This window comes from Maylandia zebra, linkage group LG17 (assembly GCF_041146795.1).
Source record: "Maylandia zebra isolate NMK-2024a linkage group LG17, Mzebra_GT3a, whole genome shotgun sequence".
Taxonomy (NCBI): Eukaryota; Metazoa; Chordata; class Actinopteri; order Cichliformes; family Cichlidae; genus Maylandia; species Maylandia zebra.
The window spans coordinates 4665606-4787501 of record NC_135183.1 but is presented as its reverse complement, the minus strand read 5'-3'; the positions used below and the strand labels follow the sequence as shown (position 1 = coordinate 4787501).

General features: G+C 39.8%; 2 protein-coding genes across 11 annotated transcripts; one reads left to right on the top strand and one right to left on the bottom strand.

Moving 5' to 3' along the window:
• The first annotated feature begins 1444 nt into the window (after nt 1-1444).
• Nucleotides 1445-75984, top strand: ano2b (anoctamin 2b). Of its 9 annotated transcripts, XM_024805698.2 has the most exons (27): nt 1445-1598; nt 10463-10659; nt 12222-12263; nt 15807-16211; nt 27099-27197; nt 27546-27697; nt 28078-28132; nt 28226-28277; nt 31692-31747; nt 33824-33871; nt 34625-34689; nt 36230-36364; nt 36969-37129; nt 43489-43571; nt 43876-43965; nt 45300-45383; nt 50694-50768; nt 51264-51465; nt 52745-52856; nt 52996-53053; nt 53189-53289; nt 54810-54952; nt 61928-62080; nt 62661-62713; nt 64474-64652; nt 72335-72440; nt 74974-75984. In XM_024805698.2, exons 1-27 carry the CDS (start codon nt 1562-1564, stop codon nt 75352-75354), a joined length of 3324 nt encoding a protein of 1107 aa, XP_024661466.1. In that variant the 5' UTR covers nt 1445-1561; the 3' UTR covers nt 75355-75984. The 9 variants fall into 9 exon arrangements, with proteins under 9 accessions (XP_024661466.1, XP_024661467.1, XP_024661468.1 ...); XM_024805699.2 differs by lacking the exon at nt 12222-12263; XM_024805700.2 differs by lacking the exon at nt 45300-45383.
• Nucleotides 75985-93357: 17373 nt separating this feature from the next.
• Nucleotides 93358-104781, bottom strand: LOC101473667 (uncharacterized). 2 transcript variants are annotated; one of them, XM_076875977.1, is made up of 6 exons: nt 103973-104781; nt 103774-103835; nt 102356-102466; nt 102164-102232; nt 94300-94395; nt 93358-93748 (listed from the first exon to the last, which is right to left on the bottom strand). In XM_076875977.1, exons 2-6 carry the CDS (start codon nt 103813-103815, stop codon nt 93659-93661), a joined length of 408 nt encoding a protein of 135 aa, XP_076732092.1. In that variant the 5' UTR covers nt 103816-103835; nt 103973-104781; the 3' UTR covers nt 93358-93658. The 2 variants fall into 2 exon arrangements, with proteins under 2 accessions (XP_076732092.1, XP_004568912.1); XM_004568855.2 differs by having other exon boundaries at nt 103774-103829.
• Nucleotides 104782-121896: the final 17115 nt, after the last annotated feature.

The following is a 121896-nucleotide window of genomic DNA, read 5'->3' as shown; positions in this document are numbered from 1 at the left end:
AAATCCAAATTGGAAAAAGTAGCTACTAAACAGGACCCACTCAAAATCAGGCCAGCAAAGAAAAACACAGCTAATGTTAACATAACATAACTGACGTCCCCTAGCGACACACAAGAGTATATATTGATATAGGAGACACATAAAAAGGGGAAAACTAACACAAACAACAACCAAAAAGCCCTAACGTAGCATAACAATTTTTTTTACAAACCAACATTTATCATATTTATCATATTTATATAATCACATTTGCCATGACCCTCTCAACCAGCCAACCAGTCCTCTTGAGCTTAGGGAAACACAAGTAGCATTTGAGCCAATGGTGTTGAATTTGATGGAACTGTGAATGCAGATCAAATTTTAGATCTGTAAATCACACTGCACACTGTGCACACACCGGAAATTGAGTAGAAGCATACCTGGAGAGAGAAAACACAACATGCAATGCTATCAGTCATGGATTGGCCTCCCCAGAACCTTAACATACCAAGGAACAAATATCCAAAGAAGAGCTTTGAATGTCCTTCAAGAAGGACATGGAGAGCCATATCTGAAGGCTTCTACTTTCACTGGTTTTTTTTCGCCCTTCCTGACACAACTCCAGAAATAGTTGTGCCTTCTCCCAGGATCAAACTAGAGAACTACTGTTTGTTAGGTGAATTTATAAACCACTACACTATGGAGCCAGTCAAAGAAATGACTAAAAAACTGGCCTAAGAGAGATGTGTAAATGTGGCCATTGCAAATATTTAAACATACTGACTTTCAACCTCATTAAAACTGTACAAAAATTTTAAAAAGATCAAAATCAGGCCACTTCTATAAAATTGTTGCGACTCATAAACAAGTACCACAAGTGATAACACCTGACTCATCTCCATGTCACGATTAAAATGACAAAAGGGAATTAAATGTCGCAAAGGACTCTTTTACACTTCAACCTAGTGCACATATAAAGGTATAGGGCTGTTTTTCACAATCTTGCTTGAACATATATTCTTTATTCTTGCTCTATAATTAGCTAGTAATATCTGGACTTGTTATTGCCCTGTTGAAGGTGCACCTAAAGTCCGTATGTGCTGCTCCTAATGCGAACTGTCACTATCGCGCTCTCTGCTCCTTGTATAATTTTAATTTGTCCCAGGATGCCTCTCTCAGGTCTTAAGTCCTTTAAGACACCACAGGTTTGCAGCTAAATCTAAACAGAAGGCACAGTAATTACTGCACATTTGATGCCCCAATAATCTCCGCTCAAGTATGCGGGGCTATAAACACCCAATCAGCCAGCTGGTCTCTTACCCATGAGCCTGGTGTACAGTGCATTAAGCAAGTGTACACAATAAGCTGAGCTACAGAGTTTCTGTCGCCCTGCCAGCCAGTTGGAGAGGAGCATTATCCCATCAGAGCTAAGCTTCATCAGAGCTTAGGATTGTACTACTGAGTCAGAGTGTTGCTGTTCTTCCTCTTACCTGCTGCTCTCTGCAAAACAGCATGGTTAACTGACTGGCTGACTGGGAACTTATGGGAAACGAGTCTCTGCTTCAGTAACAGAGTTGGTGAAATGGCCTTCCGCAGATCTCCCTCCTCTACCTGTGCAGGTGAGTGCTGCAGACACAGATAGAAAGGCCTTGTCTCTTTCCTTTGTGTGGCCTGTGTGGCCTGTCCCTCCTGTATCTTCACCTAACAAAAGACAGGACCACTGTAGAGTAACCCACCTTTTGTACCTTCCCTGTTCCCCCAGTGTGTGTGTTTGTGTGATTGTGTCAGCAGGCCACGTGGGGCAGCCATCAACAGGCAGCTCTTTACAGCAGGCAGGGTATATAGTTGCATGTGAGTTTAATACAGATATGCAGTCAGGCCCCTCTTGAGCCTCTTGCTGTTCTCAGCTTGTCTCAGAGAGGAAATCCTTTGTCATATTTGAACAGAATTAATCAGTTTTGAGAGATGACTGTTTCTCAGACATGTGCTCTCTCGAGGTAAGCCTCAGGCAGAGCAGTAATCCCAATTTATTTACATGGCTGACTGCTGCTGTGATTCACTGTTAGTCAGGCGAGGAGCCTCCTGGGCCTAAGGTGAAATTTTATTTTTGGGTTTAAACAGCAGGATACTGGCAAGGCAACATTCTCAGAAACTCAGAAAGACATAGGTTAAAAGAAACCGTCCTTTTATGCCCCACCACCCCCACCTGGAGGCTTTCTCTCCCAAAGTCAATAAGAGAATAATGACTGATAATTTATAACTGTCTTTGATCTACTGCCCATGCTACCTTCTTTTTCATTTAATAGTGTGTACAGTATATGTGCATAAAAATACAGACACATGAATGAATCTGAAAGACACAAGCAGAAATCTGTAGTTTTTCTTGGGGGAAAGACATGGTGTGACATAAGGTATTGCCGTTGGTAACTGCAATACCTTATGGTAACTGTGAAGCATGGTGGCTTTGGCCTGCTTTGTTACCTCAAAGCCTGGATGCCTCTAATTGCTGGGAGAAAGCCATTTACCCATATTGTCCATAACAGAGAAAGTCCTTTAGCCAACATTTTGCAAGACTTGTACTGAATAATTTGTTTAATTATTAAGTTATTCAGGTAACATATTGGTACATTAAAAAACTAGTTCTATATGATATTAGACACAAAATACCTTTTACTTCACAGAAAAGTGCCTTCTCGTGGATTAAACATTACCATTATGTAGGCTGGACCATGACTGGTCTTCAAACCATTAACTAAGACTGATATACAAAACCCATCAAGAAATGTGAAATTCATTTTTCATCAAAGGGGACTTTGATATGTGACAAAAATTCTTGTGCAATTCAGACCAGCTCAGTGCTCAGCTAATGGTGGAAGTCTCCAGCGCTGTAACACAATCATTTTTCCCTCTAATTAGTAGTTAATAACATAAAACCAAATAAGACACTGTTCAGGCAGATGTGTCCGTGCAATCAGGCAACTAGAGCTGAGGCAGCATGTACTAAAAGCATCAGCATTAAGTCTATGTGCCGTGCTGCTGCCCATTAGCTGTTCTCTGAAAGGTGCCCTTTGTCTCTGCCATTAGAAATCAGTGTGAAAATAGAGAGAGAGTTTATCTTACACAATCATTCTGAGAAACAGACGCTGGATGAAACTGCAAGAGCTTCTGGTATAAAGCAACAAGGAAAGTGAGGAAGCTTTTTTATGTCAGGCACCTCAAAAGAGATACAGCGTCCCAATTTAGAATAATATGTCTCATGGGACACTCCTTGCAGTGCAATCTCTGAACACAAAATACAGAATAAACGTTTTGTATTCACATATTTTCCAATCAATTTTCAGAGTACAGAGATTAAGCTATCACTTTTTCAGATTTGGACCCCCGCATGCTCCCTCTAAGACCCCCTGCTGCTCCCGAGAAACCATTTCATGAACAGTTTGTCATTTGCAAAAAATATATTTAATTACCTGCTGTGTTCTTTTAAGTTGGACTGCCTGTTGGTGTGTATGGCATCAGGGCCATAGGGGACACCTCGGGTAGCAGGGATAACCACAAAGGTGGTTTGGAGTGTATTGAATGGTATTTATTAGAGCCCGAATGAATGATTTTGGCATCTTTTATGGTTTTGGGGGGATACAATATTAGCTTATTAGCAGATATTTGTTGTATAAATGCACAGATACTGTTTGTCCACACACTGAGTTATACTGAGCAGAGAAAATGATGGGGTCATTATGTCACAAGCTAGTTCGCAACTTAATGTAAAGACCGCACTTGACTCATCACCTGCGCGGCTGTGATGCTACTCTGCGATGTGCCGCAGAGAGTGCTGCAAGCAAGGAGTTGGAGCTGCTCTCCTGCTCAAACTGTGTGATGACCATTGTTTGATGACACTTTCGGAATAACCCCTGGCATGTTTTTCTGCATTATGTTGTGTAATGTTGAACAAGCTGATATCTGTGTTAGGCCAATATCAGATGATAATATTGTCAGGCTGTCCTGTGAAGATATGTTTATGTTCTGTGGACTGAATCTGTCAGTACAGTAGTTTTGCAGCTGTGTAAAACTGTTGCAGGTGTTTATTAAAGGTCATGTATGAAGATGGGCGTGGTCTGGCTCAGGACTACTACTATATCGCTGGTACACATTCTTTTTAATTACCTCTGCCAAAGAGGTCATGTTTTTTTAAGCATTTGCATATCATACTGTCTGTAAACATGGCAGCTCACAAAGATTTAAATGAATTCTGATGGCTTACATCCAACAAGATCTCCGAGGTCAACCCAATGATTTATTGGTTGAAAATTGACAAAAAAAAAAAGAGATTTTTACAAGTATTGTGTGTATTGTCAACACATAGAAAATACCATTTAAAGATTTCAAATAACATATTTCACCTCTGACCTCTCCTTCAATGTCAATAGATTGATCCGAAGGTCAAAGTGATAAGAATGCTTCATGGAGCTGTTTATTAAAACTATGTTTCCACCTGCTATTATTTATACTGACAACATACACTCAACAAAAATATAAACGCAACACTTTTGTTTTTGCTCCCATTCCCCATGGGATGGACGTAGAGACCTAAAATTCATTCCAGATACACAATATAACCATCCCTCCCAAACAGTGGTCACAAATCAGTCCAAATGTGTGGTAGTGGGCACATCTGCTATATTGAGATAATCCATCCCACCTCACAGGTGTGCCACATCAGGATGCTGATCTGACATCATGAGTAGTGCACAGGTGTACCTCAGACTGCCCACAACAAAAGGCCACCCTGGAATGTGCAGTTTTGTCTCACAGCAAAATGCCACAGATGCCACAAGCAATGAGGGAGCGTGCAATTGGCATGCTGACAGCAGGAATGTCAACCAGATCTGTCGCCCGTGCATTGAATGTTCATTTCTCAACCATAAGCCGTCTCCACAGGCGTTTCAGAGAATATGGCAGCACATCCAACCGGCCTCACAACCGCAGACCTCGTGTAACCACACCAGCCCAGGACCTCCACATCCAGCAGGTTCACCTCCAAGATCGTCTGAGACCAGCCACCCAGACAGCTGCTGGAACAATTGGTTTGCACAACCAAACAATTTCTGCACAAACTGTCAGAAACCGTCTCAGGGACGCTCAACTGCATGCCCGTCATCCTCATCGGGGTCTTCACCTGACTCCAGCTCGTCGCCGTAACAGACTTGTGTGGGCAAATGCTCACATTCGATGGCGTCTGGCACGTTGGAGAGGTGTGCGCTTCACGGATGAATCATGGTTCACATTGTTCAGGGCAAATGGCAGCTGAGAATGTCCCAGTTCTTGCATGGCCAGCATACTCACCGGACATGTCACCCATTGAGCATGTTCGGGATGTGCTTGACCGGCGTATACGACAGCGTGTACCAGTTCCCATGAATATCCAACAACCTTGCACAGCCATTGAAGTGGAGTGGACCAACATTCCACAGGCCACAATTGACAATCTGATAGACTCCATGCGACTATGTGTTGCACTGCATGAGGCAAATGGTGGTCACACCAGATACTGACCGGTTCTGGGTCCCCAGACCCCCAATAGAACAAAAAACTGTAAACTTCCAGGGTGGCCTTTTGTTGTGGGCAGTCTGAGGTACACCTGTGGACTACTCATGGTGTCAGATCAGCATCCTGATGTGGCACACCTGTGAGGTGGGATGGATTATCTCAATATAGCAGATGTGCCCACTACCACACATTTGGACTGATTTGTGACCACTGTTTGGGAGGGATGGTTATATTGTGTATCTGGAATGAATTTTAGGTCTCTACGTCCATCCCATGGGGAATGGGAGCAAAAACAAAAGTGTTGCGTTTATATTTTTGTTCAGTGTATATGCATATAGGGAATGATATAGGGTGATTCTAAATGTCACTAAATGTCACTACTTTGGACCTCTGACCTCGTCTTCAAAGTCAAATAAGGTTAAAAATTCAGAAATTTTCCATTTATCTTTAAAACGATGCTGAAAATTCTACTGTCTTTGTTCGTATTGTATTGTATGTAGGAAATGATGCAGTTATGTGGGGGTTTTGACTATCACATTATAGTTTGCATCCAAATATCATCTCACATTTAACCTCAGATCTCAATTTTACATTTCACATCTGCCTTTCTTTTAATTGTTAAGAGAAATTATTAAGAGAAAGAGAATGAACTGCCTTGTTACAGTATTTAGAAATATACTGTAGTATGATATTATATAATAACCTAAAAATATTCTTTACAAATAAACACCTATTATCCGTGACCTACTCCTACATAATGTTTGTGTAATCAAAGAAAACAGATGTTATACTACCCTTAACTCATTTTTGCTGCACTACAACTTTTTTGGTCATCTGTGTTTGAAGCTTGTGAGCTTTGTGTCTCTTCTTGTGCCCTTATGTTTCTTCCTGCTATTCCCTGAGTAAGAGTATTCTTTTAAACACTTTCATTTAATCTAATTTTGACTGTACATATTTGTTCTGAGCGTTTTTACTTTTTTGGGGCGTGTGGTGTTCATCAAAGTAAAGGTAAAATTTGAAGATGGGTGTAGTTGGAGAACTTGCTAAGATGATCTCAAGTTCATGTTTTATTTGACAATTTAGACACACTAAGTAGGGCTTTACATAAATATATAGTTTATGGGGATATTCTCAATAATTTCCCCCTCCTACCAGATTTAAATTGGCGACCTTCCAGTGACAGGCCTGCCTCTTGCACCTCCAGGCTACTGTGATGCTATATACAGTGGGGCAAAAAAGTATTTAGTCAGCCACCGATTGTGCAAGTTCCCCCACTTAAAATGATGACAGAGGTCAGTAATTTGCACCAGAGGTACACTTCAACTGTGAGAGACAGAATGTGAAAAAAAAATCCATGAATTCACATGGTAGGATTTGTAAAGAATTTATTCGTAAATCAGGGTGGAAAATAAGTATTTGGTCACCTCAAACAAGGAAAATCTCTGGCTCTCACAGACCTGTAACGTCTTCTGTAAGAAGCTTTTCTGTCCCCCACTCGTTACCTGTATGAATGGCACCTGTGTGAACTCATCATCTGTATAAAAGACACCTGTCCACAGCCGCAAACAGTCAGACTCCAAACTCCGCCATGGCCAAGACCAAAGAGCTTTCGAAGGACACCAGGAAAAGTATTGTAGACCTGCACCAGACTGGGAAGAGTGAATCTACAATAGGCAAGCAGCTTGGTGTGAAAAAATCAACTGTGGGAGCAATCATCAGAAAATGGAAGACATACAAGACCACTGATAATCTCCCTCGATCTGGGGCTCCACGCAAGATTTCATCCCGTGGGGTCAAAATGATCATGAGAACGGTGAGCAAAGATCCCAGAACCACACGGGGGGACCTGGTGAATGACCTGCAGAGAGCTGGGACCAAAGTAACAAAGGTCACCATCAGTAACACACTACAACGGCAGGGAATCAAATCCCGCAGTGCCAGACGTGTTCCGCTGCTGAAGCCAGTGCATGTCCAGGCCCGTCTGAAGTTTGCCAGAGAGCACATGGATGATACAGCAGAGGATTGGGAGAATGTCATGTGGTCAGATGAAACCAAAGTAGAACTTTTTGGTATAAACTCAACTCGTCGTGTTTGGAGGAAGAAGAATACTGAGTTGCATCCCAAGAACACCATACCTACTGTGAAGCATGGGGGTGGAAACATCATGCTATGGGGCTGTTTTTCTGCCAAGGGGACAGGACGACTGATCCGTGTTAAGGACAGAATGAATGGGGCCATGTATCGTGAGATTCTGAGCCAAAACCTCCTTCCATCAGTGAGAACTTTGAAGATGAAACGAGGCTGGGTCTTCCAACATGACAATGATCCAAAACACACCGCCCGGGCAACAAAGGAGTGGCTCCGTAAGAAGCATTTGAAAGTCCTGGAGTGGCCTAGCCAGTCTCCAGACCTCAACCCCATACAAAATCTGTGGCGGGAGTTGAAAGTCCATGTTGCTCGGCGACAGCCCCAAAACATCACTGCTCTCGAGAAGATCTGCATGGAGGAATGGGCCAAAATACCAGCTACTGTGTGTGCAAACCTGGTAAAGACCTATAGTAAACGTTTGACCTCTGTTATTGCCAACAAAGGTTATGTTACAAAGTATTGAGTTGTATTTTTGTTATTGACCAAATACTTATTTTCCACCCTGATTTACAAATAAATTCTTTACAAATCCTACCATGTGGATTCATGGATTTTTTTTTCACATTCTGTCTCTCACAGTTGAAGTGTACCTCTGGTGCAAATTACTGACCTCTGTCATCATTTTAGGTGGGGGAACTTGCACAATCGGTGGCTGACTAAATACTTTTTTGCCCCACTGTATGTATGTATGTATATATATATATATATATATATATATATATATATATATATATATATATATAAAATTGTGTGCTTGAAATCCTAAAAACATTTTACCCCTCTTGACCTCACGGATAGATCTCATTGTCATACCATATTTTTTAGCATGGTGCAACTATTTGGATGACCAAGAGAAAGAGCTGTCCGTGGTACTGAAATGAGAGCACAGCACGTGGCCTGGTGCGTTACTATGGCTACAGCTGTCTGTATCCCTAAAATAACCATACACACACACAGAGAGAGTAACCTTATTACAAAAAAATGGCAATCTGTTCAGTTCCTGATAGCACAGTGGTCACACTGATAAAAGCGGACAAATATCGTTTTTGTCACTAATGCTCTCAAACTCCCTCCGAGGTACCATTTGGAAAATCAGCACTCAGTGCTATGCAACAAGTAACCTGCTGTTTTTTTCTTCCTTCGTGCCCTTAATGCAGGATAAAAATGAAGTCTACACGTTTACAGTATTTTTTTTGTTTCTTGTATTTTTTTTCTTTGTGTTACAATGTGTCCTTTGTGCTCTGAGGCAAATTGAGAAGTTGGCACTTTGTAGGCTTGTCTTTTGTAAAGTGCTTTGAGACAAACTTTGTGATTGACTGACACATGCATCAATTTGCACAGTGGGAAACAAAGCTCCACCGGGCCACTTTGCATATTTGCAGCTCCAAATACAGAGAAAACTGGCTGAAAATGTTGAACGCAAGACTGCCAAACCTGTGTGACACACTGACCTGGGGATAAAATAGTGTATATACCCATTTTCAAAAGGACAGATGGCAGCATGTTTATTGGTGGGTCACCTTACTTTTTGAAGCTGAGTATATATTATGTTGCATTATGGAGAAGAAATGCAGTAAACAAAAGCTTAAGATAGTGAAGAATGGTGGAACAAAACAGTTCTGGGATATAAATGACCTTACTGAGAGTTAGAGATGATACCTTCCATTCTCTTCTGCTTACCCAATTCAGTGTCACTGGAGTGCTGGAGCCTATCCCGACTGTCACAGGGTGAGAAGACAGGGTACAACCTGGACAGGATGCTAGAATTTCACAGGAGAAAATACTAGAATTATTTATGTATTTAATATACACCAAGCAAATGTTTAGAATGTTTTAAACTTTTTAAACAGATACAGTGCATCCAGAAAGTATTCACATCCTTTGCTCAGCACCTTGTTGAAGCACCTCTGATAGTAACTACAGACTCTTTTTCATTAGGATGCTACAAGCTTGGCACACCTATTTTTGGGAATTCTCTCCCATTCTTTTTTTGCAGAACCTTTCTAGTTTCTGTTTGTAGTACACCTGTCGTCCCAGTTTTATTGACTGGGCTTGTATGAGCAGTCTTTGGTTACATGCAGGTAAACAGTCCAGGTGGAGAGTAAAAGAGCGATTTCATTTCAAACACATCTGCTGTCATGTGATGGTAGACACTAACTTTAAAAACTGTACAAACGATTAGTTTTGAACTGGATAGCCATTATCTGCTATCCACAGATCCTGGCTAAGTGAACAGACCAGCAGGTGTGTTCCACAATAGTCTGCAGCTTAGCATTAAAACATAAGTCAGACAGAAACAATTGGACAATGGTCGCACAGCCTGACTGGCGACCTGTCCAGGTTGTACCCTGCCTCTCACCCTAAGACAGCTAGAATTGGTCTAGTTTGCTTCAAATGTAACTAAATTTGTTGTTAAGTTCTTAGGAAGTTTGCAGGTTAACATGTTTAATCTTAATTGTGGTCAGTTTGGGGTTTTACGGAGAGATTATGTGTTGAACTATGTCTTGATGGGGAAACAGCAATTTCCTGAGACCTGGAAGCCAGTAACTTCAGAAACTCACTGCACCTGGTTACTCAAGTCACACAGTGAGTGTGACTTTACATGAAATCACACACATGAGACTTGTGTTTCATAATAGACAGATTTTTCTACATATACATAAATTACAGCTAGCTCATTGTTGTTTCTTCAGTAATTGTATTAAATAAAACTGATATGTGAACAATATCAGTTCACAAACAGTTGAATAATCTGCAGCTGTGTTTAATTTCCAAAATAAATGTCTTGCAGAGTCATGGCCTAATGGTGCAGGCTTCAAGCGAGTGGCCACAGTACTCAGCGAATCTTCCTCAATCCATAGTGATGCGCTGTGCTACCTGAACAAGGACATGTCCGGGATTGGACTGGAACCCATGTCCTACAGCACCCTGGAGCCTGGACCTTATAGAGAAGAACCATGGGCTGAGGAATCACAAAGTCTGCTACAGGTAACTACAGGACCAGAGAAAATGTGCATGTGTGGGGAACTATAATAACATGCTTAAAAAGCTATAATATTTTTTGGGGAACCAGTCTAATGTTTTTTTCCCCCTTTCATTCTTTCGTTACCAACTTCCTCAACTAAGCCAATCACGTAATATTTCCTGTGAGCTCATGTGTTTCATTGCATTGCATCATTGTATGATTTATCATGTCTCATTAAAATGACCCCAGATAAGACTGTGATAATGATGAAGGAGGCCAGTCTCTGAGGTTTAATGATGTTTGTTCCTGTACTCTTTCAAAATAAAAGTCGCATCTGAGATATTTGAACTGCCTAGAATCACCTCGGACTGACTTTGAGAAGAAGTTTAAAATGATTGTAAGAGTAAGGAAAAGACTTGAGCTCAATCTGTGTGTGTGTGTGAGTGTGTGTGTGTGTGTGCGGGTGGGGGGGGGGGGGGGGGGGATTTCTACAATACACCCTTTATAATGCATCAAAACACAGTTAACAGAACATGTATATACTGATGCAACACAAAATGTGCTCACTTCTCTTTCTTTTCTTTGCATACCGTTTCCTTACACTTGTACGTTAGTCCCTCCATCACACAAGTACAAGCGCACAAAAAGAAAGAAAAATCGTTCAAAATTTAAATTGGAAAAACTGGCATGCTGTGAAAAGCACAGATATGCTGCTGGGGCACAAAAGCACTGTTTCAAAAACATTTTGTTGCTTTAATGATGTGAAAACACAGGTCTCCCTGCAAGTTACATCACCGAAGTGTGGAAACAGCCAATGCTGCTCCCTCTCTCCACGCTGCAAAAAGTGTCCATCCTAACCATCTTACCCAAAACTAAAAATGAAAAGTAACAAACACTTTGGGGAGTCCTATATTTTACTGTAAATAAACTTGGTCTTTTTTTCAGGTAGTTGAATGTCATATACACTAAAAAAAAAAAAGAAAAAGAAAAATCTACCCAAAATGCTGATTTTAACTAATAATGTAAAATGTCCACGTAATTTTGTTAGGTACAATAGGTACAATGTAAAATGTAATTTTACATTCAGGTTAAAGATTAAGTATGTAAATAAATTAATCTTTGAATATAGCGACGTGTATACTCAAAAAAGGGAAAAAATATTCAAATTAAAAAACTCAAATTAACTGAGGGTGATTTTCTTTTTTGAGTATACATGTCGCTATGAGCAGCAAGACCAAAACAACATATTGGAGATGGGCATTTTTTACAGCGTGGGACGCTCCGTGCCAAAAGCGCAGGCAGCGCGCAGGCAGCCTCCAGATCACACAGTTGGATAGATGGGTATCACCAGCATGTGATCAGGCTGCCGATTGCATACGAACTGCCTCATACATCTGACAGACAAAGAAAATAATGAAACCTGAGACACTCGATCCGTCGCTCCACCTGGACTGTCGACTAACTGGAGTGACTTCATGAATCTGATGGGAGGGATGATGAATCCGGAGGTATTTTTCTGCCTAAACCGCCAACTTTCACTCCTGCTCTTCTTCTTCTCCCACTACTCCTCTGTGTGTCTTTAAAGCGCAACAGCATGCAGGTCTCCCCGAGTGAAGACAAGATCCCAGTAAGTACAACGACAGCCTCCCCGCACGCCGCTTCTCTTGGTCTTCTGGTCGTGGTCTGGAGTTAGTTTTTACTACACCTCAGTGTTCGTGACATATTTACGACTCTCTATGGTAGTTTTCATATTCGTTTTACATTTGGTGACATTGCCGAAAGCTCAGCTTTAATTTTTGATTTGAAGTGTTTCTCCATCTACTATATTTACTTGGAACCTATAATTAGTTAATTTGTCCATGGGGCTGCAAGAAACGTAAGACGACGCTTTCGATTATACGTGAGAACATCATAATTGGCTATCATATACCACTTTATGATGAGCAGACAGGTGAGGCTCAGTAAAAGGTTTGGCAACCTCCAGGGAAGGTCTTCCCAGGAGTTTTCATTAAGCTCTTAACAGAACAACAACTACCGGGGGATTCTTGGTACTGGTTAAACTAAAGCAACTAAAAATCCCTGCACACCTGTCTCTCTCGCTCTGTTATGTGTGAGCAAACACAAGCACTATAGTGAAGCTCCAGGAGCGTGACTGTAGCAGCGTTTGTGTCCTGCAGAGTAGTGCAGACAATATGTATTGTTGTGCGGTTATGCAGTCAAAATAATTAGAGCTTTCGTAAGTAATTTGAGTAATAGTCTATAGACTTTGTACACATGCAGCAAACAGTTTTTGTAATAGCAACTGTAGCTGAAGCACAAGAACACCCGAGACATTAGGAACAATGCGCTGGAGTAATTTACACCGTTACACAGGTGTCTGTTGATTAGACCCAAGTCGGTCGGCGCTATACTAACTCAGCTTTTCTTGGGAGTCCGCTCAGCAGCGACTTTTAAAGTTCACATGGAGTGTTGTAAACTAAGTGGAATCTGAAAGTGAAGACACGGCTCAAAGGTGAAATAGGGTCTTTCATCCAGCAGGTGCAGCTAATTAGCTTGATAGAAAGAAACACCTTGAATAAACTACACCGATAAGCTAATCTGGTGAGACTTGGCAATACATGCTTCAGGAACATCTAAACTTGTTTTGACTTGCCTGAGCCATGAAATAAGTCGGTAATGCACACCTTCCTGAATTTGCACTCATTCGGTTTGTTCTACCGGGGTTTACATTTATTCAGTACTTGGCGAGATAGACAGGAATTCAAATGTCTAAAAAAGGCCTAGCTGTTTGGTGTGCTGTCTGTTTGGTTAACAATTGGCAAGTTAAAGGTAGCTAAGGGAATTATTATTATTATTAATTATTGTTTTGGTCTTTTTTTTTTTTTTTTTTTAGCTGCTTCAGTCATTTACTGCAATGTGTTTGCCAGGGGTGTGTCCAGAAGAAGGGCATGGGGTGGCACTGCTTCTCCCAAAAAGGAACAATTTCTGTCATGCTTGTTTCTTTGCCTCTATTCTACTATATATTGCATCAAAATATTATTATTTTTTATTTAGCTTCTAATCACATTGTTTTAAATCATGCTACTCAACAACATATAGGAAATTAAAACCATCAGCTGCATCATTAAAGTGATATAGAGTACACATTACTGAACTGGTAATCATGACATCCTCTACTTAGGATGAATTACAGATACTAGTGTTTAAAAAAAAATGCACCAGTAAAACTTCAAGAACTGGTTCATTTTATTTACTCAAGTAAAAGTGGAAAATGAGCAGGTTCTGAAATGTACTCTAGAAAAGTTTAAAAAGTAGCTCTTTGGAGGATGTTTCTACTACCTATTTAACTCTAGTATCTATTTTTATGCAAAGCAAACTGAATTTTGTGCTATATTAATGTCACATAAAAATAATATTAGTAGACAGGAATACAAATATGATTTCTGTCTAAATTGTAATTCTAATAAAGGTACTCAACTTGAGACAGGTAAGCAGAACATGAGCAGAGAAAAGGAAGGAGAAAAAAATAGCTCCATTTTCTGTTGCCTGCATTGTAGAGGGTGACTTTCCCTCTAAACAAGAAAATGAGTAGGGTACAGGTTAAAGTGGGATTCAGCAGGTGGGGGAACCCTAAAATCAGCTGAAATGGCCCAACATCGGAACAAGAATCACAACTCACAATAATTTTTATCGAGAGGTCAAGTAGATTTTCTTAATGTACCTGCTGTGATCAGTTGATTGGGGATACTGCAGCTCTGAGGTTTACTGATCTTTGTGGATATACACTGAATTTAATACGATGTCAGCAGGTGTTTCATGAGTTGTCCTGATTAATCTCCATCCTCTACACTGACAGTATGCTGTTTATGCTGTCTTTATACTCTAGGGCATACAGTTGGCATGAAAGGTGGAATTCAGCTAATGAATCTAAGCATCATCATCATTTAACTAAATTAATCTCTGGTGCCCTTTAAACCATGCCTCATTTTGATTTGCTGCATGTTTCACAATATGAAAACCCCCCATAATACCACAAAAACATGAGGACTTGCATGCAAGCTTTACATTTCCATTGATCAAACACAACTGAGCAGTTCTTACCTTTAAATCTAACTTCTCTTCCTCCTCTCCTGTCCTGTCTTTTTTATCTTTCTCCATTTCTGAGTGAAGTTCACTCTTTCTTTTCGCTCACTATGGAAAAAAAGGATAAGGCCTACACTGTTGTCTCAAAGTTGCTCTTGTAATGTAGTTTTCAATCAGCTTTAGTGATATTAAGTATTGGCAAATTCAACAAAATTACTTTCAATAGTGATGCTAGCTTTTTCTAGCTATATCAGATATTTCTAAAAACCAAGCTGTTAAACTTAGCATGTTTTTTCTTTCTTTTCTTTTTTTAGTGTACTAGTCTATTTCATGCTCAAATAGTTTAAAATGTAAGCACTTTGTGATCGTTCATGTACATCTTCTCTCTCCCTTGGTCTCTGTTTTGTCCTGTTTCTGGTCATGGCAGATGGTTACCCCCTCCCTGAGCCTGAATCTACTGGAGGTTTCTTCCTGTTAAAAGTAGTTTTTCCTTCTATTCTCACCAAGTGTTTGCTCATGAGGGATTGTTTGACTGTTGGGGTTTTCTCCAGAATACTCTGGTCTTTACTTTACAGTATAAAGATGGCACTCGCTGTGATTTGGCGTTATGTGAAAAAACCTGATGTGTATTCAACCGAAGCACAGTGTGTGTTTAGGTTAAAGTGTAACAGAGTAATACAACAACATACATTGATGGTAAGAAATCTCCCATCATGCTCAGAGTATAGAGCTTTGCCTCTTGTGTCCTCCATGTTTAGTCTCGCTCTCTGCTTTCCCTCTGTCTAAATAAAGAATAAAACAGCCAAAGGTGAGCTGACTGCCCACTCTGCTGCTGAAGGTTCTCACTTCAGTGTTTTTGAGAACCTGCCAAAAGCCACTTGTGGTTGTGTGCACTGACACTGCAGTAATGTTTAAGTTCATTCAAACACTTATTACATAACTCCACTGCTGCTTAAAGGTGTTGTATGCTCTCTATAACCAGTTTGTATTTGACTGGGATACGCTACAATAATTATTCTAAATCTTTTAGGTTTTTTAATATATAGTGCACCAGTATTGATGTTTGCTTGATATTTATATTTTACAGGTCATGGGATCAACTTCAGGTCCTCATGCCATCGGAGAAGGCCTTTACTTCAGTGACGGCCGACGGAAAGTCGACTATGTTCTGGTCTTTCATCAGCGAAGGCACACCTCGATACGATCTCCTGCTAGTGCCTCCGTTTCACAAGACCGGTTATCTATTGTTTCTAATGGCAACTTTCCTTCAATGGCGGCCTCAGATGTGGCACCAGGTGGAAGTGGTGGTGGAGGCGGCGGCGGCGGCATTCCAGGAGGGGAGGGTGCGGGCGCCAGCGAGGTGTTCATGGAGCTTGGAGGAGCAGGAGATGGTGAGCCAATGGAGCCCGGTGACCATGAGATGCGTCTAATCAGGCAGGAGTTTGAGGCTAACCTACTAGAGGCTGGTTTGGAGATTGAGAGAGACAGAGAGGTGAGTGTGTGTATGGTCATGCTAAGCTTCTTTTATTCTCATTTGCACAACACTGGCTAAATTTAATGCAGCTGACAGGTAGGCTTTAACAGACACTTTCCAAAGACATGTAGTTAGTGGGATCAGGTTAAATGGTCATTCTAAATGGTGTCAGTTGGCGACCTGTCCAGGGGGTACCCCACCTCTCGTCCTATGGTAGTTGGACCCCCCTGTGACTCTGATGAGGATAAGCGAAAGTGGAACTGAAAGTGGTATTTTAACAAAGTGGAAGGAAGCAATTGGGAACAACAGCAACTAAGCCACTAAGTGGTAGAACACGTAAAATCGCAGAGCTAGGTCAGCCAATGCTGAGGTGAATAGTGCGCAGAGTTCAGGTATATTTAAAAACCATTAGTTTTCATTAAGGCTTGGAAAAAACAAAAGCTTTGTTTTTTATTTTATTTTATTATTATTTATTTATTTATTTTTATCCCAAATCCTTGAGAAATAAATGGGATTATAATTTGACACACTAGACTCTGTGTTTTTGAACACAGGCTAAATTCTATAGCTTCACTGACTTCACAGGCTTTTTGAAGTTGAACCTCTACACAGGATCTGACGTAACACTATCTTGAGCTATTTAAGGTGAGCGCCTACATAGGAGCCTGGCTCAGATAGTAGAAGGAGGTGGGAGAGACTGTGTAACAACAGCAGTTGAGCTTGTCTTGAGGTTTCTGCTGATTGTACCAAAGTGTTCAACCTTCTTTAATCATCCTGCTGCTGTGGGACAAAACAACAGAAAACCTACATGAGTCATCCCAATTTAGGGCAGCTGCAAAGTGGGTTTGTCTTTAGGGGCTTTAAGTTGGTGATTATATTTTAGCCTAAACCATATTACGATATCGCCAGTTTCTGTCTACTTATGTGAAATTATGAAACTTTATTCCTCTACATAATAATAATAATAATAATAATGGATTGGATTTATATAGCGCTTTTCAAGGCACCCAAAGCGCTTTACAATGCCACTATTCATTCACTCTCACATTCACACACTGGTGGAGGCAAGCTACGGTTGTAGCCACAGCTGCAACCGACAAATATTTCCATAGGTACTGGTTTAGACACCCCCATGACTCAGGGGTTGGCAATCTCAGTCCACGAGGGCCGGTGTCCCTGCAGGTTTTAGATCTCACCTTGGGTCAACACACCTGAATCACATGATTAGTTCGTTACCAGGGCTCTGGAGAACTTCAGGACATGTTGAGGAGCTAATTTAGCCATTTAAATCAGCTGTGTTGGTTCGAGGACACATCTAAAACCTGCAGGGACACCGGCCCTCGTGGACTGAGATTGCCCACCCCTGCTCTATGGGCTCCTGAGGTGTGGGGAGGGTAAAAAAAAAAAAAAGGGTACAAGGAATTTGCCACTTGAATAAACACACATCAAAATAGAGATGCTTTACAAAATGGAAAGTCAGAATAAATGTCAGCATTGTGGGAAACGTGGACAAAATTCATCACTGAAGTTCACCAATAAAAACAAACAAAAACCTCTAGAACTTAAAGCAGTTTCACAGAAACTTCAGTAACGTTGTGGTTTTAGAGAATGGCGGCTTTCTGTGTCAGAAATGGCTTGTATCCAAGGGCAACCCACTGATGCATAACTTGGTGCAAGCTGCACCAAACCTGCAAACCTGAGTGATGGGAGAAAAAAGTCAAGCCTGAGTCATTCAGCCTTCTGCCTTCATCCGTAAATGCCTGCAGAAAGGAAACCTTTAACTGTCAGTGTTTTCTACCATTATAGATGGATCTGTGTCTACTGTGTCTACTAAAAACACAGAGATTGCTCACTGTTGAGCATGGGGTGGAATATAGCCAAATTAGCAGCTCAACAAGTTGAATTTGGTGTGTGCACATTCTATAGCGTTCCCGTACACTGGGCTATGTCTATTTACCACAAGTGATTTCATCACGTCAGATGTTTTGCGACGCACCTTTTGCCGCAAGACTTTTGCAAAGTCTTACCTTGTGACTTACCTTTGCTGCTGTTTTCTGGTTACTGGCAGTCTAAATTTAAATGTTTATTTATTGTAATTTAACATATCAGCAACTTGATGCACTGAGGCAGGTAGCCCAAATTGAGCATGGGGAAGAAGTGACTTTGAGCATGGCATGGTTGTTGGAAATGGTTGTTTGCGTTGGTGGACCTCTTGCTAAAACCCAGGTATGCATAATCTGTGAATGCACAACATGTCAAACTTTGGAAACTGATGGGCTGAAGGAGCAGAAAACTGCATTGGCTGCCACTTCTGCTGTCTAAGACCAGGAAACGGTACCTGTTATACAACCTGGTGTGATGAGTTTCAATTACTGCTGTGACATTTTGATCTGAATTTGGCACAAATAAAATGAGGCATGGATCCATCCTGGCTTGTATGAACTGTTTAGGCTAATGGTGGTGGTGTTTTGATATGGGGGTGTAGTTTCTTGGCAGACCTTAGTACCAACTGAGCATCAAAGCTCAAATGATCTCAAACTAGTTTCTTGAACATTGTACTTAAATGGCTTCCAGAGTCACAGCTCTCAATCCCGCAGAGCACCTTTAGGAAATGGTGGATCATAGATTATGGATATGCAGCGGACAAATCTGCAACAACTGTCCATCCATCCATCCATCCATCCATCCATTCGCTTCCACTTATCCTTTTCAGGGTCGCGGGGGGCGCTGGAGCCTATCCCAGCTGTCATAGGGCGAGAGGCGGGGTACACCCTGGACAGGTCGCCAGTCTGTCGCAGGGCCAACACACAGGGACGGACAACCATTCGCGCACACATTCACTCGCACATTCACACCTAATGGCAATTTGGATTTTCCAATTAACCTATCCCCACAAGCTGCATGTCTTTGGACGGTGGGAGGAAGCCGGAGTACCCGGAGGGAACCCACGCAAACACGGGGAGAACATGCAAACTCCACACAGAAAGACCCCGGCCTGATGTTGGAATTGAACTCAGGACCTTCTTGCTGTGCGGCAACAGTGCTAACCACCGTGCCACCGTGCTGCCTTAAAACACCTTGTTGAACCATGAAAAACAAAGAAAGTTCTGATGGCAAAAGGGTGCCCAAGCTGGGTAAAAGCAGGGTGTACCTAATAAAATGTCCAGTTAGTGCAGATCCTGTTTGTTTTGAGTCAGCATCCACAGTGGCCTTGATGTTTCATCGGTGCTAAAAGCCTTTAATTCTGGTCACTTTAGCTGACACAGCTGCTGCTCTGACCTCTGCATCGATTTCCTAATTTGGCCTAAAACGGCTAATTTTGTTTTGACACGCACAAATCACTTTCGCTGTCATTGTGTGTTACTGGCGCTAGCTTGTGTGGCTCTGTCCTGCTTTTGTTGTTTGTGCGTGTGTGTGTGTGTGTGTGTGTGCGCGTGCATGCATGCTTATGCGTGGCACTTGGCACAACACACGGCCTATGTGCTCTGCCTGCTTGTGGTAATGATGCTCCAGGCTTACTGCCACAAAGTTGTACAAATGCAGTTTTTGTTAAACTTCCGTTTGTCAGTTAATGAGCTTCTGCTGCACTTTGGCTTCAACAAGAGGATTAAATTGTTAAATTTAAGCGATGCTTACTTGTTTCGCTCGTAAAGTAAAAAAACAAAATAGATTTTTTTTTTTTTTTACACAGCACAAGGCAAAAACAGCATAAAAGTCTCATGTACTCTAAAATGTTTAAGAAATAGTGTACTGTAGTGTCTAACTTACCAGTGCAGGGCTTGTCGTGTGTATGATACCCATTTTGCTGTGTGTGTGCGCGCGTGTGTGTTGGCTGGCAGCCAGTTGGCAGTGTGTGGAGTCTGCAGGCTAGTATTAATCAGATTGTTGACAGTGTGGCAATGGAGCCTAAGCCTGGATGAGATTAACTGACTGACTGATAGCTTTTTATCTCGTCTCACAGATCTAGGGCTAAAATCTGCCACCGAGAGAAACAAACATCCCAATATCCTTAATTTGAACAAAGTGGGAAGCACTCTGACAAACATAACTGCTCTCCTTCCATCATTGTATAGGCCGCAATGGGTGAGAAGCAGCCTTACAGATATAATAAGTCATGTACCAAAAATCAATTTTCCACTGTACTCTGTGTGCACATAATCGGGTGAAGCTGTTCAACATTAATCATAGTTAATCAAGTGCATACAACAGAAGTACAAACTGCACCTCTAACTTAAAATAAAGCAGGTAATTAACGGATGGCCTGCTGGCGTATGTTGGTAGTTAAATGTTTTCCAAAGGCTTTGGAAGACACTTTTATTTTTGAGAGATTAGGGTCAGTGTAAGTGTCTCACTCGACATGGGTAATGATAAATGTCAAATGTCATTTTGCTTGAAATGTTTTAGCATTTTGAAGTTGGTAACATTAGTCTTTTTTCCCCCAGTGAGAATCTGATGCGTTTTAAAATGTTACTTTATTTACATCTAAAAGCTTTCTATCTAACATTTGAACGCATTCACAGTCTGATTAACGCATCAGGAGCAACTCACGGCTTAGTATCTTACGCAAGGGTACTTTGGCACGCAGACTGGAGCAATCAGGGATTGAACCAGCAACTCTGAGATTAGTAGATGGCCTATCTACCTGAGCTACAGCTATTCTTGAGTGAGGTAGAAGGAATAGTTTTTGCTGTTCTGTTTTAAAGATATATACATTGAGCATCACCAGTAGCAAAGTATACTTTTTATATAATAAAAAAGATGATCCTTATTGTGCCCAACCTGTTTGACTTCAGATTAACTTGATGCTGGTAAAGAAGAGTGACTCAAATGTCAAACTTGTTGATTGTGTCTCAGGATTATTGCGCTGACCTTTGATCTCTTAGGGACATCCTCTTAGAGAACATGCTTAATTAAATCAGAGCGAGATTTTAATTGAAGAAGTAGAGCTGGGACTTGTCAAGATTTCAGTCCATGGGGTTTTTAGAAACATTTTAAACACTTAAATGTTATGTTAGTATTTTTAGATGAAGGCATGGGAACATTAATAATCAGAAAAAATAAGTATGTTCCACTCGTCTTCTAAAACATATTTGTGTTGCTGTGGACTCCATGCTAGGATTCATCCGGCATCTTGCCTTAGTTTTAATTAACCAAATGAATAACAGCTCTATACTTGTGCTAAACATGCAAACTGCAAACCATACAGTATTTTTATACATGAAACTATTTTTCTTCCATTCTACACCGATACAGTGACTGTGTATTTGGCAGTAAGTGCTGCCAGAAAGCAGCACTATGTAGATAAAAATGTAGCGCCGAAACTGGTGCTCTGCTAATATTTTTGTCCTGTTCTTCCCACGTAGACATTTTTGTCAGCAAAGTAATTGCAGCTTCAGTCCATCACCTGTCTGTAACTGAGTATATGCATACACAGTATCAAGTGTATGTTACCTGCATTTTGACTGCGCTCTCCATCTAATACACCAGCAATGGGTTTTTTTTTTTTTTTTTTTGGTTTTGTTTTATAAATTAATTTTTTTTGTTGTTTTCAGTGTAAAGGTCAAAAATCCAACAACACTTGTGTGTGTAGAACACCTTGCTAGTCTAGACCTGTGTGTTTCAGAAGTAGGCTAAGGTGTATGAAAACCACCTACTCTGTTCCTAGTGCAAAATGAAGGAAATCTTTTTATTTTATTTTATTTTATATATATATATATTTTACTTGTTGAATTGCCATGAAAACACACTGCACATTACGAAATCCAGTATATCCAGTCTACTGAACAGAATCTGAATCAGTCTAGCATTTTCTGAACCAAAATAACTGTTAAATCTACTCTGTTAATGTTGCAGATGGGCCACACTAATGACTGTTACAGATTAGCCTAGACTTTAACAGTTATGTTATTGTTAGCTTTAGCAGCTAACCAAAACCGTCATGATAATAGACCGCTGATGTGGCTAACACTTAACTGCTAATAGTTATATGGGTAACATGAAAGTGTATGACGGCCAGGTTAATGTTAATGAAAAGTGTTTAATACTTAACTGTTTTCAAAATGGGAGCTTTACTCACCTCTCGAAATTTCTCCGTGTTATTTAGTGTTGTCAGCATCAGCTACGGTTAATGGGAATTGAGTTGTGTGTAGGGCTACTAAATGTCCTGTTTTAGCCGGGACATCCTGTATAATGAGCAAAATTTGTTTGTCCCTTATTCCAACTTAAATGTCCCATATATTGACCATTACTTGAAATGTCACTTTCTGACCAACAGATTTGCACTCTTATAAATATCTGATTTGACCACAATTATATCAGACGAGTGATTGTGTCCTGGAGTCGTGACTCTTAAAAAGACGGTGCTGTTTGGTCTGCGCAGCATATTAACCTGGGTAATTGAAGCCTGTATTTGAATATTTTTTCTCTTTTGCTTATTTTTCAAAGGAAATGCCCATAGGATTTCTGTCATCACTTAATTTATTTTTCTTTATTGTTTTAGATGAGGTATTGATTAAACTTAATACTAACATTTTACTGGATTTTTACTGTAAGAAAATGAACATACATATTTTCACTATACACACCTGTCTGTGCATTGTGCTTCTGGCACACCAGACTGTCGCTTACTTGATAGTTAAAAAGGTAGCAACCCTAGTTGTGTGTCAACTGCATTGCATTTAGTTTGAATGCTATGCACCTCCTGCATTTAGTTTATTCATTCTTGATGGCTGGAATGACTTCTTGCTGGGGGCTTCATGATTGGCAAGGTACACCCTGAACAGGTGTCCAGTCCATCACAGTGCTAACACAGGTGAGTTTTTTGCTAATTGATTTTAACAACAAAGAAAAAATCTAGCTACCTACAGGTATGATCCGACCACCTAGAGATCTGTAGAAAGTTACTGATGTCATCCTAACACCTAGCTATAGATGCTGTAAAAGATAGATGTACCTTGTGGATTGGAAAATAAAAGTGCCTCAAACCTGCATCTATCTTAAGGCCACCACATAGCGATAGCTGTGGTTGTAAAAGGACTTCTGGTCCTATAGAAATCTGACTTGAGCTCTGTAAACACTTTCTTTATCTTCTGTTGGCTGCTCCCTGTAGGGGACCACAGCAGATCATTTGCCCACGTCTCACCCTCTACTATCCTCCTCTGTCACACCAACCCTCTGCATGTCCTGCTTCATGACATCCATTAACCTCCTCTGAAGTCTTACTCTTTTCCTCCTCTCTGGCAGCTCCATATTCAACATCCTTTGTTCAGTGTATCCACTATATCCCTCCTCTACACCTGTCCAACCATCTCAGCTTTGCCTCTCTAACATTTTCTCTCAAACACTCAACCTGAGCGCTCCCTTTGAAGTACTCATTCTATCTTGTCCATACTGTCACTCCTGATGAAAGTGTTAACATCTTTAACTCTGCCACCTCCAGCATTGCCTCCAAATTCCAATCTTGGAATTTTGCCTATGCCCATGTTTCCCATGGTTCAGTTTGTTTTTTGTATTTTCTTCGTTTATCTCACTCAACCAGTCCCCCCTCATCTCTCTTGATTTCTCTCCACTTCCTGCTATACTTTTCTTCCCAGCCATCCCATCACCCACCTGATCACCCTCTCATAACCCACCACCCTCCTACCCAAAGACGCCCCCGGCTGCGGCCTAGTTACGCCCCCAACAGAGATAAAGAGCTAATTGGAAATCGCTCTACTAATTAACCTTCTCCAGGCTAAAAGGTATTTATATCATCTGCTTTTTGATGGAGCGATAGCAATGGGAGGAGAGGTTGAGGAGGAGGAAGAGGGAGGAAAGGATTGGGAGACAGATGATAAATGTTGATTAAGCAGGTGAAACAGAATACTGGTGAGAGGGGCTACAAAAAAATTTCAAAGGAGCAAGTCGAGATGGAGTACATCGGCAATTCATTGCTTATTTCTCAGTTTTGTGGCAGATGGTCAGTTGTAAGGTTGCAAAATTTTCAGCCATCAGTTTGCTGCTTGACAAACACAGAAAAACCAGGTCAGTGTGGAGTGAAACCTGCTGGATTGTTTTGTCCTAAATTGACTGAAGTGTCTGCGTTTTTGATGATGGCAGATGGGGAAAGGGGTGAGGGTAAACCCTTGGGGGTGCAGAGGGACCTCGGGGGAAATGTAGTCTCTGGATACGTGTAGTCTAATTTTGTAAACTTTATCTAACAATAACACAGGCAGTAGAGTTCAACGGTTCTATCAATGGTACTTATGACAAGGATTACAGTTGATTACGCCAGAAGTGTTTACATTTTTTTTTTACTTTTAGTACTATGAATATTGTCATGAATCTAAATTTTGATTTAGACAAGAAAAGAAAACTTTCCTGAAATGATTAGATGAATTGTGGGAGTATCAAAGGAGATTGAAAAGGAACTGAAATATAAATCAAGAAATGCCCACAAATATAGGCCAGGCACTGCAGATTGTATAACATGTCTCTTAGGATATTCACCTAATGTTCAGGGGTTTCTTGAAACTCTGAGGTCTATAGTATTTTCAGTGTTGCACAAATGTGGTCTACACACATCATGCAGAGTATCTGATTCAAAGAAAGGAGACAAAGAAAATCTCCTCTCCAAAAAAAGTATGATATGACTTTGTGATTTTGTTTTTGAGGAAAAGGATCTAATATCTGCTAGAAGGAAAAACTGTGTCTGGTGTCAAATATTTTTAGTTGCTGTTTCCCCCTCGACTAAAGATTTCTGGGAATTGCTAAATGCTAATATTTCAAATATTTATTTCAACATACAACTGTTATACAAAAGAGGTGAAAACCATGACACCATGTTTCACAGGTGTGATAACACAGTTGTCCTGCAGTGGAGTAGCTCCCTTTATCTGAACAAAACTTCTCATTAAAACAAAAACTTCTATTTTGGTCTCATTCATCCCAATAACAGTCATTGTTTAAGCAGCCATCTGGCTCATCCATGTGATCTTTAGCAAACTGCAGATGGGCAGCAATGTCCTTTTTTGTTTTAATCCTGCCATGCACACCACACATTCAGTGATCTCCCGGTGATGGACTCATAAACCTAAAACAGTAGACCAGTTTTAGTTGTAGGCTTTTGCTTGATTAGACGTTGCTCTGGACTTTAACACCTCTTACTCGTGGAATGATCTTTGCTGATCGACCACCCGTGAGGAGAGTGGTAGTGGTCTTTGATTTCCTTGATTTTTACATTATCTGTCTGTTTGGGATGAATTATGTAACCCTTTTATAGTCTGATAAGCATAAACAACCTCTCAAGTCCTCAGGAATGTAAGCTTTTTGCCATGACACATAAACATACTGTGATGTGACAGATCAGTGTGTAACAGGACAGCAACAAGGTGAAAGCACTTCAATTTCACATTCAACTGAGTCTCCTCGTACTTTAGTGAGATAATTTACTTGTGTTTCTTTTAGTTATTTTTCTTCTATTTTGGTCATCTGTAAATGGTAAAAGTACATTTATTTTGTATGTGTGTGTGTGCCCGCACATGGATTATTTATAACAAATACATCTTATTAAAGCGAGGTGAATCTCAGGTGCCTTCGCATTCAGCTGTATGCAATGTGTGGGACTAAAGTCTGTGTGGATGTGACAGAGGGAGAGAGATGATAATGAAATAAGAGCAGTAAGACTGACAGTGAAGCAGTCAATCAGTCAGTGAAACAGTGTCTAGCGGGCAGCACAAGCTACAGTAATATATGTGAGGAGGGGAGGGTGGTGAGGGGGAGTGAAAGATCTCAGGAGAGTAGGAGTCGAGAGGAGAAAGGGAATAGTTTCAGGTTTCTGTCATTTGCCATACCACCTTTCTCTTTTCACTTCCCCCCCTCTTGCAGAACCTAATGGGGGGGTCTAAGGAGGGTAAGGTTACCTGGCTGTCATCCCCCACTGGCTCCGCTTTCATTTCATTTACTCTCTCACTCACACTAAAAACCAGGTCCATCAGGCCTGCTGCAAACAATTTTTTTTTAATTTACTTTTGGAACAAATTTCTTGGAAATGTGTTGCTTCACTTATACTTTCTATTTATATTCAGCCACAGGAATCCAGAAGAAGTTTTGTCATCGCGCTCGTATTCAGGAATTCAATCATGTATCTCTTGGTGCTATTTGAAGCAACCAATTATCAAATTTTGCTAATGCATATTAATATTAATATACTAATTACCGTGTGGGCACTGGAACATGATTCATTAGCAGCTAGATGAGTCAGAATTTCATCTTACATACAATTAATATGTTACATTTGAAGTTGGAGGTAAAATCACAAAAAACAAACCTCCAATGTGTTAGGAACATTCTGCACCAAACTGCAAACGGCTCCAGGCTTTGCTGTAGGAGCACAGGACACATCTATCTTTAATAGATATCAGAGGAATGCTGCTGGCTAAACAGGCTAGCCAAAGCTTTTCCGTAGGTCAGAATGATGGCAAGGATTGGTTGCATCTGGCTTGGATTTCAAAGAAAACTCCGTGTTGAATGCAAAATGTTGAGTTGGCCCTTGCAGATGTCAACTGTAAGGCCTGAAGGGAAAAAGCACTGAGAAGCGAAAATATCAAGTGAGGAGCAGAATGTATTTAGGTCTCTCCTGCTAAAACAAAGTCTGCTGTATTGGATTGCAAAGCAGTATTGGCAGATGGTCTGGTAAGCCATTTTTAAACAGCAGGTACTGTCAGCCAAGCAGTCTGCTGATACATTTCCCCGAGCATAAAAAGTTGAGGGCAATAAAGCATTATTGGTAGAAAACAAGCTCAGTCATGGTAAGTGCTTGTAAACACTGAATCATGGCTAATCAAAACTGTGTTTGGATCTGATTAGCATGTTTAATTTCCCAAATTGCTTACATAAACACAACTGAATGTTTTTGTTTTTTTTCAGTTAAAGAGCCATGGCCCCAGCTTTACCAGAGTCCACGCACCATGGCCAGTATTATGTCGAGAGGCCGAGTTTCTCAAGATTAGAGTCCCCACCAAGACGGTAAGATCAGAGTACCTCACTGCAGCAGTTTCTTGTTAGGTTAGCAAACAGCTGAAGTTGATATTGTGTCTCTGTAGTTATTTTTTTTTCTATATAATGGCTATTACAATAAACTTAAGGGTTGTAACATTTTAAGAAATTAAGTCTAAGACTTTGGTATGCCAGTTTTTTTAAAATTCAGTTAAAAGTACAGAGACAGTCATACCCATAATTATATTTACACGTGGGGTTATTACTGCAGTACCACTCAGTGTTAGGTCTTTAATTCTCAGACAGTGTTAAGTTCTTTGGATGTGTGTATCTTACAGGTAGTAACATGGTTAACGCTGTATGTTTTGGTTACCCCAGAGTTATGAAATCAAAGAGGAAACTGGTTTCGGCTCCAGTATGAGCACAGTGTGGAGAACGCTGACCAAGCCTTTCCAGCCTAAAGTACCACATCAAGATCATGGACGCACCAAATTTCTTTCACACTGCTTCTCCAGGGACAAGCTACACTTGTGAGATAAATATGAACACAGATTTATTTTCTATAGAGCCTTATTTTATGGTTTCAGTATAAAATAAGACTAAGTAATGATAAGAAAACCAACTGTCTGGTACCAGGGCTGGTCCTTAGTTGGATCTGACTATGGATGCTATAGTCACAACCTTCTATTAACCTAAACAACAAATGATGTCAAATCATTTATTGTTGAAAAGTCACTACACTTGTTTTTTTGTTTTGTTTTTTTAAACCACAAACTTGTAACACACAGCCACCTGTTTGGTGTTGTTGCAGGTGCATTTTGTGTTTAAAGTTGAAAAGACTATGTTTTGCAAAAACCTTAGCAGCCCTGCCATAGTGTACCATAGTGTTCATTGGTTGTGTTTCCTTCAGGTACAACATCACATCTAAAGACACTTTCTTTGACAATTCTACAAGGGGCAGAATAGTAAGTCTCTATGTTTACATCACTACCTCCTGTATCATATTTTTTTCAAGATTAGTCAATTTTTCCAGTCTAACAAGCTGAAATGTTCCACAGGTTTATGAGATCCTGAGACGGACGGTGTGTGCACGAACCTGTCAAACCATAGGTGAGGGTACAAAGCATTTCATTAGAAGTTTGCTGTGCCTCTGCTTTATCAGTGTTTAAATGTGTATTCCAATAGACTCCAATAGCAGATCTCAAGTGGTTTGCTGAAGGCATCAGTGTCTAATAGAAGTCACTAAGTTATTCACTCATTTTTTTTAAGTGTCATGTTGCTAGTCTAAAATAGTTTTCAGTATAATTGATCTCATTCACCTGTGCTGGAAAGCAGCAACACTCCTCCAATCATATCCTTCCCAGCCTCCTGAAATTTGGTCCGCCATTGGTTACTCCCAGAACTAACTCATTTTAGATTATTTCTACACCAGTGCTTCTTAACAGAGACACACTGGTATGTCTTGAGGAAAGTTTATGTGAATTTATCATTTGCTAGCATAGTGTCAAGCATTATTTATTTATTTATTTATTTATTTATTTATTTATTTATTTATTTATTTTTAAGTGCAAAAGGATCTGGTGTTCCAGATGACATAAACACTCTCTTCTGCAGATATAAAAACAGGTGTTGCTGGAAATTTTGCTTTGCTCTTTAGTGTGCCATAAAAACCTCTAAACCACTGGTCTACACAAGAGCCTATGACAATAAAACCCTGCTTCAAAATATGTTTGCATTCAATATGGATGTGTAGGTTCTCAGTCATCCAGATCATGGTAATCTCAATCTCATGGTAATCGAATCGAGGCACTCGGAAGAAACGTGACTGGACTTTCTATAGGCTTCTACTGCTGCAGATATGTGGATGACACCTGGGTCAAAATCAAAACCCAAGAAGTAGAAGCCTACACTGTTCACCTCAATTCAGTGGATAGAAACATAAAGTTCACCAGGGAAGACAAGAAGGATAATAGTTTGCCATTTCTGGACTGTGCTGTGCACATTGAAGAGAATGGAAACCTCAACATTGGAAGTTTACCAGAAGCCCACACACAGACCAGTACCCACTCTTTGACTCCACCGCCACCCTCTGGAACACAACATTGGAGTAATCAGAACCCTAGAACACCGGGCTGAAAACATTCCCTGTAAGCCAGAAAGGAAAGAAAAGGAACGCACACATGTAAAGAAAGCTCTTTAAACAGGTGGTTATCCCAATTCATCGAATCTGTAAAGATGCACAGGATAAAGGTCAGACACCAACTAGGAAGAAGCAGAATGACAAATGAAACAACATTGTCTTGTCATTGTCCACTTTGGGGTGGCTTACAACACCAACTGTCTGCCAACTTACAAGCCAGTTTTGAGATCCCTCCCCAGACACCTCAACGCCCACTCACATCTTCTGTGACTTGATCTCAATAGGTCACATGATCGGGTGAGCCAAGGTCTCACAATAGTTTCACCTGAAAACTCTGCTGATAATGACCCACACCCTTTTCACACCTTGGCTCATGTGATGAGACACATAATCAATAGCGGGTCAACGGCCCTCTTAAGGGTTAATCCCACTAGGGATTAAATACTCCACCATTTGGTTTTAGAAATGAAGAAGCTTCTCTGATGAAGGTGAAACATCTTCAAGAAACCTAAAGAAATCCACTGGCTTTTCTTTCCAAGCTACTTAGATCTGTATACAATACGTATACAATACTGAGCATTTTGGTTACACCTTTGGTATAACAGCACATTGACTACACCCGTTTTATAGCACCCTTCAAACAGGGTGTAGCAATCAGGCAACATTTATTTGAGTCAATGATGATAAACTAAATAACACCCGAGCATCTCATATTGTCTTGTTCTCTGTTGTGAAAGGTAAAACTATAGATTTGTAGTTAAATGTTATACAGCAATAATTCTTAGTTTAGGAAGAAGAAGGTACTAGAAGGTCGCAGAGCCATGCAAGCTGTTTGTGCACTAGAGAGATAAAGTGACGTTCAAGTGGTTGTCTAAACAATGAGTGCTGTGCTGCATAGTTGGATGACACAGAGATCATTTTCCCAACAACCTATTCCCACCAGGCCGTTCCTAGAAAGGCTGCTCAATAACAATTCCTTTAACCATAGACACCCATAGGGACATTCAGCAGCTAAGTCAATATGTTCAGCCGCACTCTTTGTTTGTGCAATTGTGCGTGACCCATAATTTGTTGAGGTAATCTAGAAAATAAACATGCAAGGCACGCAGATGACGGCTGTCTTAAAGGCTTCATTGTACTTTCATTGGAATTTCCATTAAAATATATCCACCACTGTTTGTCCGTATGAGACATGAAAGAACTGCATGGTATCAGGTATCCCCTGATTCTTTGTTAGTGCAGCTCTTTCCTGTTTATATAACTGAGCATTTAATTAGACGCAGATTATGGTTGCATCTGCCTGTCACACTTATAATGCCCATCGGTCCCATATAGATATGCTGATCTCAGTTTCATTTCTAATGTCCACCATATGTCTGGTTGGCTTGCCTATCACAGCAGAAGGTCTCAGCCAGCGGGTACTAATGAAGCTGTAGGGCAAGAAGGGACGAGAAAAATAGAGTTGCATCTTTTTAACCTCTATTTTCTCTCTTCCCCTCCCCCCGCCCACCCAGGCTCACACAATCCCCACACACACACTCTCCCTCTCTGTCTCTGTTGCTTTACTCCATCTCTTCTACAAGTGGGTCATACTTCCCGGGTCAGGCTGAGATTGAAGCAGGGGCCACTGGGAGTTGTGGTTGTTTCTGGCTGGTTGAGTGAGCATTCATGCGTAGGTGTATGTGTGTTGGTCGTGATGTTCATTAATAGCACAGCTAATCGCTGCATAGGTCCGTGTCCCCTTTGAGGCACTGATAATTGGTTAGTTAGTTTGATGGAAGAGGTAGTTGTGTATGCCGCGTCATGTCATGCATCAGCGTCCACCCCTGACATTGACAGGTAACGGGCAGGCCACGATTTAACGTGTGAAAACTTTCAAGGGCAAAAGACAGAACCAGTCTGTGTGACACTGAAAACCAGACTTTTTTAAAATGGTACAGGCTATACAATACGTGTGGGGAAAGAACCATTTTTCTTTTTTATTATTATCCTTTTGGGACAACAAATCACATCCTTAAAAAAATCGAATCACAAGTAAGTAGTGCTGGATATTGGATAAATAAAAGGAGGTGCTCTTTTTCATTGTCTAAAAATGAATTTCCTCTTAGCCTGGAACAGTTATTTTAACCTCAATCCTTAATTCTTTTTCAGTAAAAAATGTGCTTACACACCTCTTTGTAAGTGCCTCAAACACTTATTTTTTTAAAAGCCCAGCCAGCTGTTTGAGTTTCTGGTTGAAACCTCACTTGCCTTTCAATGCAAGTAAAAACTGTCGTCTTTTCAGAGGATGCAGTTCACGATGCTTAGCAGGAAAAGGAAACCCCTCATAAATGACACTCAAACTCTCTTGGGGTTGTCTCACGTCTCTGCTCTCTCTCTTTCAGGCATCAGCACATTGATAGCTAAAGGCGTGTATGACGCTGCCTTCCCTCTTCACGATGTAAGTGCAAAGTCCCCTGAGACGCTGATGGTTTTAATGTGTTTTACTAGATTTCAATTTTCAGTGAGTGGAAACATTCTTGGAGTAGAAATCTTACACTCTGACAAATGACGTAGCAAAATACTGACTAGTGCAGGAATTTCTCAAGTTTTGAAATTAACGGGTACATATAATACATAATTGGGCCTTGAGGCGACTTATGTTGTGATTTGGCGCTATATAAATAAAATTGAAAATTGAAATATAAGGAAGAATTACTGTTCTGTGTTAATTTTTGATTATCTAATTATATTTTGTGAGTGATAATTCAATTCAGTTTTATTTATACAGCACCAAATGACAACAACAGTCGCTTCAAAGCACTTTGTATTGTAAAGACCCTACAATGACAGAGAAAAAAGCCCAAAAACATATGGCCCCCTTTAAGCTAGCACTTTGCGACGGTGGGAAGGAAGTCTCCAAAAGTTGATTCTGTTCATCCGGACGTAGCGTTTTGTGGAAGAAACGTTTCATCACTCATCCAAGTGACTTCTTCAGTCTGCAGTCAGCTGAGTCTGAAGAAGTCACTTGGATGAGTGATGAAACGTTTCTTCCACAAAACGCTACGTCCAGATGAACAGAATCAACTTTTGGAGATTTACTTACCTGGATGATTGAACATGCATCAAGAAGTGGGAAGGAAGAACTCCCCTTTAACAGGAAGAAACCTTCAGCAGAACCAGGCTAAGGGAGGGGCAGCTATCTGCTGTGACAGGTTGAGGGTGAGTGGAAGGAAATTGGACAAAACATGTACTGAGGAAGAGAGCCAGAATCGAATATCTGATAATTAAATGCTGAGGCAAAAACAAGTGAGTGAGAAAGAAATGCTAAGTGAATCATGGAAAGCCCCAGCAAGCCGTGTCTATTGTAGTGTTTAGTTACACTAAATTCAGGATCACCTGATCCAGCCCCAGCTAAGCTTTAACAAGAGGGAAAGTTTTAAGCCTGAACTTAGAAGACACTCTCTCTGCTTTTAAGTTCAAGCTGGGAGCTGGTTCCACAGAAGAGGGGCCTGAATGCTGAAGACTCTGCCTGTCATTCCACTTTTAAATATCTTAGGAACCAGAAGGAAATCTGAGAGCTAAGTGCTCTACTGGGGCCTGATTATTTAAGACCTTGTTTGTGAGGACAAGGATTTTAAATATAATCCCAGCTTTAACAGTGATTGAAGAGGAACCAGTATGGTGGAAAAAAGCTGTTTGTAGTCCCTGTCAGTACTCTTGCTGCAGCACTTTGGATCATTTTTCCTAGAACAAATAAATGCATGGAATAGTTTTTCAGCATCACTCTTAGACAGGATATTTCTATTTTTTAAGAGATTGCACAGATGGAAGAAAGAAGTCCTAAATATTTGTTTAATATAATAGATTCCTTACGGTGATACTGGAAGCCAAGGTAATGAGGCCAAGCAGCCATCAGATTTCTAAGATCCTTAGGAGTGAGTCGAATAACCCCAGTTTGATCTGATTTTAGAAGCAGTAAATTAGAGGTTATCCAGTCTTTTTCTTTAAGACATTCCTGCAGCTTAGCTAATTGGTGTGTATCCTTTACTTTCATAGATCCCCTGAGTTTCATCTGCATAGAAATGAAAATGTATGTCTAATTATGCTGCCTAAGGGAAGCATGTGTAATAGAATTGGTCCAGCATAGAACCCTGTGGATCTCCATATTTAACCTTAGTGTGTAGAAAAATCCATTTAAATGAACAAATTGGAGTCTATCATGCCTTCTCTGACCTAAAATGATAATTTCAGTTTCTGAAAAGTCTTTGGCTCTAAATTAAAGATGTACACTGGCATGGCCCCGTGGTTTAACCAGCTATAAAACTGACAATAACTCTGACATCTAACTTGATTGATATTAACACTTCAGACAACCTCCTCTTACCACATTATCTGCTCTTAAAAACTTCAAATACTGTATTTCGAGTGTTTTTAATTTCTGTATTTTTACATGTTTTCCACAAGTGCACTGTGCTGCCTGTTGTCGTGCGCCTGTGTGCACTCATGCTTTTCATCCTCTCTTCTCACTGCTCAGGGTGACTACAAGGTCATCGGACACCTGGAGGAGAGGAACGACAGACAGGTGCGTTGACTCAGCCTTTCATTCCTGTCACCCCCTTTGTTCCTTTAAGTGATGTGGTACAGCTATGAAAACTCAGTCTCAGTCAAGTCAGCTGTCCAAAACATGTTAACTCCCAGCAACTCAAAAAGGGACCTCCACTTTTCTGAACAACTGAGCTTTAGTTTGCCATCCTCATCTCATATTTAATTTGATTTTCTTCCAACATCTGTCTAACGTGTTTACAAAACTCTCAAAGTGCAAAAAAACAGGATCCGACTCAAATTTCAAAGCAAAATATTAATAGAAAATTGAAATGTGAAAATTGAGAGGATTAGTCTTTATCCTTGTGTTTACTCCAGTTTTTGTAACATGTTCTAGTTCAACCACATACCTTGTTAGATTTTTATCTTTTAAGCACGAGGAGCACCAGGCTTCATAATGCGGTTTTCCTCCTCTCTTACTGCATTTCACTTGGCTGCAGGATAATGTTACTTATACTGCAGCTTGTTGGCTTCATCCACTGAGGTTTAATTCGGCCAATCAGAATGTTACTGCCTACAGATGAGCTCTACCTCTGAGAATCATTTTCAACTTACAACATGACAAAATACGCCCACACTGACTCTCTCTCTCTCTCTCTCTCTCTCTCTCTCTCTCTCTCTCTCTCTCTCTCTCTCCCTCTCTCTCTCTCTCTCCCCCTCTCTCCCTTTCTCTCTCTTTCCCCCTCTCTCTCTCCCTCTCCCTTTCTCTCTATTGCTTTGTCTTGTCTGTCAGGTTCTGCATGAAGAGTGGGCTAGATACTCAGCCTTTTACAAGTACCAACCCATTGATCTAGTCAGGTAAAGTAACCACAGCATCAACACGAAGACCTCCGTTTTTCTTTTAATCTAATATGACTCTGCCATACATGATTAGTGAAAGATGTACATGGGGACCTGCCAGGCACGGGAACCGCCGCCAGTCCCCTCAGAGCCCTTCCCCAAACAGCAGCTCAATTCATGTTTATGCCATTCACCTTTATCTACTAAAAAATGCTGTCAAACCTAAAATAAGAATGTCGGCCAGCTAGTGAAATGGTTCTTAAGATATTCACATGCCCATTTGTTCTTTGGCGTTACTAGTCACCATGTGTATACTGGTCATGAATGATTCCTTACTAGCCAAACCACCTTGTAAGACTGACAAATCAAGAATTTATATTTGTTTCAACTGCAAATTTTATATCTCAGCCTGACTCAATATTGACAGACTCAGGAACATAGAGGAGATTTTAGGAGCACAGAAGTTACTCTAGGAGAGCTGGACAGGGCTGTACCCATTAGCAGGACTGGTATGTGCTCAAGGAGGAACAGGATGAGCACTACCAGAGCTACAAAATGACCTCCAGCAGACTTCATACAGGTGGCCTGAAGGCCCGATGTCCCTTGTGCTCACTACCTGGCACTGTGGAGCCCATTTGACATTTACCATAGAACACCAGTCATAGCAGGTCCACTACTTGCACCCTGTGCTTTTCATAAATGAGAGCAGGTTCACCCCGAGCACCTGTGACAGTCGTGGGTTTGTAGAAGCTGTGGAGAATGTAATGCTGCATGCAAGCTCATTTAGTATGCCCTGTTTGGTGGTGGGTCTGGGGAGGCATATATCCATGGAGGAATATCCACAGACCTCGACATGCTGGGTGTTGGCACCCTGACTGCCAGTAGATATGGGGATGAAATCCTTCGGCCTGCCGTCAGACCCTACACTGACGGGTTTCACCTAGTGCTCGGCTTCATATGGTGAGAGAATGCAGGCAGTTGCTTGAATATGAAGAAACTGATACCATTCAATGACCCCCGTACTCGCCTGACCTAAATCCAATAGAACACCCAATAGAGTAGGCTGAGGGCTAAAATACTATGTACTGACACAATTATTGACTCAGCAAAATGACACAGAATGAAGAATGTTGCTTATCTCATTACATGTGGACACATTTGCTTTGTGGTAATAAACCTCTGACAATCATAAAAACTTGATGCTGCTATTTACTATATATTCTGTTGATTTGTACTTCTAAATAGTATAACTAAATAGTGTAACTAATTATACTATTTTGATTACTCTGCAGCAAGTAGCACAGATTTATCCATTGTTAAGGTTAATTAAGTCCATGTTGGAGTCTTTAGATCTTGCTCAGGCTGAATTTGTACACCAGTCTTTAAGAAGCAACTATTAAAGGCTTTGCAGAGGTAGGAAACACCCTAAATAATAAGAGCATTAGCCCTCTTAATCTATTTTGGGGTCAAACACAGCATCAGGATCCTTACACCTGTTTTACATACTAATTCCGTCTGCTGTGCCCTAACCATGAACTGCATTATTCCTTACCCACAGGAAGTACTTTGGTGAGAAGATCGGCCTTTACTTTGCATGGCTCGGCGTGTACACCCAGCTGCTTGTACCAGCTTCCATAGTGGGTATCATTGTGTTTGGCTATGGAGTGGCGACAATGGACACTAATATACCAAGGTACATTAGAAATCCACTGCAAAAATCTCTAGTTTTACTGTTGCAGTTTCATTTGAGAGAGAAAATCATTGTACAATCCCACACTGTAAAAAGTGGTTATGGAATGAGATGTTCCCTAAAATACGGATTCTAGCATAATGCAGAAAATAAGGATTTGTTCCTGCCATTGCATGCACATATGCCCATACACACATTTACTAGACAGGGATTGCCCAGATACCTGCTGTATCTGGCTTTAGTCAGGGTTGTGTGGGTGGCGCACAAAAGGCTCAGCTGGCTCTGTGTGTGTGTGTGTGTGTGTGTGTGTGTGTGTGTGTGTGTGTGTGTGTGATGAAGTGGAAGGCTGATAATTCAGCCTACACCAAGTATGAATAGGGTCAAAGTAGAAAAGCTTGTGTTGTGGTTATGTGTTAAAAGTTCCATTCATTTATTGTGGTTAAATGTAACAGACCCAAAGATCCATGCGCCTTTTTAGCTGAGAGTGAATCCACAGACAGAAATATAGAGCCTCAGTTAATCTTATAGTCATAAACATTAGCACTACACCACGTGTTATATAATGGTGGGCACTCTAGATTTGATATTTTTTCCCCCTCTTCTTCAGTCTGGAGATGTGTGACCAGCGTCTCAATTTCACCATGTGTCCTCTGTGTGACCGAGCATGTGACTTCTGGCATCTCAGCACTGCCTGTGGAACCGCCAAAGCTTCACACCTCTTTGATAACCCTGCCACTGTCTTCTTTGCCATCTTCATGTCTCTATGGGGTAAGGTTATGTGTTTTTGCATATGCATACCGAGATGACAGGTGGGCTGGTTATGAAAATGCTCAGAGATACAGTCCTGATCAAAAGTTTAAGACCACTTGAAAGATGGCAAATAACATATTTGGCATGGTTGGATCTTAACAAGGTTCTAAGTAGAGCTTCAACATGCAACAAGAAGAAATGGGAGTGAGACAAAACATTTTTTTTGAGCATGCAATTTATTGAAAACAATGCTTAAACTGAAACAGACTGTTTTACAGCTGATCAAAGGTTTAGGACCACATGCCTTTAAAAGGCCAAATCTGTGCAAAATGTGGATTCATTGTCATTTTCTGTCCGGTAGTCATACTGTCATGGTGTTCTGATGGCAAAGGCAAAATGTTCCCTTTTTGAACGGGGTCGGGTTGCTGAACTGCATAAGCAGGGTCTCTAGCAGCGCACAATCCACATTTTTGCACAGATTTGGCCTTTTAAAGGCATGTGGTCCTAAACTTTTGATTGGGACTGTATCTTATGACCTGAATTTTATGTCCTGAGAGAATCTGTATAAAATTACATGAGACTGAACACTAAGGAAGGAGCAGCAGGTTAGAGTGGTTAAGGATAGAGATGGAATTCTACTAATGACTGAATAGAGTATGCTGAGAAGATGGAAGGAGTACTTTGGGGAGCTCATGAATGTAAAGAACATGACAGAGGAGGATAAATGGTGTATTAAGAAGTGCAGAAGATTAGTAAGGAGGAAGTGAGGACGGCTATGAAGAGGATGAAGATTAGAAAGGTGGATGGTTCAGGTGGCATACCTGTGGTGGTATAAAGATGTGTAGGAGAGAGGGCAGTGGGATTTTTAACCAGACACAATCTTGGAGAGTGAGAGCATGACTGAGGAATGGAGAAGAAATGGCTGATGTGCAGAGCTATAGTACAGCAATCCCCAACGTTTCTTGCGCCATGCACTGGTTTAATGCCCAACAATATTTTCACAGACTGGCCTCTAAGGTGTTGCAGATAAATACAACAAAATAAAACCGGTAACTGTACCAAAAAAAAGATTTATGCATAACACATGGGAAAAGACCCAGGGAAACTGAGTTAACGATAAAAACAATAAAAAAAAACCCGATAAAAACCCTGAGAACCATAAATTTCACACCCGAGCCTCAACTCTCGCAGCCGGATACCAAACGACTCACGGACCAGTACTGGTCCGTGGCCCGGGGGTTGGGGACCGCTGCCATAGTAGATACAGAGGGATAAAGTTAACGAGCCACACCATGAAGCTGTGGGAAAGAGTTGCTGAAGCTAGGTTAAGAAGAGAGGTGACAATCAATGAGCAGCAGTGTGGCTTCACATCTGTAGTTCTTTCTCAGCATGATGTTTGGGTGTTGATGGAAAAGTATAGACTGTCAGAAGGAGCTGTACTGTGTCTTTGATGGTCTAGATAAAGCATATGAGAGGGTGCCAAGTGCGGAACTGTTGTACTGTATGAGGAAGGAGTGATAGAGTGAGAGTGCTGGTAGATGACATGTATGAAGATGGTAAGACAGCTGTGAGGTAACGAAGAATGTAAGTATTCAGAGCCATCATATTGCAGCATGCCACACGCTCCCCAGAAAAGACAGTAAAACAAAGCCAGCAATCATTCTTCGGTTTGTGAGTCGCAAAACAAAGATTGAGTTACTGAAACAGGGTAAGAAGCTAAAAGGGACTGGTGTGTATTTAAATGAACATTTAACGAAAAAGACTGCTGAAATTGCAAGACAGGCACGCAGCCTGAGAAAACAAAATAAGATACAAGCGACATGGACGAGGAACTGCAAAGTAATGATAAGACTAAATGGCAATCCCGAAGAAGCGAAAGTTGTGATGATAAGAGAACTCAAAGACTTAGAGCAATATAAATAATCAGGAATCTGCTATGGAATCTATTGGAAAAGTGACGATTGGATAATGAACAATGGGTATGGAAAGTGTTTCTGGCCTTACGGCTCAAAAACAATGGAAACAACAACAACAAAAACACATAAATGACAAGTTTGGACACAGATTATAGGTTTCCATTCAGAGATATTGAAGAGGAAGACTTTGATTATGAAAAGGACTGTCAAGGTGGTTATTTTGCCACACACGCTGAGAAAACGAACTTCAAAACGTTTAACTATGCAGAGCACAACATGAATGACCCTGAAAGTAACATTGACCCAGATACCCACTTCTACAATAACACCAATAATACTTGTGAGTACTATACAGATGACCAATTCAATGTGAATATTAAAATGGCAAATGCATTGTCGGTCATACATTTCAATAGTAGAAGCCTGTATAAAAATTTTTCTAAAATTACAGAATGTTTAAGTAAGTTAAAAAAGTTTAACATAATTGCAATATCAGAAACATGGCTCGATAATGAGAAAGTTAGTGAAATGGGACTGGAAGGATACGAATTATTTACAATGAACAGGGTGAATAAAAAAGGAGGCGGTGTTGCTTTATATGTAGATAAAGTTTTGAAATGTAGTCTGATTGAATGCATGTCAAGCACCATAGATAACATATTGGAATGTGTCACTATTGAAATTCATGTTGAAAAAGCTAACAATATAATTATAAGTTGCATCTATAGGACACCAGGTTCATGCCTTGAGATATTCAATGAAAAACTTGCTGCTATGTTTAGCAACCTAAATGATAAAAAAGTGCAAATAATTTGTGGTGATTTTAATATAGATTTGCTAAACCCAAATGGACATCAGAAAACAACAGATTTCATAGATACAATGTATAGTAACTCCCTTTTCCCTGTAATTATAAAACCAAGTAGAATAACAATTGATACAGCTACATTGATAGATAATATATTCACAAATAAAATTGACCATGAAATAGTAGGTGGACTTCTTATAACTGATATAAGCGATCATCTTCCTGTTTTTGCAATTTTTCAAAATTATTTTGGGATTAAAACTAAACAAAAGAATCAAACATTTGATATGATACGACATAGAACAACAAGAGCCATTGCTGCCCTCCAGGTGGACTTAAAGGAACACAATTGGAATGAGGTTTTTGCAAATGAAGATTCAAATAGTGCGTATGATGCATTCTTATCAACTGTAATTTCACTATATGAAAAACATTGTCCTTTAATGAAAATCACTAGAAAGCATCACAGATCAAATAAGCCATGGATCACAAAGGGGATAGAAGATGCATGTAAAAAGAAAAATAATCTATATAAGAGATTCATAAAACAGAGGACAAAAGATGCTGAAATAAAGTACAAGTTATATAAAAATAGATTAGTAAATATTATAAGAACAAGTAAGAAAGAATATTACCACAAATTATTGGAGCAAAGTAGAAGTAACACACAAGAAACATGGAGGATATTAAACAGTATAATCAAAAAGGGCTCAAAAAATAAGAATTATCCAGATTATTTTAAAAAAGATAAAGATATTGTGCTTGATAAAACTAAATACATTGCAAATGAATTTAATGATTTCTTTGTAAATGTTGGCTTTAATTTAGCAAAAGAAATTCCAGAGTCAAGAAATAATAACGACCTAAATAAACATATTACTCAGAATGTGTCCTCCATGTTTATTGGTGCTGTAACTCATAGAGAAATAATTAACATTGTGAAGACATTTAAAAATAAAAAGTCCACTGACTGTTTTGGTATTGACATGATATTAGTTAAAAGTATTATAGAATATATAGTGCAACCTTTCGCATACATTTGTAATCTGTCCTTTCAAACTGGTGTGTTTCCCTCACAAATGAAAATAGCAAAAGTTATTCCAATCTATAAAAACGGAGAGAGATGTCAGTTTACCAATTATAGGCCAATATCACTACTCCCACAGTTCTCAAAAATTTTAGAAAAGTTATTTGTTAATAGACTTGATAAATATATTGAGAAGCATAATCTCCTAAGTGATAACCAATATGGCTTTAGAGTGAAAAGGTCCACTTCAATGGCAGTGATGGAACTTGTTGAAGGGATATCTAATGCAATAGATAATAAGGAATATACTGTTGGTGTTTTTATAGACTTAAAAAAGGCGTTTGATACAATTGATCATTCTATATTAATGAATAAACTAGAGAGATATGGCATAAGAGGGATAGCATACAAGTGGATGAAAAGTTACCTGGATGAAAGATATCAATATGTCGAATTCAATAATGTAAAATCTAAGCAGTTGAAGGTAACTTGTGGTGTTCCTCAGGGCTCTGTGCTGGGCCCTAAATTATTTATATTATATATAAATGATATATGTAGTGTTTCCAAACTGTTAAAATGTGTATTGTTTGCTGATGATACCACTCTGTACTGCTCAGGTAAAAACTTAGAACAGCTTCTGACTACAGCGGAAAAGGAGTTAAATATATTAAAAAACTGGTTTGATGTAAATAAGTTATCATTAAATATAAAGAAAACAAAATTGATTATTTTTGGCACTAGACCAATGAAAAATGTATCTAAAATAAGGGTTAATGGAATTGAAATTGAAAGAGTGTACGAAAATAAATTTCTTGGAGTGATGATTGATGATAAGCTGAGTTGGAAGTCTCATATAAACCACGTGAAAACAAAAATGTCAAAAACCATTGCTATTCTCTATAAAACAAAGCATGTCCTGAACAAAAAAACATTATACACACTTTATTGTACTCTGTTGCTTCCATATATGACTTACTGTCTGGAGATATGGGGTAATGCATATAAAACGAACACTCTTCCTATTTTCAAGTTACAAAAAAGAGCTATAAGAATTATAAACCAATCAAACTATATAGAACCAACTAACATTTTGTTTATTAATCTGAATACCCTGAAATTTTATGATTTAGTTGAATATAAAATGGCACAGATAATGTATAAAGCACAAAATAACTTGCTTTGCCCCAGTACTCAGAAGCTGTTCAAAGTCAGAGAGAGTCAATATGACTTAAGGGGAACAGATTTCTTTAAAAAAAACAAGATAAGGACAAATATAAAGCAGAGATGTGTTTCTGTTAGAGGAGTTAACCTGTGGAATAGTTATGACAGTGATTTAAAAAGGTGTAGTTCATTTTCCTTGTTTAAAAACATGTTTAAAAATAGAGTAATAGAAAAATATATAAATCAAGAATGAAAAGAGCAAAAAGGAGAAAGAAGAGAAAAAAAAAAAAAACAACCTCTTGATTCTTTTGCTTTGATGTAGTTACTTATCTAAGGTGGAAAGTTTTTTTTTTTCTTTGTTTTTTTTTTTGTTTGTTTGTTTGTTTGTTTGGTTTTTGCTTTGTTTTATTATTTTCTTCAAGCCCTGTGTACAGGAGCTGCATACAAAAAGATATTTTGTGAAAAGGGTTGGCGTAATAAGCAAATGCTTCAGCCAATACCTTTTGATTAGCCTTGTCTCATGCTTTCTTTCTTTATGGTAGATTTTTGTTCTGTTTTCACTGTTTGTTTGTTTGTTTGTTTTTTCACTGTTTTCACTGAGATTTGAATTTGAATGCTAATCAATAAAATCAAATCAAGGTATGTGGTAGGATTGACATATGTCTGAGCTTTGAGTGGGATTAATCAGGGATCGGCTTCTTGTTTGCACTAGTAATGGACAGGCTGATTAATGAGGTCAGGCAGGAGTCTCTGTGGGGTATCATTTTCACAGATGACATTAAGATCTGTAGTGAGAGTAGGAAGCAGGTGGAAGAGAGCCAGGAGAGGTGGAGGTATACAGTGGAGAGAAAAGGACAAGTCCCTGGAAACAAGACAGAATAAGTTTGTGTGAAAGAGAGGGTGACGGGTGTAAGAGTGAAGCTGCACTCAGCAGATGTTTTGAAGATAGATGAGTTAAACATCTGTTGGCAGCTATCCAAAGCAACATACAGCACATGAGAGAGGTGAATAGGTGATTTTGTTGATAGCAGCAAGTGTGAAAGCAAAGGTTTGCAGGACAGTAGTGAGAGTTACTATGATGTCTGGTTTGGAGACTGGTACAAAGGCAAGATGGGAGGTGGAAGATGTTAAATCCTTCATTGGCAATGACCAGAATGGACACGATTAGAAATGAGTATATATGTTACAAATAAGTCATAGGAACAGCTCAGGTTGGGCAGCTGTAAATTTAAATTACACCAAGTCACTGTCAAAGAGCAATTAGGGGACAAATGCATTATTTCTCTCTTGCTTTCTTGCTTGCCCTCTATGTCGTTGAATCAATTGAAAAAGAAGTAGTTTAGTCAACTCTAAAATAAAAACTTAGGGTCAACTTTTAAGTCATATGATGCAGTTGGAAACTTGCAATTGGAGATTTACGATACTGTAACCTTTATTAAAGTTCCTCGTTTGTGTGATTGTGCAGCGGTGCTATTTCTGGAACAGTGGAAGCGACGTCAGATCAGTCTGAGCTTCAGCTGGGACTTGACAGGCATTGAGGAGGATGAGGTAAATGCTTTTTAAAGTGCAAACATAAACGCATCAAACCTACAAAATTAGCAGAAAAATTTCTGAACATTCAGATTGGCAGAGGTTTTTTTCTTTTTTCTTAACCAGTTTCACTCCTACAATCTGTGTGTGGCCACACTACCTCCTCCTGCAGTGACACTTAACATTGGCACTAAAGGCATTATCATCTAATGCTAATCCCACACTAGCCTGGAATGTACATGTGGCATACACATAGATGCCCACATGAGAGTCAGATAGAATGTCCAGAACCTAACTCCTTCTCACTCCTGTTTTCTTTCAGGAACACCCCAGGCCAAGATATGAGACCGTCCTCCTGCAGAAAAGACAGAAGAAGCAGAACAATAAGAAAAAGAAGAAGAAAAAGAATGAGGTAGGAAGGCAAAGAAAACAAAGCTATACTATTAAAGTGCTTACTATAGGAACGTGTTATGGTAACAAGTCATGTTTTTTTAAATTCAGTGATCTGTATACATAATACAAATATGAAGGAAATATATTTCCTTTCACCCAGCTGGTTTTCAACATGTCCAAGATTATCTCATGACTGGGAGTGATCTAGATTCTCTGTGTAAACCAGGTCAATCACACTGAGTCCTGTTGGCCCACATACTTTTGCAGTGGTAACAGATGGCTGCCTGCTGCTGCCAGAGGGAAGCAGGGAACTGGTTCACATGACACAGGATCATCATTACACCATCCCAAAATTGATTAGGGAAGAAAAATAGAAAAATTTAAAAGATCTTCCTGGGAGCTGATCATATATACTGTAGTTGCAACTCAGGATTTAGTATCTTGCCCACAGATACTTTGGCATGCAGGCTGGAGCAGCCAGGAACCCACCCAACCTTCTGATTAGTGGATGAACCACTCTATCTCCTGACCCATAACCACAATGAAGAAATTGATAGAGCTGTTAGTGTGCCACTTAAAGATTCCTCACCATCAATGGGTTCAACTTCTTATACGTTGGCGAAAGACTTGCGAAAGTTAGCTGCAGGTCCTTCGGTGGCTTTCAGCCAATCAAATATGGGACACTCTTCAGAGCCAATGCACTTTGTGTTTGACCAGGTGTTTCCTCAGATTTGATGTGTTGCCATTTTTTTTCCCTTCATTTTCCTCTGCAAATGTTACAGAGAGCAATCGTTGCGCAATTTTTATTTTTATTTTTTGAAAGCGTAACCACACCTGAGAGATCTTTTGGTTAACTTGAGTGATAGTTAGTAATAGTCATGCTCTTTCTTACGCTTACCTAAAATTTGGCACCGAATGATTTAGTGTGAGTTGGTTTTCAGTAGATAATTCAGTCAGTACCCTAAAAAGTACAGAGTTTGGTACCCAACCCTGACTTTATCAGAGTCTTTAGGTCCTTCATGTTTTTTTTGTTTTTTTATTTTTTATTTTTTGACTTTTAACAAACTTGTATTAGGTAATATAATGTGGAGTACAGGAATGCTTGTTGCTGAAAGTGTGCCACACAGATGGTCCATTAAAAAGGAGGTGTGATTCATAATTAATAGAATTGTTGTAAATCGATGTGACTTAAATAAATATGTTATATTTTATATAAACAAATATGCTTTATGTGCAAAGAGAAAAACATCCTCCAAGCTTTTGAGTGATAGTGGGTGTGTCTGTCTGTCTGTGTCTGTCTGTGTATTTGTCTGTCTGTCTGTGTGTCTGTAACTTGTCCCCCCTGTCTTTCAGCCAGCAAAGCAGGAGGACGGGACAGTGACAGGGAAGGACAGATGGAGACAAAAACTACTGTCAGCCATGTCTGCAGGAATACCGGTAACCCCTCCTCTCCTTCCCCTGTCCTCTTCTACCACCTGTCCTTTTCTTTTCCCTCCTGCTCCCACCTTGCTTTCCCTATCCTTTCTTCCCCCTCCTGCAGGCTGCTGTCTGTTCTTCTCTTCCTGTCCCATCCTCAGGGTGCTACCGTTTCCACTTTACAGGTATTTCTTTGTATGTTTTCTAGCATACCCCTTTTAAATATATCAATCCAGGTATGTGATGACCACAGCAGGAGTTAAAATTGCCCATATAGTTGGGCTAGTTGATGAACCCGAAAGCAGAGCACAGATATGAGCAGGAACAGGAAGATTGCGTATTTAAAAAAAAAAAAAAAAAATGCTCATTGTTGGTGGGAGAGAGTTGGGTTTGAATGGAGGTCACGATGAGGTTGAAGCAATAGGCAGGGCCAGGGCACCAATGCAGCTAAGGACTGCTGTATGAGAAGTTCAGAGAACAGAGAGCTCAGAACTGAGAAAGATAAGAAGGGGCTTAGGCAGATGAATGCTGCAGACAGAGAAGAACAGGTGTTGGTAAATGCGAATACATGAGTGGGCAATAAACTAACAGAGACTGCATGATCTGGCAGTTGTGTATACAATGTTTTCACAGTCAAAGTGTTGGATCTAGGTATTTATTGCAGAGCAGGATGATGACAAGCAGCTGGCAGTCTGACTTCCCCCGCTCATCACATCCTGCAATCAAGCAGGCAGAAAACAGAAACACAGAAAGTAGGGAGGGAAAAGATTGCGCTTTGCAGCTTGGTGGGAATGATGGTACAAGTGAAGGGCATGACACACAAAATTACCCTGCATTCCACTGCCCACGTCACCCTGTAGAACATGTGCTCTGGGAAAAATTCAGATAGTAGTGTATGATTTTTGCTTTTTTCTCAGAATGGAATGAAATCTGGCTCAACTTGGGTGCTGGTAGGTGACCCATGTGCGGCCTGGTTCTATTCCACCCTGGATGAGTTCGTGCATGTCTTTCCTTTCTCAAACTGCCTTGTCATTAAACAGGCTAAACACACGCTTTACACACTAATCAAAGAAGTATTAATCCAGGTCTGAAAATAGTTCTCAACCAAAGCACTGTAGTACTGTTTTCCCAGGTAGTTAAGCTAATTAATGTTAAGAAATCCTTCCAATATAGTCTTTAAAAAAGGAACATTCTTTATAACACAGCAAAGGTAAAATGATTTGTTGGATCTAAAGGATTTCTTTTCTACAAACCTTGTTGCTAGACAGTTAACAGGACCCCCTTATGAATTGGGTGAGCTGCTAATCCTTCTTTGCAACCTTTATCTCTGTGGGCTTTTTCCTCATCGCAGGTGTACCACATGACATTAATGGACTCAACGGAGACATACTGTTTGTTACACCTTTTCTTGTATGACAAGTTAATTGTGGTTAGGTCTACTGTCAAAAAAACAAACAAACAAACAGCTACAAGTACCTGGGGATCCCACAGGCAAATGGGAACCATGAAGAGGCCACTATGAAAGCTGCAAACACCAAGTACCTGCAGAGGTTCAGGCAAGTCCTGGGGAGTCAGCTGAATGGCAAAAACAAAGTCTAGGCTATCAACACCTAGCTCTGATCAGGTACCCTGCTGGGATAATAAGCTGGCTGAAGGAGGAGATGGAAGCCACTGACATCAAGACGCGGATGGAATTCTGTGAATGCAGAAATGACAGAGTGTGAGACTTAAAACACAAATTTATATGACAAAAAGATGCACAACACAAATAAGCCGACTTGGAGAAGTAGAGGGATGGAAAGAAACTGAGGGAGGGCGGGCTGAGTGGGAGTGATGCATGCTGGGCAGGAAGCCAGGGGTAAGATTAGTGACCGTCACTATGGCGACACACAACTCCCTCTCACACACTTGAACCATTGTTACCTGAATGTGCTGTAGGATCAAATCAAAAGATTATATGAACATATATGTGAGTAAAATGGGTCTTTGGTTTTTGAGTCTTCTACGTTGGTCCTGTTATTTTAAAGCAATATGCCTTCGGCATACTAAGCACTTATAAATGTTGGGTAAATCAAGTTGAGCATTCATTTTGGCTACTTTAAGTACAGAGCTCAGGCTGCATGCTTACATTTGCAAACTGACAGTAAAAGTGCCGTAACTACATCAGTGGCTAATCTTCAGTGACGGACAAATCACTGTCACAATGTTTCAAATCAGTTTTTGAACTACAGGGCATGTTAGTGCTAATAATACAAGACAAACTAAAAAAAGAGAGAGGGTCACATGTTTTAAAGCCCAGAATCCTAAAGGGAAGCCAGCTCTGTCTTAGACACTTACATTGCATTAGATGTGCCTGAAAATGGTGAAATGGTACTATATGTATAACATCATTCTTAACATTTAAGCAAAGCAAAGAAAAGCATTTATGTTTGAAATGAAGGCTCATGTCCAAAAGGCGCGATTCTCAAAATGATGATAAATGTACAGATTAAAAACAAGTTGCTGATTTCGTTTCTGGTTCTTTTATACACTGCTCACTGCATAGACGTTATAAGTGAGAGACTGCATAAATCTGAATAATGGACTTGAGCAGAAAAGCACATTGTGTTCCATGTAACACTTTCATTTCCATTAAAGTTTTTATATTTAATATGTGCATGTTCAGTTAAGACAAAAGGCCCTCCGTTTGAAAGGCTAACGACTTTGTTCCAACAGAATAATGAGAAAGAAAAATGTTAGCGAAATTGTGTATTTTTAAATCAAATGTATTTCGTCAGTTGTAATCAGGATGAAACCTGTTTGTCATTTCTCAACACCGCACTCTGAGTGCAAACAAACACACTTTCCAGCGTTCACAAGTTTAGAAGACTCAACGAGGTCGTTTTAGAGAAGCTTGCCAAAACCATCCGGTAAGTTAATTAAATTAGTTGGTTTGTTGTCTGAACACAGTGTAGACATCTGCTGCTGGTTACCATGTAAAAACAAAGTAGAACGCACAAGTTGATTTACACACTTAATCTAATCTGATCTAAACTGACAAGTATGCACATAGTGCCCACGTCACATTCAAGTGCTAACACGTTTTATTATTCTAGTAATAGTCTTTTAAAAAAGGTTAATATGAAGAATTTATACTTGGTAGCAGTAATAGTTTTGCATACATAGTACTATTTAATAATAGAAGTGGTAGTGTCTGTGAAAAGTAGAAACTACTGATGATAACTTGTTGCAGTTTAATGCAGCCTTATTTTACATTTCATTTAAATCTTGTTTTGCTCTTCTGTCTCTAGCAGATTGGAAATTTGTCACGAGTCCTGGTGTGATCAAATTTTCCTTCAGCACTTGAACCAGGCTAAGAGTCTGGAAAAGGGGGAGGAGAAGTGAGAACCTTAAGAGAAGATGGTATGGCTTTATTTTGATTATTTTTGGTTTTTGCTGAAAGATTGTTTCTTTTAAATATTTTTGGTGTTAATGGTTTCTTGGATTTCTGCCATGAATTGTCCTTTTGTAGGTCATTTTTTTAAACAAATTACTAGCTGAACTTTTGAAACACAGCAATGGAGAACCAGTCAGGTGGAGTCTAATCCAGAATGCCAGAGAGCTATAAAAAGTCACAGTCTCTGTTTTAACTTTTAATCTTACTTATTACTTAGCAAATTCTCATTTTTAACTAAAACTTTATTAGAATTGGGTTTTTAAAATGACTTGTGTCTTTTTTTTTTTTTTTTTTTGTTATAGGTCTTCAATCATCAGCGAACAACCTACAACCTGACCCCAAGTGAAAGGCTTCTGGACTCACTGTCTCTCTGGGAATACTTGCCAAAAGCTGCAAAGTGAACAATGTTGTAGAACTGAAGTGACAATAAAAAACTTCACATTTAAGAGATTTGTTTGTAATCCAATAATTTACATGGCTAACACCTCATAATTAATTTGTCTCTTAAAGTTTGTAGTGGGCTTGAAAAACACATTATTAATTTTATAAAAACACAACTTGAATGTAGCATACACACCTCAGATCTGCAGTGCAAATGTTGGAGCAACCAAAGGACTACCTAATGATGTATGCAAGAAACATGCTTTAATGGTTAAGGCTGTCTAAATGTGCATTTACTATTTAGTGAAAAACCAAGAGGTCCTCAGATGACTAAAGGGCAGAACTCTTGAGTGGTTGAAGCAATTAGACCAGTATTAATGTAGTTCTAATAAATGTCAAAATGTGTCCTTGCATGCAGAAATGTGTACGTCATTTTAATTCTACAAGGTTCAAAATCCTTATTTTGAACCTTGCGTCCCCATATTTTAAACTCATGCTACTCCTTGACGTGGTGTCTTACTCTAAATCTCAGATTAAATGTCTAACACTCCCCTTTCAACCCACTGTATAAGCTTATTCGTGACGGTTCATATGTATATTTGCCTGTTTCTGTTTTTAAAAAGCTTGTATTGCAGGGTGTACAATGCCATCATATTCACTAGATGGTGCCATTGCACTGCCAGGCTGCATAATCCCTCTTCCTAGTATACAGGGTTTTGATCCACTCAGGTCTGTGTGTGCAAACTGACTTCCTATCACTGTGTGAAGATGTTCATGTATGCATTATTTCCATATGCCTATAAGCACCACCTGGGGGTGGAAGATTTGAAACAGTTTGACAGCGGTTTTGTTCCACTGTAAACTGTAACTGTACAGGTTACATTCCATTATTAAAATTTCTGACATTCTGGGCGAGACTTTTGTTTGCACAGGGTTTAGTAGCTGGGCAAAACCAGATCCTTCTGTCATCTCCTAGCATTTTAAATTATGCATTGCTACTGTCTCCTGGCTGTAACCTGGTTTTCGAGGTTGTAGAAATCAATCTTCCTATCTGAATCTTGGCAAGAAAGCAGATACTTGTGTTTTCTTAGACCTGAAATCGCTCCAAAGTAGAAGCCAGTTAATGTGGTTAATGCCTGGGAGAATGGATGAATCAGCTGGGAGTCATCTGGATGTTAGAGATTCTCTGGAATAAAACGATGTCCTCAAGCAAGTGTTTGAATTTAGGCTGCGTACAGTAAAACACATTTTTATGCTCCCTTATGTCTGTGCTGAGATGTGGTAATGTTCCCCGTGGTCGTGTGAAATTCACTGGCTGCTTGTTTCGCTCTAAACTCAGTTTTTACAAACCATTTGAAAGGAGGAAGGGGCTTTGTTTTTCTCTCTTTTTAAGACGTCTCTGTAGGCTCTCTGTTCTGGATAACAGATTTAAAAACAAACTTAAAGATCCACAGATTCCTGTATGACTGATTTGGAATTTTCCCTCTTTTCTCCTCCTCTGTTTTTTCTGTCAGTCTCCTATAGAGAAGCTGACCTGGAAAGATCGCCTTCCCGGATACTTGATAAACGTGTCCTCTATCCTCTTCATGGTGAGTATTTAAAAATGTGTTTTAGGGCCAGTGTAGGATGAGAAAAATGTATGTGCAGAGCTGGGAATAAAAGGGATTCCTTTTTCCTTTTTTTTTTCCTTAAGATCCATTTGACTTTATAAGGTTGGATTGACCTCATCAAGCAACAGCGGATAACAGAATACAATTAGATCTTTCTTTCCAGTTGGATTTAGCAGTAAAGAAATACTTTTAGCTCAAACTTACCAAAGCGCACATTTTTTCCTTCTAAATCAGAATCAGAATCAGAATACTTTATTCATCCCGAAAGTTACCACTTTAAGCACGAGTTTCTCAACATTACTATCCCCCTCTCTGAGATATGTATGATTTTAAAATAAGGTTTGGTTACATCTGATCTAGCCTAGCCGTGTCATTTTCTCAGAATTGAAGTGTGAGAGCATAATAAGTCTAGCCATTGCTCTATAACGATTTGAGTAATAACTACCCTTCCTTTGCTTGTGTTTTTGCTCCCAGTTTGCGCTGACATTTTCTGCAGTTTTCGGCGTCATCATTTACCGCATCACAATCTCTGCGATCATGGCGATGAGCCCTGACCCGGAGATCAGGCACAATGTTCGGGTGACAGTCACTGCCACTGCGGTCATCATCAACCTCGTGGTTATCTTGATTCTGGATGAAATCTACGGTGCTGTGGCAGTGTGGTTAACTGAGCTAGGTACAGACACACACACAGATGTCCTTTTACTCTATTCTAGTAAAGTAACTTTGGTTTCAAGTACCAGAGAGAATGGGGGGAAAACTGGATCCACTGGTGAACACTGCTAAAAACCTTGATTGGTTTTCTTTCCTGCCAAGAGTTAAGTAAAAAGATCATTAACATTTGAATATCTTTAATAATGAAGCTGTAACTGCACAAGATGTTAGCTTAGCTTAACAGTCACCATGCTGGTCACCATGCATGATATCAAGTCTCAAAGTCATCAAAGTCTGATTAACTTTAGAAATGTATTTTTTGAATTGCTATAAGTATAGGGTTTTTTTTATAGTTTAAAAAAAATAAAATAAAATATCTATATATATATATCTATATATATATCTATATAGATAGATAGATTTATTTATTATACAAGCTCTTCATACATCCTGTTAACTACAGTCTATTTGGGAACATGTACTGGCATGACAGTTGCAACAGACTGATATTTCCTACGTTAAGGCTAGGCCAGTAGATTGCCCTGGTTTTGTTTCTAAGCTAAGGTAATTATATCCTGCTAGTAATTTACTCCTTGAATCTAATCTAACCCTGATTTCTGGAAATCAGGGAGTTGTTTCAAATATCCAGAATGACACATTTACAAATGCTAGGAGTAAAATAATGCCTAGGTCTCTTGATAAAACATGTAATCATCTTCATCTTCTGTATCTGAGAAAGAGTCCTTCTGCCTCATGGTGGACAGCTTGATAAAACTTTGATGTTTTCATGCTCCAGCCATCCCATCAGTCATCCCAGGAGGGTTTTCCTACATTTATATTCATATTCAAAACCTCTGAAATAGAAAAAAATTAGATGGAGAAATGTGAGGGAAGAGAGAGAGAGTGTGTGTGTGTGTGTGTGTGTGTGTGTGTGTGTGTGTGTGTGTGTGTGTGTGCGCTCGTGAGTGTGTGTGAGAGAGATGATGTGCAATGTGAAAAGTTCCAGTATTTTAACCTACTTCCAGCACAGTGATCATGTTAAACTCTCTTCACTTGCAGAGTTGTCACTTTCTGCTGAACAGATGCCATTCTTGTGCAGTCATAACAGTCTAGAGTCACACTGTAGAAAAAATAATGTGGACACCTTAGAAATACAAGCCTAATAGAGCTGTGCATGTGTTTGCTTGATGTTTCTTTTACATAGGCCCCATTTCATTTCTATTAGCATGCCTCTTTTTCTGTAGCACTCATGAAATACCGTGCTAACTCTTTCTCACTGTTTCACATCAACTATTTTTCAGAGATTCCTAAAACAGAAACCAACTTTGAAGAACGGCTCATCCTGAAAGCCTTCTTACTCAAGTTTATGAACGCATATGCTCCCATCTTTTACGTGGCTTTCTTCAAGGGACGGTAAGCCCTCTGTGTTTGTGTTCACCATTGTACCATGAACACCACATCTGAAATGTCACCTATAAAATGACACCCACTTCTTTTTAGTGTCACTACTGGGACCTAATGTTTTTTTTTTTTTTTTTGTACGTTTTTGCAGGTTTGCTGGACGCCCGGGAAATTATGTGTATGTGTTTAATGATTTTCGGATGGAGGAGGTGTGTGATTTTTACCTTTAAACATAAGTTTGTTTTTCATTTGGATTAGCGAAATTGGATTCAAAAGTTACAGTGTAATGTGTAAAAAAAAAAAAAAAAAAAAAAAAAAAAAAAAAAATGATATGTATCCCCCAGTGTGCTCCAGGAGGGTGCCTCATTGAGTTGTGTATTCAGCTCAGCATCATCATGTTGGGGAAGCAACTAATCCAGAACAACATCTTTGAGATTGGCATCCCGTAAGTCCATCGATTTGTATGAAGATAAAAATGAAAAGAAGCAGTCAGGCAATAAGATTGTCCCTTGTATGTGTTTGATTGCTAGTGTTTGATATCATTTGGACATTGACATAATGCTTTCCCCAGCCGCTTACTCTAACCCTGAAAATCAAAAATGAATACCTTACCCTAAACCTATGCCAGTGCACTGAACCTATAATTAATGGCTACAGAAAAACCATGCTCTTTATACTTAACCGTAACCCAATTATAAACCTGACACCAACACCACATTTTGAGCCTCAACAATGCCTTCAAACACATGGGGACGAGTGTTTTGTGACTGTTGGTCCCCACAAGTATAGTAGCATGCCAATTTTCTATTCCCACAAAGATGTCTAAACGTGTGTACACACACACACACACACACACACACACACACACACACACACACACACACACACACACACACACACACACACACACACACACACACTTGCTGACAATTTCTTGCAGCATCTGCTCTGCCCTTTCTTGTTCTAGTAACATTCCTTCCATGTCTGGACAGTGGTTTTGTGCAATAGCTTAGCATTAACATGCAAATCTGAAAGCTCAAAGGTCATCTACGTTTATAACAGATGTCAACCAGACACCCTTTCTAGCTTCAGGCTACACTTTTATTGTTGCTTTACTCACTCATTAGGTGAGCTTCATCAAAAGCTCTGTTAGTCATCTTGATGGACCTGCAAGTCGCAGCACATGCAATCATATCTGCATGCCATCCTTTCCACTGTTACACATTCATCTCCTTAAAAGTTTCACACCTGGTAGAATTGTTGTGTGCAGGTGTGTAACTCATCACATGTGCCCTATTGCTCCATGTGTGTTTATGCAAACAAAACATAAAAAATATTTAGGTTGTATTGTATATCCCTTCACCAAACTGCAAACACACATGCATATTTATGGTTGTATTACTCATGTAAGAGTGCATTCTTAGAGAAACACCCATGCTCTCACTTTCCTTCACTGTCTCTTCAGTTCTCTGTTGGCTGTTCCCTTTTTCGCTTACATAAAAACCCTAAAACATTCAGCCCCTGGCTGTCAGTTCACTGGGTTTTCAACAAACATCAGCATTTCAGCACCTCTGTAAATACTTATTTTGCTATTATGTTTCACAAGCAGTCTGCAAATCTTTTATTGTTCCAGCTAAGGTCTAGAGAGTTTTAACGACTCTGTGCTGTGCTAGAAACTCCAAATGCGATCGTTTTGTTGGAGTCATTGCACTCATTCAACTGCATCGGTGCCACCTATTTTAGTTTCCAGCTTTGATATCTTTTACTGAAAGTAAACAAGAAAGCAGGAATTGTGAGTGGAAGGTATTCATGCCCTGCCTCTGACAACTTTAGAATGGATTTTTGCAGTAGGGATTAATCACAGCTATAACCCAGCAGTCAGTTGGAGCCTTACACATAGTACAGTTGCAGTAAAGGTAAAGTCTTTTATTGTCTTTGCACTTTCATCTTCCTTCATTTTAACAGGAAATTGAAGAAATTGGTCCGTACATTAAAGGAAAAAGAAACGACACCAAAGGCGAGGGAGGAAGAGAAGCCACCTCAGCAGTGGAACCTGGACTATGCCCTGGCTCCCTTTGAAGGCCTCACTCCAGAATACATGGAGATGAGTGAGTATGCATACACACAGAGAAAAATGGCCTCACAGTCTGTAGCCTGAAAACTTATATAAGACACATAAGACGTTTACATTATGCTGCTTTCCAACAGATGTCACTGCAAAACTGTGCAGTGCTGTGAGTTGATGAACTCTGTATACTACAGTGGAATGCAGGGACATTTACAGGAAGGCAAGCAGAGACGAAAGACAGAAAATATTAAAAACAGGAGGCATTAGTTTTTAAAATAAGAACAATAGTATTTAGAATATTTATTTATAATAATGGCAAGGATTCCCAAGAATTCCTGGACTCGTTCCTGGTGGGTGATGGGCTCCGCCAGGGCTGCCCTTTGTCTCCGGTTCTGTTCATAATTTTTATGAAGGCGCAGCCAAGTGGCGGAGGGCTTTCGCTTTGGTGGCCTCAGAATCTCATCTCTGATTTTTGCAGATGATGTGGTTCTGTTGGCTTCATCGGGTGAGGGCCTCCAGCTCGCACTGGAACGGTTCGCAGCCGAGTGTGAAGCAGCGGGAATGAGGATCAGCACCTCCAAATCTGAGGCCATGGTTCTCAGCCGGAAAAGGGTGGAGTGCCCACTCCGGGTCGGGGATGAGTTCCTGCCCCAAGTGGAGGAGTTCAAGTATCTCGGGGTCTTGTTTGCGACTGATGGGAGAAGGGAGCCGGAGATCGACAGACGGATTGGGGCTGCAGCTGCAGTAATGCGGACGCTGCACCGGTCCGTCGTGGTGAAGAGGGAGCTGAGTGTAAAAGCGAAGCTCTCAATTTACCGGTCGATCTACGTCCCTACCCTCACCTATGGCCACGAGCTGTGGGTAGTGACCGAAAGAACGAGATCGCGGATACAAGCGGCAGAAATGAGCTTCCTCCGAAGGGTGGCTGGCCTCTCCCTTAGAGATAGGGTGAGAAGTTCGGCCATCCGGGAGGGGCTCAGAGTAGAGCAGCTGCTGCTCCACATCGAAAGGAGCCAGCTGAGGTGGTTCGGGCATCTGACAAGGATGCCCCCTGGGCGCCTCCTGGGTGAGGTGTTCCAGGCATGTCCCACCGGGAGGAGGCCCCGGGGCAGACCCAGGACACGCTGGAGAGATTATATCTCTCGGCTGGCCTGGGAACGCCTTGGTATTCCCCCGGATAAGCTGGAGGAGGTGGCTGGGGAGAGGGAGGTCTGGGCCTCTTTGCTTAGGCTGCTGCCCCCGCGACCTGGCCCCGGATAAAGCGGATGAAGATGGATGGATGCATGGATGAATGGCAAGGATTCCAATAAACCACTGTAAGCTGGAGCTGCCCAACTTATCATTGCCTGACACCACTCCATGCTATTTACGCCATTTTAAATGTATAGGCTTGCCATCAGTGTTGAGTGTTTAAAATCACCTTGGATAAGCAGCAACTTCTCAGTTCTTTGTATGGCATCTTAGACAGGTAAGATGCCATACTCCTCAGATACAGTATCGAGGATACTTGAGGGCGCATGAGAGTTTGGCCAACAAGTTTATGTGTTTTCTGGACTTGGACATGGCATTCGACCTTGTCCCTGGGGTGTCCTGTGGGAGGTGCTTCGGGAAGCGTGATACAGCTGTTGCAGGAGTTTAGTCCGCTGGCAATAAGTCGGACTCGTTTCCGGTGGGTGATGGGCTCTGCCAGAGCTGCCCTTTGTCACCGATTCTGTTCATAATTTTTAGGCGTAGCCAAGTGGCAAAAGGCTTCCACTTAGATGATCTCAGAATCTCATCCCTGTCTTTTTGCAGATGATGTAGTTCTGCTGGCTTCATCAGGTGATGGCCTCCAGCTCGCACTGGGTGACATGTTAGATATCAGTGAGGTTGCTGACTGGCAGCTTTGAACTCAGTGAAACCTTGTAAATGTTGTTTTTCACAATACGGCTGAATGCTATGCTTTACTGTGAACCCTGAGAGAACAGACTTCTTGTTTTATTGGATTTTAAATCATTTTGACCATGTTTTTCACTCTGTGGTACTGACAGGTTTTTGGTACCTGGTGGCGCTGTGATTAGGGCCTTTCTGTGTGGGGTTTTCTTGTTCAATCCGTGTCAGCGTGGCTTCTTTTCGGGTACTCCGGCTTCCTCCTGCAGCCCAAAGACATGCGGTTATTAGGGATAGGTTAACTGGTGATTCTAAATTGTTCATAGGCGTGAATGTGAGTGTGAATGGTTGTGTGTCTCTCTGTGTTAGCCCTGCAACAGGCTGACAATTTGTCTAGCATACTGTTACGAAATCAGTTTCACCCCGGTTCTTTTTATTCCTCGGGCATCCAGAGACTGCACCGGAACTCAGTAGTCATTTTCACAAAACCTTTATTCATCTTTATTCATCTTCATTTAAGCATGCATCTTCTAGAAGGGAAGACGTGCAAGGCCGGTGTCCCTCTGCAGATCTTCCACTCCTTTGTTTGTTACAGTCAGCTTTATAGAAGCGACCCTATCATAATACCCCCATGGTGTACTGCAAACTCTGTCTGTGTGTGTATGCACGAGCGCGTGAGTGCCTGTGTGTGTGCGCGTACTCGTATGTCTATGTGAGTGCACGTGAGTGAGTGTGCATGTAGGTGTGGGTGCATCATAACAGTCAAAGCACTGTGTGTGTGTCTCTGTTTGTGACTTCCTGCCGGTCATAAAAGTAATCTCCTCACCTGAGCTACACCAAATTCCTCTACACAACAGAGAAAACAGAGTTAACATATTACAAACACTGAGACCCCCACCCAGGTCTCCCCTGGGCAATTTCCACTCAACATTAACTTCTCTTTGTCTTACTTTCACAGTTCAAAGTGGGTGGGCCTCCTAGAAATCTACTCCTAAATTCATGACACACTCAGGCCTTTATTGCATCCAGGGCAGTGTCAGTGTCTCTACAATAATTCTACATCCTACCTAACACATTTCTAAACTCTCAAATAAGCTACGCATATCTTCAATACCCAGCCTGCTATAGGGCGAGTTGGATGAGAGGAAGAAGATGGATGGATGGATAGAGGAGCATTTGGACCCAGAAACTGTTACTTACTTCAAACTTAAGAAGCAGATTTAAAATTTTTTTGAAGCTCATTAGAAACAAAACAAAGCATTTTGTATCTCTCATCAAAAGGCACAGCTAAAACACAACAGCCAATACAGTGAGGATAACCTATGACAGGGGAGAGTAAATTCCATGCATCATGCCTGTTTTGCAAACAATGAAGCTAGTGATATTTTGACTAAATTTCATTTAAGCCCCAACATTTTTCTTTGATTGGTTGATTACATTTTTTTGAGTCAATCTAATTCAGAGTGAGCTTGTGAAACTGCCTCTTTCAAAAGGTTTTACTGAATAGATAAATGAACATACATTTGAACCCTAATTTTGTACAGAGAATAAAAGAAAACAAGAAACTGAGATACAATCAACAAACAAATGAAAGACGTGCACTGTTTGAAGGAGACATGCAGCGCTGGCCTCCATGCTGCACGGCTTGAGGTGTCTGATCATTTCCCCACTGCTGATAGAAGTCTAAGCACTGCAGCAGTTTCACAAACATGCATCAACAAGCTTGACCTGTAAAAAAAAATTGGTGTTGATCTTCGTGAACCCATAAAATGGGCCGTGTTTTCCTTGGATATCAGTGCCATATAGAACTTGTGTAACAGTGTTTTCAAAGTGAAGTTTTCTTGGCAGAATTTGATGTTTGTGGGAACCTTACACTTGGTTTCTATTAAGAACATCAAAATGATGGTAGTTTTATACTGCTGTAAAGTAATCCAGGTCAAACTGGATGAAAACCTGGTGATTTTTATGTTTCTGCTGTGTTTTAGTTATTTCATGTGACATGAATAGAGTGAGGACGGGCGGAACAAGAAGACTGGGCTGTAGCTGTAGGGCACACAGAGGAATGTCAGAAATGTCTGACACACGCACTGTAGCGAGTGTGTGTGAATGGATAGTCTGGATTTGTGTTAACTCATTTTTTAATTTAATGTATGCGCGTCTTTCTTTGTGTGACTGGGTCGAACTCGTTAACCTCGGCTCAGGTAGATGTTGGGTTATTCTAAGCTTGCCCTTTAGCGCTCGCTGTGCCTCGGCCGTATTTTCTTCCTTTCCACTCATTGTCTCAGTGTAGTGTCTTGAGGTGAAGCCGTCAGTCTTCCGCTCGCTGGAAATCCCCGTTCCCACACTGCTAAAGTTCCAATGCTCTGACAGAAGTCCTGCACTGGCCGCAGTCAGGAATACTGCCTTGTGTTTCTCAGGTTTCCTTTCAGCATTCTTCACAAGCGGGTGAACTGATCATGAGACGACTTGTTAGACAATTTATTTCTCCAAACCCAGCCCCATTTTGCTTTGTCAAACCAATCAGACTGTAAGCCCACCTTGAGGTTATTGATGCTAATATCATATGAAAGCTTTTACAATACTAAGTGGAGAAAAATTTGTATCACAGCAAGATTTCAGTTGATGTCACAGCACATTTGCTCTAACAAATACTAGTCCAGTTCTACCCAGTGTCCAAATAAACTGCCTAACTGCCTTTATGGTCCTCAGCCAAAAATCCAGACTTTATACTACTTTCTAGATTACTGCTTCCACTCTGTGTGGTTAAAAAGAATGTATTCATCCATCTAAACCTATTGTTTTTAACTAACATCTATGGTTATACAAAACCTACACGGATATATTGATTATGATGTTTGACAAATTCAGATTAAATCCACCTGATTAAATATCTCAGTCACACAGCACACAGTGTAGATGCACACCCCCATTAAACACTGCTTAATCATAAAAATGTCTCAGCTTGGCTGCTGCAGCAGAGGGTTTAACCATAAAAGGCATCTTCTGAACCACCAAAAAGCCCAGACAGACAGTGTGACTCTTGACCAGACAAATGACTGTTCACAAATGTCAATCCGAGGGTGTATTAGTGGCTACTGAAAAAATGTGCTTCCTGTGTTGTGGGTTTGATTTCCTTCTCATATTGCGTGAGATGTGGAAGAGCAGAAATACAATTGGAACCCAAAGTATTTGAGCAGTGGCGCTTCTTTGGTAGCTTGCCTATAGTGGATTTTAAACAATCAATATGTGATTGAATACTTAGATGCAAATTTTTTGAAGGTAGTTACCGCCTGAAGCCATCAGCATCACCAAATGTAATAGTTTAAATTTGAGATGCTCTTTCAGGCCTTTACTGCAGCTGCTTTCAGTTGCTGCTTGTTTGTGGGTCTCTCCGCCTTCAGTTTTACCTTCAGTCACCGAAGATTGCTGTCTTGGGTTGAGATCAGGTGACTGACTTGACCATTGAAGAATATCCCGTGTCTTTGCCTTGACAAACTCCTGGGTTTCTTTTGCAGTATGCTTTGGATCATTATCCATGTGCACTGGGAAGCACTATCTGATCCGTTTTGCAGCATTTTTGTGAATCTAAGCAGAGAGTGCAACTCTGTGCTCTTCATAATTTATCCTGTTACTTCTATCAGCAGTCACATCATTATTTAACACTATTGATGTGGTTCCAGTGGTTGCCATACGTGCCCATCCCATAACACTGCCTCCTCCATGTTTGACAGATGATGTTATGCACTTCAGAGCCGATTCTCTGCTTCTTTGTGCTCTTCTCTTAACATCATCAGTGGCGCAAACCACTGGTCACATTGTTCTGTATTTTCATTCATACTGGCAATTGTAGACTTTTCCATTGTCACTTCTTTGAAAATGTTGGTTTGTTGATGTTGTGAAGTGTTTTTTCCTAATCAAGGAAATAATTCTGTCATTTTGCACTGCAGTCATCTTCTGTGGCTTGCTGAGCTGCCCCAGTGCATTCATTCTTTTTATGAAGCTACCAGATTGTGGAAACTTGATTGAAAGATAAAAACTCCTTGTCTGTCAATTGTGTGATTTCTTTTAAGCCTATGAAAATGGGAGACTTTGCATAAAAGCTGACGTAAACAGTTAGTCTAATGCTTTTGTTGAACCCTTTGAATTAAAGCTGAAAGTCTGCACTTGAATTACATCCTGATCATTTGATTTAAAACTCTGTGGTGGTGTACAGGGACAAAACTGCCAAAAACAAGCATCATCGTCCAAAAACCTGTCGACGTAAATGGCCTGGTAAATGGCCTGTATTTATATAGCGCTTTACTAGTCCCTAAGGACCCCAAAGCGCTTTACATATCCAGTCATCCACCCATTCACGCACACATTCACACACTGGTGATGGCAAGCTACATTGTAGCCACAGCCACCCTGGGGCGCACTGACAGAGGCGAGGCTGCCGGACACTGGCGCCACTGGGCCCTCTGACCACCACCAGTAGGCAACGGGTGAAGTGTCTTGCCCAAGGACACAACGACCGAGACTGTCCAAGCCGGGGCTCGAACCGGCAACCTTCCGATTACAAGGCGACCTCCCAACTCTTGAGCCACGACCGCCCACGACGTAACTGCAGCTTCACAAGGGTTAACTTGAAAACAGTTTTGAGGCAGATCCAGAGATTTTCAGTTAAACAACTTTTCTCTCCAAAGCAAAATGTGCCAAACACTGGGGCTTATGTTAGCATGTGACATAAACTTGAACGTTGTAAACATCTGATTTGTTTTACTTTTCAATGGTTCAATGTTCTTTGTGCCCTTGAGACATCATAAATTAAGTAATGTAAATTCATGAAATGAAACTTTCATGAGTCCCGTTTTTGTTTTGCATGAGGCTTTGGGAGCAGATGTATTGTTCATCTTTATACTTAGATCATCACATCATCTACATGTAGAATGGCCATTAATATCATCAGCAAAATTACAGTAGGAAGTATGGGATATATCAACAATTAACATGTAAGCAGTGTTTGTTTTTTTTAATTGGTAATTGTAAATATTGGTTTAAATATAGAACTTATTTATCTGAATACATGTAGACAAATTACCAAAAAACTTTTTAATGTCCTATATTATACATCCGATAGATGTAATAACTGTTTCTCTTTCTGCAGTCATCCAGTTTGGTTTCGTCTCTCTGTTCGTGGCTTCTTTCCCGCTGGCTCCTCTCTTTGCCCTGCTGAACAATATCATTGAGATCAGATTGGATGCCAAGAAGTTTGTTACAGAGCTGCGTAGGCCAGTCGCTGCACGAGCTAAAGACATTGGTAAGCTAATCTGACACTCAGTTTATGAATCGCCATTCTAAGCATCAACAAGATGCTACAACTCATCTTAAACCAGTCTGATTTGATTCTTTGAGTTAGCAGTGGCTTCAGGCAGTTTGGCTAATCTCACTAATACACAGACTGAAACCTCTCAGCTTGATTTCCAAGCATTTTTCACTGTACCCAGATACTTTTAAAGAGGTTTAATAAGCCCAAAAGCCACACTGTAAGGCAACCGATTCAATAACATTTTTCTAGGTAACTGATATCACCAGAATGATGGTTTGCCAGCGAAATAATTCACTTTGGATTATTAAAATAAGTAAATTCATAATCATCAGATGGATTATTTGTCTATGTGTAGCTAAGCTCTGGTCTATATGCAGATCACTTAAAAATTAGCTAACATTTGCATCACACTCAGTTATAAATATATCCTTTAAATACTTTATAGGTAAAGTTTAACTGACTGTCTCAGTCCCTATACAGTTTTATTACTGTACTTAATACAGACTTTCCTGTTTTTCCTGTTTATTCCCTTCAACTTATCCTTCTGTCTTTTTTGCTTCTCACCTTACAGGCATTTGGTACAATGTACTAAGTGGAATGGGCAAGTTCTCAGTCATTATAAATGTAAGTATAAACACAGTGTTCCACTCTTCCAGGTTTCTAAATTAGTAAATGAGGCAGATGCATGCAAAATAAAAACCTGAAGATAATTATTCTACAAATATTGTAGTAATATATGTGTTTTAATTACTTCACAAAACACCCAAACACTTAAACATTTATCACTGTTGGTGCAATTGGTAATCAATTTAAAGTCCTCTACAGCTCAGTTTATCTTGGGGAAAATGGTTGTATAGTATATATGTTGCATATACTGCATGGATCTTCCACTTCTTCATGTCTTTATAAGATTAAATGTTACCTGTTTTTAGAGACCGGAGACAGGAATGCACTAACAAAGTTGGCATAATGGTGCATTTCCAGACTTCTCTAACACAGATCTCTGTGCTGCTATAAGATAGGTGAAATTCAAAGTGCCTTAGAAATTATCAAATGAAAGAACAGAGAACAAGTGTAAAGTGCAAACGGGTCCAAACAGATCTCCTTTGAGCAGCACCTGGTGAGGAAATCCTCCTTTTAAAAGGAAGAAACCTTCAACAGAACTAGTCTCTGGATGGGCGGCCATATTTCTTGACTGATTAGTTAATAAGTAGTTAAATAATTGTTTATTATAGATTTTTAATAAAAAAAGATATTTGCAATTTTGGGGCAAATTTTACACGCAGGCATGGATAATGTGTGAAATACTCTTTTGGATCTGCTGATTAGACCTTTTGTCAATTTCATAACCTCATGAGATCCCAGAGTTGTATCTGAAATACATAAATATGCAATGTTTGTGGAGGGGAGGGGGAAGGAGGGTCAGGAAGGTTCTGCTTTGCATTTGTCTCTGGCCAGTGAGCTAAAGCCCATCTAGTTTACTTTTAATACTAAACAGATTTGTGGCAGATCCAAAAACAAGCAGCAGGAGTTTTTAATGTAATCTAGATCTGAGGGATTGGACACACACTGTGGACCGTGGCTGCTGGGGCTCTGTGGGTCTTCTCAGCCTGGCTGGGGGGCTTCTTTGCCTCTCTCCTGCTGTGTGCCCAGCCTGGAGGCTGCAGTCTGTGACCGGCTCCCGGTGCAGACGGCTCCCTGTGATAGCGTTTCCTCACCTGGCTCATGTCTGTCCAGCCCAATTTTACTTTTTAAGTGTGTGTGTGTGTGTGTGTGTGTGTGTGGGGGGGGGGGGGTGGTGGTATGTATCCATGATTGTTTATATTAATGAGAGTGTGGGGAGTGAGTTGGAGGGCAGGGTGGGGTGGGCTGCTTTTAACCATGTAAAGCACTTTGTGCTACATTGCTGTATGAAAAGTGCTTTATAAATAAAGATTGATTGATTGACCAGGAGCTTCACAACAATAACAGATGTGTATCTATCAGTTCTACTGACTTTAATGTTCCTTAAACTCAAATGTATATTAAACAAATGCACAGTTTACCAGATTTTTGCTCTTTGTAACCCCTGTCCCTCCTCTCACTGAAAAGAACAAGCATCAGTCTGAGGTTTTCTGTCCTTTACAGCTACAGATAGTTTGGCTTTGAGTAATAGCTGATCGTATTCTGATTTGATTCTGGTCTTACAGTAGCTTAATAAGCTACATTCTTCACTGTGAGAATGTTTCCTTAAAAATCAAATTGTTTGCATATATAAAAAGTGAAGGAAGAAATGTGAACAGCATAAAACATGATTCAGTTTTTATACTTTTCTATATCACTGGTCCTGACAGACAGACTGTTTCACTCTTTCTGTTTTGATCTCTTTGTCTTTCTGTCTATAGGCCTTTGTGATCTCCTTTACGTCCGACTTCATCCCTAGGCTCGTTTACGAGTACATGTACAGTCCGACGGGCACCATGCACGGCTTCATTGACCACACGCTGTCCTACTTCAACGTGTCCGATTTAAAACCTGGCACAGCACCACAGAACTCTGAGCTTGGAAACATAACTTTATGCCGGTAAAACACACACCCATGCTCACGAAGTATATTTGTAGCAATTACGTTTTGCTCACATTTCTGTGGGACGAGCACTTCTGTATTCAGCAAATAGCCAGTCAACATGGGAATACCTATTCAACTTGTTTATTCACTTGTCATACATGGACAAACGCTGTGCGTTTGGCCTTGTTGCTTTTGTTCCCTCAACTGCCAGTGAAGTATTTGGTGAGCATTCAAGAAAACATTCAGGCCAATTCATCTATTTTTACATCTGAGGAATTTAATTTGGGGAAGGATAAAACAGCATTTCTGTGTTTTGTCATAACTTATAATTTTGGCCTTTGCAGAAACATGCAAACAGTGTCTCTATTAACAAGGATTCACTCAGATTATTATGTATAAATTAAGGTTAATGGCCCTTTAATCTTGACTAAAGAATGTTTGTTTCATGGAGTTGAAATCTTCTCTTTATATCTGAACTTGTATTTGAGTTTAGGAACTTTATTTAGTGCTTTGAACGTTTATCACTGGTCTCAAAAATGTTTCTGTGATAAATTTAGTTAAACGTTGCTAATTTTGAAAATCATTACAAGTTTGGATTGCTTAAGAGTGTTTTGTTTTGGGTACAACAAACACTTTTTAATGCTCAACCTGAAGGCCTGTTCTGCATCTAATATTAAACTCCAATCTGAGGGAGGGACAGCTGATTTATTGATTTTTTTTTTTTTTCACTTGATTTTTCTTGAGTTGGGTTGTGCTACAGGGCTAAGGGCTGCAGTTGAATGAACCAAAAACCTTTTGTAGTCGTCACTATCATACCAAATATTGATGTATTAATATTTTGTGCTAGCTACAAATGTGAAACACTCAATTAAACGGCGAGGAACTAAGTTCTTGATTAAGACGCACCATCGCACCCTCATGCAAACTGTAATGCCACTTTGAATGTGGAAACAACAAGAATGGATTGGAAAGGCATTATTGCAAAATGCACAATTGTATCTTTTATGCATTTTCACTCATTCCACTGGTAAGCATCTCTTTCATAATATCAATATAAAGCTTTGCAGAGGAAAAGGTCATGGATGCCAGCGCCCACAGACAACTGAGGCCGACCTGCTGTTACATAAGATGGCAAAGAATTACTATGCGAGAATGCAGTCTTTGTACCACTGTAGGCTGATATGTCACATCGCAAGAATGACCAGATAGTGTTCGCCTTGAACGTTTCATAGGCGTGAAATTGGCTGCAGGATGTTCCAGGAAGATTTTGTGTGTCTGCAGTGAGCAGAGCTGTGTAGTCATGTATAGACTGTATCTAGACAGTGCTGCTGATGTGGGCAGTGCCTCTGGGCTCAGGGCAAATGATTCAGCTCTGAATTTCAGATTCTCCAGACAATGGTTGCCTTTTTTTTTTCCTCCTTCTTCTTTCTGGCCCAGTTAATTTGGGGTTCTGGACATATGGATGAATGCATGCAATAGTCAAGATGAATGGATGGATAATAACTATCCATCCATTCAGAGGATGCAGAGATGAGGGGAGATATCATTGAACTGATGATCAGATAACAATACAAAGGAATGCTTTTTAAGACAGTAAGGAAACTGTTGAAATGGAAAGATATAGAAATACCAGTGAGGAAATGAATGAATGAAGGCAGGGGGGTGGTGCTGCATATGGATGGGTGGATAAATAGATGGATGGTGTGACAGAAGCTACCCACCAAGGTTTTACATTTTTAATAAAATTTTAAAAACAGCAGTGTGAGGAAGTTGAAGATTCTGCATCAGTGAGCAGAGCATGACTGTACATCTCCGCAGTCCTTTTTGTCCTACAGTGTTGTCGGTGTCATCAAAATTCTGAATGTGAAACAAAGAGTTAAACATTTTAAGACTATGTCAAGAAAAGGACATTTTCCTTTTCTATTTTCCATTTTTGATGATGTTGTGATGCTGATGTTAGCTGTTTTGTGTAAATTTATATGAAAATAGCAGTAACAGTGTATCTGGTTAAAACTTTAAACAAATAATTTTTATATTATTATATCTTTTTAGTGTATAGCTATTTCAAAACTGTTTATTTAAGGAGATGAAATTTGAAGTGTGGGATGTTGAGTAGCCCCTGGCGTAGAGTAAAAGCTCACTTTTAAAACAAAACAAAAAAATCAGTTTTAAAACAGATTTGGAGTGGCTGTACCTCCTCTTATATCACATCTTTGACCTTTGACCTCCATGTGTCTGACATCTACTGATATAAGTTGGTTATAATAAAATTATATTTAGCTTGAAAGTGTAGATTTCGAGTGATTTACAGAAAACAAGGAACCTACCATTATAGATGGAAATGTATTGAAAATCATAATCTTAGAGGAAAACTGTTAAAATTGCCATTTAGGTATATACCTGCTTTATATCAAGACAGTACTCACTCCTGAGCTGACAGGAAGTTGGCTTTGCTAACAGGCTTATCAGCAGGAAGTCAATTGAGGGTTAAGCGGTTATGCAATGGATTATCAAATAATTTGTAAGGAGAGGTTTCCTCTCAGCATTAGGAGAAAATATTCTTTATTTTCAGTGCTTGGTTTAGTAATTCAATTCAATTCAATTTTATTTATATAGCGCCAAATCACAACAGCAGTCGCCTCAAGATGCTTTATATTGTACAGTAGATCGTACAATAATAGATACAGAGAAATCCCAACAATCATATGACCCCCTATGAGCAAGCACTTTGGCGACAGTGGGAAGGAAAAACTCCCTTTTAACAGGAAGAAACCTCCGGCAGAACCAGGCTCAGGGAGGGGCGGCCATCTGCTGCGACCGGTTGGGGTGAGAGAAGGAAGACAGGATAAAAGAAATGCTGTGGAAGAGAGACAGAGATTAATAACAGATATGATTCAATGCAGGGAGGTCTATTAACACATAGTGAGTGAGAAAGGTGACTGGAAAGGAAAAACTCAATGCATCATGGGAGTTTTAAGGAGTTATTAGGACATCGTGATAATAATGAATTGCAGTGGTCCAGCCTGGAAGTAATAAATGCATGAACTAGTTTTTCAGCGTCACTCTGAGACAGGATATTTCTAATTTTAGATAGATATGATACAAACCACTGCAGCGCATTACCTGTAATACCTACAGCATGCTTTAATCGCTCTAATAGAATATTATGGTCAACTGTATCGAACGCTGCACTGAGGTCTAGCAGGACAAGCACAGAGACGAGTCCACTGTCAGAGGCCATAAGAAGATCATTTGTAACCTTCACTAAAGCTGTTTCTGTGCTCTGATGAGCTCTGAAACCTGACTGAAACTTTAATATATTGCCTCTGTATTAGTTTGCCATTACAGTATATTAATACTGTATTTGAGCAAATATTTGAAAATAAACTGGAATTACAGCAAAAACAAAAATGTCACAAGTGAAATGTTGAACAAGAATTCTAAAGCTGCTTAAACTAATGTCTGTTAAGTCAAGAACTTATGAAACAATAATTTAAAAACTTACTTTTTCAGGTTGGAGAGTATGGGTAATAGGGTTGTGACAAACATAGCACAGTAAAAAAAAAACCTTGAAACTTATAGGGAACAGGTCAGGAGAAAGGTACAGTAGTGAGTGTGTACAGTAATCTGTAAAACATAGTGGAACCACTGTCATGGATTGGCCTCCCCAGAGCCCAGACCTACAACATTACTGAAGCAGTGTGGGATAATTTTGACAGAACAGAACAAAAGTCAGTCGAAATCCAAAAAGCTTTGGAATGTCATTCAAGAAGCCTCTTAAAGACCGCTACCAACAGACTGCTACTTTTAGCTACTCCCTTATGTATAAGGAGTTACTACAGCTCTATGTATGATTTGGGAGTTTTATTTTGCCAGATGCCCTTCCTGAAGACTACTTGAAGAAATTACAGGAAAAGAATGACATGAAAAGTTTCTTAAAGAGTTCAGGCTGTGTTGAAGAACATTTGATTTGGTTTTCTGTCAGTTTATTATGTTCTTTGTGACGTAATACCAGACTGATTTGGCTACATCACGGCAACACCGAAGGTGGTCATATAAAATATTGACTTTACATTTTTTATTATTATTATTTTTTTGAATTGTACAACTGTGGTTTTGCCTTATGTTTTGTATTTCCATGTATGTTTGCACATTTAACTGAATCACATTTTCCTAGTGAAATATAAAGAGATGGGGACTGGCTCAAGACTTATATTACTGTACGCTGATTGCATTGATCCACATATAGTGTAAAGTTTAATACAGTATATACTGCCATTTGCCAGCATTAAATAATCCTCCATGTTTTTAGTTTGAAATGAAACGTGACCTCATTGGAAAAACAACATAAAATTTTGTGCCCCCAAAGTCTGCCCTCCAAAAGATTGCATCCGGCTCCATTTTCCTGCCTAGAGCGATCTAGAGACAATGAATAAACTGCACAAGGGTTAAAGGGGTTTGGGGCAAATGTGGGGTGATGCCAAACCTACCAAATGGATCCAATATGAAGCTCATATGTTCGTACAACAAACAGGATGATAGCTAACAGCTACCATGTTGCGTAACACAGGTTTACTGTGTATGTATTTATTTATTTATTTATTTATTTATTTATTTATAGATGGGAATGACCCAGACGAACACGCTCGTCTCACATAGTAACCCTAATCTTATTGAGAGGTCTTCTGAAAGAATATTGAGTTAAATGCTTCAGTGCTGCAGAGCTCCACTATTTTAACCAAACATGGAGCTTTGAGAAAACACATGCGTGCACACACACAAGAACAGAGAGAAAAATCATCTTTCATAGCACAACTGTATTTGTGATTCCACCTAAGAAGTGTTAAGTGAATTAAACTGACAGAGACTGGTCTTATTTTATTTTTATTTCATTTTTTTTTTTATATTTCAAGATGACCTAAAACAAAATGTTGCAAAAATATTACTGAGAGACTGAGAGACAGATGACTAGATCAAAGGAAAAAGAAAGGGAAAGAAGACTGACTCTCACGGACAGCATTCCTCACTCATGACTGTATAAGGAGAAGGAGTCAGGCATCATAAGACCATGCTAACACACACACACTGGCCCTCCCCTCCCTCTCTGTTATTTCTATACTGTTAGTCAAGTGCTTAGTGAGGCAGCTCATTCAGTCCCTTTAATTTATTTTGACTTCAGAGGAATTTTTTCATGACAGTGTGTGGAATTGACTTTTGTTGTGCAGTCATTTTAATGTAAAACTTTGATGTGAGACATCCTGTTTGCGTGACGTGTTAAACTGCCCTGCAGTTCGAGCTTCCTGCATTTCTTTTCTGTTATGCTTTTGTTTTGCTTCTTGGGGTGTGCAGTTTTAAATACATCTATGTAAAATATAAGGAATATAGTTTTCAGGTTCAAGCTCTGTCATGATTTGCGGGTTTATTTGAGCCAGTGTTGTTGGGGATCTTCCAGAACTGATCGAGTTATAAATGCAGGAAAGAAATGACTGACTTTCTGACTTTCATGCTCAAAAGAATATTACAATCTCTGTAATTTCTGTGAAGGCTCTCAGTCATCCAGGTCATTGTAGTCTAAAGAGCTTGGAAAGAAAAGCGTCTGGACTTCTTTAAGTTGCTTGAAGACGTTTCACCTCTCATCCGAGAAGCTTCTTCAGTTCTAAGGGTCAAATGGTGGAGAGTCCCAGAATCTCTGTAATCATGTTTCCATAAATTGCTGCAGAAGTGAGAGAGGACCTTTGCACCACACTTGATCCAAGCATAGTGCAAGCAGTTAAAGTTTGAGTACTTGATTGAAAATTGTTCTTTGGTTGTGCTTTTCATAACATTTTAAGTCTCCACTAAAGTACATTTTTAAGTACGGAGTAAATGTTGCTTTTTAACCTGATTTTGAGTGTCTCCATGTCTTAAATGTGCACTGATTCAACCTAATGTTGAATAGATGTCTACTGTCTATAGCTACAGCTCCACATAAAGCCAGTCTTTGTCTCCACACTCTTCTGTACATTTAGTGGTTTCAGACGACGCGTTTTCTGCCTAAAGATGTGCTTGAGGTTAACAATAAGAGGGACTGTCTCCTAGTTCTTGGCTTCAAAGGAATGCTCTATGTTGTACTTTGCATCCCACAGGAAAATGCAGCCTCTTTTACAATAGCTGTGAAAACGGAGGCCAAAAGCAGTGTAACATAAAGCCAAGTGTCATTCTCTACATATTTGTAGAAGGTTGGTTGATGGTCAGATTAGTAACCTGCTGCTGAACTCTGGTGAGCTTCAACGTTTCAGATGTTTACAGGTTAAGGCTGTTCAATGCTTTTACTGGCATTTTAGTGATATTTCATAACATCTCATAATGCTGCAGGTTGCAAAGGTCTCTCAGCCAGTTCCATAACATGCATAGTAGTATTGTTATTTGGAGTTTCAATACCCACAATTTTACTAAATGTGTTTAGATGGAGGTATTTTTAACCCACAGTTATTGCTCATTGCCTTTCTTTTGAAAATGCTTTTTTTTTAAATCCTAAAGTAGGATGTAAAGAGGGTGCAACCTTCATTAAGGAGCGAGTGAATTTAAGGAACTTGGAAATCTAAATAATCTTGGCTGTGCTGAAGTTGGATCATCTAGACTGTTAGTTTATGTATGCAGTAGCTCAAATCAGATGCCTGTCCACAAATGCTTTTATTTTCTTGGGAATTTTTTTTTTTTGTCCGTTTCACTTATTTTATTTTAAGAGAGAGTGGGTGGAAAATTGCCAACAAACCACTGAGGTTTTCTCCAACACTCACTCAGCAGGGTCTCTTTGATTTCATAATACTGCTGAATCTCAAACAGTCCAGTTGCAACTTGACATTTGTATTCTAATCCTCTCTGGTTGCATTTTAGCCAACAGATACAGAAGCAGCAGCAGCAAATAACTCACATTTTTTCTCCAGTGTTAACAAACCGCTTTTTTTTTTTTTTTTTTTTTTTTTTTTTTTTTTAAAGTTATAATTAATGAATAATGAACCAACTGTGCTTTATTTATTTATTATTTTTAATTTCACGTGTTCACTCCTCACCTCCTTTTACCCTTGAACTGAATTTGGACGACATCTTTCTGTGATGATTAAAACAGACTGACACAATTTCTGTATCACATCTGGTATTGCTGATCCTGTGGGGACCGCAATCTAATTACTCAAGATTTGGGGAATGACAAATCCCCATAATCTCAGTTTGTGCTTTTTAGTATGATTGGTAAGGGTTTGGGTGAGGATAGTAGTAGTTATGGTTAAGTGAAGTTTCCAGGTATAATGTCAAAGTGTGAAGTGGTGGTAAAATGGCTCTACCCTGTCTACCTTTTTGTTGTGCACTTGGCTGTTATTCTTAGTCCTTGTTATCTTATTCTGCCTCTGTCCTTATTTGGAGCATGTAGACAGTTTGTACAACATGTGGTTTGAGTTTCCACATGTTTGTTTTGAAGGTACAATAAAGAGTGTTTACTACAAGGACAACAAATGAAAGGAATCCTGATAAAGTTTATTGCACTTTAAGTTTCTCGACTGAGCCAAGGAGCTATATGTTTTGATTAGGCAAGGTCTCAGCTAGATAAAGATGCTGTAAATCAGTTTAATCTTAGGTTTGCCTCATATTCTCAAACTCTGGACTCGTAGATATTCTTGTCTCCATGGGTGTTTTATTTTATTTTATTTTTTTTGTTCTAGGTATAAAGACTACAGGGAACCCCCATGGTCTCCAGACGCGTACCAGTTCTCTAAACAGTACTGGTGTGTCCTGGCTGCAAGGCTCGCCTTCGTCATTCTGTTCCAGGTGCAATTTCAGTGTATTACTCAGTTTCTGTTTTTTTCTTTTTTTTAAATCCTGTCTGCATTTGCAGCGATGCATATAAAAGAAACACATGCCTGTGTGTGTGTGTGTGTGTGTGTGTGTGTGTGTGTGTGTGTGTGTGTGTGTGTGTGTGTGTGTGTGTGTGGTTTTTTTTGGCCAGTCATTCCAAACTGAGTGGATCACACTCTGCTCTCATTATGGTCAGGAAAACAACCAGATGCTTCATGTTTCTCAAATGTCCTTGGACAAGTTGTTAAAGTTTCATTCTTTATTTCTGTTAAGAAATAATCATGACCAGAATTCAGGTACTATACAGTTGCTCTTAAACTTTTGGTTCAATAGTTTTTTTTGTGATGTGAATGGAACAGTGAGAAATCATTTTTAGTTTTACCCACTTATGTCCTTTATCTGTGATTGCTGCAATTTCCACTAAAAATCCTACTCCCATAAATAGTTGCATTAGTAAAACTATCTGAAATAGATGTAAAATTGTTGTCCTGAATAAACTCTCATACGGCATCAGAATGTAATCAAACTGTTTGTCAGAGGGAAATTGTAATTTTTACGACCCTTGAGCATAACAACAGAAAAAACAGCAGTGCTTACAGACTGAAAAGTTTGGGAAATCCTCAACAACTCACTTCAGTATTGCTGTCATCGGTCAGAAGTGAGCTTCTCTCACTCATTGGTCCATGTTGGACTCTTCAGAATGTTTCACCCAGCACTGACAGCTCCGGTTAACAATAGAGTGACGGCCTGCGCAGATAGGGGAAAAAGTCCGGAGTCACTTTGGTATCTGAGTAATAATAATAATAATAATAATGGATTGGATTTATATAGCGCTTTTCAAGGCACCCAAAGCGCTTTACAATGCCACTATTCATTCACTCTCACATTCACACACTGGTGGAGGCAAGCTACGGTTGTAGCCACAGCTGCCCTGGGGCAGACTGACAGAAGCGAGGCTGCCATATCGCGCCATCGGCCCCTCTGGCCAACACCAGTAGGCGGTAGGGTAAAGTGTCTTGCCCAAGGACACAACGACCAGGACAGAGAGCCCGGGGATCGAACCGGCGACCTTCCGGTTACAGATACGCAGAGTACACACACTACCAGTGTTGGTCAAGTTAATCAGTAACTAATTACTAATTACTTCCCCAAAAGTAATCCCATTACTTTACTGATTACTTATTTTCAAAAGTAATTAGTTACTTAGTTACTTTTAAAAACATGATTTACAACCTGAATAGGTGATAAAGCAATAGATCTTTCAGCCCAGCTCTACTTTCTGCCTAATCCATCATATAAAATGTAATCAAATGGAAAAAGTCTCTTTTTAAAATTTGTTTTTATTAGTTTTAATCTTTATGACTTGACTTTATGCATCAAGAAAACATTAAATTATATGCAACATTCTCTGACTGGAAGAAATTTGTTTAACATCTAAACCTATTTTCTGCACATTCCTGCACATAAAATAAAATATTTTTTTGTGTTTACACTCAGTTTTTCAATAGATGCAAGTAAAACACAGCAGAAAATAAATAAAATCAAAGACTCAGCGGTCCTGTTGCTCTATTTTCACCTGTATAGCAGGAGTGGGGCAGGCAGAGGTTTGCCCTGGTGCAGGTGTGCCGCAGCGGTCAGTGGAAGTTTGTCTGTGAATTTCCCATTACGTCGTAGCATACTCGGTGCGTACTCGGTACTTGCTTGGAAGTTTAGGGGGTTTTTTGCTGTAAAAAGAAGTTTTCTTCCCACGCAGTGAACAGTGGACGCTAATGTTTTTGTCACTTTTTTGTCACATTTTTACTTTGAGCTTAAGTTTTTAAGCTCAAAGTAAGGTCAGTACTTCCACACTTTAAAAGCTGCACGGGCATACTCTCTCCCGCACTCGATATATGCCACGAACGTCGCACTCGCTTACATCATTTTCATGAGACACTCACAAAAAAAATTACAGTTTTAGTAACGCAGTGTGCTTACCAGAAAGTAACGGTAATCTAATTACCTTTTTTTGCAATAGTAATCCCTTACTTTACTCGTTACTTGAAAAAAGTAATCGGATTACAGTAATGCATTACTGCCCATCTCTGCTCACTACAGATGAATGCAATCTTCAATCTACTGACGTGTTGCGGTGAAAAATTTACAGACTGTACCTTCTCGTTCTCATCACTTGAACTGGTTTGTCTTTGATTTGAGCAAAGACCTCAAAGTTGCACAAAGGCAAACATCAGCTTCTGCATTAAACTGGTCCAAATTGCTATCAGGGATCATCACTGATCAGCTGGTTCTCAGGTATAACCCAGTGGACAATTGTAATAGTGCCAGGATCCATTATTTCAACTTTGGCGTGTTACGCTAGCCGCGTATATATTTTTGACATAATGGCTCAGTGACATTGATATGGTTGATATACAGTATGTCACTGTCACAGTTATCATCAATCGCACTTGTTTCCACATGCATCAGTCTTTCTATCACTTATATTCCCACTTTTCTCCTATTCTTCAAGAACCTGGTGATGTTCCTCAGCCTCGTGGTTGCCTGGGTGATTCCTGATGTTCCCAAAACCATCGTGGAGCAGCTCAAAAGGGAAAAGAAGCTCCTGGTCGATGTCTTTTTACAGGAGGAGAAGGAGAAATTACAACTCATCCAGCGGCTGTTTGCCAAGGATGCCACCCTCCACCCCAGCGGCAACACGCTCCCCCCAGGGCAGGATCTGCCGATCCCGGGTCGCTACAGTACTTTGCCATCGGGGCCCACAGCTGGAGAGGACCGAGGAGGAGGAGGGCCAAGGGCAAGATGCAGGGCAGCCAGTTTCAGCCAGTTCAACAGGAATATTGCCTCTTCGCCCATGAAGGAAAACGAGAATTCAAAACACACAGCGGTGTGAGATGAAACACACGTTACGGGGGTGCTTCAGCTGGTTCTATGGATTGTCACTTGGGTGACTCGGTCCATGTATGTCTTTTCTGTGTCTTTTGTGTCCCGGTATGTGTGGCTTACCTTTTGAACATAAATTTTAAATTCACTGATATGTGAGTGGTTGACTCTGCAATGTTCACATTGATTGACTAAATGGGTGTGAGCGTGTGTGTGTATGTATGTGTTGTTCCTACTCTCACTGACTGTTTACCTGACAGAGTTGTCGTTTTTACTTTTTGGTCAAAATAGTGAGGCATACTAGCTTCATAGCGTAGAGAAGCAATAATCATCATGTTAGGTTAAACAACTAAATGTTGCAGGAACCTGGAAGAGACTGGAGATGAAGAGAGGACTATGAACTAATGGGTAGTCTTAATAAGCATTTAACCAACATGATTAAACTGACAGACATTGTGGCTCCTCATTAGGGCTGTCAATAGTTTCCTGCTTTATGTGCTTATGCTATTCATGTATTTTTGTTTACAGAATTTGTAGCAGTTGAAAAATACCACATTTTCTGTACTCTTCTCTTTAGAATTCAGGAATACACTTTGAACCCCTTTTTTCAGAATTCACTAAAATTGCCACTAAAGATTGAGCTGCTGGTCATTGTTTCTCTTTACCTTACCCTGAGTTTGAAATGATGGAAAAATGCTAATGTGACAAACCATGTTTATGGCACTCATTTCAGTTGAAGCTGTCGTGACAACTTTCAGCTGACTGTTGAATGACTTTAATAACTTGTGAATGCAAAGGAAAAGCCATCTCTTTTATAGACTGAGTCAGGTGAAAATGATCACACTGTGTCTTATTGACAGCGAAACAAAAGGCATTAGCTGTCCTTTATTATGAAACACCTGACAGTGTACCTTGACATTCCTTCAGGTAAGTAATCAATCTGAGCCCGTTCTGCTTAAACAGAAGACCTTAACATGGACTCAACATGCCCATTTAGTGGAAATCTGCATCTTCACACACACACAGATTTCTTTGATTGCGGTTAAATCACGTTTTGTTTTTTTTATTAGCTTGTTAGCTAGCCAATATGTAAAATGTTAACCCTAAGGTTCCCGTATTATGAAGGCAGTTCCATTCTCAATGAGTTACATGCAATGGGAACTTATTTTGTAATTTATGCAGCAGACCTAATTTGCTGCGGCGCAGATTATACTCTAGATTAAATATGAACACGTAAGAAATCACTGCCTGCTGACCAATCAGTTCTCTGGAAAATAACACCTGACTTTGGCAGGGAACTGTTTTACAAAAGTTACTCCTTTGAAAACGGGGCGCCCATTTGTCTTTGTAGACCTAATATCAAATTGGCGCGTACCCTTGAATTCTGTTTTTATATTTATTCTATTTACTCATTCAAATAGCAACATGACTGCAACTGAAATAATGAAAACTGAAATTTTACTTTCAGACCAATAGAGCGGTGATATTGGTAAGCCTGTTAACTTAGCCCATACAATCAGCATTTCTGCTAGCTTTCCTTATTGACTTTAAATATGCCCAATTTGATTAACATGAAAGGTATTCACAGATTTTACTGACCAAAGCAATTCAAGAAGAGACACATTTATACAGCGCTTTCCCCCTCTCACAGTCATCCTCTCACTATTGTATTATTCTAATATGATAGTTATGTCTTCCAGATGCTCTACTGCAGTAGAATTTTCCATGTTTGTGATTGGTCAGATGATGCCAGCACAAACCCTTTCATGTGAATGTGCTCTTAGCCAGATTGATGAACCCTGGGTTAAAATATCCTGACATCCTAGGTACATCAAACTTGCTTTGTAGTAAAGACCCCAGGTCTGTTGGTGTATAGTTAAATGACATACAGATTAAAAGAGCTTTTGCATGTTATTCAAAAATTAAATTCTAAGAAATATAAGCTGTGATCATATTGTAGCTAATGTACATGCAATGGCATAAAACAGCTTCTCAGTAGGCAGTTCCTTTGCAGTCATTGATCGTCTCTTGGAAGTCAATGTTCATCGATGTACCTACTGAAACAGTCCATAGCTATGTAGCCTACAAATGTTAATTTAACAGATGGTCTCCAAACAAGCCCGCTTGTTGATGGTGTAGAATTTGTGATTTTAGAAAATTTGTCCCTTTATAACATCCAGTGTCTTGCAAGACCTTAAGCTATTAAGCTACTTTCTTTTATTCAGACAATGTTAATGTGATGTGCATATCATACTGGAGTAAATAAGTTCCCATCATGAAGTAGCGCTCACTCATAACCAAATCTGAGAAGGTTGAATTTGCAAAGAGGTGTTAAAATTAAATGGACAAAGCTACACTGAACACAACATTTTTAAACATCACACATCCATATCAGCATTATTGCTATCTGATATTCCAACAGTTAATACTGTTGTCAGCAAACAATTTGAATGTGCAAAGAATGCAGCTGAGATTAGTTTTTATTTGGTTTCTTCATGTTTAGCTTTTAGGACCCTAATGGATGAGAAGCCAGCTGTTATCCAATAAAAGCAAGTGTCAGTGAGAGAGACTGGTTACGTGACAGACCTACAAAAGTCATGTGCTCTATAGATGAAAAATGTAAAGGCTATGGTTAGTGGGGTTTTTTGTTTGTTTGTTTTTTTTAATTTTCTTTTTTTAAAGGGTGAATGCATCATGTACTGTAGTCTGAATACTTTCAGTATTGATGAATCCCCGCAAGACTGCATCTTCTTTTTAAATTCTTGAATTGATGAAGCTTATTAGCTTAGCTTGGTAACTTATTTCAACACCTATGAAATTCAGCTCCTGTACACTTGGTGCTGTGTTCATCCTACATTACAGAAGGTCTGTCATGAGGTATGTTAAATATCTATTTTGTCACAGTAATTGTGATCAGTCTGTGTTTCATAACATGAAATAGACATGGTATTTGCAGTAGGAGTAGACCCGCAAGCTACTATAAACTATTTGTAGGTGTCACAAGATATTAGACTGCTCAATTAACCAAAACTGCTTCAATTCATGCCCTCTTGGAAAAAAATACGGAGGGAAAGTGTTGTTAATTTTAATCTTCACAGATTTAACAGTGTGGAAGAATCACTCCTGCTGCTAATGTGTATTGCTGGCCAACTGCATATTGTATACTTTTCAAGGATGTGTGATGGGACAGTGAATCTTCACTGGAATGAAAGGGTACTTTCTTGACACTCAATATCTAGTTCTTGTAATAATGTTAATATGCCGACATGCTGTAAACCTTCAGTGCTGTTTCAGAGGCCTTGTAACTGCTCTTTACTTTGCATTTGTCACATCATCTGCCCATCTAATACTCAGTGACAGACTGTTAACTTTATTTGTATCGACTTTAGGAAGTTGTAATTAAGATCTATTTGTTAAACGACTTTCTGTTGTTCAAAAAATGTTGGTCCTAGTTTAAGATGGTGTACAAAATCCTAAATACAGAATTGTTAGATGGATTGGTTCTTCACATTGTGTGATGTGTACTTTTATCCCATAGTTCTGTTTATTTATTGGTCTTTTTTTGGACCAGGTAGTCTTAGTGTGATTACTTGGTCAAAAGAAAAATACAACATGACGAATATATGAGGCTGTTAGAGCATGGCATTATCAGTAATGTCTGCTGGTAAATCCACATGAACAGACACTGGATTTTATTGACCAGTAAAAATCTGATGCATCAAAACTGCAACCGATGAAGAGAATAATCCTCATAAGGGAGTCTCTTCGTGCCTATGTCCAGTGAAATAAAAGATGGTTTGCTTCAAAGTACGTCTCATCCTGCCAAACACTGTCATAAAATCTGACGTCTCTTTGGACTCCAGCAAAGGTTGTATTTCTACATTAAATTTATGAAACACACCTTTTTTGGATTGCTTATACTACCCTGTATATGTCCATGAACACCTTGATACAAAAGTTGTAGCAACTGTTGTTTTAGGGTTGTTTCTGATTATTCCTGCCACCTGGTGGACAAAAGAGGCCCCGATACAGCTTTAAAAGTCTATCTTGTATTTTGACCATTGGTTTATGGTGATTTTCTGCAAATGCAAATTGCTGCAGAGAATTTTCCAGTGATGTAATACGTTAAATCTTACTGAGTGAAGTCACTGCTTTGCTGAATCGAAATATGAATTAATGGTTGAGTAGATGCAAAAATAAATACTGCACATTAGTAGCATCTGAGCTTTAACCAGATAAACAGTACTGTTTATCTGGTTAAAGCTCAGATGCTACTAAACAGTACTGTTTTGTAATTCAGTTTAATATAGCAGCCAACCAAAACCTGTAAAACACAGTCTTTGCGATCAAAATTCATACATTATATCCAAAAAGAGGTGAAATAAACATCATAGGTATATCTAAAAAATTTACATCATGCATGAAATTAGTACTGATTTCTACCCACATGTTTTTCTACATTCAAATATTTTTTACAAGGGAATTTTGACAACTTTTTTGCCAGCTTTAGTTGATAGCAGTTGATATCAACTTAAGTTGATATAAGATGTCCTCATGAAGATGTGGATTCGTATTAGTTTGTGTGACTTAAAGTTTATGTTGCTAACTGATAATTGAATATCTGAATGGACAGCCAAGATACTTTCTACAACATAACTGTAAGAGAAAAGAGATGATGTGACACTTTGTAATATTTTTACTCCCTGACAGTATCCAGCTGCAAGTGTGAGCAAGTTGCTGCTGCTCTTCCTTCTATCACTGGACATGAGGTTACTGTTCATACTTTATCTGCAACAGCTGCTCATTCTATAGCGCTGTTGCATAGTGAGTCATTTCAACTTGTGATGCATCTGTGAAAGATGCGTTGTCTTCAACAGCCATCACAACAGTCATTCCATGTCCACACAGTTTCATCCATTTAAATCAAAAAATCCTAATCATAGCAAACAAAAAACAATCATTGCTAGTTGTGTCATCCAAAGTCTGAAATTTTAGTCATAGATTTGTCTTGGCAGTGCTCTTTGGGAGAGGCAGTCAATCTCTGTTTTTCTTTCTAAATGCTGTGACACGAACGGGTGCCTAACCGCGCAGCTGCAGCTGACGGTGCACAGACTCTTACCATAGTCACAACAAGCAGTGCATGATACTGTATCATACAACAGCTCTACTCCATTGGTTAGGTGAAATGCAAATGGTATTGCAATGCAAGGTAAATATATTGTTCTTATATTTTTAAGAATTTATGTACAAAGATGGTTCGCAATGTTAGAGTGACACTATCCGAGGCTAATGGGTTTTGCCTCTCCCTGTGTGATGGGCTGTTGTCACAACAAACAAAGTGGAAAGTAATCAGATGACAGCTGTGTGAACCAATGTTGACAGACAGTACTCGGATGCAGAAAATGAAAGGTTATATGCAGGCTGTTCTCAGGTGTGTAGATGCCAGCCTGCAGAGATGGAAGGCTACTGGTGCTAGCACTACTAATGTTAGCCACACATGTATACGGTGCAAGGTTCCATGCATTTCAGTGTCATTTAAAGCTTATTAACCAAGACTTTGACAGTCCCATATATCTTGTATATACACCCCTAGTATTTGTATTGCCAATGTTTATTACAAATATCATTAACTGGATTTGATTTTTCTCATGATTAATCAACTACAAATTAGTCGCCAACAACATTCGTAGTAGTCACTCTAAAAATAAGAAACTACACCTGTAGATGATATTTAACAAAATGTGTAAATATGTTAGATTATGGCCTCATCAATAAGGATTATGATTTGAATACTTCTTTAAAATAAAAATTTTCAGTCTGATGCTAGTGCAAGGTAAGAGCATACAGAATGTACTACAGTAAAGTAGTAATGTACTACAGTACTGTTTTTGCAAGCAATGTTAAATTTGACCATCAGCTAATGCTTAATTTGGAAAATCAATTTGTTTACTGAAGAAGCTTTGAAAAAAAAGTTGTCTCTTTTGTGTAAGATATTTTAAGTGTTGTCAGAATACTGATCAGATACAATAATACACATGTTTAACTGACTTATTAATTACAATATGTTGTTATTTGCATTGAGTAACTGACTATATAATAATCTGGCCCAACCCTGCAAACATGATTGCAACACAAGGCACAGAAATCAGACATCAACACCAAGTAATATGTACTACTGTTTGTGGCATTGCGCTTTCAAGTGTGTTGCAATGAAACACTATGAAAACATAGTTTTCCTTTTTTTATAGTGTGAGGCCAAATAGCTATGTTGTTGTTGGATGCCTAAGGAAAGCTAAACTTCACCACAGAAAATGAGCTTGTGGTTACATCAGATGACTGATGCTGGAAATGAACATGCATGAGCACAAGTCTAGCAACCTCTTTTCTCTGCCAACTTGTCCCTAAAGCCAAAATGTGTGCCCTACCATGTGCTGTGCGACCAGTCCACAGGACACACAAGAGCTAAACTAAGTCAACCTTCGTTCACCATTTGTCAGCTGGTTGAAACAGAAGGGAGCAACGACTCACAGAAATATGTGAATTATTCATGACCTCTTAATAATTAATCATGTGGTGGTAAGTGATGTGTTAAAATTACATAGCTACAACAAAGAAACAATGCCACTGGATGGTTAATTGGTAGCTGTGTTCTTGTGGGAACATAGTTTCCCTTGTGCTTAGAAACTGACAAAAACAGTCTGGCTTAAAGCGGTAGTTACTTATTGACTTTGGAGCCGGGTTCAACTCCCTCGTTGGACCATTACTTTAAAACACGAGGTTTTTATGTTTATTTTCAGCTATTGTGTGGTTAGGTGTACACCTAAAATGCTGGCTTCCAGCGGCATTCTGTTTTATAAATCTACAAGCAAAAACGGCCATATCTTCTTGTGTAAGCGTGCAGTTAATTTTGCTTTGCTTGCTAAGCAGAAAGACAATTAGCAACGCTAACTAGCACAGTTTTGGTTATGTTTAGGTTAAAGAATCTTTCTGTTTTTTGTTTTTTTTTTCAGTTTTACTTCCTCTTCCCATTTGATTACCAAATGTTTCTAATTAGCCATTTCAGCTTAGTATAGGCAGTCAGCATCTCCTGCAAGTTCCCAGGTTGTCTTTGTGCTTCATGAGCACAAAGAAATGACATTTCTTTGTTTCTTTATTGGATTCATTGTGTACGTGTTTTTTTCCTGTTCACATTTAGTTTCCAGATTCAGTATTCTCCATGTATGGACTTACCCCAGAAATACACTGGACATGACTGTGATTGCTCCCAATTAAGACAGTGCTTGGATGTCTTCCAGTGTGTTCAGTCCCAGCATTGGCTTTCCACTCCATGTTGTTCAAAATAGGTCTATTTTTATGGGAACTACATTATGCTGTACAGGAAAGAGGAAAAAGGCAGTTAGACACAGAAATCGGTGTCTGCTTAAATACTGGGTTGTTGTGAGAGACTCCACTCCTTTCTGGGATACTTTGAACATCAGCAGGTATTAATACAAATGTCTGATTTAAAAAATCTTCAGTCTGTGACCTCCCTAGTACAAAGCCAGAGGGAAGTAACGGTATGTGGTCAATTTTACAGAAAGGTAAGGACGTACACCGGGTGATGCACACACAAACAAAAACATCTGCTTCCACTATTTAGGAATTGAAGATAAACTGGATCAGTTAAAAACAGACTTGCTGTCTGCAATCTACATGGACGTGTTTCTGCACTCCCTCCTGGTTGAACAATTGGAAAATTTTATTACTGCTATATTTAAATAAATAGCTACTATACTCCAAATATTATTTACTATTTGTTGACAACAACAAGTGGAGGATTTATATTACTGCTGCCAATATTTAAGGTTGAATTTGAATTATAGATGATGTATTTGAATTTCAGGAGTAGGACCACATCTCCATAGACACCTGTTCCAGTCTGGTGTTCTTGTTTACGTTCTTGTTTACATGCCCCACCCTCCCTGCAATTTCCAATTCATTTACTTTGCATTACTACATGGGGATCTGCCTGGCTCGAGAGCTGCAGCCAGTCCCCTGAGGCATTCCCCGAACAGCAGCCTCAATTCATGCTCAAGCCAAAAAACTAAAAGCTCAAACACAGGTCTGCTTCTTTATTTGAAAATAAAGTAATATTAAAATTTGTTATCAAAAAGAAAATCAGCTGAATTAAAAAGCTCGAGCAGGGTGTAATATGGTTATTGGTCCATACCAATGAAAAATGAATGTAGAGTGCTGGCAAAGTAGCTGGTTAAACATATTAGATTGAGACAATCGCGTAGATGCTAACCTGAAAGTGCTGTGAGCCTTCATCTTGCCTGTTTCATTAGACTAGATATGGTCAGCTTGCCCAGTTCCACTCATTTCAACAAGGGATGGCCACACCCATACAAGGAAAGAGACAGACAGCTACAGTTTCCTATGAGCACCTAACAAGCCCAACTTTCAGTGGCAGTAGCTGACTGTCTCACAAGATGGCAGTAACATATGGATTGATGGAAAAAGGTGAGAAGCTTTATGACAGCAACGTCCAAGATGAAAGTTGAGAGACATTGTTTTACTTTGGTATGTTCATTTATATCTATTTTTAGATTTGACAAGGCCTTGTCCTGACAAAACACCACTGGGTGATTGTCCATGAATTCACTGAGGCAATGGCTGTCCTGTTGGCTTCCCGCTCTACCCAGACAGCTCTCTTTGCCTAAGCCAAAGACGGTATTTCCAATGGTGAGAACAGAATCTAGTGTGGACTATCTCCTGCTGAGTGCAGTGGGTTGCTTATTCATCTGTGAAAGTAGCTTAAGTTAATTTAGAGAGAGAGAAAAAGGAGATAGCAAATAACCTTGTGGCTTTCTGTGGGCCAGACGCAGAATGTAGCAAAAACAGGTGGTTGTTCAAATATTTGTGTAAAACTAGGCTGAAGGACGTGCGCACACTTCTGTAGACATGGCCAAAATCTATAGAATCGGTCACAACTGTGTCTAATCACAATCCGCTTACATGATCGTGACACTGAGATTAAAATCAACACCAGCTGCCGAGTTGTGGGTGGTGGCAAACACATTCCTACAAACCGACATCCTGAGTGTGGCATTATGGGATTCACATTCCTCACATGGGCTAGGGTAAGGTTTAGTTGTTGCTAAAAATGTGTTTTCTGGTCGGTCAAGCAAACTTTCGCCTGACTTTTGTAAGTGGGCTGAGCGATCCAAAATTTGGTTATCTGCTCTCTAAAAGAGAGAAAATCACAGTTGCAGGCTAATGATGATGTAATGACACCGGAAATGTTCAAATTTCCTGTTAACTCAGCTAAAGCCGGATATGCAACGGATTTTTAACCTTATGTATTTGTCAGTCTGGTTTGACGGTCTGATCTCCTGAGTATATGTGTGCTTTCAGGGAGGATTACATTGGCCACAGGCTTAACAGGCAACGTATATTAAAGCCTGTAGCTGGGTCATTTGAAAAAAAGAAAAAAAACCCCCAAAACAAACGAAAAAACCCTGCTCTTGGGGACCAGAGGCACATAAATATTTGGATTTATTGACTTAGTTTTAGCATGACACACAGTCTGAGCATAAGCTGATAGCTGACCACAAAATCATACGAACCTGTTGCACTCTCTCTGTCTTCATGATCGAAGGGTGTAAATGAGGTAAGGATATGCAAAGACACAGAGCTGAATAAATGCAAGTCTGGTTTGAGGCTATTTGATTGCAGAATATTGCATGAATAATGTCATGTAACATAATGAAAACCTTAAAGTGAAAATGTAAATATAAGAGAAGGTTACCAAATGTTTTGGTCTGTTAAGCTCTACAAAGAAAAGAAAGATCAGCAGACAGAGTCAGAGAGAAATAAAAACGTAAATCCTCCTTTGTTTAATAAAGGATGTCTGGCTTGTCTGCTAAGCATTTGCTGCGATAATATTTAATTCATACTACAAATTGATTTATATTCTAAGCATGTGACATTTAGTTGCTCTTGTGGCGATTGCGTCGTTAGTCTGCAAACACCATAAATTAATGATGCATATCAGACCTTCGCAATGTGAAACATGTGAAATTAGACAGTTCTCACCTAAAGCTTTTTTTGTGCGCATGCGCCAACCAGCGTGCAGCCTGTTACAGTTGCTCCTGCTTTTTCTCTTAGTTTAGCTCTGTTTTCTTCTGTCTTTGTTAATGGTTATTTATAACGGAGCACTGTAACGAAAAAGAATTTCCCCTAGGGATCAATAAAGTATTCTGATTCTGATTAAAAGTGATCCACCAGGCACTAAAAGTAGATGACTCTAGATGACATGCACATGGTGTGCGTTTCATCAATTGTGTTTCATAAAAGTGTGTGTGTGTGTGTGTCAGTCACCTGCCTCAGGCTAATTCCTGACCTGCCCAGATTTGTCTCAAGTCTCCAATAGTGTTCACGCTTCTGCTTATGGTTCTCTGCACACACAGTTTGAGAACTAAATGTTTAACTAGCTCATCCTCCTTTATTACATTTCTATCATGAATTCTATTTGTAGGAGGAAAAAAAAAACCTTCATAGTCATAATACCGTTTACTTTTCTGAAAAGTGCTCCTTTTGTCTCTAGGTGTGTCTCTTTAGATGACAAAACTGTATTTCCTCCCATGATGCATCAGCTAGGTGCAGTTAACTTGTCTTGTTTTGGGTGTAATAACATGTTCTGCAAACTGTGGCATGTAACAGAGTTTCGCTGTCAGACTTATGTTGGTCACACAAATCTTACACTGAATAATTGCAAGACTTATAGCCAATCCTTTAAAAAAAAAAAGGTTCATTTAAACAGGCCTCTGGAGCCTGTTCCAGCTGTCGTGGACAATGCTGTGTCGCACATACTTTTAGTGATAGAAATCAATATTTCCAAGGAGTCTTACAAACTTTTTTGTGGACTATGCAAAAGAAGTGCAAGACAACACAACACTACAGGTTAGTTTTCAACCACTGCTGTTCTCTGCATTAATATTAGCGTAACGGGAAAGGCTGTCTTAAGAGCTTGTAAAGAAGGCAGCTAGATTTTTTTTTTTAGGCATGTGAAGATGTTTCACCTGTCATCTGAGAGGCTTCTTGAGCTCTAAATACAAAAGGTGGAGACTCACAGTTTTATCCCTGTGTGTGTGTTTTCCCCCTGAGGGTCATTGACCTACTATTGAGCCAAAGTGTGAAAACATTGGGTGGGCTGGGGGGATTGTTAGAATCACCATTGGGGTTAAGGGTGAAACCACTGTGAGACCTTGTCCCACCCCATCATGTGACCGGTGGAAGGCACCCGAGGCAGTGAGTGGGGGTTGAAGCACCTGGTAATGCATCTCAAGACTCCACTGTAGGTGGTGGACAGCTGGTGTTGCCATGGTCGTTCACAGTGAACGATGTCCTCTTTTACCTCCCCTTTAAACCACCTCAGTCTAGAATGTGAACATTGGAATCATTGAAAGAGTGTGCTTTTCTTCTTCAAGTGAAGGTTTATGTTCTACAAGGTTCGAGGTCTGAACATATCAAACACTGTGCTGTGTAACTTGTGTTTGGGAGCTTGTCCTTGAGTTGAACCAGTTTTTGTTTAAGAGTGTTGCTGAGTCTAAAGTGCACCTTGGCCTATGTGACGACATGATCAATGCTAGTCCAACTACCCCGAGGACCACGTCTAAAGGGGACAACACCCACTAAGAGAACAGAATCAACTTTCTGGGAATTTCCTACCTGGATGATTGAGTATGCATCAAGACAACCCCCACTAGGGGTTAAATACCTGGGACTCTCCACCATTTGCTTTTAGAACCAAAGAGGCCTCTTGGATGAAAGGTAAAAATGTCTTCAGAAAATTTAAAGAAGTCCAATTGCTTTCTTTTCTTAAGCACTCAAGACTACCGTGACCTGGATAACTGACCCTACACAGACAATAAAAAAGGTCCTACATGCTAATGTGATTTTGCAATTCTCCAGAAGGATATTTGAGAACTGAGAAGTCCATTTTGCTGGATATTTGGGAGAGGAATGTTGTATTCTTGTGGACTCATGCACCTCTATACAATCAGAGATGCAGGCTTTTGAAGTGAGAGCTGATAACCTCTTAACCTGTCTTTAGTTCAAAGGATGTGGGGTCCATGTTTTCCAAAAAGAATTTCGATTCCTAAGACAAGGAATTTTCTCATTTTTCAACTTAGCCTCAGGGTAGGAGTTGTTGTTGTTGAGCTGTTTTAGAACACTGGTCAATTAAAGTGGCATCATCCTAAATTTATGCCTTAATAGGATCCAAATGTATGTTTGTTTGTTTTTTTAAATTCATCCAGTGAAATGAAATGAAAAGGGAAACCTGAATGGTAACAAAAACTTTTTTTTTCCACGCCAGTATGGTGGTGTGGTGGTTAGCACTGTTGCCTTACAGTAAGAAGGTCCTGCACGTGTTACTCTCCAGGTAGCCCAGCTTCCTTACACGGCCCAGAGCTATGGAGTTAGTGGGTTAAGTTACTTGCCGTTTCTGAATTGTCCACAAAACATATTAAGGATTGTACATTAACATAAAACTGTTGTCGGAACCACACTGAACTTCACCACAGAAACATACACACACACACGCACACACACGAAGAGAGAGAGTATGCATAGTATGAGAACAGGACAAATCAACAACTGACAATGACTAATTAATATTAAAATCTGTAAAATAATGTATTGTTCGGAGTTTAGCCTGTTACTGTTACTATTTTTACCATTTCTTCTTGGAGCAACTGTAACCCACATAATTTCCTTAGGGATTAATAAAGTATTCTGATTCTGATTGTTTCAGGATGACCTGCCATTATCCAATGACACATCTGCTTACCTGCATCTTTTGCTCGTTTCTCCTCTCTTCTCTTCTTCTTCTAAACTGAGCACCTGATGAATTTGAACTTTTCTTGTCCATCTTCCAGTGGTTATAATTTTGCACTCCAGTATGAACACCCATCCCCCAACCCGAGAATCACCACAACATAACCTAAAAGACCTACACCTTAGTTCACAGATTCACTTTGTCTAGGGTTTATTTCTGGGATTACACGTAACCCAGGATTCAGATCATGAATAAATAATGGGCTTGGATTTACATCATTATGAATGAAATGTGCTATTTGGCAGCAGCCGCCCCCCCTCACCTTTCGACGGGTTGTGTGTGAGACTTTAAATCATCAAACTGTAAATTATAAATTTTAAATTGTTATTGATCCCTTTACCCCTGGTCCTAAAGTGTATGTTTATTTTCTTACTCTTCTTATATTTATTGTTTGTTTGTTTAACTGCACTGCTGTAACTGGAGCCTCGTCGTCTCCTCTCTCTATATACTGGACTGTATGTAGCAGAGATGACAATAAAGTTTTACTTTGACTTCGGCAGCAAGCAGGCGCACCGAGGGCTCTCGCGCTCACTTTTCGCGTATTGAATTTTGAAAAAACATCGGTGCAAATTATAAGTCTGTATTATAATGTCTGGTGTTTTCGTGTTTGTTGTTTTGTTTTTATTTTGTGAGTTGGTTATCCGGTCGTTAAGTGATGACGTGACGAATCCTACTTCCGGGTCTAAAGTAGTCTGCGTTTAATATGGCTTTTGTGTTGTTAACATGTTTAATGTTTTGTATTTTCTTCTATTTAATCTCAAAAAGCTCAGTGAAAACAGTCAGTGATCACTGTTGACCTCCCTCGGCTTTTATTACCGCTAATCATTTATTTAAGCTCAGTTTTTAAAACCTTAGGATTTAACTACAGCCCAGCCCATGCAGCAGTATATGAATGACTAACCTCGTATTGTGGATGGATTATCTCAGTTGCTCTCCTGGCTGAAGTTTGGTCCTTTTACAGCATCCTGCCATGCGATTGCATTTGTTCCTGACCACCGAGAACACTCATGTTAACTTTTATCGAGTGGAAAAAAAGTTGTTTTTATTATGCTAACATAGCTGTGTCGCTAGCAGTCACGTAGCACATCATTATATACCAGTTAGCCAAACTTCAGTAACCCTACAAACGTCACTGCTGTTTAGTTTTCTGTCTTCATTTACGACCATGGCTCAGGGGGTTGGGAATCGCATCTGTAACCGGAAGGTCGCCGGTTCGATCCCTGGGCTCTCTGTCCTGGTCGTTGTGTCCTTGGGCAAGACACTTTATCCTACTTGCCTACCGGTGTTGGCCAGAGGGGCCGATGGCGCGATATGGCAGCCTCGCTTCTGTCAGTCTGCCCCAGGGCAGCTGTGGCTACAACTGTAGCTGCCTCCACCAGTGTATGAATGTGAGAGTGAATGAATAGTGGTATTGTAAAGCGCTTTGGGTGCCTTGAAAAGCGCTATATAAATCCATTATTATTATTCATTTATGTTGGAAATGATAACAGAGCTGTACGTTTTAATTTGTTTCCAAAACCCCGCAGTCAGGACATGCTATATACTGGATGTTAAACTCAATTGTTACACCTGGTAGAGCAGAACGCTGATCATTTTATTAAAGATGAAAGACTTTAGACAGTTTTTCAACTCTCAGTAATGCCATAGTGATCGTTTGATATATGGACCTGCAGCGGAGTTTAGGCCCAGACACGGCTAGTGACGTCAGACCTAACGACCGGATTAGATGCCGCTCCAGCCAGCCAGAGACTCCCCCGCCGCCCCGCCCTCTCCTTCCTGTGCCGCAAGCAGCAGGCGAACCTCGCAAACGGAGGTCACCCTTACTCCCAGCAAATGGGCGATAGAAAACCGATCGGTGCCTATGCCATTCCCAGTATGCGCTGGCATGACGTCAGGGCAGCATGAATACGAGCAATTTTTTTTTTTTTTTTTTTTTTGCAGATGCCCATGATGCCGCCCCCCACCACGATGCCGCCCCGGGCAACCGCCCGTGTCGCCCTTATCAAAAACCGCTACTGGGTGTGAATGGTCGTCCCTCAGTGTTAGCCCTGTAGCAGGCTGGTGATCTGATAAGGATAAGTGGAAGAGGATGGATGTTGGTTTGTTTTTTTTGAGCTGGCTGTGAACATCCTTTTAGGTTGAATTTTAACATGTGGGGTTTTATAACGAAATTTTGCAATTCACTTTTGAAATCAGCCTCAAGTGGCCACGCTGGGAACTGCAGTTTTTGGCCTTTGCATGTTGGCTTCATTTTTCAGCCCTGCAGGTCGCTTCTTGGGTTACAGAAGACTGTTTCACTGGTTTGCAGAAACATTTGAGACACTGTCTCTTAACCTGTTTTCTCTCCTTGGCTTTCCAGTCTTCTCTTCACTATCAATAAACAATAAAAGCCCTCCCAAAATACACTAAAAAATTTACTGTTTTTCTGTTCTGATTTTATATGTAGCAGCTAGTAGATTTCAAATTATCTGGAAAACTGACACATGCTGATAAATCAGCTAATACTAAAACTCCCATAATTTTTCAAGGGAGCAGATTCTGATTGTGCTGTATCACAGACTTCTTCTGCTCCCTTTATTGTTCATCACAGCAAATCAAATGCCTTTATCTCATCCTGGCCTTACCATCCTCCTCTGTCACACCAACCCTCTGCATGTCCTCCTTTGTTATATCCCTGAACATCCTCTGAGGTCTTCCTCTTTCCTCCTGCCTGCCTGTTCTTTATTCAACATCCTCTGTACAGTATATCCACTATCCCTCCTCTGCACATGTCCACACCATCCCTTGTCTCTCCCACTTTGTCTCCAAACTGCTAAACCAGAGCTCTTCCTTTAAAATAACAAAAATCTTATCATCTCCAACTGTTCAACATCAAGCTCTACCACATCGTCCATCATCTCACAGCACTACAGTCTCGTAAACCTTCCCTTTCAGTTTTGCTGCTATCCTTCTGTAATCTCCACCCACTCCAACCTGTCTGCACTCTTTTCTACACCTCTCTTGTGCACTCTATGTTGCTTTGGGTGTAACAGTTGAAAATGCAAAAATGAATAGTTAACTCCACAGAGCATTTGCTCTGCATATAGTGGGGGCTTTTTGTTCGTTAGAACATTGTGTGTTTTAATTGCACAATAAAACAAGCAATTAGAATAATAAAGCCTCTTTAATGTGGGAAACCTGTCCACAGTTTTAATAAATAAATATATCATATAAAATATAATAAATAATTATAAACACAGAAAAGGCTCACACTGTGGTATACTATTGAAGAGACACTGTGGGAGGGAGGGAAACGGTTCATGTTCCTGTATGTCTGTGTCCTCAGGCAATACTATACTTTGCATTGTAGGACATATTCTCCTCTTTTCTTCTCCTGATCTGCTCTTACACACTGGAAACTCCTGTTCCTCCTCATCTCACCTTTGCTCACTTCATCTCTTTCGACATGTTTTGTCCTTTTTTTCCCCTTCGGTGCACTGATGAAAGGGTCCTATAGGACCCAGGCCACACCTTAAATTCACACACACACAATGGTGGTGGGTTAATGCACTATATAAAATGTCCACACACATGTGCAGACAAATAAGTAAAAGTACTTTATCGCGCATGTGCAAAATGCACATGCTTGCATGTGAGGATGTGAACGCACAAAGCAGGAACTTTTAACTCCCACACACATTTATATTTAGAGGGATCACAGCTGAGACTCACCAAATTGTCTTTCCATCTGTGTCAATACATAAACTTTGAAGTGTGACAGGAAGGTGTGTGTGTGTGTAAGTTGTTGCAAGTCTTTCCTGAGTTTTTTCTTCATCGTTTCTTTTTACTTCCAACCCCCCCCCAAAAAACTCCAGAAAAGACATTTGGAAATGACGAGTGCTTACAGCAATCCAACTCATATTACCTTAATCTTGTTTGGCCTTTGCTGGGACATTAAAGCAAAGACATGCAAAATGGATGTTTACAGTGAACATTTCATGACAGTGTACTCAATTGATGGCTATGCCCTCTTTACACTTAACACTGGTTGGTTAAGTGCTCTCTTAGCGTAGCTCCTCTCCCTAGAATTTTCTTTTTAGTCAAAAGCCTATTATTAAAACTAAATTAAAATTTCAGTCAAAATTAACACTGCAGATGAAGCAAGAATGCAATTAAAATATTTCCCACAGTAACAAATTGCTCACACAAATTTTAGCCTAACGCTAACCACCACTGGGACATGGCGTGCGAGCACCTGCCTCCACTGTCAAAGTTCTAAGTAATGTGCTTAGCAGTACAGACTGATATACATACTTGGGGATAACAACTCTGACTATGCTAGCCCTGTTATTTGTTTCCTCGGTGACCCTAAAACTGCAGTAGACTTTGAATATATATAAAGGACTATTTTCTATCTTTTCCATTTAATCCCTCTATTTAGCCAGGCTTTCTTGACTGTCCTGAATGCACACACCATATTAGTTACATTGTATTGCTGGAAGCATAAATCCAGAGACCACTATCAGAGCCAACATACACTGAAACATTTTGAAAAATGCACCAAAGTGTGCATTTTAACATGCTGAAGATTTAAGTATGGGTATAATACCTCACTTAAGAAGCTGACCTGTGGACCAGAAGACATACGAAAAAATGAATTTACTTTCAGGTTCACAGTAGTTTTCAGGGGCCTGTCTTTCTGAATGTTCTTTTGGGCTTTTTCCCTCCCTTTAATTCAAACTAGGCTATGTTCTCCTGATAACACATGAGGCAGCCTCAGTAGTCCTTTGGACAACTGCGGTTTAATATAAGAATTTAACAAAAGAAAAGAAAAGAAACAGAAGCGATACAGTGGGATGAAAATGTATTGGGAACAGTCAAATATTATGTGAGCACAAGTTGCTGCACAGGCTCCCAAACTCGCCCTTCCTTAATCAGCCTTCGGTCGTGTCTACTGTATTAAAATAAGACGTTTAACATTTCCATCATGTCTGGTTGCCTGATGGCTGGTTTGAACTTTCTGAAGAGAAACAAAACTCGATGCTGACAATCTATTTCTTGGATATCCTGGAGGGAGCTGCACTGTGACGAATTCTAGAGACATTTTGACTGTTAGTCCCCCCCCCCCCCCCCCCCCCCCCCCCCAAAAAGTCACACCAGACAAACAGCCAGCTGATTTGCAACAGCAAGGAGAATGCATGCTTCATTTAGGCAAGATCACAATGTAACCAGTTCTTTGTTACAGTGTATCAAGATTTTTGAAACACTTGAGGAAAAGAACAGCAATCTCTGGTATAATCCCCAAGAAGCACTGTCAGATACAATAACTAACTTTAAAAGATTAAAGTAGTTCATTCAGTATGTGACTGTTAAATTTATATTTGCATTAGAATGCTATGTTCTGGCCACTAAAGCAGCGGTCAGCCTTCTTCTTGATTATCCTTTAATGCATCTACATCCTTGTGAGGAGTTGATTGACTGCCTGGCTGCTTGGTGCACCCTCCTCTCCAGACTCCTCTTCCATCACCTTCTTCTGGAACTCCTGCATGAAAAAAAAAGACTCAGAGTGTTTGAACATTAAACACTTACACATTTGATGATTGCTAGGTGCACAATATGTGTGTAGACAGCAATGGCATAAACCTGACCAGCATAGGAAAAAAAAAACCCTGATAGTGATATTTGACTGAAAGACAGATCAATGATCTTTTGGCACCAGAATGAATGACATAATGACAAAGTCATGAATATCGCTTCAAAGCTACTCACTAGTCTCTTTATCCAGCACCTGATCAATGACCCTAAATTGTAACTGCTCTGTAACTTGATGACTTCGTCCATGACCGCTCAGTGTCTCATAAACTCCATGTCCTTTATAAAAAAAAAAGAAAGAAAAAAAAAAGCTTTTCTGTGTTGCTGGAGCAGTGAAACTCTAGAAGCTTTGCGGCTGCTTAGGCTGTCGCTTTGTGGTGTTGAATCTCGTATGGTTAATGTGAATTTCAGCACAGCAACCACATCAAACAACAGCAGGTGCATGATTTTCACATCAACAGTTGGTAATGAGATCTGGATGTGTTTGCCTGTCATCCTCACCCTGAATCTGCGCAGCCTTGCCAGTCTGTCTTGCAGAGTCTTCTCCTGGCTGGAGGTCAGCTCTGCTACATGAGTGCGCCACAGCTGCTCTTTCTCCTGAAAGACCAAAATGCAGTTTTAAGATAGACTATATATAAAAGATGGACACATTTGTCTTAGCTGCTGGTTTTGTGAAATCCCTTCATTCCTTTTGAAATCAGATGTTAAGAACAGGAAGTGGTTCTTACTGGGGAAACCAAGTACATGGAATAATACTGCATGGTAACAAATTGTCAAACTCATTTTACACTGTGGGCCACATACAGGCTGCTTTGATCTTAAGTGTAACTCTCCATTCTGTCAGTGTAAAGAATCTGAACTGTACCCTGCTTACAAGCAATATTCCATGTAGAGTAGTCCAGCAGCTGGCACTGCCTTTTTATACTCCATTTGTCTTAATCAGCCATGAAAAATGAGTTTAACTACATCCGTAGTTTTCATAATTACAACAGTAACACGTCTGCTGACGGTTAATGTTTCAACCCAAAGCCCCTCTGACTGATCCTCACAATGACACTCCACAATCATCAAAACTTGGCAAATTGCTCCCACAAACTTGTCAGTGGAGTTGAGACGGAAAATAATCAACTCAATTTGTCAACTTGTCAGTGATCGCCCGTCTGAGCAAATTTGCACCAAGAGTGCTACCCCATATCCCTCTCCATAATCATTCAAAGGCCTTTAAAGAAAGAATGTCTTGGTTGTTTGTCTGGAAGTGTGTGTGTGTGTGTGTGTGTGTGTGTGTGTGTGTGTGTGTTCGCATTGACTGTGTAACTGCTTTCACCTTCACTCCATATGTGTCAGCGAGTCTTCCTCTTGAAACTGACTGACATTAGAGCAAATGGCTCCCTCGCTCACATCAACTTCCTCTAAACATTACGGCTCCCCAGACCCACACACAGCATGACGGGAACGTTAATTAATGACAGACGCTGTTCATTGAGCGCAACTCGCATCGGCCTTCTCTCTCACACACATGTGTGTAAATTCTACTTAAAAATACACACAAACACACTGCAGGAAATTGGATCCAAGAGATTCAACAAGAGATTCAAATTTGAGGTCAGGAACACACCCGCCAGCAGACCCAGAACTTTTCATCACACACACACAAGCACGCCTACTTAAGGCTCTGCGGTGCAAGCCCAGCAGAATGTATGTCCTGTTATATCACTGTACCAGGGGAACTTTAGCCATCAAAATAATCCTACAGAGCCTCAAAATATTATGGAGGATTAAGTGAGAATGATTGTGTATCTTTTCTGTTTTTCTGTCTTCTGAACTGTTTTTTCTTAGATTTATTTCCTCTCTGGATGTACTTGCTTATATGAAGAATTACAGGCGGACACGTGGATGTAACCTCCAGGTCTGTGAAGTAAAACTTCCATGGCCCTGCTGCTCACAGGCTTTACAACCTCTTACATACTTTGAGTTTATGGTCTCAATAACTTTTAAAGTCTCATTCCAATTAAAGTGAAACTTTATAACAGAGCAGGGGTGTTAAACATAAGGGCCAGAATCAGCCTGGCAAACACTCCAATTTGTTCCACTGGATGGATGGTTTTGGAAAATGTAAAGGCAGGTCTAGATTTTGGATGTTTAACCCTGTAACAACAACTACATTGCATTTGATACATACATAACAAAACAGGAAAAACACAGTTTTTCAGACCTCTACTAAATACATTCACCCTGAAAAAATGAAATAAATTGCAATATACATGTTTAAGCAATAAATTGCCGGCTGTGACTTTTAGTACTAGTACTAGTAGTAGTAGTAGTACTAGTTTTTAGTTGAATTAACCTTTTAAAGTCTGAACTATGAAATAATTGCCAGAAAATTTAGATTTTGGGAAAAAGGAGTGTTTGGTAAACTTTCTGATAATTTCTTTAATTAAAACGAATTTGCATATATAAGTTTAAACGTGAGAGTGAGAAAATGTACCATTTTAAGAAAAATATTAGCTCATTTTGAATTAGATGGCAACAACACAGTTTGGAACAGCTTAGACAAGGTCATGTTTATCATTATGCAGCATCCCTCTTCTTTTTACAACAGTCTGTAAAACAGCGGTCCCCAACCCCCGGGCCTCGGGGGTCCGTGAGTCGTTTGGTACCGGGCCGCGAGAGTTGAGGCTCAGGTATGAAATGTATGGTTTTCAGGGTTTTTATCGGTTTTCAGCGTTATTTTGTTATCGTTTTTATCGTTTACTCGGTTTTCCTGGGTCTTTTCACGTGTGTTATGAATAAATCTTCTTTTTTTCGGTACCGGTACTAGTTTTATTTTGTTGTATTTATCCGCGACACCTTAAAGGCCGGTCCGTGAAAATATTGTCGGGCATAAACTGGTCCGTGGCGCAAAAAAGGTTGGGGATCGCTGCTGTAAAACATTTGGAAACTACAGAGACCAGTTGCTGTATTTTTGAGAGCACAGTGTTGTCCCACTATTGTCTGATGTAGGATTCTATAGTTGCTCAATGGTCCCCGTGCATCATTGCTGTGTTTTCTACTCCATGATGAGTCAGATGTTTTAAGCTGGTGAAAGGTCCGGACTGCAGACAAGCCAGTTCAGCGCCTGGACTCTACCTCAAAGCCGTGCTGTGTTAATAGCTGCAGTGTGTGGTTTAGTGTTCTCTTGCTGAAATGTGAAAGGCCTTCCCTGAAAAGAAAAAAAACATCAACAGGATGGGAGCATGTGTTCTAAAAACTGTATATTGCTGTTGCTGTTCCAAATGTGCAAGCTGACAGATCTGTATGTACTAATATACCCACATACAATCAGAGATGAAGGCTTTTTAAAATGAAACTCCTTTCAAATTTCAAACCATCTAACTACAGAACAGTTTTCCCACTTTGCCTCTGTCCATTTTAAATGAGCTTTAACCTGCATTTGTGGATGGTGCAGAGAACTGTGTTCACAAACAATGATTTCTGGAAGTGATCCTGGGCCCATGCTGCGATTTCCAAGACAGAAAAAATGCAGTCCTGCCTGAGAGCTTGAAGACCACAAGCATCCAAAATCAACTGTCACTGCCACTGTCTCCAAACCCCATCACAGCAGGTCCACCATCTTCTAAATTTGCCCATTTACTCTTGCTCCTTCTGTCATAGCTATCCAGATTCTCCAAATCTTTTAATGACATCAAGTACTGGAGATGATGAAAATTTTATTTTGGGGAACATTATTCTCAAAATCGCCCATCTTTACCTCTGAGAAACCCTGCCTCTCAAAAAGACTCTTTTTTTATACTGAGTCATGTTACTGACCTGTTGCCAATTAACTTTTATTTCCCCCAGCTTTTTTGATATGTATTATTGCGATCAGATTCAAAATTTGCTAATATTTTTATTCAAAAATTTAATATTTTCTTAGTTTAAACATGTAATATTTTTTCTTTTGTACTGAGAATAAAGAAATGGATCTAGATTTTCAAATCATTTCATTCTTTTTTTAAAAAATTGTTTTTAAATTTAGTTACATTTTGTTTTACAAAATGTAACTAAATTTGACATTTTGTCAATTGAGGTCGCAGTTCCTAATTAACCTTCATCTTGGCTCTAGTTAAATGTGTCCTGAAAGCAGTCAAAGTGCAGCTAATGAACACATAGTACAAAGATGTACATAGTATGAAATTTAAAGTTGCTAACTGCAATTCAAAGGCTGGAATCAAGTTTTGATCGCTGCACAGTCCTGTCTGTTTTCTGTGTAATGTTCACTCAAGACTGAGTCACAGCAGCTTTTGTTAGTAATCACTAATAATTTGGAAAAAGTTACAGAAATATGTAAACAAATGTGCGTTCTCTCTCTTTCTGTTTTTAGCAGTTTACATGCCCCCCCACCCCCCCCCACCCCCCTTGTGCAGATGACACTAGATGACAGAAGGTCATAATTATTGTATTTCACAGGAAAGTTATATAAGCATTTTAATCTGCACTACATGTGTGAAACACGCCAAAGTTTGGACGTCAACTATAAAAGAACAAATATTTGGAGGAAGGTCACACTTGGTTAACGTTGGTCTGTCATCTCGCAGAAGACTGGAGATGCTATAAGCCATTAAAGAAACTAAATAAAAACGTACTCCCACAGGATGCTGCGGGAACTGAAAGGTGAAGAAAGGTGAACTCCATCACTAACAGAACTAACGTGCAGACATTATTTGTATAAAAAACCCAAAGGAATAGCTTTCAACACATATAGGGGGAGTTAACAGTAAATATGAGCTAATAGACTGCATACAGCTATCATTAGTTAATTACTAAGTACTGAGAGTGAGACCCTCACCACACGAAAATCTCCTCTTTTCAATTGAATTCAGTTTTATTTATACAGCGCAAAATCACAACAGTCGCCTCAAGGCACTTTATATTGTAAGGGGTAAGCTTTGTGTTCAGATAAACTTCAGGTTGACAACTTTGGCAATGAACAAAACATCACTTTTGACAAAGGCTCTCAGCAAATTCCATTGGTTCCAGGAGTTTTCAATGCGTCCTATTGCTAATTAATATTTTAGCTTTTCAATCTAAAAACTAGGAAACTCTGAAGAAGTCAGAAGTCTGTCTATCCAGTTTGCTTCAAGAAGGAAAGATGCCAGACACATGTTGCCATGTCTTTGAAGATCAGCTCTGCGTCGTGCGTTAGAATTAGAGATATAAAAGGATGCTGTAGCTGACCTGTTTTTATGCTGCACCCTATGACTTTTTTCAGGTTGTCAAAGGAATGGGGGGAAGAGGAAAAATGCACATTCCTCAATAGATGGTTCTGAAGGTCAATGTGATAATAATGTTATATAGAACTATAAAATAAGTAAGTTAGCCTGTTGTAGTTTATAAAACGAAATGTTTTTTCTGTGAGATTTCAGTTGCTTGTTCGGTTTGTCGGACAGCAGAATGCCTCCTAACCATTAAGGATTCTGGCTTATGAAGTGTCACCTGGTAGCAATCAGGATGGTACCTGTCCTATTTAATGTGAAGGACAAGATGTAGATGATCTCCATTTTGCCCCATCTCATCAAAGAAAACAGCAGCTTTCCTAGGTCTGGTTAATGTACGGTATGATCTGTAACATGAACAATATGCATGCAGCAATGAACTATGCTAAGGTTTTCAGAATTTTCACTACAGATTCATAATTTGTATGTGTGTGGTGTTTTTTAAGGACTTTTAATGCAGCGCCAAAGTTGAGCAGCACAAAAGAATCTAATGTAGCCAGTAGTACAGTACTACCACTGTAACTGCCTCCATGTCTCTGAACCAAAGGCCTTTGATTTAGGTGATGTCAGATGCTTATGTAAGACTTAAAAAATGTTGCTTGTTCTTGCAATCACTATTCAGTGAGTTTGCCTATAATAGTACATAATTTAGCAAAAACAGGCTCTAAACCAAGAACTTTTTGCCCCAACTTCAGAGAACTAATTTGGAAATGCACAATATTGAAGGCAGACAAGTATGCACTTGTCTGCCTTCACACGCATTCACCAATTTCCTTCGGGGCCAACCTTCAGGATCAATAAAGTTTATTGAATTGAATTTGAACTTGAGTGTCATCCCATTTTTAATGCATAGGGTTTAATACCATGTTGGCCCACACTTTGCAGCTATAACAGCTTCAACTCTTCTGGAAAGGCTTTCCACAAGGTTTAGGACTGTGTTTATGGGAATTTTTGACCACTCTTCCAGAATCCCATTTCAGAGGTCAGACCTGGTCTGCAGTCTCTGCTCTATTTCATCCCAAAGGTCTTCTGTCTGGTTGAGGTCAGGACTTTGTGCAGGCCAGTCAAGTTCTTCTTCACCAAAGGTATAATCATCCATGGAGTTTGCTTTGTGCACCAGTGCACAGTCATGTTGGAACAGTAAGGGGCCATCAACAAAACTGCTTCCACAAAGTTGTGAGTCTGGAACTGTCTAAAATGTCTTGGTATGCTAAAGAACTAAGGGGCAGAGCCCAGCTCCTGAAGATAACCTTACATCATAATCCCTCCTTCACTAAACATTACACTTGGCACAATGCAGTCAGTAAAAGTACCGTTTTCCCTCCAAGCACCAAACCCAGACTTGTTCTTTGGATTCCCAGGAAAGCATGATTCATCACTCCAGAGAAATGCTTTACACCACTACATCTGACACTTTGTATTTTGCTTGGTGATTCAAGTCCTTTTTCAAGGACTTTCAGTTGTCCGAGACCAGGCTATAAAAATCAGTAAGTCCTGGATGCAGCTGAATTAATTCCTCACGACAAGTGCAATTGTGAGGAATATACAACTGGACTTTTTGCACAGGTGGCATCCTATCACAGTACCAATTCATTCGGAATTCACTGAGCTCCTGAGCGTGCCCCATTTTTTCCACAAAAGACACCCATCTATTAAGTTTTTCGTTTGGTTATTTTGGTTGAATTCATTGTAATGCACTCACTTAAATCTCCATGTTGACTTGTCAACATTACAACGGTTTTCTGGTATTCATATGGCTCGACTGACACATTCCAGTGGTGAGCACGTGTGACATTTTATACAGATTAACCCTTGTTTAATGAAGACTGGAGGTCTGTTTGGGTTCAGGTTGCTTTTCTGCATTGGCTGTATGTTTCTCTGTGTTCTCTGTGCACATGTCAGAGGACATAAGTCACTGAGTCCATGCACATTTGTGTGTACTTTTGATGTGTGGCTCTGGGTTAAGTTAGGGTTCAGCAGAAAGTACATTCCATACTGCTGTGAGAGTGACTGTCTACTCTATCAGGGTAAATGTTGTCATCAGCTTCCTGTCTTTTTATTTTTTCTGCAGAGAAGCAGAAACACTGACAGCAACAGCAAGCCCTCGTCCCCTGTTGACCTTAACACGCTCTTGTCAAAAATTGGGCAACTGCTCAAAGCGTCCACAGCTGTTTAGTGTATGCTGCATTCCAAGTCCATGAGAGTGTCCATCTGTTTTGGCAACTGTTTATGTGTTGTGTTGTGTTTTGAATAAATCCGTACTATCAATGCAAAACCACTTTCTTTTGTTTCATACTGCCAAATGTCTATTTCATTCTTCTACTGCGTGTGTGTCTACATGCTCTCCCAAAGCGACTGATAAACCCTGGCAGTCTTGACAGAGGGCCAGAATTGTGTTGCCTAGACTGTTAATTCCAGGAAGTCGATCTGATTTTGCCCTGAGCAACAAAGTGAACCTCAACGGTAGATTAATGCTCATTGATTTGGCGTCACACCACGGCCCGTCTACTTGATAGTTCAGCTCTCTGTTTCCATCAGACTGATTACTACAACCTGGTCTCACGAAAACCTAAGCTTGCCGTCTTAAAATGTGAATAAATGAGTCACCTTCACAGTGTGTGTGCCTCACAAGTGAAGGAAATAAAAAAACAAACAAAAAACACTGACTTCACATTTGGTATTTGCTAATAACTTAATAAGGAAGATCATTTTCACACAAAACCCTTGAAAAAGCTGTTTAAAAAGTGATATGGAAAGCATCCTCCCAGTCAAGAACATTCAATTATTAAACTCTGAAAGGCTAAAACAGTGCCTGGTTTCCAATAAATAGCGCTGATGGCCAGCTTGATCTATCACAGCACCGGTCACATTCAGTTACTATTGCTTGGCTCCTGTGTCCAACCTGTGTGTGTGTGTATGTGTGTGTAACAGGCATGTGGTTTCTAAGAAGAAACAAGTACAAGCTGTTGAGCCTAAGCTGCTGTCAGTTAGCGCAACCCTTCATGCTGTGCCAAAGGTTGGAAGTGAAGACTATGTTTGTTTTGCAGATGTATGGACTTGTAGAGTGTGAACCATCCAGTCATGTGTGTATGTGTGTGCACGCGTCTGCTCACCTTCTTGCTCTCCTCTATTTCTCTGAGTCGTTTTTTTTCCTGCTGCTCCTGCTCTAATCGCCTGCGGACCTAAATCACACAGACACACATACATGCACACACACACAGCACACACACACACAAACACATGGATATACATGAAATTTGTGCACATTTGGGGTGTGATATTTGATTCGGTCGCACTTGCCATACCCTCTCTTCTTTCCTGTCTCTCCAGTCGTTCCCTAAAGCCGCCGCTCCTTCTGTCCTTTCCGATGTTCTCAGAAATGCATAGTCCTCCTCTTTACACAAACCTCTCATTGACTAGAACCAGAAAAGTGGCTTTTGTGAGTGTCATGAAACAGCGTCAATGCTGGAACACAGGCAATATGGTGAAGTGGTGAAAAAGTAGTCCCTTGGTGGTGTCTGGATATTTTCAGTATTTCAGTATTCAGTATTTATTTCTTACTAGAGACTCATTGAAGTTACATTTCTATGTGGCATTCATTCTTACACACACCACACTTTATGATTCACATAAAGCTTCTGTTCATAGTTTTATGCCACATATGTTACTGTAAGTGCAACACCCATGACTAGATGCTAATGTCCAGTGATGCACGCTAACAATGCTAAATGTTTTTTGTCTAGAGAACTGGCAAGTAGGTATTTGATTTGGGTAAAATTACCAAATACAAAAATAAATGTATAAAATTTTTAGAAAAGTTTTAAAATTCATTTATTTTTGTGTATTTTAATTCACTTTAAGAAGTCATCAGATTTCAGTACATAAGGGTTAACTTACTTGCCTTTGGGAAGAAGCCATAGCATTCAGAGGAAATTTAGGCACAGGGAGAACATGCAAACTACACACACAGAATTGCCATCAGTGTTTCAATCCAGGAACCTTCTTGCTGTAATGCCACAGCGTTAACCACTGCCTCACTTTGCTAGCCTGCTGCCTGAGTCGGGATGCAGCCATTCATTGGTTTTTCTAACATGTTAATTATGACATGTTGTTTTTCTTGTCTGAGATTATTTTTTTACTTTAACTTTTTTACACCACTACATTTTCTGGAAGGTCTGAATAGCTTGTAACTTTGTGGTGACTGGTGACTGTTTCCCCCTTGGGCTTATTGACAGCAAAAGACATATAAACCTGCACTTTACCATGATGCCTGCCTTCCCTGCTTCCTTCATATTCACTGGGTTGAATCCAGGTTTTACAAATGTTCACTTATATAAACTTGAAACAGTCAAATGTAGGACATTGTCAATATGTAGGACAGCGGGACAAGAGATAAGTGCTGCTTCATAACTAGGTCACCCTTTTACTGGGATCACCAAAAGGTCTCATGAATATAAAAATGACACTAAATGACATCTGCTATGACCTCAGCTGCCTCACAAGATCTCAACCCAAATGACAAATACACATGTGGAACAAATGCACCGAGGAAATGGAAACTGTTTATTTGATTTACTGTGTTTCTTTTCTTGGCTTTTCTCAGAATTGTTCTACTTTATGTTATCTGAGGATAATTATCTATCTAGTTGGTGAAGAATAAATATATGAAGAAACTTTCAACCCTACACCCATGAGTCTTCAATCCCAGCAGCATGTAACTTACCTTTGACATGGGAATGCCTTGAAACCTCTTCTCGTGCGTCATCTTAAACAACAGATCTGCGGCTCATGACACACAGATGTTCACATTTTATTAAGTCTCAGTGATGCTTTTATGTCACACATTTAATTTTCTTTCAAAATCTGTGAAAACTTTGTAGCATTTAGAGTTAAATAGCTAATCAGAAATTAGCTCAACTCACCTGTAAGTCAAGAAGAACTGTGTCCTCTCTTTTTACACACTCTTTCGGGTTCAGTGTGTTTTGAGATCTTTCTCACCCCGCTCTAATTGCCTCCTCTTCTGCTCAATCTTTTAGAATACCCACAGATGTGTCCTTACTCAGCTCAGAGTCCCAACAGAAAGCTGACGATCGGAGTCATGGACGTTTTTGTACAGTAACAGTGCAACACTTAAATGCTGGTCATTTCCACAGTGCAGTGATAGAATTGCCACTATCCTGCTAATAAAAAGTCAGGAAGCCAAGAAGAGCATAATAAATAGGTGACGCTTTTTAAAAATTAAAGTTCGTGGGTCACTGTATCTTAACCACGATGACACACAGTAAGAATTAAGTAAAAAAAAAAATTACCCTTGTTTTTTTGTTTTTTTTTTAAAAGGTACAGGCACATTTTAGTCTGTATGCTAATCGAAACAAACCAACAGCTTACATCATTTAATTTAACTATTTAATAAAAAATATGAATCTTTGTATCCTCAGGTATAGAAAAGTACCATTTTAATATGCCCACATGGGTCAAAAATAATTGTCAGCATTGTAAATATACAGCTTCATTTGTCTTTGCAGTTGGCATTCTGCTGCTGTGTTACCCTCCCCCATCTGGGATGAGTAAAGTTCATGATACTCTGTTATTTTAATTACTAGTATTTTCAGCAGGCTGCTAAAAAGGAGCCTGACAGCCACATTAGCTGCTCCTGTGATGGATATGCAGCACTGAGGCTCTGAGTGTTTCCACTGAACACGTTCTACCACAGTGTTGTTACATTGTTGCTGTATCAATTCAGATCAGGAGATGTGACCAAGAGAAGTCAAAGCTGAGTGAAACTTTTCACAGCAGGGATCACTTCCTTTCCAATTTCTCATTCAGATTCAATGAGACATTGGATTCTGTCTATAAAACACGATAAAGGCATGAATTTCAGTGCAGATATTTTGCATGAAACAGATCGCAGTAGTTTCCTGGACTGAAGAATGAAGCCGATACTGATGCGCCAAAAACTGCATCTCCTAAAACGACCACTTGAGGCTACCTCCAAAGTCATTCTGGCATTAAAATGTTCTCATGAAAAATCTGACACAAATCATTCAACAAGTTTGTGCTTCAGTTTTAACAAGTAAAGTTCTGATATTTTATTATTCTGTTACTTAATAAAATCAAACACAATAACAACAACAAAAATAAACATGGTGTTAATGCTTAAAACTATAAAGTCCAGAAACCATCTTTTATGTACAGTCTGTGCTGCTATATGAACTTTGAACTTTATTTGCCAGGAACTTTCCACAGATAACAAAACAGTGATATACGAATAATAAAGAACTACAAAAACTTCCTGGTAATAGTTCATTAAACCTCTTTTTAGTTTTCTTTAATAATGTCAAATATTTGAATTTCCCTCAGACAACTCAACTTTGAAATTATTTGTACAGCAGCAGAATACAGTTATAGTCTGGTGTCTATGCATCAGAGTTCATCACTCTTTGGTATATGGTATGGAATTGGGGGTTGCTGAATAAAATCCAGCCAAAGGTGGATGACGAGGTGGCGGAGGGGTTGGAATTGCAGGTAACGATGCAAGGCGACGGTGGAACTGACATGTCAGAGGTAGATATTGGTAAGTGCAGGATAAATTGACCACCAAATTGGGGGGTTACTATGTAACTCACACCAATGGACTATAGGTTTAAAAACAAAAATTTATTTCTGTGGACCACATGAACAGACTCTTTCTCATGCTCCTTTTGCTTGTTGCTTTTTCACTGCTCGTCTTTGAGCTTTCTCTTTACCTCCACTGGTAAGGCTGATGGTCATTCTCTCTAATGCTCGTTCTGCCATAGTTTATGTCCTCTGTCCTCCCCCTAATTGCTGTTTTACAAATATAACTGTAGCTATAAAAAAAAGCTTTAAACAAGTTGGTGACCCCAGGAACAAAGTCACAGAGAAAAACCACATAGTAAAAGACCTCTTTTTATTGTAGTATGCCTGCATGCGAGTCTGAAACCCGCACAGCCTAAATGAAAGCCATGCATGCTTTGTCCTGTTTAAAACATTTGGTTATAATCAACGATAATTGAAAGGCGATGATCCTTCAGCACTGTAACAGCCTAACAGTTACATGCTAACTGCATTAGTCCTGATCATAATATTGGATGGAATGAGTAAGAAATAACTATAATGACAATAATATCATGGTACGGCTTAGAAACAAGAAACATCTTGAAATCAAACACCAATCACGTAAGAATACAAAACCTCTGGATATTCATCAACTTTCTCCACTGAAATACAGCATAAGGAAATGTGATCCAACTTAAAGTATCAGAGGTGGTTATGCAAATGTCTTTCACACAATCACTATTTGCAATGATTTTTGAGTATTTTGTTTGTGCTCCATCTCATCCCAGACTCACAACAGATGCTTCTCCATACATGGATTCAGTCAGTGTCATTATTGCCCTCTTGGACTCTTTCATGCCACTGTAATCCATTTTTATTAGAACAAGTCTTCACGTTGTCTTTTATGGGCATGTGGGGAAAAACACACAGAACCAAACTTCTGTTTTAGGATTTTCCTCACTTAATAACTATAGGTTACAGAACAGAGTGGGTTACAAAGTGTACTTACTTACCATTTGCACAGGCTGGGTGTGTATATCATTTAAGGAAGAATGCTAAACTCCCACTGGGCCTCTGATTCTAGTTCCCATCCTTTTTTGACCAGTGGCATCAGGCTAACCAAGGTAGCCCAGATGTCTTTCTACTCTGTCACATCCTACAGCTTCTCCCTGGAGGCTCCCAAAATGTCTGAGAATGTCGTTTCAAGAAAAATGAGGCAGTTGTCTGGCAAATGCCTGACGAGGGCATGTTTTTAATTCCAACCGATGAGTTCGCTAATGTGAACACAGACAATGTTCTTAATGAAATGAAATATGTTCAAAATGTATACTCGCTTTCATGAAATTATTTTTATATTTGGTAAATGGCCTGCACTTGTCCCTTAGGACCCCAAAGCGCTTTACACAACCAGTCATCCACCCATTCACACACACATTCACACACTGGTGATGGCAAGCTACGTTGTAGCCACAGCCACCCTGGGGCGCACTGACAGAGGCGAGGCTGCCAGACACTGGCGCCACCGGGTCCTCTGACCACCACCAGTAGGCAACGGGTGAAGTGTCTTGCCCAAGGACACAACGACTGAGACTGTCCAAGCCAGGGCTCGAACCAGCAACCTTCTGATTACAAGGCAAACTCCAAACTCTTGAGCCACGATCGCTCCGTTTTTTCATATTTGCCTACATGCTTTAATTTAATAACTTCTACATGATTTTAAAAAATCAGTGAGGAAATTTTCTTCACTGCCAAGTGCAAGACTAGCCAGAATTTTGACGTCAAATCTTTAGTTTTGTTGTGTTGTTATTGTTGAAAATTGAACTGAGTTGATGCTCCTTATGCTTCCTTGTTTAAGTTTTTTTTCTAAAGCATTAAGTTTGAATTTTATTTTATTTATTTTTTTGTGTGAAGACCAACTATTTTATAGTACTACATGGTGTATCAGCTTTGGCTTCTTTAAACTAACTTGTAACAGGCTTGCGATATCTTAAGCAATAAAATCTAATCGAACCTCAAAACTTATATTGTCACATAAGATAAATAATTTTCCACACTGTCTTGTAATGGTTGTTTTTTGTAAATGCACAAATTGCTCTTTGACTCTACTAATTTTTTCCAAATTTTCAAGGGCATTATCCAAAGCTCATGACTGCAGCTGAGTGTTGGAACTTAGGCAGATTGGCAGGTAAGTTGAGAGCTTAACTACCTCTTTACCACAACATTAGTATAACACCAATCTGTCAGTCTCTGTCAGCACATGTTCCCCTAGCTTTTGAACACAAACCTGAGACACTTTGACGCTCTTCAAGAAGTAATTGTAGTTTTTATCCACTTTATATTCTTAGTTTACGTCACTGGATGAGGGATGTGCTTGGAAAGAAAAATGCAATACGATGAATATGAATCGACTTTGTTCAGTAGTTCAGTTAGAACTTTCAACTTATAACCCTACAAAGGCACACAAACAAAAATAAAATAAAAATCCCCAGAGTATAAATATGGTCACATTAGACTCCAATCCTACAACTTCCTCCAAAATTCTCACGAGATTTTAATGTCCTCTTGGTTCTTCAGTGATAGCCATCCACCCATCCACAGCTGCAGATAAATACTGATGGTAAAGTTTTATTAAACACAGCGGTTAACTGAAATAACCTTCAAGTAATCAAGTTATCAAATTCCTTTACATTAGAAATGTCTTAATGCTTGAGTGAACTTAGATGTGAGTGTGTTGCTGAACTGGAGTGACCCTTCTTAAAAGCTCTTGTCATGAACCATCCTAACATGCTTTATGTCTTAACGCCTGATCCCTCTGTCACTAAGTCGTGCTTTGCAAGAGGCTTAACTTCCTATCTGTATACATTTGTCCAGCATAGCTCCAGGCCCCAGTGGACTGCATCTCACCCACAGGATAGTCATTACAGTGTAAGTGAAAGTATGTGCTTGTTTGTGTGAGCCCACAGATGGTGACCACAGGGATTTGAATATCCCCTTTTTGCCTTTTTACACATGTACATCAATGTGTGGATACAAACTGACCAGTTGAAACATTGTGTGGCTCACAATGCAACTCATAGGATGCAAGGATCTTCTTAAGTTCCTTGCATCCCATGCCAAAAGCTAAATTAATTTTGTGGCTATGTATTTACTATGTGTGTATATTTCTGATTTCAGATCCTGTTATCTTATCCCAGGCAGCATAGTGTTTTGACTGTATGAGATTGTTGTTGGCGTGGCACTGTTTGGACAATCCCCTGACCTCAATCTCTGTCAGGGCAGGATGTGTATGTGGGTGATTTTCTTTGGATGTTGCGTTAACAAGGCTGTGTTGAACATCATCCCAATCCCAGCAGAAAAAAACTATGTTTGAAATAACCATGCATGTATTTGGGCTTATTTTTCCTGCATAAGACATCTCATTACATTCAGTCCAATGGCTCCAATATCTCTACATCATCATCTTCATCTATTTAAAGTATGCAGTTCAACACAAGACTGAGCACACCTGAACATGTTAAATTTGTTTGCCAGCTCAGTGTTTCTTCGGGTTATGATGTTTAGATGTTCAATTCATATTCTGATAGGGTTTTCTCATAAACACCTCCGGCTACAATAAACCAAGTATAATTTAGCTAAAAGGAATTTGGTTTGTGTTGCTAACATGGAGACGCTGCAGATAAATAGAGCTCAGAGCTGTCATACTCATACTGATGAATCTGCCGGGTCAATGATTAGCAGGTATAATATATATAGGATTGCCAACTCCCTGAAAAATAAATAAGGGACACGTCGTGGCCAGGGCCGGGCAACCCAGTTCACCCTTCCCAGTGTGGTGAATTTTGTAGCTCTTTTTTTTGTGTGTGAAATTATTTTTTAACCATTTGACTTGAATTTGATTTAAGCAGATGCATATTCTTTGTGATATGACCATATGGGAAACAAATGATCATTTAGCCATTTATTTTTAGCTCAAAATGACAACATTAACACAGTAAAACAGGTCTCCTTCTTAAACAGAAGCCTGCTTAACTTTTGAGAATATAAGTAAATCTTTCTTTAAAAGAACTCTGTCCTGCTTAACTTAAAATTATATAAATTAATAGAAAACAATAGAACGAAAAACATTCTTGTAACAGTGCACATATAGTGCATTTAGTACAATTGGCTTCAGTTGAGGTATTATTTCAGCTTTTCTAAAGCTCATCAGCTGCTCCTGTTTGTAAACCCGCTTGTTCCCATGATTACGCATCATAACTCATCATCATTATTCATCTATGTATTACTTTTATGTATTAGTGATCTATTTGTTGTAATCATCTATCCTTGCAGTTGTTTATTACACAAAATAAATTATATTATCACACTTCTGGCCACATAGCGCTGATATTCACTGCAGATATTAACCTTTACCAGAGGGTTTAAAAACAAACAAACCAGTGTTTACATACCATATCTGCTTCTGCCGTGGCCTGGTGGACAAAAAATTGGTTAAGGGTTCCCTGAGCTTTCACGCCCCTCATGTTCTTCATGTGCCCACCACTAGAAGCATGCCTATGGAAAAAGTGCGCCGGCACACAGTGCAGTGCGCTTTAAAGGTGTTATCGTGCACTTTCCCAGCCAGGTGTTTTCCTTTTCCCATTCCTCCCTGTACTTTTGCAGCCTTTTTTTCTTTCTCTGAGCGAACAAACATTGCTGCTCTAATGCTGGGCTCACACTGTGCGATTTTTGGCCCATTTTGAGACGATTTTTGAGTCGTGCGACCGATTTGGTGATCGGCCTGATTTTGGCCTTCATCGTGCATCATGTAGTATACGTGGGGTAACGAGAAGCGATTAACACCTCACGACCAGCTCCCGATCATCAATCGCTTGTGAGGGTGTCACCACAGCCACTCACACTGCTCACGCGCAAACATGTAAACGTCGGTGAAAAAGATGGAGCAGCACGGCTGTGCAGCCTGTGATCTGGACACAAGCGATGGAGGCACAACTTGTAGAACTTTGGAAAGCTCATCCGAGCCTTTTCGATGTGGCCTCACAAAATTACCATGACCACAACAACCGTGAAAATAGTTGGATTTACACTGCTGCTCAATCACAGCTGCCTGATCAATGTTTTTCATTAGCAATTTAGCAAAGTTGATGGTGGTGGTGTGTCTGTGTGAGTGAAAGACAGAGAGAGCGAGCGACAGATTTTCTGTTATAACCTTCATTTTATGGAGGCACAGTGTGAGCACTCAGGTCGCATCAGAGCATCGGGCGGTATAGTGTGAGACCTGCATCGTGACCTACCAACTTCTAACCCCTGCGAGTCAATCGTGCAGTTTGAGCAGGAGCTGAATAACGTGACTGAAAAAATCGCACAGTGTCTGCCCAGCTTTAGGTGTACTGTCGTCCGAGACTTGCACCGCAGTGTCGGCGTTTGTTTCCCTGTTGGCCATGCTTGTTGTTGTGGTCATCTGTTGTCTTCCGGTATTTTCTCCGTAAGCGACCTTTCCTCAACCAATGAGATGAGTGGTAATCTGAATTGTCATACTCGAATTGTCATAAGTGTGCTGTCAGCTCATTGGTCACAAAGCAGGAGAGGGGCTGGGAATTATGTTTTCAAACAAAGCGTTAATTCCATAAACATTTATAGACTACTTTTGATTCTCACTGTATTACGGGACAGACTGCGTCCCTTATTAGCTCAATACGGGACGTGTACTTTTGTTTCTAAATACAGGACGATTCCGTTTTTTTAAGGGACGGTTGGCAACCCTAAATATATACTATGTGCACCATTTTAATTTGCCATTTGGCATGCTAACAAGGTATGCTAACAAACAAAAAAAGATTATATTAAGGTGAGGCAATCAAATTTTTTTCAGTTTTTCCCAAGGGTCTGATTTCACTGTCTGTTGCTTAGGGCTTAAGCTTAAGTTGAAGCTTTGTAATGCGCAAACGTTTTAAAATCAAGTCAAGGCTGAGGGTTACTTTACAGGATTTACACACAGTGCAAAAACTTCTGTAGTTTGAGCAGTCACTTGGGAAAGGATCATGCCAAAAAACAAAACAAAAAATATATTTAGATTCAAGAAAAAGAATAGTTGATGCTCACAAAGCAGGAGATGGATAAATACATTTTTACAGCTTTTCCAATTATCATCAAGAAATTCAAAGTGAGGCACACAACACAAAACAAGCCTGACAAAGGTAGGAAGCAAAAGATTTTAAAGCCTGGAAAGAAAACTAGTGGAAGATTTGTCTAAAGACCCCAGAACTCCTGCCAATGACTTAGCCAAGTTGGGAAACGTAGTCTCAAAGAAAGAAGACAATCACTTTAACCCTGCACAGGAATGGACTAGCAAGAAAAACTCCACTTATGCAGGGGAAACACCTTACACATACAGCACAACCTATGCTAAGGATAACTTGGAGAAACATTATGAATACCAGAAGTGCGTCCTAAGGTCAGATGAGATGAGACTAGAGCGCTTTGGCCACAGAGAGGCTACTTATGTTTGGAGACCATCGAAACAACACCATCTCCACAGTGAAACATGGTGGGGGGAGGATTATGCTGTGAGGCTGCTTCAGTGTATCTGGAACTGGGAATCTTGTCAAAGTGGAAGGAATCATAAAGAATTTGAAAGAAACCTCAAGCAGCAGCAAAATGATCTGGGTCATCATGTTGTATACCATGAAAATGGATACACAGCTGACTGGTAGCATCAGAGGGGTGGGTATACCATACATTTTGTGAAATAACTTCATCGATTATTTTTGTGTTCAAATTAAAATAATGTAAGCATCCAAAATAAGATCCAACAAGGATTTTTGGAAAGCCTGCGTTAAAAATTCCTGTTTAGCAGAATTTGGAAAATACTCTTTGAAAATTTCATTTTTACAGGGAGAATTCTCTCCTTATTTCTAACTATGGTAAGTATAATATTTCCGAAATTCAATTGCTGTCATCCTCAAGGTGGTGCCACAAGTCAACAAAGACAACCACAGTTATCCTGTGTTCTACATTTTGATCCTTTCTCCTGTGACACAATTACGCAGAGGATTTCATTATGAAATTTCAACACAATTCATCAAATAGACATTGAGAAAGTTTCAACAAACACATCGCTATTTCGAGCCAGCGTTGACTAGTTAAAACTTCAGCTGTGGCTAAAAACTGGTTGCTCTGGATGATCTATGAGTTGTTTAATAATAACAGTTTATATTTGAACTACTTTGGACCTCCAAATTTTTTATATTGCCCCTAAAAATGACCCCAACCATCCAGACTAGAGAGTTATAGAGACCTACAGGTCAACATGTAATTAATGTATTTATGGTTTTCAGAAAAAATGCTTGATCAAAATATCAATCTTCCATTCAGTGCTGTAAGATGAATGTATATGAATATACATATTAGTCTAGTTTGTCTGGTAGCGAGACTCAGTGATTAATGACACCATCTCTGCATGAACTGCAGAAAAATGTATGATATTTTTATAGTGATCAATCTGCCCAAAGGAGTGATGTTTCCATTTTTTGTTACTAAGAAATATAAACATGAATATTTTATGACTGAAACTAGGCCAGTCAGAGAGTGAGAAAATGCTACGAGGTATCATTTAGAGTTCCTGGGTCATGACTTTTCTCGAGCAGGAACTAAAATAACATTATGTCAGTGAGTTATGGGAACAGGAGTACTGTGGAGAAGATATCTGTCTCTTCTCTGAAGCTCAGGGTTCATGTTTCCATCACTGTCTTCCATGAGGCTTTGATGTGGCATGGGAAAAAGACTAATTCTGTAGGACTTGACACAGTGCAAAGTCTTTAAAATAACAAGTACAAAAAGTACTGATTCCACAGAGAGTAAAAAAGAAACATAAACCATTTATAACAAAAAATGAGAAAAGACCCTAATGAAAGCAATTTAGTGTATAGAATGTCATTTGAAATGTCAAAGGATTTAGTTCTATGGCCTTGAGAGATTTTATAAAAACAGGAATGATAGACCTTGAATCCGTTGGGGACATGAAGCAGCATGTATTACGGAAGTGCCTCTTGATCTATTAGCATGCATTTAACCTCCATTACTGCTGTCAGACACTTTACCCTGTCATGTTTTTTGGAGATTTTTTATTCAGAAAGTTGCATTTTTTTAATCTGGTCATTGCGTGTAGACTCCATTGCTTTACTTTTCTATTTACAGAGATCAGCCAAAGAACCCGCACTCTTAACAACTGGGAATAAAAGAATCGGTAATGGAGACAACTGCCTGACAACTTTTTTATTTTATTTCATGTATATAAATTCTTATTTGTGAATGAAATGTGGACATTTAAAAGACTTCATCACTTCTGTGGAGCTTTAATCAGTGATTTTCAAAAGCTCTTGTAGATCTACACATACTTGATCAGACATGGAGGATTTTATATTTTCAAATGCAGCTTCAACCACTTCATATCACAAGCTGTATAAACTTGAGCTCCCAACCAGAGGAAAATAAAAGAGCACAATCTGTATTCTTGGTGGATTTCCAACCAAAATATTCATGCAATAACACATACAAAGATTTCGATGGGTGTGAATCATCCACCAGCGGAAAACAGAAACACACATGGGTTAGGTTTGCTTAACAAAAGACACCACACAGGCAAAAATCCTGTGGGATTAATTTCCTTCTCTGAAAAATGTATAGGCTCATAAGAGGAAAGAGTGGGTGGAGGAGGGGAGACCACATTTTTTAAAATTAATTTCTTTTCTTATCTTAAAGAGTTAAGATAAGAAAAGAAATTTATCTTTAGAAAGATGTTTTGCCACAATGACTGTAGACATTAATTTCTCACACTGGAGTCAGCTTGGGTGGTGCGACTAATCACTGGTTTTTAGAGGGTTTTGAATTAGAGTTGCATTAAAAACTGTAACTGTGATGCAAGTATCCTGCTTTAACTTCCAGTCTAAACTTACAGAGAGAAACGATAAAAAGAAAGAACCAGTTTGTTTTTTTAACTGGGGTTAATGCTAGACGAAGGGTTGAGCTGTGTTCAGCTTACCGCATCTTATATCAGTTGCACAAAAGTAGCTGTAAGTAATCTGGGCGCTACAGCTTTAAGCAGCTGCCCACGTTCCTGCGGACGGCAATCACTTTCTGCACAACGATCACTTTTTGGTAGAACACCTGGAGCTAAGGGGGCAAAACAATCGCATGAGTGCTGCTGTTTGACTGAGGTAGTCATGGTAAGCCAATCACATGACCACTTCAAGATGACAAAGCAACAATGTGCCAGTTTTTAAATTGTGTTGATAGGCCACGTAAAACCAGAGTCATGATAAACAATATATACGCGGCGTTTTTTCCTCAATACATTCGGGATGAATGTATTTACTGTCTACGGACAGCGCTAGCAAGCACTCTCTGCTTATGACCAAAATAAAACAAAACAAAATAAACAAAAAACAGCCGTTTCATGTTGGTGGAAAAATGTACCATGTTAACCAATCAAAAACGATATGGCAACATGACATTTGGTTGTTTAGGACGAGGGGGAAGTTTTAGGAGTAACACCAGGCGAGAGAGAGAGAGAAAGAAAGACAGAAGAAAAAGAGAGAGAGCGAGTTTTGAGATGTGAGAGATTTGTGACGTTTAGCGTGTTTGGAGTGTGTAGTTAATGTGTTGTGGATAGTTTTGTGTTGTGTCTCAGAACAATGAGGCGACTGCTGTCTCCAGGTAGAAACAGGAGTGATACACCTGCTGCTGTCAGACCTGCAGGTATCAGGCTGTGATGTTCTCCTTGTGGCACAAATAATTTGTGTGGCATCTTATTGAATGCAGAACAGCTGATTGTTATGTAAATAGTTTAAAAGGTAAATGGCTGCAAATAACTTGACTTAACTTGCAATTAAAATTGACAATTTATATTTGCATTTAAAGTTATGAAATATGATTCATTGTGGTTGTTACAGTAAAAAAATACAACTTTTTTTACTTGGATTTTATGTTTTTTGTCTGATTTTAGATCAATTGTGTTAGTACAGTACATCAAAATGAAAAGATAACTGTAAATCCAGACATGTGAGGTTGTGCTGAAAAGAATGATACCAAACAAGGCAAAGTAAATAGTTTTTAAAGGTGAAATGTGGAGGGAAAATCAAAAGTAGTTAAAAATGGCCAATTATACCCTGGACCCCAGAGGGTTGAACATTTTTTTTAAAGTAACGTAATAGTTACTTTTCAAGTAATTAATTACTTTTAGAATCTTGTAACCCAGTTACTAACTCAGTTACTCTTTTTGAGGAAGTAACTAGTAACTATAATTAATTACTTTTTCAAAGTAACTTGCCAAGCACTGGTGATATCTTTGGAACAAAATACTGAAGCCAGTGCTTACAGTAAGTATGGCGGCCCGGAGAGTTCAATTGCACTGCAACTAAAGAAAACATCCGCAAATAGAAATGCTTCAAAGACATACTAAATGAGCAGAAGTTGAACAAGATGGCAAAATACAAATATTAAAAAAAAAAATCTCTGAATGAAAGTGTTTTTGGGAAGATGGAAAAGCTGCAAACGTGACAGGAACTAAAACTCAGAAGGGACCGAGATGTAAAAGAACTGGAGACGTGTTGAGAGGGTGTGTTGGTGTGTTGTGAGGGACAAAAATAATATGTGTTTTAAATGCATAATTCACATAATACTGTAGATACATGTTTGCTATTAGGTGTATACCATTAGGTTTTCACTTCAGCAGCTGTTCCATCACATTATTCTGCCACCCAAAACGCTTCTGTTGTGTTTTTTGTGACTTTGCAGCATTTCTGGCTGGTGTGTTCTTAAGATGCAGTGCATTAAAACTCTCAGAGTGTTAGGTGTGGCTGTGTGTAGGCAGGAATAGGACCCAAGGTGCAGACTTCAGAGACAGAACTTAAACCAAAACAGCTTTAATGCTGAACGCAAACATCATATAACTAGAAAAAACTCAAAATAAACTTACACCGGTGGATGAGCAAAACACACAGCAAAGTAAACGGTAGATCGCGACCCAGACACCAAGAAACACAGGGCTTAAATACACAGAGGGAGCAATCAGGGAATGGGTAACAGGAGGGAAACACAGCTGGGGCAAATCAGGCCTAACGAGACAAGGGGAAGCAAAACCAGACACATTAACATCAGACATGGACTTTCAAAGTAAAACAGGAAACATAACACAGACTCACGGGCAGGCACTATAACAAAGGGAACAGAGACGTGGGAACAGGGCAGACACAAACACTGACTGAACACGGGGATATAGGAACTTAAGATACACATAGACGCGAACTAGACAAGGGGATGCAGGTGATAGGGGAGACAGAGCAACTAAAGAAGACAGAGACATAAGCCATAAGACAGAACTCAAAGAAACCAAAAACTAGAAAGTATACATAATAATATTATAAACTCAAAAACCCTGGGTCGACGACCCAGGCATCCTAACACAGAGCCACCGTACATAGGTGGCAAAAGCTCCAGTTCTAAGAATGTCGACTTGAGCCGTTCATGAAGTAGACTTTACAGATGAAATTATGTGTTTATAGCCTGGAGGAAGAATTGGTTTTAGTCTCAGTAGCAAATTTGCTGCCATCATAACACCTCAGTGTGATGTGAATTTTCTTTAAGTGAAAGTTTGTTATTGTCATGATTTCTTCAGTTACCAAATTAGCAAAGTTAGCTGCTGCTTATCGGTCAGGTCAGATTGCAGGACTGCCTGACTGTTAGTCCCAGTTTTGTGTTTCTGCTCATGTTAAGGTAGCATGCAACATGCTATTTGCAGATGTCTACAGACACCTGATGGAGCTTAAATACATAATAATGTAACAGATAGTCACTAAGTCAACACCAGTGTTGGGGAGTAACGGAATACATGTACTGCCGTTATTTATTTAAAATACAAAATATGCATAATTAATGCTTGGGTCTCAATCTCGCAGCCCATGTCACCTCTATTTGCGGCCCACATAATGACGTGAAGAAATATTTTTAAAAATTATTCAAAAAATGTTTTAATACGAAGCAATAGGCAGAGTGTTACAGGCATAGCCCTAAAGAATGTAGCCTCATGGGCAGTGTAGTCCATGCTGCAGAAAGAATGGACTGCCATACCCGTTATGTGTTTGTGTGCGCCAGGGAGGGAGAAAAAGGAAAGTCAAAAACGAGTATGAGTTGTCACCGAGCAGAAACGGGAGATGGAAGCGTGTAAACACCACTGCAGCCAAAAAGAGTGCCTGACGAGCCCAGTTGTAAGTAAGCTATTAATGCTCGACTGTACACTGTGTTTGTGTTTTCCTCCGAAACAATAAGTTCCGAGAACGAGATCGCAGATACAAGCGGCGGAAATGAGCTTCCTCCGAAGGGTGGCTGGCCTCTCCCTTAGAGATAGGGTGAGAAATTCGGCCACCCGGAGGGGCTCAGAGTAGAGCCACTGCTCCTCCACATCGAAAGGAGCCAGCTGAGGTGGTTCGGACATCTGACAAGGATGCCTCCTGGGCGCCTCCTTGGTGAGGTGTTCCGGGCATGTCCCACCGGGAGGAGGCCCCAGGGCAGACCCAGGACACGCTGGAGAGATTATATCTCTCGGCTGGCCTGAGAACACCTTGGTGTTCCCCCGGATAACCTGGAGGAGGTGGCTGGGGAGAGGGAGGTCTGGGTTTCTCTGCTTAGGCTGCTGCCCCCACGACATGGCCCCGGACAAAGCGGAAGAAGATGGATGGACAATAAGTTCCGTTGGAGCAGCCTTTCAACGCCTCTCTCTGTCTCTCGCTAGCAAAGTTGACCCAGACAACAAAGTAAAGCTAGTTTTTGGCTACAAGCACGACCCGGAACCTGGCGTATTAGCCAGAGGTCCCTTTACTACGGTTCGGAGCCACAGACCTGTGGCAGAATAGTTTCCTTTATGAGATTGCTGCTTAAAGTGCAGCCTCACCTAATGTCCACACTACTGTTACTTGTTTTATATTAAGATTTAAAAAGTTGGTATTGATGTGGCGAATAATCTTCAGTAATAGTAATAAATCACACAGCAATAGTAAATTCATGTAGTTGTAAAAAGCATGATAATATATTAAGTAATCCAAAGTATTCAGAATACGTTACTCTCATTGAGTAACGTAACGGAATACGTTACCAAATACATTTTGGGGCATGTATTCTGTAATCTGTAGTGGAATACATTTTAAAAGTAACCTTCCCAACACTGGTCAACACAATCAGCTCAAGAGTCATAATAATAAAAATCATCATATTCTCATTGGCATTCATAGAAATTACAAAATAGGAAAATCAGATGCACTTTGCTTTCTCATGCAGCAAAATACATGTGTTTGTCCACATTTCAACTTATGTTGTTTTAGTGTCAAGCTGTTGATTGTAGCTCTAATTCGACTTGGCAGTTGAGAATTGCAACACATTGGCAGATTTCATAAAGACCAAATGGATTTTATTTATGCGTGTCTGCACCTCCAACATTGTCGCTTTTCATTGCCCATTTGTTCTGTCTGCTCACACACACACACACACACACACACACACACACACACACACACACACACACACACTCTGAACCAGTGGGTGGTCAGTTCTGCATTTAACTCCAGATGTTCACACCACTGACCAGCTACCCAATATCGCAGGAAATTTTACCTGCCAATCATCTCAGTGACCTGCGCCTTCTCATTTCCTCTCTTATCCCCTGAAGTGTATGTACACACCACTGTGCACTCACCTACTACCATGTACACAGGCCTCCCATTGTCACCCAATTAAAGGCCTCCATGTGGGCTGGCTTCTATCAACCACAGCCAGTGTCAACACTTGATATTTTGTGGTCTAGAATCCTTTAAGATTTTTGATCAAGCCTTTGGCATCACTTCTGTTTTTCTTTTGGTTTCCAGTGTCAAAGACTGTCAGCACCACTATCATCTTTGCGGTGTGCTAAAAAAGAGGAAAACAGATTATGGGTAAAGTACTGTCTATACTTCCACTTCATAAAATGCTTCTGTCTTTGTTCAGGGTGATGGCATCAGTTTGCAGATTTTATGATGCCTTTGTGTTCTAACCATTACTTTTTAGGTAAACAAGTCAAAACGCTACACTTTTAACAGCATCTTTTGCAGGACCTGTGAGTGAATTGTTTGCTTTAAAATTTTGCTAAATTCACTGGATCCCTACCTACATGTTCCTATCCAAAGCTCTTAAACAATCTTAACCCAAATTCCAGCACATTGAGTGGCATATTGCACCATTAATATGCAGTTCAACAATGACTCACATTTAAATGATACTGTAGAACATACCTATTTTGGTGATAATGTGAGTGGGCCTCCTTGAGGACCATATAAGGCCATTTGTCTTGAAATGCAAGGAGTTTAAAAAAACCTAGTATTAGTAGATCCCTCAAAGCCGTTTTATGGAATGCCTGACGTTGAACAAAAAACTAGCTTTGGGTATGATCTGCTGCTCTGAAGTACTCTTTAATCCTGAGGTCAAATGGACTGCAACTTAATAAAACACCAGCAAATAGAAAAACCCTACAAACGCTTATTTAAAATAAAATATAATAATAATAATAATAATAATAATAATGACAAAAATAAAAATGCCGGCTGTTTTAAACGCATAATTCATTTAATATTATAAATAATATTAGCTTGTCACTTCTGTTCTGTCATATTACTGTTTCCATAAAAACACTTCTGTTTTGTGATATATATAATTCAGCTTTTGCTGTGTTTTTCTGATTTCCGTTGTTTTGCTCAGGTTTACAGAGTTTCTCTTGACTAGCCCAAACACCAACACTGTTTGCATACTGTTTGCATGGCTGCCATATCGCGCCATCGGCCCCTCTGGCCAACACCAGTAGGCAGTAAGGTAAAGTGTCTTGCCCAAGAACACAACGACCAGGACAGAGAGCCCAGGGATCGAACCGGCGACCTTCCGGTTACGGGTATGCTTCCCAACCCCTGAGCCACGGTCGCCCTTATATAATATATTTATTGTGCACATGCTGATAATCATCAGATCTACAGGCCTCGGGCCATGCTGCAGATTCCAGCTAAACCACCTCTGAAAAAGTTCCGTTTCATTTTGTTTGTTTTAAAATGTTTGAGAAGTTGTCAACACTCAAAACTGTTCTTGGCTCTGAAGCAATTTCCTACTTTTTAGCTGTAATGTGTGAGCTCCAGTTGGACTGACAGTTACCAGATCTTGTTGCCACCTGCAAACACCTTCAGGTTCTCACCAGGTGCCAGGATTGAATGAAAACCCCGGAGTAGCTTTTCAGTGCCTAAGTTCAGAATTTTGATTTCACACACCAATCATTGTGGATAGCTTCACCTTGAACACCCCTTCCTGCAAATCCTCATCGCCCAACACACACAGGAGTATCAATTCCGGACAGAGAATGGTAAATGGCCTGTATTTATATAGCGCTTTACTAGTCCCTAAGGACCCCAAAGCGCTTTACATATCCAGTCATCCACCCATTCACACACACATTCACACACTGGTGATGGCAAGCTACATTGTAGCCACAGCCACCCTGGGGCGCACTGACAGAGGCGAGGCTGCCGAACACTGGTGCCACCGGGCCCTCTGACCACCACCAGTAGGCAACGGGTGAAGTGTCTTGCCCAAGGACACAACGACCGAGACTGTCCAACCCGGGGCTCGAACCGGCAACCTTCCGATTACAAGGCGAACTACAAGGCGAACTCCCAACTCTTGAGCCACAATCGCCTCTTCTTGTAGTTTACTGAACTACAAGAAGAGAAAACCTCTTGTAGTTCAGTAAACCAGCTTTACACCCACGCCAAGTCTGTGTAAAAGAATCCTATTTCCTGCTATAATCCACTGCCTTTCTTGTTAGTCAAGCAAGTAAGAAGGATATAAGTTAAAACCCTTACACCCAAGCCAAGTAGGTATAATAATAATAATAATAATAATAATAATAATAATAATAATAAACAACTTTATTTATAAAGCACACTTAAAAACCAAGGGTATTCCAAGGCGCTTAACAAGTAACATAGAGAATAGAAGGAAAATAATAGAAATAGGACCAAAGCAAGTACTAGGTATGCAAGCAGGTAGCTGTCACTGATACATAGGAAAGCAACAGGTACAGAGCAAAGAAGAAATTAAATGAGCATAAAAGTGCATGATATAAAATCATAAAAGAAATATTAACTAGAAGGAAAGGCAAGATTGAATAAGTGGGTTTTTAGTCATGATTTGAACAGTGCAATGGAATCAG

Coding starts and splice junctions, on each gene's coding strand:
- ano2b (XM_024805698.2), top strand. CDS start 1,562: ATGGCCTTCCGCAGATCTCCCTCCTCTACCTGTGCAG. Junction 37,130..43,488: donor CATCTTCATGTCTCTATGGG/GTAAGGTTATGT, acceptor GTGATTGTGCAG/CGGTGCTATTTCTGGAACAG. Junction 53,290..54,809: donor ATCTTTGAGATTGGCATCCC/GTAAGTCCATCG, acceptor TCATTTTAACAG/GAAATTGAAGAAATTGGTCC.
- LOC101473667 (XM_076875977.1), bottom strand. CDS start 103,815: ATGACGCACGAGAAGAGGTTTCAAGGCATTCCCATGTCAAAG. Junction 102,233..102,355: donor GAGACAGGAAAGAAGAGAGG/GTATGGCAAGTG, acceptor TGTGTGATTTAG/GTCCGCAGGCGATTAGAGCA. Junction 93,749..94,299: donor CAAGGCTGCGCAGATTCAGG/GTGAGGATGACA, acceptor TTTTTCATGCAG/GAGTTCCAGAAGAAGGTGAT.